The sequence below is a fragment of the Lygodium microphyllum genome, chromosome 4 (genome assembly GCF_053477565.2).
Source record: "Lygodium microphyllum isolate KBCC chromosome 4, Lygodium_microphyllum_v1.1.10, whole genome shotgun sequence".
In the NCBI taxonomy this organism is placed as follows: domain Eukaryota; kingdom Viridiplantae; phylum Streptophyta; class Polypodiopsida; order Schizaeales; family Lygodiaceae; genus Lygodium; species Lygodium microphyllum.
This window is the reverse complement of record NC_141138.1, coordinates 154,296,098-154,440,276: the sequence shown is the minus strand read 5'-3', so window position 1 is coordinate 154,440,276 and position 144,179 is coordinate 154,296,098. Positions and strand designations below refer to the sequence as shown.

General features: G+C 39.7%; 1 protein-coding gene across 3 annotated transcripts; it reads right to left on the bottom strand.

Moving 5' to 3' along the window:
- Positions 1-34,142: 34,142 nt before the first annotated feature.
- On the bottom strand, positions 34,143-111,219 carry AE7 (MIP18 family protein (DUF59)). 3 transcript variants are annotated; one of them, XM_087676750.1, is made up of 6 exons: positions 110,979-111,219; positions 110,762-110,867; positions 63,616-63,715; positions 63,262-63,307; positions 45,890-45,941; positions 34,143-34,405 (listed from the first exon to the last, which is right to left on the bottom strand). In XM_087676750.1, the coding sequence occupies exons 1-5, from the start codon at positions 111,106-111,108 to the stop codon at positions 45,910-45,912; spliced, it is 414 nt and encodes a 137-aa protein (XP_087532876.1). In that variant the 5' UTR covers positions 111,109-111,219; the 3' UTR covers positions 34,143-34,405; positions 45,890-45,909. The 3 variants fall into 3 exon arrangements, 2 of the variants coding, with proteins under 2 accessions (XP_087532876.1, XP_087532875.1); XR_015690696.1 differs by lacking the exon at positions 34,143-34,405 and adding an exon at positions 46,227-46,363; XM_087676749.1 differs by lacking the exon at positions 45,890-45,941.
- Between the last annotated feature and the right edge of the window lie 32,960 nt (positions 111,220-144,179).

The following is a 144,179-nucleotide window of genomic DNA, read 5'->3' as shown; positions in this document are numbered from 1 at the left end:
GTGATTATAGGGTGTTGAGGTATTTTCCCTCACAGCCCAACCTTTCTCCCAAGAAAAAGAGATGGTTGGCTACCTTGCAGTCATATGATTTTGAAATAGCATACATTGCTAGAAAGGATAACGTTGTGGCTGATGCGTTATCTAGAATGTGGGCATGCAGTTTATCCACAATGTCTACAATTTATAAGGATTGGATAAACAACATCCAAGAAGATTATGTGCTGGATGAGCATACTATCTAGATTTTACACAAATCACAACAAGGACATGATGAAGAATTTCCAAATTTCAAAGTGCATAATGGACTCTTATGGTTTAAGGGTAAAGTGTACTTGGTTCCTAATAGTAAATTCAAGTTGAAAGTGCTTCATGAGATACACTCATCACCAATGGCTAGTCATTTGGGTCTTTTCAAGACCTTTGACAAGGTCCATAAAAGTTTTTATTGGGAGGGTTTATGGAAGGACGTCAAGGAGCATGTATCCAAGTGTTTAGAGTGCCAAAAAAATAAGGACTCCACCTTATTACCAGCCGTACTCCTTTAGCCTTTACCTATTCCTACGGGTAAATGGACCGACATTTCCATGGACTTTATAACAAGATTACCTACTACTAGTCATGGATGGAATAGTATCTATGTGGTTGTTGATAGATTGACTAAATCAGCCCACTTTATTCCAGCCAAAATACAATATTCAGTAAGGCAAGTGGCTCAGCAATTTATAGAAGGTGTGTTCAAGCTGCATGGTATGCCAATGACAATAGTATCGGATAGAGATACAAAATTCATGGGCAACTTTTGGAGAAGTCTACTCTCTTCTATGGGTACTTTTCTCACTCCTAGTACAACCTATCACCCCCAAACCGATGGGCAAATGAAGAGAGTCAATCACTTCGTGGAAGTGTACCTTAGGCATTATTGTCAATGACACACAAGCTTTATGGGATCGTTGGATCCATCTTGCTAAATTTTGCTATAACAACACGTATCACATGAGCATAGGTATGCCCCCATTTGAAGCACTTTATGGGTACAAAGTCCAAAACCCATTAGTTTTGTTTCATGAAGATATCAACCCCCAAACAAACGAAGAGTTGGAAAGGATGGAGATGCTCATGAGACAATGCAAGGACAGCATAAGGAAAGCACAAGAAGTAATGAAAGCCTATGCCAATGAGAAGAGAAGACATTTGGACTTCAATGTTAGAGATTGGATGTTTCTTAAAGTGCCCAAGACACATTATGCTTCATTGAAGGGTGGGAACACTAAGCTTGCTCACAGATTTTATGGACCATATTTGGTAGTGGACAAAGTTGGAGAGCTTGCTTATAAGCTCCAACTACCTTCTTCCACTAGAATGCATGATGCATTTCATGTTTCACAGCTTAAGAAGTATGTTGGACTTGATGTGCAAGTATTGGAAGAGTTGCCACCAATGGATGAAGCAAGACTTGTCATATATAAACCTGAAAGCATTATTGGAAAGAGAGAAAAAGTGCTCAAAAATCGTACTCTTACTGAGTACCTCATTAAGTGGAAGAGCCTACCTAAAGAGGAATCTTCTTGGTAGCCATCCACTTATGTGAATGATTTTCCTTGGTTATTGCAAGATTATACATGACAGACTGTGCATGGACTGTGCAAGGATAGCTTGCTGTGAGATATTACTGTCAGCAATAAAACTTTCCTAACTTTATCAAAAATTAATTTTGATGTTATGGGGTGATACTAGGGATTTTATACTTCATTTCTATACCTCATATGTGTCATTTGGACCACTCTATCAAAAGTTATGACAGTTTTTGTAAATCAGCCATGTTTGGACAACAACTAGTTTACTCGCAGTTTGGTATACATAAAGATCTCTCTTACATGGAAAGTGCTTTTCTATCATATCAGAGCTATATGGGCATGATTACTATCATCCTTGGCATGGATTTGGTCCATTTATCCTTGGTTTTGAGGACAAAACCATCTTAGGATGGGATGGTTTGTCATGGAGGAAAAATACCTTGATATTTTTGTACTTTGGAATCATGCTAATTCCATACCTTGTAATTTCCAACCCTTGTAAATTCAGCCCTTGTCTATGTAAATGTGCCCTTAACTTTGGAGATGAGGGGTTAGGATAAAGAAGGCAAGAGGCTAAGAGAAGACATATTTTGGCTCATTCACTAAGTTTTTATGTTCACTTTCTTATTGTTAGCTTTCTTCTTGCTAGATGAAGCATCAGCCATGGCTGTCATGTATTTTTGGAACTCTCATCATTAATACATGGCAAGATGTCTTGATGCAATATTTCTCTTGTTATTTCATGTCTATTCCAATTTTAGTTTGATTTCTTTTCTTGATTGAATGCTTTATTACACCACCGATGAAATCTTGGCCAAAAATGATGCCTGCAGCAGTTGCCATGTCTAAAGTCTAGTGTTTCGGGCCACTTTCTGGCCCCAACACTAGACTTCGGATAGGACCTTGAAAGTGGTCCCAAATGCCAGACTTTGGACAGGGTAGCTGCAGGCATCTTTTTTCGTCAAGATTTCACCAATGGACTCCGGGGGACCCAACGCACCCTACCGTCAAGTTTTGTCGCATAAAAATATATGGTAGTTAGAAATCTCACCTTCTCCAGATCATCTTATATCTTCACTTCATCATGTGTCAACGAGGCACCTTTTGGGCAAAGGGATCTACAAACTCCTTGATAGGAAGCAAGGGCCTTGGTCCAAATAGATCATGATGTAATGCTTCAAATTCAGCATCCGGCACAAGGTAATCTTCTTCACATGAGGTAATATGCTCCTGTGCTGCTATGATGGCACTCACTATATCTAAGCTTGTGCCATCATATCTTCCAATCTCTGCCATCGTCGGATGCACATCCATGTAATCATAATCGATAGGGTCTTCCATCAAATCCCTGACTAGGATGGAAAACAACTCTTCTTCCTTCATTTGTAGGTATTGCAGCACATCTGATAGAAACAAGTATTGTACATCATCTACTTCAATGGGCGTTAAGGAGGCAAGGTTGGATTTGTTGACTTGTGGCTATTCTGAAGAAGATGGCACTATGAGAGCCAACCCTTGCTCTACCCACCACCCGTTGTTTCTCTTCAACATTTATGAGCTCTTCAATCAAATCTTCTCCCGTGTATGTGATAGCAACAACCTGTGGAATTGTATCTTTATCGCTCTCCTCCTCTAGGGGTGTGGCCAATGCAAGGAGGTAAATTGCCAATGTGCAATCATACTCCATGAGATCCAAAGGTGTTGTACATGGTGCATTGCGCATGGGAACAGTGCATACTCTGTGCAAAGGATCCACATGGCCAGACACCTATTCACCACTTTTTGGTGATTCTTCCCTGCCTGAAATACCATGAGCTGTTCCAGAGGCATCCAAGTCATGTTAGATCCCTCGATGGAGTATGTGCAGGTAGCAATGGCGCTCACAAAGTCTTCCAAAACCTAAAGGGGGGGATCCAACGATGAGAGCATGCTTTCAAGGTTAAAGTTCTTAAAGAAAACCTGAAATTCTCGTCACCCTGGCTGACAAAGATAGTCTTGTGGATCCACTCATCAAAGTGTGCATGAGCATCCATCGTAGTAGGTAGGAGAGATGTGGTGGATATAAAGAGATGAAGAGAGAAAATGTGAAATGAACAGAACTAAAGTAGTTCTACCTTAAAAACCTTAAGTTTTAAACCATTAAGGGCTGTTCGCATATGATATTTAGTTATAGCTTTACTTACATCTTTCTAAATTTTACATGCATATGTAAACTAGTTAGGGGTTGTTTCTGCAGGCCTTGAACCCCAAAATAGGGATCCATGATAATTCCCACACTCCCTAACTCAATGCATTGTGCATGGAGTTACTACCATCATAACTACTCTGTCTAGCCAAATATTAGATCCACAAATATCACCTTTTTTTCCATCCATTTACATAGACATCGTCTAACATATAAGTCAAGAACCAATGAGCTCACACATTGCTTCTCCTCATAGTGGGGGTCCTACAACTTAGAGCACCATGGATCATTGGTGGCATTGAGCATATCTATCACCCAAATCCTCCCCTTGGCTTGTTTGCTAGCATTGTAGTTTGGCTATAAATAACAAGTGCTTCATCCATCAATATTATAATGCATCTTTATTGTCCTTAGTTTTCTATGTCTACTATAAATAGACGTGGTTTGCACCTTGACTATGAGAGAGAGAGAGAGAGAGAGAGAGAGAGAGGACGAAAACCCACATCTATAACATCTTTAGTTGAATTTGCATTTAAGAAAAGGCATAATGAAGAAAATACATTTTCAAAATGAACTTCTAGCTAAATAAAGAAAATGCAAATAACATATACTATATAGCAATGCCCATGGACATGCTTTTTGGTAAATATTAACCTACTTACACCCATGATACTCATTACTATAATTCAATATTGACCTCTAAAAAAGGAGGATCATCAACTATAAGAGTAACTAGAGGTGTTCCCTTAAATGGTTTCAACAAAGGAATGTGAAAAGAATTATGTATTTGCCACTAAGGAGGAATGCCCAATCTAAATGCATTCTCATTAATCTTATGAACAATTCAGAATGGGCCATAATGCATTGGTACCAATTTAATTTTTGGATGTATTTGAATAGTTTAGGCTCCTCTATTCAATATAAAATTTTAGTAAAGCCACTAAAACTTATGGATGATTATTTGACTTTAATAACAATATTCTAAACTTGGGCGACACAAATGATATGTGTTCAATGAGGTTAAAGGAATTTCAAAGGGACCAACATTATCGCCGATAAAGTTTTAGTCCTTGGCTAACTTGAAAAGTATTTAGGTTGTTTACACCACAATAATGCTTAAACAAAGTTATGAAACAAACACCTATCTAACATAAAAACTTAAAATTGAAAGATGTTCTCATTATTAGTTTATTTCTTCTTGCAATTATTATTTTTTTCTAGTCTCCTTCATGTCTTTAATTACTTATTTGTAGATCCAACCATGTTAAATTTCTTTGGTTACTAAATTTAGTGCTTTATCTTTCTTTTGGTTAAAGTCTAACATAATCAATTCTCGATAAGAAAGACGAAGTAATAAAAATTACTATTCTAATCTAGAGCCCATACTCTCTTTTTTTTTTTTGAAACTTTAATTTGAAGTGAACTTATTGATTTCCAAGTCTATCTCCATGTTATTACTTATTTTGCTAATAATAATCAAGTTGGAGTTCATAATCCTAAAGTTTATTCTCCTAATCTAATAATAAATGACTTATGATTCTAAGACCATAAAAGCAATTGGCTAGCAAATACTACAAGTAAATACTCTTACTACTCAAAATAACATAAACATAGAGAAGCATGCAAATGCAACCCCAATCTACATGCCTAACTTTTGCACAAAACCAAAAAAAAAAAACAGTAAGATATCCTTGAGAACAAAAGGATCACTCAATCACAATGCAATTTCTCAATCCTCAAGTTATGTGGATTTTCATTAGGGTTCTTAGAAATTTGAAGATAGAATGTTCTATCTTCGAGAACCAAATAACAGTTTCAATCAAAGTAAACAAAATCCACAATGAAGAAAAACAAAATCAACATGTTTCCATTAAAAACATATATAAACATATTATATTCTCTAAGTATTTCAACCTATTAAAGTCTTTTGTTGATAAAAATGCCATGAGGGTCACTTATAAGGTTTTACTATTAACATAAATCATCTATTAAGTCTCAAGCCTAGAATTTTGTTGCGTATGTTTGTAGCTCAAGTTGTTCTAATGGGTGTACTCAAAGTATCACGATCATTGATATGTCATCTTGGTGCATGTGTTGTAAAAGTTTAAAAAATTTAAGTCTTCGATTAGATGGGCGCGATCATCCTTACAATGGTAGTGCTATCAAAGCATTGAATGGAATAGAATGGTGGTCTAAACCAATAAGCAATGTGGTTGTTCTCTTTAATAATTGAAACAAGATCATAGGGTATCTAATTGATCACCCCCATGCAAGAACAAGAACTAAACATGCATCAAAGGCTAGTTACATACCTTGAATAAGTCCGTGCAAGAACGAGTATATCTTTAAACCTTTTGGTAAATGATGAAGTGTTAATAGAGGGAAGATTAAGTATAATGTCTCCCCCCTTCAAAATAGTCGGCCACCCAAGGGTAAAAAAATGAAAGCATTAAAGCTTTTAGGTTTTTGAAAGATTAATGGCTACATCGATAATACTAGAGGAGGTGATAAGTAGCGCAACAATGACAGTTGTCCCTTCATTAAATAAGCTAGTGAAGACAGTGTGTGCCTCCTCTATCAGTCACTCATTGATGCAAAACCACCTTCGCCTCTAAAACTATCGACAGAGTAGAATGGTTCTTCTTTTGGGTCCATGAGCAAGAGATTGGCACTTAATTTTTATTAGTGTTTCATGCGCTTGGCATGCACGAAGCAACAAGCAAAGCTATCGTGCAGTTGAGCGAAGTTGCCATACTACTGCATGGCAACTTTGCTCAATAATCCATTGCTCCTCTTTCTCTCTTCTCTTTTCCCTCCTTGTTTCTAATTTTTTTCTCCTCTCTCTCTCTCTACCTTCTATTTTAGTTTATTTTCTCTCCTCTCCTGTTTCTTTGTCTCTGTCTCTCTCTATCTTCCTCCTTCTCTTCTCCCCCCTCTCTCCTCTCTTTTCCTTCCCTCTCTATCTCCTCTTCCTTTTTTTCTTCTCCTTCTCTCTCTTTAAATTTCTTTTCTTTTCTCTCTCTCTCGCTCTCTTTTGAATTTTATATTTCCTCTCTCTATTATTCTCTCTTCTTCTTCTTCTTCTTCTCTCTCTCTCTCTCTCTCTCTCTCTCTCTCTCTCTCTCTCTCTCTCTCTCTCTCTCTCTCTCTCTCTCTCTCTCTCTCTCTCTCTCTCTCTCTCTCTCTCTCTCTCTCTCTCTCTCTCTCTACTCAATCAAGTGGAGACACGTATCCTAACTGTGTTGTACATTATGGCAAAAGTGCCGCAAGTACATCTCAAACCATTTATTTACTCTTTCAATCTAGCCATATGTCTAGGGATGGTATGCAGTGGATGGAGAAATATTGATGCCCATAGATATGAAAAATGTCTGCCAAAAGTTGTCATAAACTTAACGTCCCGATCATGCACTATGACTTGTGATAAGTCATGCAACTTGAAGACATATTACATAAACTGAGTGTCCACTTGAGAGGCAATGTATTGTGTCTTAGTGGGGATAAAGTGGATAGCTTTGGTGAGGTGATCAACTACCATGTATATACTATATCATCCTTTCTTGGTAACGAGGAGACATGTAATGAAGTCCATGGTGACATGTGGCCATTTCCCTTCAGGAATAGGAAGGGGCTACAAGAGGCCAACGGGCCTAAGTGTGTTGTCCTTGTTCTGTTGGCATGGAACATATTTAGTCACAAAAACCTTGGCATCCCTCCTTGGAAGGTGTGGCTGAAGTCCTCATCCAAAAAATAATATTCTTAAAAAATCTTTAATCCAATCACTATGCAACTCTGAAATGGAAGACGATGTGCATGTCCACATTTAAGAGAGTGAATCAGCCTCTATATTATCTTTGTCTCAAGTGTGAGAAATATCAAAATCATAGTTTTGCAATGTTAGTGGCGCCATTTCTTGATAGCATGGAGGATGGCCAACATCTCTCCTAGTCATACACATTCATTTGCATTTCCTTGTCATCAAGCTTGCGGCTCTCAAATTCAACCACACCATGCTCTTGCACCAATACTGTACTAATACCCCTGTCACTTGTATTACACTAAATGGTAAATACCTTAGAGAAATCAGGGCAAATAAGGATGGGGACAGAAGTAAGCATTTCTTTCAAGTGTTTGAAGCTATGATCAATAGTGGCATCCCAAAAGAATGATTCCCCTTATAACCAATTAGTCAAAGGTGTTGCGATAGTGGCATAATGCTTAATGAAGCCTCTAAAAAATGAAGAGAGGCCGAAGGAAACCATGTAATGAGGTAGTGGTGGATGGAGTGAGTTAGTCCTTAACACATTGCACCTTCTTAAGGTGAGGCTATATGCCATTTTTGCTAACAATGTGTTTCAAGTACACCACAAATGTCTACATGAATATACATTTACTCTTCTTAGCAAAGAGTCAATGCTCTCTCAATATATCAAACACCCTTCTGACGTGTGCCAAGTGCTCCTCTTGTGACTTGTTGGAAATGAGTATGTCAAAGAAAAGAAGCACAAACTTGAACAGGAAGGGCTGAAGGATTTTATTTATGAGGCTTTGAAATTTGGCGGGGGCATTAGCCAACCCAAAAGGCATCACTAGGAAATGATAAAACCCACGATCAATCCTAAAAGTCATTTTAATCTCATCACCCTGCCTCATATGGATCTGATGGTAGCCAAAGCGTAGATCAATCTTAGTGAAAAATCATGCCCCTTTCAACTCATCCAACACGTAATCAATCCATGGGATGGGGTAGCAATTCTTCACTGTGATTTTGTTCAAGTCTCTGTAGTCGATGCACACACAAAAAGAGCCATCTTTTTTTTTTTACTAACAAGACAAGGGATGCGTAAGGGGAAGAACTTAGCTCAATGAAACCCATCTCCAACAATTCCTTGACTTGCTTTTTGCAACCTCTTCACGTTCACACTTGGAGAGTCTATAAGGTGACTTGTTCATTGGCTTGGAATGGGGCTCTAAATCAAGTGGGTGGTCCACTTGTCTCTTAAGGGGGGAAGGGTTGTAGGCATCTGAAATAAATCAATGTGCTCCTCAAGTAGGGCTTGCAAGGTTGAATCCTTAGATACTTCAAAGGGCCGACCTAAATTTTCATTATTCAATTGCAAGACAAAGATCTATAAACATTTCTTACACTCATGTTTGAGTTGCTTTGTTGTAATGAGCTGAAAGTCAGCATTATCTTGAATTCCCTCTAAGCAGATGAGCTGCGCATGCATCATAAACTCCACATAGAGCTGAGAGAAGTCCTTAACAACTTTTTCCAATTGTTTCAAAAAATCACAACCCGAGACAACATCAATGGGGCCCATATCTAAGGCAATGTGGTCAACCAATGCTACATGATTTTTAGCCAAACATAGGGGAATGGCAGGATATACATAAGTGCTAATTTTTTCCTCTCCATTTTCTATTTTAACTTTCAGGGGGCACTCTAATTGCGTAGGGGTGCATTTCAACTAGTCAATGGCTTATTTATTAACAAAATTGTGAGTACTACCATTGTCCACAAGGATAAAGATATGCTTCCCATGAATACTGCCTTGAATGCAAAAGGTGTTGGGGCTCCAAGAACCCATTCAAGCATCCAAGGAGATGGAGCAAAGGGAGGTGGTAGTCATGTGGATATCAAATCAAGTGCCTGGGATGGACAACTGAGGTCAAAAGGGAACCCATCCTTTGGGTCATAGAACTGCTCAAGATCCACATCCTCAACATGCTCAACATGTTTAATAGGTAATTCACCCTCATCATTGTGCCAATCTTCCATGACATACATGCTATGAACCTTGACCTTGGATGTCTTGTAAGGGCACATGGTGTCATGGTTGGTAGTGTACTTATCCCCATATTTGAAAGATAGGCCTTTTTCCTTCCATTCCTTCACAACATCTAGTGAAATGATCCATTGGACATTGGAATCATTAGAGGGTGATGCAATGGACTGTTTATTTTTAGCATACTTACTCTCATTATTAGAGCCAAATGATGTCCTAAAAGGGCCCTGTTTTCTTTCAGCATGGAAGGGGGTGGATAAGTGGGTATTTTGGGGTTTTTATTTGGCATGGAATTTCCTCTAAAACCACCGTCATGTGGGGTTGATCTTGAAGGGATACGGGGCTATCCACAACCTTGTTGAAAATTTTCATTCTTATGGTACTTCTTTGCATATCTTTCAACCAATTCAATTGCATCAAATAGTGTAGCCATGATATCCGCCATGGCATCATCACTAATGCTATCCACATACACGGTCAAGTTCATAAATTGATTTGTGCACTCTTAATAATGAGATTGCATTGGTCAAGAGTATACCATCATCTTACCAACTGCTCTTTTTCCACGGGGGATACAATACTTGAACCATATCCATTTTAAAGTCTTCCCAATCAATGAACTAATGATTCTCTTGATTGATATAGCGCCACCAGGTGTTGAAAAATCCTTCCAAGTGAAGAGAAGCAAATATAATTTTTTGATCATCAATGCAAGAAGGGTAGATATTGAAGTAGGACTCTAGCTTGGATGCCCATGAAACCCTTGCTATCCATACATCCCATGATGTCCATACATACCTTGCTATGCATTTATCCCATGCTACCCATTAATGCCATACTAACCATGATTATCATGTTGGCCATTTAATACCATACTATCCATGAGGGGGCTGATTCATATAAGTTCCATTGGGCTCCATGGGAGAGTGGGGGAGTTTCTACCAATGGTGGGAGAGGGCCTCAGTGGAGGGTTGGCTACATGGTTGATGAGGGAGCTCAATAGAGGCTCGTCATGAGCATGAGAGGGTTCACCAACCTCATAGGTAGAAGGGGGAATACCCTTGGATCCAAGAATGCCATGTGGCCCATGCAATGGCTCCAATGGTGGAGGGTGTCGAGATTTTCACTTGGATTCATTTGCCTTCTCTTGGGAAGAAGTTGTAGCTAGTTGAGTTATAAGAGTGGTGAGATGCTCCAAGGTTTGTTGAGTCATAGAGTTCGACAGGGCCATTTTCTCAATTGCTTCATCGAAAATTGGACATCATTTGGCAATGATTGGTGACCATGTCATTATACCTCTCTATGTGACGAAGCTCATGCTGACATAAGGTGTGGCTAAGCAGGCTATAGAGGGATCCATATTATCGGGCACTTCCTCATGCATATCACCATGGTAATCTTCTTGTATTGAGCTAGGTTCATCATTCATGGAGGTTCTAGAGTCTCTAATCTCCCTGTAGAGTTCTTCATAGGCCTCACTTTTTCCTTTCTAGTGGCCAATCATCTAGATGTAGTCCATACGACCACTATCAGTAAATGGGGTGTAACTTTTGGTGGGAAAATCCGATTGATGAGATTTTTTATTCAAATCGAAGCAGAGAAAGCCCTCTTTAAGATGAGCTATTAAGATTTGTGACAAAAAAAGTATCAAAATTTTATGCAATTAGATTTTTGTGTTTGTCCTAGAGTGGTTTGCACCCTATTCACAGTGACCTTAGTACACAAAAATGGCCATAACTTTCAGATTGTAGCTCTGATCAGGGAGATTTTTTATTCAAATTGGAGGGGACAAAGTCCTCTTCATGAGGAGCTATAAGATTTACTCCCATGTGCTAGAGAATTTTTTATAATTGAATCTTTATGATTGTCTTGATTGACCATGACTAAAAATATTGTTTGTCCCTTAATGCAAGAGCACAATATGATTGGCTCATAGACTGAGGGGCCTAAGCAACATCATAAATAAAATCTCGAGCATACTAATCACCATCCCAAGAACATTTTCATGTCCATCTACTTTGTCATCACTTCATAAGTGAATCTTAATGTATGCAATGAAGCTTAATGCCATACATCTCTTCTAACCTACATACACTTCAAGTGTCATACATAGATACCATAAGTACTAAAAGGGTATCCAAGAGGAATCATTTCATTGGGAGAGGTGATGACCATAGGAGAGTACCTGCACCTACATACAAGTATTGGGCTCTGGATCACCAAGAAGTGGGCAAAGTTCCCCCCGGCTGAGTTGTGCACCCCTTCAAGATCTTAAGTGGTGAAGGAGGGTCACCTCTCTTTTGGCTTACCACCTCTCCTAGCATCAGCCTTTTTCCTTATCTGGAGTATACATAGCATACATTTTTATTAAGCAATCAACATGAAATGCATTGGAAAGGAAACATTAGATCATTTCATGAGATGTAAGGATAAACAAGAACTTGGATAGGGATTACCTTAGCAGTCCAATGACTCACTGGTGGTGGCTGCTACTTACCCATTTATAAAGGCTTATTACTCACTTGGGATTAATTCAAATACACAAGAGAAAGAAGGGGTTAATGTTAGCAAATGCAATTGAGTTAGGATTGATTTTAGTAGGCACCTACATACAATGAAGGAGTGAACTAATAAAATATTTGCAACTATAATCTCTCCAACAAAAGGAATCAAGCTCAGTAAGCGGACTAAGATGAGATATTAAAATCTTTGCAACTGTAATCTCTCCAACAAAAGGAATCAAGCTCAGTAAGTGGATTAAGATGAGAGATTAAGATCAGAGTGACATACCTCTTCAGTGTTTGGTGGAAATAGTTGAAGCATGATCCACCATGATGTCGATTGCTCCATCAAGAAAGTTCAATTGGTTGGAGCACTCTAATGGATGAAACCTCCAAGCATTCAAATGCTCCCCCACTAATGATGGGACTCCCCGTGTTTACTCCCGAGTTTGAATCTCAAGGATGGATAGCTTCAAATAGAGCTTTCATGGTTACCTACAAGAATCCCATGCATGCTGAGCTCCATGTCTTCAATCTGGGTAGAAGAGGCAAAACGGGCTAAAGGAGCTTGTGGGGGCTAAGCTCTCAAAGGTGGGAGGGCTTTCGGCTAAGCTTCAATATCTGAGATAGCTTCAGGTGAAGAATCCATGCCCAAACTGCCTAGTTGTTGTCCATCTTCCCAAGTTTGTTCCAGGGTCAAGAGTGCCAAAAGAGGAAAAGGGGGGAGTGGTAAAGGAGTGCCCTACTGTGGCCAAGAGTGCTAGAGTGTAGTAGGAGGGGCACAGGAGAGTTGGGGCAGGCAGGGACACCCAACACAAAATGCATCGAAAATTGTGGGGGCCGCCTTGCAGGCATCTAGGGCAACAACCCCCCACTCCACTACTTGATCTCAAGCTGATGGTGCCAGGGAAAAGGTTGGGGCAGGCTCAAGCAAGTTCTTGGGCATTTTTGGGGCTGGCAGCCATGGCAGCTTGCAGGAGGAGAGAGAGGAAGGTTGGAGCAAAAAGTAATTAAGATTTTTGCCCTCTTCCAACTCCTAGGTCTCTAAACTTAGCATGGGACTCTTAAAATTTGCATGAAAATGAGTGACGACCTACTAAGTTAGCCATTTTACCTCTAGATGTGTCTAAGTCTCCAGCCATAGCTCATGCTTGCTCCAAAAAGCTAAGACTAATTGTGGTCCTTCCTACTGTACCTGTACATGTAACCTGAGTAACTAGGGTTTTGGGATTTGAAAAGGAAGAAAGAGGAAAGAAGAAAATGACCAAAGCCTGATGCTCTAATACCACTTGTAATGAATGAAGCTGAGAGGAGAGCTAAAGAGAGAGAAAGAAGAAGAGAAAGAAAGACTAGAAGAGGAGAGAGAAAGATAGAAAAGAGAGGAAAGAAAGAGGAAAGAAGAAAAGGACCAAAGCCTGATGCTCTGATACCACTTGTAATGAATGAAGCTGAGAGGAGAGCTAAAGAGAGAGAAAGAAGAAGAGAAAGAAAGACTAGAAGAGGAGAGAGAAAGATAGAAAAGAGAGGAGAAAGGAGGAGGAAGCCATGGAAGCTAGAGATGAAGGTGAAGATCATGTTATTGATAATCGTTGGTTGCCATAAACTGGGGCTCCTACACCTTATATACCCCAGTCAGTGTGATTGCGTGTTTAACTCCTAGTTCCTATGTATTTGCTCGTTACATTGTTCCCCCTCTCTCCCTTGCTATCTCCCATCTTCTTTCTTTTTTACTCTCTTTGTAACTTTCTCTAGGTTTTTTGTTCTCTCTCTCTCTCTCTCTCTCTCTCTCTCTCTCTCTCTCTCTCTCTCTCTCTCTCTCCTTGGTTTTTTTACTTTGTTTCTCTTTCAAGTTTTTTCTCTTACTCTCTTTTCTCTCTCTGTTTTTCTATTTTCTCTCTTCCCGTTTCTCTCTCCCTATTTTCTCTCTCTCAAATTATATTTCCTCTCAATCTCTCCCTCTAAGTCAAAAACTATATCAAAAAAATAATTTAAAAAAGACTATTCTCTTTCCTCTTTTTATCCTCTCTCTCCCTCTTATTCTTCTTCTCTATCTCTTTCTCCTTTTCTTCCCTCCCCAAATTTCTTCTTCTCTCTCCCCTCTTTTTCTTCTCTCTCTCTCTCTCCCCTCTTTTTCATTTTTTTCTTCTTCTCTCTCTCTCTTTAAATTTTTTTATTTCCTCTCTCTCTCTCTCCTTTTATATTTCCTCTCTTTATAATTCTCTCTCTATGTTCATATTATCTCTTCTTCTTCTCTTTTCCTTCTCTCTCTCTCTCCTCTTTTTCATTTATTTCTTCTCTCTCTCTCTTTTCAATTTTATCTTTCCTCTCTCTCTCTCTCTCTCTCTCTCTCTCTCTCTCTCTCTCTCTCTCTCTCTCTCTCTCTCTCTCTCTCTCTCTCTCTCTCTCTCACATTTTTTTCCTCTCTATTTCTTTTTCAAGTTTTTTTCTCTCGCTCTCTTTTTACTTTTTATTTTCTCTCTATTTTTATATTTCCTCTCTTCCCTTATTTCCTCTCTCTCTCTCTCTATAAGTCAAAAACTATGTTAAAAAACTTTAATTTAAAAAACTATTCTCTTTCCTCTCTCTCTCTCTCTCTCTCTCTCTCTCTCTCTCTCTCTCTCTCTTCAAAGTGTGTGAAAAACTATATAAAAAAACTTTAAATTAAAAAAACTTTTTAAAATATTTAATTAAAAAATTTAATCTAATTAAGAAAGACTTCTTCTATCTCCCTCTTCAAAGTGTGTGAAAAACTGTTTAAAATTTTTAAATTAAAAAATATTTTAAAATATATAATTAAAATATTTAATCTAATTAACACACACACAGAGAGCTTAGGCCCTACACATGAGAAAGAGGGGGGGAAGGGGAGGAATTTTATTAAAAAGAGGAGAGAGAAGAGAAAGGGAGAGATTATATGTGTGAGAGAGGGGAGGGGACTTTAATTTGTGTGTGTGTGTATGTGTGTGTGTGTGTGTGTGTGTGTGTGTGTGTGTGAGAGGAGGAGAAACTTTTAATTAAAAAGGAGAAGGGGAAGAAAAAGTGAGAGATTACACGTGAGAGAGAGGCGAGGGGATTTTAATTTTAAAAAGGGAGGTTTGAAAAAGTGGGTAGGTTGTTTGGGAAGCCCTCTGAAGGTTAGGGGCCTCCCAAACCTACAACCAAAAGTACATAGTAGTTTAGATATTAACTATTTTTCTTATTCTTATGCTTCTTCTCTCTCTCCCCCCTCTCGCCTCTCTTTTCCTTCCCTCTCTCCTCTTTTTCCTTTTATTCTTCTCTCTCTCCCTCTCTCTCTCTCTCTCTCTCTCTCTCTCTCTCTCTCTCTCTCTCTCTCCTCTTCTTTTTTCTTCTCTCTCTGGATCTCTCTCTCGGTTTTTCGTTCTCTCTCTCTCTCCTCATTTTTCTTTTCCTCTCTTTCTTTTTTAAGTTTTTTTCTCACTCTCTTTTTATTTTTCTTCTTTTTTCTCTCTTCCCTTATTTCCTCTCTCTACGTCAAAAACTGTGTGAACAAAGATTTAATTTAAAAAACTATTATCTTCTCTCTCTCTCTCTCTCTCTCTCTCTCTCTCTCTCTCTCTCTCTCTCTCTCTCTCTCTCTCTCTCTCTCATATTATATTTAAAATGTCCAAAATATTAAATTAAAAAAATTTAAAATTTTAATTAAAAGAAAACATTAAATTAACAATTTTAATCTAATTGAGAGAGAGAGAGAGGGTTTTGATTTTTTAAAAAGTTTGATTTAATTGAGAGAGAGAGAGAGAGAGAGAGAGAGAGAGAGAGAGAGAGAGAGCGCTTAGGCCATACACATGAGAAAGAGAGGGGGTAGAAATTTGATTAAAAGGGGGAGGGAGAAGAGAACATGAGAGATTATACGTGAAAGAGAGGGGAGATGGTTTTAATTTTGAAAAGGAGAGAGAGAGAGAGAGAGAGAGAGAGAGAGAGAGAGAGAGAGAGAGAGAGAGAGAGAGAGAGAGCCTAGGCCCTACACATGAGAGGGGGGGAACTTTGAATTAAAAAGAGAAAGGGAAAGAAAAAGGGAGAGATTACATGTGAGAGAAAGGGGAGAGGGTTTTAATTTTAAAAATTGAGGTTTGGAAAAGGGGGTAGGTTCAGGAGGCCCTTTAGAGGTTCGGGGCTCCCCAAACCTACAATCAAAATAATATAGTAGTATAGATAAAAGTAAAGTTTAAATTAAAAAGTTTAATGAGAGAGAGAGAGAGAGAGAGAGAGAGAGAGAGAGAGAGAGAGAGAGAGAGAGAGAGAGAGAGAGAGAGAGAGAGAGCTTAGGCCCTACTACACATGAGAAAGAGAGGGGGAAGGGGAAAGGAATTTAATTAAAATGGGGAGGGAGAAGAGAAAGAGGGAGATTATACATGAGAGAGAGGGGAGGGGTTTTTAATTTAAAAAAGGGAGGAGAGAGAGAGAGAGAGAGAGAGAGAGAGAGAGAGAGAGAGAGAGAGAGAGAGAGAGAGAGAGAGAGAGAGAGAGAGCCTAGGCCCTACACATGAAAGAAGAAGAGGGGGGAGTGGGGCTTTCAATTAAAAGGGGAAGGGGAAGAAAAATGGAGAGATTACACATGATAGAGAGGGGAGGGGGTTTTAATTTTAAAAAGGGATGTTTAGAAAAGGGGGTAGGTTCCAGAAGCCCTCTGGAGGTTTGGGGCTCCCCGAACCTACAATTAAAATAATATAGTAGTATAGATTAAGATTAAGAAAGCTCTAAAAAGACGAAATAAAGTCATTAATTGTGGAATTGCAATCTGTGTACTATTAGACAATCTTCGATTTAAGAGGGGAGTGGTTTTATTTTCATTTTTTCCCCATGTGATAAAAAGGAAAAGGAAAAGGAAAACAAAAGAATTAAAAAATTTAACTTTTTTTTTCTCCAAACAATAAAGAAAATAATAGATTATGATATACTCAACCTTATGCTTCTTGGTGGAGAAGGAAAAGCTACCTTGGAAGTTGGTAAGGAGGTTTGTCACTTAAAGAAGAGAAAGAGAACTTGAATCACGAACCACTATGTCTAGTAGAGAATACTATTGGAGATGATGAAGATGATCTTGAAGACTTCAAGATGGATGTATAATTTCTTTATTGATGTTGACATGAAGACCAATAACTTCACTTTAATATAAATGTTGAGCCCCTTTACCATGCAAGAACCAATTATTAACCAAAAATTGAAATATACACAATTTGAATAAGAAATGAAATAGAGACAAGAGAGAAGAGAATTTGAGAAAGCATGCACATCACAAGATTGGGTGCAATCTTCCCTTATGTATGGGTGAGCACCTCCCCCATGCATGTATTTCTAATAATAAATTAAGCTTTTGTACTTGAAATACATTGAAAGTATTCTTTTTGAGTTCTTGTTTTTTCTCACCTTGCAATACTTGCTTTTGTGAAAATAAATTAAACACACTCTATTCTAATAGCTTTATAATAAAAATAATATTTTATTATCTCCAATAAATACATTAAAATAAACTTATTGTCCATGTGCACATTTTCGCTCTTTAATATGTACACTCTAAAATAATAATTATGCTTCACTTAATCTAACTATATGCTCAACCACAATACAAAACACATTAGTATCCTTCCATCTACCTACTAAGCACAATGCGACTAATACCACACACGTGTGCACAATAAGTCATGGACTATGCGATAATTAAAACCATCTTAAAATAAATATAATTCCATAACAATGTTAACATTGACTAGCATATGCACGTCAGCTAGCTAGCATATATATTACTATTAACTAGTATATAGTTTAGTGTTAGATAGCATACCAATTAATATTGATTAAATTTTTGGTATTAACTAGCACACGATGATTGTGGTGACTAGTAACTAGGATACAAATTGGTTATGGTGAGTCCTATAATTAGGATATATAAGACTAATAACTAGGTTCCACCTATTTTTAAATCAATACATCATTGGAAAAGCTAGTTGTTTAGGGTACATCCATCATCACGTTGTTAGGTAAGAAGTTCAACACATGGACTCATTACATACACATTTCATCTTATGGTTGCATGTTACAGACACTAACAATATAACAAACGAAATCTGTGCATATATTTCATCGAATAATGATCAATAAAATTCGACATAGAAACTAAGAGCTGTTGTCTTGGCAAAACAACTTCATAAGTGTTATTATGCCTGCTATATTACTAGTACTAGCGGCCCTGGAAAATGCAAGTGTGGATTTCCATTTACTACACACAATAATCCAGAATCAACAATAGACTCTAAAATGCAGTAGTACATGTACTATCGTCCTAGAGATGAGCATTGCAATGTGGTGCCATATTACCCAATATTACTAGTCTTGTGGGGAGCCCACATGAACATTCAATGAGTAACAAATTCATCCATCTCATTCTACATGTTGAAATATGCAATGAAAAAGAGCCAATGGATAGATTAAACATTCAAACAAAAGATGCCAAAAGACTAGGTGGTCTGCAAGACCTGGACTCAAACAAGCAAAAAATGGTCTCTGTGCAATACTTTCCAACCCAACACCTTCCACCAAGGTAGCCTTGAAGTGCAAGAAACTTCGAATAGTAATAAGAAATGAGGCTATTGAATACATAGGCATGTCGCCTACTAGCATACGACAACGAAAGCTCACAAGGATAGGGAATATCATCATGCACCCCATCAATTTGTATTGTGCTTGATTAGCATGCTTAGACAACCTGACATTCTATGAGTATCACAAAATCTATAGCATCACAGAACGTGCATCTACATTTGAAATTGAAGATAATCTATGAGACACTTATGAAAACATCATCTAGCATCACAAAAGACTAGTAGGATTTATCGATTTTCACTCAAGCCACCAAACTAAAGGCTTTTTCTTCAACATGTTATTGCATTGAATAACATTCAAATCCAAGAACAAGTTGATAAGCAATGATAAAAATGCAACGCAATCATTCTACATAAAGTGCCAACTTCATAATTTCGGCATAAATGAGGAAGACCCTGAAATATATGTCACCGAGTATACACAAAGAAATTTACTCACATCAAAATGGATCCACTAATTAATCAATATGATTATCCAAAAACTTCCATTCATGACAAATAACCTATCAATATTCACACCAGTTACAACATCAACTAAGCATCGAAATAGTGTTGCATCAATATGAACCAAGATGTTGCAAAGTTGACAAAAGAGTTCAAAATAATACCTAGTAGTACCTAAACAACGAACTGTCTACAACCAACTCATCAATACAAAATCCGGCCTCCACATCATTAGCAGTACACTAGGCAGCGGTAAAGCCTCCTCATACACTACTACAATTACAATCTCATTGCCAAGAATTAAAGTGTGTTGCTTATAGAAAGTATAGGAGTAGCCGCAACTAGAGTATCCAGCTTGTCAACCACAGTTCACTACCAATTTAAAATACCAGCCCGTGCACACCAATAAAGTATATCATTGCAAGAGAGAGATGAGAAATACATCACATTAAGAGAAGTAGACACAATCATCATCGACAAGATATCAATGTTGACATGAATAACATTTGACATAATAGTACGCCAAATAGTCAGCATCTACCAAGACTCTCTACTCAATTCATTTAACAAAAAGCTTGTTATCTTATTTGGTGACCTTGCACTATTGCCACCAATATATAACCATGGGACCATGTTCTGCCAACAATGTCACATCACATCATCAACATATTGGGCACATGCACAACACTACACCCTCCACACTTCAATCGAACATGCTCAAGATCCACCATTTCTACAATTCTTGCAAGTGATTAGGCATTGGTATCCAATGAAGGAAGAGATACAACAGTGTCTACACAAGTGCGTCATTGATGAGAATGAGGTCCTAAACTTCATAGATCAAAGAACAATAATCATATGTACACATAAGAAAAACATCCATAAGTACAACAAGCAACTTCTACATAAATACTACACATCCAAAGAGATCCACACTATCAAGATTAAAATAAATGCAATTGAAGAACTAACATTGCAGAGCTAGTTACAAGACAAGAACTTCCATGAGATAAAAGAGATAGCACTTGGAGAAAATGCAATGATAATAGTCAACATTGATCTTACGATAGGTGTCGCAAATGATGCCATATGTAAAATCAACTATATCTGTATCGAAAGAACAAATGATGACATGATCTCTGGAATCCAAGTTAAGATCTAATCAACCAACGAATAATTAATACTATGACATAGCAAGTACCAATGCAAGGTACTAAACAACAAGTGGTACCACAAATCAACATTCTCACTAACACTTATGTATGCAATCACTAGTCATAAATTTCAAGGAATTACAGTCGCCCAAAGAACTCTCCTACACATAAGAAGCGCATTCATGTCCGAACTAGTCTACATGATGCTCTCCTATGTAACCAAAAGGAAAGAATTATGTATAGTCGAACTCCCAAATCCATCTTCCTTTGCCCTAATACCAAACATAATATAATGACTCACACACATAAACAACACATCTCAACAAAATTCAACATACACCACTATAGTATGACACAACCCAAAAACATCACCTACAATTCTTGCAACAAATACAAAAAATAATAATTTTGTTGTTTCGTTTCCAAATATTATCGCATGAATTAGAATACTTTCACAAATACTAACACAGTAACTTCTTACTCTTCTTTACATATAAACAGCATTTGCAAACGCAAAGATGACTCTAGATCAGTACACACAACACAAAGAGAAAATTTATTAAAAACCCAATAGTAAAAGTACACCTAATAACATTGAACTTTCATGCAGATGTTCAAGCCATACATTCAAACCCATAGAAACACCCAATAAAAAATTGAGGATTGTTTCGAAAATGCACAATGGTACAGGTACCTAGCAACAAACCATATGAGAATGGCAAACATATCTGGCCATAGACCATTGACATACATTAATGGCTTCCCGAACTACACAAACCTTGATGGACACATCCAAACGTATACTCAACAAAAATCCACCTAGAGAATAGAATAGAATTGCAAATGGTACAAACACTGCTATCATCTTCAATACTTAGTTTTGCTAATGATCTAACTGTACTAACACAAACACATCTCATTGCATATTACTTCTAAAACACATGCTTGACAAATTTGAACTACAATATGAAGATACATAGAACAATCCACTACGAACAATTTCCACCCAAGTTCTGCTACATGTTAGAACAAATGGCATCTCCACATACACAATCAAAGTCTTGCATTGTGGATTCAATATCTCACTCAAAACCCTAGTAGAAGTAAAAAAAGAAGAAGTCGACACAATAAAAAATATATATATGGCAGTAAACAAGTACACTCACGACCATGTGAAAGGCTTACTGTGGCCAATGAAAAGGTCGCATATTTACTCAACAAAGATGCATATACCCTACTCCATGGCACCCAAAGTGATTCATTTAGTGCTCTCATATACCTCCCATGCAAGTACTCAAAACATAACTTCTCTAAAACCCACAATATGTTTAACACAAAATATAAGAAATATATCTAACAATAGTAACATTCCTTGTTGATGAGTAGAGTCCAGCAAACCAACAAGAAATCAAACTTCTAATAAAACCAGAACACCAACCTCAACAACTACAAATGTTGCCACCAACTCAAGCACAGCTACATCATACAACACCAACTCCAAGCAATGCCTATAAGCCAATCCAAAAGTGACAATGCAAGGAGACAAGAGCTTGCACATCATCCAGGTCATGAAATGCAAACAAAACGGAAAGGTCTACGTAGGTCATGCAATGAACATTCATAAAAGACTCTAGCAATACAAAAGAAGACTTGTCAAGAAGATGAAAAAGGACATCTAAAACTACTAACCATTCAAAGAAAATTTTGAGTTTAGCATCAAGGCCACATTGGATAGCATTAAAAATGCCAAGAACCTGGAGCAAGACATGATTTTGAAAAAGAATTCAACTACTATAGGCTACAAAAACCTATATGGATACCCAACAAGATGTAAAAATATCACTTTTTTAAGAGATGAAACTTGATTTAAAAACTTAATATATTATAAATTATATTCTCCATGATTTGCGACACTTAATAAATAAATACACCTATTCCACTTTGTACTTGATTCATCTCTTCTAGTATTTTTAAAATCAAGTATTTTGATCATTCCTCAAAAATCAAATAGATATTCAACAGAATTGTTAATTTCTCAATATCCATAATAAATAGAATACCTTAACTTTAATTTTGGATATTGTTATAAAGACAAGTCTTTTCATGACAGAAAGTTCTTGATGGGAGAATACAAAAGTTGTGGTGTGAAGACATTGGCATGCTGCCCTATCAAGATAAGAGAGAGAGGTCCTTCTAGTTCTATGAATATATTTGAGTATGTGGAGATAATAGATAAAAATGGAAAACAAAGAAAACAAAAATATCTTTCAAACAAAGAGATGTAGAGTTGTGAGTTCCTTGCCTTGCTAAAGTCAAAGCTCAAATCCTTCATGAATTATTACTTGCAATTACGTTGTCCATAGCTCACAATTTAAAGAATATATTTAAACTTTTCCACATAATGTGGTTGTATTGTGATAGATTTTATTGAAAATTGTGCTTTTAAAGAGAAAAATGAGATCTAGTCTATACATTGATATTTGAAACAAGTTACCATATTCATACACATTGCTTACATAAAGGAATGTGAACTTATTAAAACTATCCACTTTCTCATTTCTAATGATAAACTTCACAACACATTATTCATGCAACATTGTTTTATGTGTACTTCAAGTCATTGAAGGAGCAAGGAGTAACATTAAAAGAGCACTTGCTATGGTATGATGGTGTTCTTCGTAGTTAAAGGTTTCTAGGCCATTTTACTTCATAGTAAGGTATGTAGGATTAACACGTGTTCATTTGAGTCATTTATTCTTAGTATTAAGCCATAGCAAGGGCTACACAATGGAGAAGGAGCTATGATCAAGGGAATGTTGGCACATGAACAATTAAAGTTAGATGGCATGACATTAAATTGTGTTGCTAATATAATAGTCTTTTGTGGGGCCAACTTGTTAGAGGGTGTTGAGGCTTGCTATCTTTCAAAAGTAAAGAAAATTTGCACTTTTTTTTTGGGAGATCTTACTAAAGATGTAAATAGAGAGGTGAAATAAAACTATGGAATAATCCCTAACATAGGCTCTCTACATACTATTCATTCTCATAACTCATGGAATTCTATTGAAATTGCCAATAGATAGTCGTGTTGCTTGTGTGATGCATGCATTCATGGCTATTCTAATAGATGTGACAATAGAGCATATGCTCCTTGTTGGGTTACCATATCATATAGCCCTTAAATGATTGTGACTCCCCTTTTGATAAGAAAATCCATACAATGAAGTGTCATATGAGGCACATCATGATATATTGAACAATGCATTAGAAATTGGTAACATGTAGTAGTACAACAAGACTTTGCAACCAACATATGGGAATCACATTATTTTTTCATCAAATGTATTGTAGAGAAGGAGCTAACTAAAGATGATTACATGGATGAGTGGTGGAATAATATTTCTAAAGGTATGCCATCAAGGGTCTATATTAAGCAACTAGAGATATATGTGTTTAAACTCCTTACAAACATACCCTTAGTCCACATATTATTGCATCTTGTATGATGTATTAAGTTACCCATGGAATGTGTCCAAAACAAAAGATATTTGTATTGTATCACTCCAAAAAACTATGAGGCAACCTATAATAGCATCATTTTGGCCATTTAAATGAATCTTTCTCACTTTTGGTCTGTGTTATTGTTGACATGAATATGAAACGAAATTGGTAACTAAATTCAATAGCTATCCTAAAATATAGAAGCTCACAAACTTGCACAATTTGTGAATGATTAACAAGCAATCACTAACATGTACATCTTTTTGTATATTGCTTTATCCATCAATTTTTCTTATGAATTTTACGTATATGACATTAGTAAGCTCATGTGTACATGTTGTGCAATGTATCCTCCTTGGGACCTTAGATGTTATATAAAATTTAATGATAAAATGAAATCAAGGATATTGTGTGTTTTGTTACGCATGAGTAAGCTTAAAGAATAGTAATATTTGTGATATTGAAGACCTTGCTTTTATTGGATTTTGAGATATTACTAGAAATTCCTAATGGGAAAATCAATTTGGCTTTTTAAAATTTTCTCAAATACATAAGGTGAAATAAGAAATCAGTGAGCACCATAATCATTTAATAAGTTCAAACTTATTCGAAATCCAAGTTCTAGATCAGAAGTTATGGCCCTTTTAAGTTCTATCCCAAGTGTAAGATTATTATTTGTTTGTATGGGAGTCACTTGCAAGCGCGGGATGTTGAGATGGCAAGCTCAACATGTATAGATATTGATGATGGACCACCTGGCTAAATGGGTCTGCACATCTACACTTAGCACATTGGTGGTCATTATGATACTCACATGGCCACTGACTTATCACTTATTATATTTAGTTTTACACCTGCATACAGCTAGTAAAGATATAGTGTCAGTCGATTAGTGTAGTTTGTTATGCATTGTTTGACTTAGTAGGCCACTTTCCTTCATGTTGTATCTTATCTATACTTTGTGTACATTGTATAGTGTGTATAAGAAGAAAAAGAAATCAGCAAGAAAACGTTTTTGGGCTCCATCTCTCTTATTGTGTTCTTAAGTGAGCTTCCTCTTGTGTATACAGTGTGTGTTTTAGCGTAGGAGCTCAAGCAAGTCCCCCCACCACGCGATTATTGATATGGTATAAGAGTCGTGCCATTGAGAGAGGCCGATTTTGAAGGCTGAAGTGAAGGAAAAGAAGCAAGGTTCGAGCAAGCAAGCAACGGGTGTAAGAAGCTCTCCCATTCTTCCACTCTTTCTCTTGGATAGTGCTTGTGGAGGCACTAGAAGTAGGATAGATAGAAAATCTCATATTGCTGTGAGATTTGGTGTGCGAGCAGAGCATTGTATATTTTGTAAATAAGCCCTTTACGACTTGTCCACAATTTTTTTGGGCATCTGAGGCTATTTCAGGCCCCGTTTTAGAGTCGCAAGGTTGCGGACAGCAGTTTCAGGGTACACTGTGATTTCGACTATATTGACTGAAAGTGGATGCACAGGTTACAGATTTTAAATCTGTAATTTTTGAGGTGTTTGCTAGGAAGAAAACATCAGGTTTATCTACAAAAAAGTTGCAGATTATATGTACTATTGAGCAATCAGTGAAAAAGGTTGCTTGGTGTATTGTTGTGAAAGGTTGCAAAAGACTAGCTTGCTATGTTGTATCCTTTTTTGTGATAATGGCAGAGAACAGTGGAAATTCCATTATTGAGAAGCTCGATAAGAACAACTACCCTTCACGGAAGTTCCATGTGATGAACTTCCTCATTGGAAAGGGTCCTTTATGAGTTTGTTTCAAATGAAGAAAATGAGCCAAAGTTGGGTATCCCTCCAACTGCAGATAAATTAAAGGCATGGAAAGAATGGAATGCAAAAGACAAACAGGTGATGTATTGGCTATTTGCAGTTATTGATAATATGATGCTATGATATATCAAGGATGTAGAAACTTCACATGTAACTTAGATAATTTTTTAGCACATGTTTTCAATAAATACAAAGGCATGAAAGATTCAACTCAAGCAAGAGTTGAATACATTGAAGAAAGGAAAAATTTCTATCAATGAGAATGTTTTGAAGATGAGAAGCATTGCAGATGCCTTAGCAGCAATTGATGCAATGCCTGATGATGATGATTTAGCTTCATCCACTTTGAGTGGCCTTAATAATGAGAAGGCATGGAAATCATTTGTTACTTCCGTATATATACGGAAGCCATTTTCAGATTTTGATGAGCTGGCCTCTCTCATGATTACCAAAGAGATCAATATGCAAGGTGATCGTCTAAAAGAAATGGTGAACATGTCAAAGCATTTTATTCAAGTTCAAGAAGGGGACGTGGTAGATCCTCTTCAAGAGGCCGTGATATGGAACGTGTTGATGATAACCAACAAAACAGGTTCAATAAGCAATTTGGTGAAATGCAAGTTTATGGAGGTCGAGGAAACTTTAGAGGTAGAGGGAGCTCTAGAGAAAGAGATGAATGGCAGAACAGAGGTTCTGAAAATTTTGCTATTATTTGCCATTATTGTGGCAAAACATGTCATATTGTAACCCACCATTGCTATGCTAAGAAGGATGATATTCGCAGTGGTAAATTACAGCAAGGAAACTATGCATCATCTTCATGATAAAATGAAGACAAAAATGAGTGTTTGTTTGTTATACAGTATATGATGAATGCAGTTATAAAAAATGAGAGACATGATGTTGTATAGTATATCAATTCAGGCGCATCTAATCATATGACCAGTCATGTTGAATGATTTGGAGAGATGCAAGACTTACAAAATCCAGGTTATGTGCAGACGGGTGATGATTCATGTCAATTTTACACATTGGAAAGGTCTCCTTGTTCTTGCATGATAACCACACAAAGAGTCTAGTAGATGTATTACATGTGCCTTCAATCACAAAGAATCTAGTATCTGTTGGTCAAATGGTAGAGCAAGGATTGTAGGTCTAATTCAATGTAAAATGTTGTTTTGTAGAAGACTTTAATGATAAGTGTAGGTTGGTCACAAAAGGAAGTAGAGTTGGCCGCATGTTTTGGCCGCATGTTCACTTTAGATGCTAGAATTTCTGCGATGGATGTTGATATGTATGCTACAGGAAAAGGAGTGGTTGCAAACATTGAAATATGGCATAAACGTATTGGACATGAAAATATGCAAAGCCTGAAATTGATGCACTCCAGAGAATCCTCAAATACTAGCTAAAATGTGAATTGACCTTAAGGGATTAGGAGTCCTTGTGAGAACAAAGATAGCTTTACAGAAGTTGTGATCCTAGTTGTGGGGATCATAATAAAGGAATTGAACCCTAATTAAAAGGGGGGAAAATTTACTTTTATTTGTTCACTAAGTATTGTAGCATGCCTTATCTAATTAGATAACTAAAACAAACATGTCAAGGAAAATGGAAAACCTCGATCCTAAGACTTAAGAGTCTATGGTTGATGGATCTAATCAGTTTGGCAACTTTCGTAAACACAAGATAGGGCTATCCAAATATAACCCCCAATTTGGTAGGGTTGAACCATCTAAATACTATTGTAGGGAATCGAAGTGCAGTTGAATATTGGTCCTAATAGTAGTAGAAGATTAAAAGACAACTCTACTCTCTTTGAACAAAGTGCAATACTAGCCCACTCTCACCTTCGGTTAGTTACAAAGTGGCCCTTCTTATGCTATTGTCTAGCAAACCTTTGTGGTTTAGGAACCCTCAAGCCAATCCTTATGCTCATAGAGAGGCATCTAAGCAACTATTAATGTCACCTGCTCTAGTCTAGTTAGGGGCAGATACGTCACACGTGGTATCAAAGAAAAAATTAATCGAACTATAGAGTTTTGTGGAAAAAAAAAGAATATGAAATGCAATTATTTTATTCTTAACTTATCAAAGTAATTGGGCATCCATTCACATTTCTCGGGAAAGCTTAGTAAGGGTTATTTCCAAGAGGTTGGATTATCAAGTAAAATTAGTATGACTTCCTATGAGAAAGAGAATTCTTGAATTAAGAGAAGGAACATGATGGACTCATTGGAAATGAGTTGGCAGAGTGAATCAAAGTATTTGGATAGAGAGTATTTGTGGGTAACTAAATCAATTGTTGAGCTTGATAGCATGTTGTCTTGAGAGTCTAAGACAATAAAAGGATGCTCCACAAATGACCACTATCCAACAAATTGAAAGGTTTTGCCAAGGCTTGAACTTTTCTCTTAATTTCATTGCCTCAAATCAATGAGGCCAATCACTTTAGAAGATTCCTTAATCCAAGCTAAGCCCCTGGAAAAATAGATTAGTAAAGATCATGGGAATTCTTACTTTCAAGAGTGAATACAAATTTATTATGGTACAAGATCTATCTCACAAGACAGTCATGTTTACATGGTAACAAAGACTCAAGGGAATCTTGATACTACACCTGTGATGAAGTGGGTCGCTTTAGGGGAAAATGCCCAAAAAGAAGGTACTACATATCCCAATTATGAAGGGACTGCCAGTTGAGAAGGCTCCTATGATGCTTTTGGAAGGAAAAACTGAATTGGTAGATAACGTAAAAGCTATGCAACCAGATCATAATCTTATACCATAAGTGAAAAGCTAGGGATTGACTAGAACTTTGAAGAAAATGTAGTTCAAAAATTTTCAACCCTAGCAATTTACTTAATAATGGATCAATTGTACTACCCAATCTGTATGTACTGAGGTATTATCTTTGTCATTACCCTAGTGAAAAAGTTACAAGTATTCCTAGTTTCTGCCAAGATAAGAACATCTCCATTTTTTCAAAGACGAGTGGATGTAATGTACCCTCCTTGGCACCTTAGATGTTATATAATATTCAGTGATTTTTAAAAAAGTAAAAAATGATACATATTTTGTTACACATGAGTGAGATTTAAGAGTAATAATGTTAGGAATGTTGAAGACCTTGCTTTTATTGGCTTTTCTAAGGTATTCACATGAAATCTTGATGGTGAAAATGTAGAGATCAAATTTTGGCATTTCAAAAATTTTTCAAATAAGTAAAGTGAAATGACAAAACTAGAGAACCGATCGCCATAATCACAATGGTCCAAATAGATCTAAATTTCAAGTTTTCGATCAAAAGTTATGCTCGTTTTAAGTTCTATACCGAGTGCACAAATTTTTATGTGCAAATGCTTATGAACCACATTTTTTGCTTTTTCTGGACTTTTAATTATGCAAAAAAATGAGTAGGCACTAGTAAAATTTCTCTAAACACACTCAAGTTAGATTCTTTCAAGCTTAAGGCAAGCCTTATTCCCCTATTTATATAAATACCCCATGGGTAGCCTTAGAGACTTCTCTTCTATCCCACAAAAGCTTTTATCATCTCTTCTATAATCCCACAGAAGCTTCCATGTGATTGTAGAGAAGAGAGAAAGAGCTCAATAGATTTTCATAAAGCTTCTACAAAATTTGTTTATATAAAGCTTTTATTGTCTCTTCTATGATCTTGTGGAAGCTCTCTTAAAATCCATCATCTTCCCCTATTCTCCACTCGTGTGTGGGAGCTCTGCCAAAATTCACCAAGCTATTTCCCTCTTCCCCACACTTGTGTGGAATCTTTGATACTTTATGGAAATCCACCAAGCTTTTTCTATCTTCTCCACAATCCTATAGAAGCTTTATGAAAATCTGTCGAGCTCTTTCTCTCTTCTCTACAATCACACAAAAACTCTATTGAAATCCACCTAGCATTTCTCTCTCTTTTCCACAATTACGCATAAGCTTTGTCAAATTTACTCCAAACCATGGCCCCTAAGAGACATCATGAAGGAAAGGAGGTCATTAGAGAAGACACTTCTAAAGAACTCAAAGAATACACTTTAGCAATAGAGGATATCATTGAGGATATAGATCATATCATATTGAGTTATGACAACTGATTTTAAGTTGTTTATTTCATATTTACTTATTTTTGTGTGAGTTAAAAGTGTTGCTTTAGCTAAACTTGTTTATTGATTGGAAAAGATTGTACTCCTTACTTGGATGTCTACTTTATAATTGTGCTTATCAATTAATAAGAATATATAAGTGGATATGTGATTGTTGCATCCATGGGATCAATGGAGTCATCAGCAATTGGACTCTCCCCAAGGTCCAATGGGAATGTTGGAGTGGTTAAGATAAACTTGAAAAGGCAACACTTGGTATTCAAGGCTAAGAGCTAAGCTGTGAAAAGGCCAAGTGCACTATTGGCGCATCACCTTAGGTAAAGGAGCTTAGAGAAGCTCTCCGCTAGTAAGTCTGTTAGTGGCCTATGATAGGAATATAGAGCTTGATGATCCCCATCGCCTAGATAGAGATGGATAACCTCGGATATACTAGTCAAGAGGTGGAACAACCTTAAGGGGTCAAGAGTCCTCGTGGGGACTAAGAAAATTTCATGGAAGTCAAGATTCTTACAGGGATCACAATAAAGGAGTTGAACCTCAACGAGTGACCTCAAATACTAGTCATGATATGGGATGACCCGGAGGGGTCGAAAGTCCTTGCGAGGACTAAGAGAACATCACAAAAGTTAATATTCTTTTGGGAAACATAATATGGGACCCTAATTAAAATGAGAAACTTTCATTATTGATTGTTTATATCTTGTACCTAAATTACATATAATAAGCCTTATATAACAATTTAATAAGAGGAAGCTACTTTTATATATATACAAAATATAGTACTATGTGTTGCCTAATTAGATAACTAAAATAAACCCATTGAGGAAATCAGAATCCCTCTGGGGATCGTAATAAAGAGCTTCAATCCTTTAAAAGAAACAACTTTCATTATTGATTGTTTATGTCATGCTCAAACTATGTGTACTAGTTTAATAAGAGGAAGCTACTTTTATATGTCCACACGATGTAGTTGCATGCCTTGTCTAATTACATATCTAAAGCAAAACCCCCAAGGAAAGAGCAAGACCTCAATTCTAACAACTCAATTCATGGTTGGATGGAGCCAATAATTCGGATAGCTATCCTAAACACCAAATTGAATTGTTAGAACTTGACCCCCCAATTTGATAAAATAGAACCATCTTACTCTTGTTTTAGGAAACCAAACAGTTGTTGAATAGTAGTCTAAATGGTCATTGAAGTTTAAAAGATAGCTCCACTTTCTTTGAATGAAGTTTAGTATTAGTCCACTCTCACCTCTGATTGGTTACGTGACCCTTCTTAAGTGGGCAGTAGATTTCCGTCTAGGAGACCTTCATAGTTCACAAAACCCTTAGATCGATCCTTCATGTTGTAGTCTTAATGGTTTGCTACAAGGTGGACTTCCCACATAACTAGCTAAGTCCATGTATCCTACTGGGTCAAGATGATGCTGCACATGGAGAGGTGTCTCAACAACTACTCAATGTCACCTCTTCTTGTCTAGCTAGGGGCAAGTACAGCACGTACTACACCTCTAGTCTTCCATCCTAAACCTTAAGGTGACCTAATTGTAAGATTAGAAAAATGTTACATTTGTGTTGCATACTATGGGTAGATCTTGTAGGCAAGAGATTGAGGTATCCTATGGATGAGAGATTCTCAATTTCCTCAAATATAACATTCTGGGTGATTAGTTTGCATTTCTTTATATTTAAAAAGCCTTTCCTTCAAAGTACAAAATCCTCTAAACATCATATTATTTCAAAGACTCCCAAGTCTCCAACAAATTACTAAGCCAAAAGAGATCAATTTTCCGATCAAACTTTATACTCACTGTTTAAAAACCTTAATATAAGGGGTACATCTTGAAAATAGATGGTTTGTTTTCGATAGATTATTAAAAAAAAGTTGCAACCAAGATCCATGACATGATAGAATGTGTTGTTTTCTAACCATGTTTCTTTTGTATCAAATGCAACAACTAAATTGGAAAAGTGAGGAATAATAGAAAAGTTGAATGTCATGGCCACAAACCTCAAAGCGAGTAGTTTCTATCAACCACCCCCTCCCTCTCTCATTAATGTAACTAACGCATCCCTTCAACGATCCAAAACAAGCTTCAAACAATAACCCTTAATAAAAGAATGCTCAGAAAAATCATAGCCCACTACTTCACTCGGAACCCGCCTCCCCTCCCAAAAAGGAAAAAAGGGTTTCTCTAGCCCCCCACCACAGAGGAGGATGCACAGCCACGAGAAAATAACATGATGCCAAAGAGACAAGTCAAGGAGCTAGCAACTCTTATGTCATCATTGCACTCGATCCAAAACTCTCCATCGCTCTAGTCCCTAGCCAAAACTCTATCTAACCAAGGAGTCTAGTCCCTTATTATCGCACAATGAAAGCAAGCCAAGAACTATCAACTAGCATCCTCATGGCTGCAGACTGTTGCTCAAGTGTGGTCACACCCACATACCACCACCAAGTCGTGAGCAACGAGGTGGGGATAAACCCAAGCATGGAGACGACCGATATGTTTTTGTCCAGTGACCAATTTCCCATACCACAACAAAATTAACATAATCAAGGTTCAATTAGATTGTCTTGTGATCATGTATTAATTAACTCAGACAATTATTATTTGAGAAGGGATAATTATTATTTGAGAAGAAATGGTTTGATGTGAGTAAAAAGTGCATTGCTAAACTGATTTGGTAAACATGCTTTGCTTGTGATGGGAATTGTGTTGCTCTTGCTTCCTACTAACTCCTCCATTGTGTTGGTAAAGCTAATAAGAGCTCGCAGTAGGTGAACTAGCCCAAATCTATTGTGCGACACCTTTGAATGAGCAAAAGGATAATTATTGGATTCATGGAGAGCTACCAACCAACTCATCACCTTGTCAATTGCAGAAGACAAGGTGTATCACCCCTTAAAAGGCATTGTGTGAGGATTGAAAAGCTAGATCCTAGGTTACCAATGAATTGTTTTGACCAATGGGATTGGCAATTTTTATGTTGATGAAAAGCATGTGTATATATTAGTGAAAAAATGTTTGTCTATTATCAATTGATATGCCATACTTAAAAGGAAAAGTTTAATGAAGCTTGTGTAACAAGAGGTTTCTGTATCATTCTTTGATATGTTGTGCTTAGAGGAATCATTTAACAAAACTTATATGACAAGTTAATAATGTTATTTGCATGTGTCAAAATAGTATGGTAACATAAAGTGCTTAAATAACTACAATTTGTTGATTGAGTATGTGAAAAGTGGGTGGATATAGGTGAACCGTTACTTTGGGTAGCTATTTTACTTAAACATGTAGAACACAATGGGTTATGGGGATAGATGGTTGTTCCTCACAAGATTTGCCAGAAGGTTGCTTTACATCCATTTGAATTATGTGCCCTAGTGAGGATTTACAAAAGGAATTGACATTTTAAAGGGCAAATACTTGTGTAACGATCAAAGAAAGAAATTGTGCCATTGAAGAATTAAGAAAACCATCGTGTCCTCCACAACAAAATCTTAAATGCAGAGCGGCTAGGATTTCCAAACTCTATTACCTTGGTAATTTGCGTACCACATTTGACTCGGTTTTGAGGCCCGGCCCAATTTTGATGAAATGCTCTCTCTCTCTCTCTCTCTCTCTCTCTCTCTCTCTCTCTCTCAACTCAACTGTTGTGGTATAAGACCTATAGTTAAAACAACTCAACTTGAACTACAGCCCACGACCTGGTTGATGAGCTTGTATGACGTGACATGATAAGGTGAGGTGGAACCTGGCTTTTATCCCAAATAAGAATGGTTTCTTGACGAAAACTAAGAAGAGCCAAACTCGACAAAGTGCAGAATGATAAGCCACACTTGGTTGCGTATTTGTGTAGAGTATCATAATGGCCAATAAAAGTGGGGGGGGGGGGGGGGGGGCAGCTCCATTTTATTAATGGGAAAAGCGAGCAATGGATGTGTATGTGGGGGTCTCGTGGGCAAAAGGCGAGCGGGGCCCGCATTTCGATATTTAAGTTAAAGGTCGATTTGATGATTGGGATCCCACCCACTACGACAGGACAGGGCAGGACAGTACACGTGCGGAGCACCAAGTCACTCACTCCCGAGTCCCAGAGACTAGTGTCCCAGCTCAAAAGAGCGGGTATCTTTTCCAAAACCACTTACATTTTGTAAAAGCCTTGCATTAATGCATTAATGCACCCCCCGGGCCCCACAAAAGTATGCAGTACAAAACCTCAACTCCTAAGAAGCTGCCAAAAACATCACTTCGGGTGGCAAGTTGTTGCAAACCAAAGTCTTTTTAACACTATAATTATTAATATTGTCAAAAAGTAAATCCATAAATGAAGTCCAAAACTTAGAATCGTGCTCTCATCAAAGAAGTTTCCAAAGGTCGACGAAGACAACAAGACACAAAGACATGTGACATGTCTCTTTACAAGAAAGTCGAACAAAGACACTCTATCAAGAAGGACCAGTACATTACTATGAACAAAAGACGTATCAATATGGAAGTGTGTGTTCAAATAGTATTTCGATTCATAAAGGGCTTTCCAACTCTACACTACTCATACAAGCTTTGTGTACACAAATATGCAAAAGTTTCACCAACATAAAGATGCTAAATCAATAATTGGTAGGAGCCAAACAATCAGTTACAAGTTCGGACAAATTTGGGTTCTCCAAAGCAGCTGCTATCCTTTCCTTGTCATTCAACTGCTTATTAACTGCACAAAAGAAACATGTGAATCTCTGTGTGTGTGTGTGTGTGTGTGTAACTCATTACAACAAAGCGACCAAGGTCCAAATCACATTGCACCTCAATTGCTTTCTTTCCAAGGATTCAAAAGTTATTTAAAAACCTCTCAATCAATTAGCATCACCGACACCAAAAACAAAACAAGTTTTTTGCATAATATGCAATAAGCAAGGGAGGTAATACATTTCAAAACAATCTAGTGTCTACAAGGCAAAACCATGTATTGGAACAAAAAGAAAATATGTACCTAATTACCAAATGACTAAAAATTGCGCAAAAGTCACCCTCTAATCTCCTCCATATGCTTTTAAGATATAAATAATGTATGTTTAGATTCAGATACCCGATAAGTCAACATATGAAGCTACTCTATAACATCACTAGTACCTTGAAAAGCCAGTTTGAGAGCTCTTACTCAAACATCCCAAGCTCTAGAGCACCTCAGACCCATGTCTTGTTTAATACCCCATTTTATTGTACCTTAGTTAAAGCCCTCTAGGATCCCTCTTCTCCTAGCCTAACTAAGACACCTATTCTTATGTGTGTGTGTGTGTGTGTGTGTGTGTGTGTGTGTGTGTGTGTGTGTAAAACTACTAAAACTGAATAACCCTTACGTTTTCGTTTAGCTCAGATATCATTGTCTTTTTAACACTTTGTATCTATGATATGCAAGGATGCTTTGTGCTCAAACATGCTCTCTTTTCTTTTCTCAAACAAAGTTTTATGCTCAAGCAATTCTACACCACAATGTCAATGTGTTGGTTTGGGCCTCATAATGCAATGGTCTTTCTGTCCTAAATGCATCTTAGGATGTAAAGAGAGTGCTTTTCCAAGATAGGAGGTTCCCATTATGTCTAGAAAAGAACATTAAATACTCTTGATTGGAACTTGAGTTCCCCCATGACACCTAAAATACTAAATTGTTTAGTATTTATAATCTGAATGTATCATGAGATTATAAATGCTAAATTGTTAACTCGTATAAAATCGAAAACAACAAATTTAAACTTGACTTAACCAAATGATGTGTTACTTGCTTTGGACTACCCACGGTCATCATGGACTTCATCATGCGTAAGTTAGTGCAGTAATAGACTAGCCGCTCTAGTTGTGTGCTAAGCCAATTGTGAATCTTTGTGTGAATGAGAGAATAGGCACTCCAATTTCTCTCACATGCACCTGAAGTGCAATCCCAAGCAAGGACTCTCTTGAACAAGGGCTGAGGAGTCCACAACACATATCCAAAATTCTACCACCAAAAGAGAGCCTTCACAAGTAACTCTCTTCTTCAACAAGTGGGAGAAGCAAAAGCCACATGCCCTCTCTGATCTGCATAGCATCCGAGCTCCTCTAAAACCGTGTTGTGGTCATCCACAAGAACCACACGAGTGAGATATACAAGTTGATCGGAATGCAACTCTCTATCATCCATGACTCCTGGAGACTTGTAGACCAGATGTAATAGTGCTGCAAATCTATGGATGGGCTTACGCATCCATGCCCATCTCTTCTATGCTATGTCAATGATGTGTGCACATTGTAACTCCATGATCACTGTGCAAACTCGTGCCTCCAATGCTACTCTAAGAAGTGAATGAGAAGGCCCATGGTGGACCCCTCGCAATCACTCCTAAGAAACACCCTACAAAGGGGAGCACAGCAATCATAATCCCATAGTCTCTCTGCCAGAACTTCTCATTGAGGCACAAGCCATGCATGGCTTTCACCTCATATGTCTCATACTCATCTGACTCGTTCCATAGAGTGGACACCGCACCTCATACAGGTGCTCCAACAACAACTACATATAAGCAAAGCGAGTTGAAGAAGGCTTCTTCAACTCAAGCGTACTATGCTTGTGATACATCACAAGCACTTTCACCTTCACTGTGAAGAAGGTGACAATTGATGTAGCCTTATGCACCACCCTTTTCACCCATTTGAGCTTCTTGATGTCCTCCATGAGCAAGTCTAAACAATGACTTGCAAATGGAGTCCACAATATCCAAAGAAACTCAACCTCAAGTAAATGGCCCATGCGCTGACAACTAGATATATGTCAATACCAACTTGCACCACATTTCACAGGTCCACCTACAACCGCATTTTACATGGCACAAATTCAAATTTATGATAAGGAAAAACAAGTCCACACGAGTAAATAGACCCTCAGCAGGCAAGCAGCATGTCATCTAGGTCAGCGTGGGGCAGTTCAACAGGTCATCCAAGTCTATGCGGGGCAATTCGGTGACAACGCAAGGCGATCCAGTTGAGCGCAAGTGTTACAAGGCAATCAACCGTCACTTGTCATTTTCTTTTTCTTGAAGTAATTATTTTTTTCAAAAGTCTATCCTTTGTTAAAAATATGTGGCCTATCACATGCATACAAGCCCAATTTAACAAATCCCAAACATTGGGCACGCTTCTACTTCCGGAATTTGGGGACTTGGGCATATGCATGAAGATTTTACTTGACAATTTAAAATTTGTGGATTCTTGCACACTCCCAAGTCTTAAAAATTGGAGCTTTTCACGTACGTGCACAAATTGTAGTGGGATAGGTGCAGTTCTTAGAATTTTGACACATTGGACCTCGTACAAATTGGGAATCTTGCAAAATGTGCAAAATTTGGGTCAAATTTGGTCTTGGTATATGTACTTGCTTCTGACCTTGGTCATTTGTGTGACAGTTGGGCTCACATTTGTTGACCTTTGAGTCATCTTTGAGCTATAAATCATAGCCAGCAACAGTGATAGCTGTAATCTTTTGCACATTAAAAAGCTTGAGGGTGCATACAACTTTGGTATACAGTAGGGCAGTGCTATAATACCTTGGTGCAGAAGAAACAAGTGAAGCCTATAAAGACAAAAGGGGTAAAACCAACAAATGAGTGGGAAGAGGTAGAACAACTTGCAAGCTCTACCATAGAGGTTTCAGTGTCAGACACTTTGCTTTTTAACATCAAGAAACTGAAATCTACCTATGATATGTGGCAAAGACTTGAGGAGTTACATGCTCAGAAAAGTGCAACCAGGAAGATTTATTGGTTGAAAAAACTGATGGACCTTCGATTGAAGGAAAGTAAAGTCATGTTTGTACATTTTCATTAATTTGTCTATATAATGATTTATTAAATTTGTTTCCTTTGCACTAATTAGATATAAAGAAAAGTGCATTGAAGCTGGCCACTGATGAGTGGTCACAGGTTATGGTGGACCCACGCGGTGGGTTAGAGAAAAGATAGTTCACACTTCCACCTATATGGCCCGATTGGGCGCCTGTGACCAGAACTCACGCCTTGAAGTGTGGACTAGATCCACCAGAACAGACAGTTACAATCAACAAGATTGCTTGATCATGAAATGCTTGCACAATGTGCATGCGTGGGCTGAAAGCTTGAAATGCACATTTCTTTGCATAGGAAAGTCACATGAAGATTCTGATACAGTTTTTGCAATGTACACGGAAAAAGCTTTCATATGACACCCATATTGGGGGGTCCCTAAATTTTAGAAGCCTTGAATTAGCCTAAAAATGCTAGTCCTAAAAAATAGGGATATCATTCTAGAAATAGTAAATTCTGTACTCTGACTGTGCTTACTAAATTTGGTTGTTTCTATTCTTGACAGTATTCAACCCAAAAAGGAAGGCCATAGAGAAGAGACAAGTGTCAAGACAATTGTCACACAAGTTTCCAAGATTCCCATCACTTGTCACATCTCATGACATGTGGCTGGACACTTGTCTTGTGCTACTCCACTTTCCCCTTTTGTACTAGCTCACACTTGTCTTGTGCTACTCCACTTTCCCCATTTGTACTAGCTCTTCCCTCTCCTATAAATAAGAGCTCGTTTTTCTTCATTCAGCATCATTTTTCTTTACTGTAAACTCATGTACAGCACCCACAGATAGCCAGAAACTGGCCCCATCCATCCCCATCATCATCCCCCACTTCTCCATTATCAAATTCCTCCATATTCCCTCTTCTATCACTGCTATTTTACAGGACAGCAAGCCTATAAATTCATTACAGCACCTCTTTCTCGAGCTCTTTCTTCCATTTTAGCAACAAGAAGCAAGCCCTATCCATGTACTGCTGATCAATGATGGAGGAAGGCTGATTTCCCCTCTTTCTTCTCCCATATTGTAAAGAAATCAGTTCTTATCATTGCATAATAGATAATACATGTGTATTTGTACATCTTTGCATGATCTTGTGAAAGTGAGAATTACTTCTCCTCACTCTCAGGTTAATTGTAACTGAGCTCTTCCCTAAGGGACTTGGGTTGAGCAGAAATACATTCCTTCAGGGGGGAAGGGGGGGTTTGTTCATCTTCAACCCTCAATCTTGTCTCCATTACTTTTACATTTTCATGGCTGTAATTTTATGAGTAATTTTCATTTTCAGCTTTAAGCGTTCATTCTGTTTTATATTAAATCTCGAAAACAAGCGAATATCATAATTGTTAAGCATACTACGTTGTTCGGGGCGTTTACACATTTGAATGAGTTTATCTCTATTTTCAGCCAGCTCATTGCTTTAGAATTTCCCATTGATGAGGAGTTCAAGGAAACCTTTTTGCTATGCACTTTGCCTAAAAGTTAGAACAATTTTAGGACAACAATGAGTAATTCTAATGCTATGATGTTATATTCAAATGTGTAGAGCTCTTTATTCATGGAGAAGCTCAATAGGCAAAATATTTCGACAAACAAGTCTTCTAATGCATTGTATACTAGAGACAAATCCCAACAAAAGGGCAACTCTAACAACAAAGCATGCAACAAGTCTCTTGGAAAAAATATGGAGTGCCATCATTGTGGCAAGAAAGGGCACTTCAAGAGAGATTGCTTCAAGTGGAAGAAAGAAAAGGGCAAAGGCAAAAACATTGATGATAATAAAGATGAGAAAAAGGACAACCAACATGTAAAGAAGAGCAGTGTGAAGATAGAGTCAATGTAGTCACTCACGAGAGTGACAATGGCAGTGATATACTCTTTGCTTCTTTTAGTGCAAAGTCACTGATTGCAGATTCTGATGATAACATGCACACCTGGATTCTTGATTGAAGTGTCTCATACCATATAACACCACATTGTAAGTAGCTCTCTGACTACAGTGGTGGTAGACATGGTTTTGTCTACTTGGGGGACAATTATGCATGTGACATTGCAGGGATTGGCAGTTTGCAATTTGCATTTTAAGATGGTTCAGTGTTCATTTTGCATAACATAAGACATGTACCCCAACTCAAGAAAAGCTTAATAAGCACAGGGCAGCTAGATGATGAAGGCTATCATACCACTTTTTGGGATAGTGAATGGAAGATATGTAAGGGCTCTAGAATTGTTGCTAACGGCTCTAAAAGTGATACTTTGTATCCATTACATGTATTTAGTGTATGTGACCATGTTGTCGCCATAACCGAGCAGCCAAGTGTATCTTTGTGGCATAGCCAGTTGGGATACATGAGTCAAACTGGAATTAAAGCACTTTCTCCTCTGGATTATTTGCCTTGTGGATATGTTGATTTTGACCATTGTGATCATTGTATTTATGACAAGTATGCTCAAATATCACATAAAAAGTCTATTTCACTAAAATCTTCACCCTTAGAGTTGTTACATTCAAATGTATGTGAAATACCGAGGTTGTCTCTTTGGAAAAGTAAATATTTTATCACATTTGTTAATTATGTCACACGTCTCTTTGGAAAAGTAAATATTTTATCACATTTGTTAATAATGTCACACGCAAAGTATAGGTTTATCTGATCCGTCGTAAAGACAAGGCTTTGAATAAGTTTAAAAAATTCCTAGTACTTGCTGAAAATATAACTAGCAAGACATTTAAGTGTCTTCGTTGTAACAATGGTGGGGAATATGTGTTCCCTTTCAGGCCTTTTGTAGCAGCAAAGGAATAAAAAGGGAGCTCATTGCTCCCTATAGCCCGCCTCAAAATGGTGTTGTAGAGCATATGAATAGGACTATTCAAGAGAAGGTTCATGCCACGTTGTCCCATGCTGCATTACCTTATGGATTTTGGGCAAAGGTTATTATGATAACCGTATACTTGATAAATCTATCACCAAACAAATATTTGGGAGGGAGAGTTCCTCAAGAAGTGTGATCGGGCAAGCCACCTTCGTATACACACTTGAGAGTGTTTGGCTGCGAGGCATTTGTGCACATACGCAAAGAACAACGCAACAAATTGGAGCCAAAGTCTTGTAAATGCATTTCCCTAGGATATGGTGATGAGGGAGAAATGAGGTATAAGTTATGGAATTCCGAAAAAAGGAAAAATGTATGCAACAATTATCTAATCTTTCGAGATGATCGCATGCATAAACAGCCCAAAAAGATAGAAGAGTGCCCGTTGTACAACAGTAAATACCTGTTGTAAATGACCCTATAAATGCAGGAAATAATGCTGAAATTGATCAGCAAGAAGTTGTCCATGATATACCACAGTTTCAACAAGAAAACGTGCCTTTGGAACAGACATGACAACATGTTGAACCTTTTGAACAGCAAACTATTAATGCAGATTTGCAGACTGAACAAGCAACAAACACAAATCATTGGGTCTACAAGTTGACCAAAAATACCAAACAGTCAAATAGGTTTATTCCTGCCATAGTTGTCAAGTACGAAAGATACGATACAATATGGTACGATAAAATACGGTACTAAATGGTACCTTATGATTTTATAAGGTACGGTACAATATTAGTACAAAAAAATTTAAGATGATTTTTTAAATAACAAAAACCATAAATCATTAAATGATAGATCATAGAATACATATTTAAAGTGGAAATAGTCATTTCATTACAGAATAAGATGAATACATGAGGGCGACCATCGCGGTCGCATGCGTTGCACAAAATATGCAATACAACTATAGTCTAGTATATCTAATACCAAAAAAAAAGAGACCTACGAAACTATGATGAGGCATCACTATTATCATCATCATCATCATCATCATCATCCGAACCATCTAAATGCTCATCAAGAGAGTCTAAAGATGACTCCTCGACATCAGATGATGAGACACACTCATACTCATCCTTACTGATGAGGTTACCATCATCATCAAATGATGGCTCCCTAGGCAGTGGCTGTGTAGGCAAGGGCAGGATGTCATCATGAGGCACAGGATATGAGCTACTAGCGCCCCGCCTTACATATGTCTACAAGCCACTCAAACCACCCCTCCTCGATGATTAAGGGCATTGAATGACCATGCCCTTGCTACTACCTACTCGAACTCCTTGCCCACGAGCACGACGCTGACTGCGAGTGTCACGAGTATCTACTACTATAAGCTCTCTCTAGAGCTCTACAAAAATCATCTCGTCCTCCTCGTCCACCTCCTTATGTATACTCAGAAGAGTGTCCCCTGTCAACTTGAATGTCTCAACATTCACCTACACAATGCAGTGATGCATGTAAGATTGATCATTGTAATTGCTAAAGTCTAAATTATAAAGTATAAACTTCAAAGTTCAAAGTTTAAAAGTTAAAACAACAAATTTTAAATGTTATGGTTAAGTCTTTAAACTTTACCTGCTTTGGACTATCCATGCTTATCATAGCTCTCATCATGCGTAAGTTAGTGCGGCAATAGACTAGCTGCTCTAGCTGTCGTGTGCTAAGCCGATTGCGATTCTTTCTGTGAATGAGAGAATAGGCACTCCAGTTTTTCTCACATGCACCCGAAGAGCAATCCTGGCAAGGACCCTCATGGCTAAGGGCTGAAGGGTCTCCACTGCGTATCCAAAGTTTTGCCACCAAAATAAAGGAGTGACTCTCTCCTCCAACAAGTGGAAGAAGAAAAAGCCACATGCCCTCTTTGATCTACATAGCATCCTAGCTCCTCTAGCATTGCATTGTGGTCATCCACAGAGACCACACGAGTCAAATAAGCAAGCTAGTTTGAAGGAAACTCTCTATCATCCATGACCGCCAATGACTTGTAGACTCGATGTACCAATGCGGCAAAACCATGGATGGCTTATGCATCCATGCCCATCTCCTCTCTGCTATCTCTAAAACATGTGCACCCTGTGTCTCTGTGATCACTATACAAGCACGTGCCTCCCCCAATGCTGCTCTAAAGAAGTGAACGAGAAGGTTCATGGTGGACCCCTCGCAATCACTCATACGTAACACCCTATAAAAGGGAGTCACAACAATGACAATGGCACCGACTTTTTGCCAAAACTGATCATTAAGGCACAAGTGTTGCATTACTTTGGCCTCCTCTGTCTCATACTCATCCCACTCATTCCATAAAGTGGACACCACTGTCTAGCGCAAGGCGGCGGATTGCACCTCATAAAGGCACTCCAACAATAACCACATGTAAGCAAAGCGAGTTGAAGAAGGCTTCTTCAACTCCAGTGTGCTATGCTCATGATACATCGCAAGCATCTTTATCTTTACCGTGAAGAATGTGACAATGGATGTAGCTCTGCGGACCACTCTCTTCACCCACTTGAGCTTCCCAATGTCCTCCATGAGGAAGTCCAAACAATGACTTGCACATGAAGTCCACACAATCGTAGGAAACTCAGCCTCAAGCAAAGGCCCATGCGTCGATAATTCAATGCATTGTCGGTAACAACTTACACCACATTTAAGGGGCCCACCTACAACCACAATTTACAAATTACAAGTATACTTATTACTAACAATACTTGGAAATTGGAGGTTAGAGAGAGAAACAGTCTAGAGAGAGTTGAAACGAGCCTTTCAAGTTTCAACTTTCAAGATTCAAAAATGAAGAGAGATGGGGCCCAAGGATTGGGGGCGTCTCAGCCCGGGGGGAAAGAGAGAATCGAGATAGATCATAGATACTAGAGAGAAATTAATTATTAGAATAGGGAGATAGATAGTTATGCATAAATCAAATTTCAATCATGAATCATAACATTATCATAATGAAAGAAAGTGAAACAAATTTAAAAGGCAAATTGCAATGTATACCTCAATGATAGCTTGTCGAATGTGGAGGTAGATTAATGTGCCCATCGTTTTCCTCCCCCTCTTGCCAGTATCTACAGCCCGCAAAAAAAAAGTGTCGAGTGGACATGAGATGAGTATGTTGATGATTTCCCGTTTCTTACAATCAGTCCATCCGTCAGTGAAAATGGAACAACTATATTTTATCCATGCGGCCCGAATAGGATCAAGGGCCCTATCAATTTTCTCATTCTCTTCATCAATCTTTTTCATCCTCATGTCATTGTGTGTAACACCAGTCCATCCTTCACATGGACCCACATTGGCAATGGCTTTTAACATCTTCTTCCGTTGCTCTTGCTTTAGGACATTCAATGCAAGATTGTACTCAATCACCGTGTGTGCAATTTCAATGTCCACAAGTCGTTGCCTTTCTCTAAGAAAGGCAACCGATCCACGCACATGATTAGGAGCTTGAGAAAGAGAGGATTGTCTCTCCAGCACTGCATGAGCCTGCACTCTCTGTCTTTTTACTAAAGCCGGATGCAGATGTGGAGCCCCCACCACCAATGGTAGAGGCCTCTTCCGCATCGGTTAAAGATATGCCCACATTTGATACTTCCTCGTTAGTAGGCATAGGAGTTGGTACCGATAAGCCACTTCCTCCTTATCTTATGGATCCCCCTCTCATCTTAGCAAGAATCTCCTCCGCGATGTTTTGAGGGATCTCCTTGCATAGAGCAACTTGCCCCCCGTCTTGGAAAGATGTTGAAAAAGCCGAATTGCACCACTTGTATAGCGCTTCCCGCAATACTTGCATGTCCAATGCTAGGAGTTGGACTTCTTTGTGTTCCTCTCCACATGGATCACATGCAAATTGAAGGCCTCGTGCTTCTCACGAGTCATGATGCCCATGACGGATAAAGAGGCCCGAGAGAGAAAAAGAGAGAGAGAGAGAGAGAGAGAGAGAGAGAGAGATACTTGAGTCTCGACTCTTGAAGCTTGAGTCTTGAAAGTTGAAAGGGAGGGAAACTCGAGAGGCCGGAGGGTTGGGGTAAAGTTGAAAGAGCAAGAGTGAGAGAGAGGGGATGGAGGATGAGAATGGAAAATGCTTTGATAGGGTGCGGGATAGAGGGGATGGGAGATGAGATTTGAGAATGGTGAATGCTTCGATAAGGTGCGGCAAAGAGGGGATGGGAGATGAGATTCGAGAATGACAAATCACAAGTCCATACAAGAATCAAGATCCAAGAGAGGAAGATGAGAATGGTAAGTGCTTGTTGAATTGGTGTGGAAGTATGGAGGAGAGGAGCACCTTTTGTGAATGAGAGAAGGGTCAATTCAAACAGTCAAAGAGAGGGTTGCCAGCTAGAAGGAATCCAAAGGGGGGGGAGGGGGGGGCAGGGGAGGGGTGGTGTGTGGAGTGCATGGCTTGAAAAGAGGGTGGGATGAGGTATCTAAGGCTTCCCAACCCCCCAAAAAGTGCCACGCAAGCAAGCTGAACGTGCAAGAGTAAAGGCGAGGGTACAAGAAACGCATGACGCGAGATTGAGAATGCGCGAGCCAAGTGGCCCAAATAGGCCCAAAAAAACATACAAATTCGTACGTAATGGTGGAAGTGGTTAGCAGGTATATGGCACATCCTAGTAGAAAGCATTGGGAAGCAGTGAAAGGTATCATGAGATATCATAAGGGCACAAAGGATTTGTGCATCCGCTTTGGAAAGCAGAAGGCATCTGTCATTGGTTTTATGGATGCAGACTATGCTAGTCATGCTAACTCCAAGAAGTCTACTTCAAGGCATGTGTTTTTCTTCACAAGGGGAGCAATTTCTTGGATCTTCAAGCTACATAAGTATGTTGCATTTTCTACTACAAAGGTAGAGTATGTGGCTGCCACTAAGGCATGCAAATAGGATTTATGGCTTTCACGCCTGGTAGGAGAGCTTGGCATTACCGAGACTTCTATTTTCCATTGTGATAGTTAGAGTGCTATCATGTTAGCACAGAATCCTATCTTTCATGCAAAGAAAAAGCACATACAGGTGAAGTATCACTTTATCAAGGATATACTTGACAGCAAAAGCATTGAGCTTGTCAAGGTACATACAAATGATAATCCTCTAGATCTTCTCATGAAGGGTCTTCCAACAGAGTGATTTGCTGATTGCCAACAAATGATGGAGGTTGGACAGTTATGTATTTCAACTTTGTATATACTTAGACTTACTTTTTTCTTTTTCTCAACCTTCATGCACGTTGCCTTTAGGTGGGAGGTTGTTGGGAATAAAGGGCCACCATACCTTTTATACATGCTCGGGTATGAACACACACTTAGCACTTGTAATTTAGTTCTTAACATATAACTATCAGAAAACATAAAGAGTGGTACAACTCTTTTGTACCCACATATCGTGCATCTCACTCTCTACTGCTGCTCATACACACACACACACTCTCTCTCTCTCTTTGCCATTACCATTGCCAAATATTGAACCTTCACTGCACGCAGACCACCACACCATAAACCCCTGCAAAAATGTGCCAAAATGGTTATGGACAGGCCGGTTTACATGCACAGGATGGGTAGCAAAAATGCATCGAAAATCTCGTAGAAATTTGTACGATATCATACGGGTACGCACGGTATGAACCATATGGTACAAACCCGTCCATACATCGTACAAAGGCAACTATGGGCAGCCACTTTAATTTTAAGTATTGGCAGCAATTTTTAATTTCAAGCATTATTTTGATGATGGAAAATTGATGCATGATTTCCAAAATCTAGATGCATCCATAAAAGAAAGACTTGCCATTTTTCAACTTCATCTCTCTCACTCGAGCATGCAACCTGTGGGCAGCCGTAGTTGGCTGAGAAAAGATGGATTTTTGCCATTCTGGAGTAGAGGAGGTATTCCTGGTAGTTGGAGGAGCTAGAATGGAATCGTGGCTGTCATCAACACAAGCACAAGCACTTAGCATCATGGCATGCAATTTGCTGTCTTGGATTAGATCAGTGCCAGATCTCTCTTGTTCTTCTAGCTATGAAACTTTCTGGCCAATGCTGATTGGGTTTTGTTGAATTGGAATGATTAGGGAAATTTAGGTCTAAATAATTTGCCATTATTCCATTGATTCCCATTTCTTTTATGATTTATGTAGCTCAGTTGGTTAGAGAAAGGGCTTCTTGCTCATGAAATACTATTAATCAGTACTTATAGAAGGGAAAAGAGAGCTTATTCATCATTACAAAGGCAAAAAACCCACAAGAGGTTTTTGTACAAGGAATTGGAGGCCAATGAAACATGAAAAACATGAAAAATTTTTGACTGCAGAAACTAGCATTGCATGCAAATATACAGCAGTAATTGGCATGCATGCCATGTTTTATGAACATGCAAACACTGTTTGGGCCCGGATCAGCATCACAATGCATGTGTGCATCTATTAGAGTGCATTTGGTATAGATTTGTCAAATGAAATGCCACTGTTGCTCAGAGCAACTGTGGACAACTGCACTAAAACAAAGCTACATGGAGTTTGAGGTCACAAACAAATCCAGTACGGATTTGGGGTGGCTACAATGAATTGTGAATCTCTTCAATGAAAGTAAACAAAAACCACAAGGAAGTCAAGACACCATGGCTTTGGTCCAATCGGCACCCCTATTTGTGAGGTTTTATTTTGTTGATTTGCTGTTGTAAGTTGATACTGTTTGTAAAGTTTATGGCTACTACCCTTTGTGAACAAGAGGAATTTCAGCTCTCTAATACGCATCGTTGTGGAGTCACCTGATCTCTTTGGCTCCTTATATACTGAAGCCTAGTCTCCCTCTCTATAAAGATTGCATCTACAATCCACAAAATCCATGTCTTGTAATAGCGGAAGTCCAAGGTGTCAAGACGACGTACCAACGAGACAATAGGGTTTGCGGGGAGGAACGCGGAGTGAACTCAGGGAGTGAACTCGGTAAACACTGAGCAGAGAAGAGAAGAGAGAAGAAACTCTGATGAATGGAATGAAGAATATATGAATCATGGAGCGAATGCGATACAAGGGAACAAGGGTGCCGTAGCACAAGGAAGATGATGAAGACAGCCACGAACCACGAACCGCAATGTCCACCTAAAGGGGTGTGAGGGTAGTGGAGAGGCTCAAGAGAGGAGGTGACCGACTAAATGAATCAACCGTAAGGAATGAATGAGAGAGTGGCCTATGAATAGACACAACTAGTCTAGGGTGGCATCCCTTTTTAGGGCTGCAAACCCTAAACGCAAAAATGCAAAAACTACAGGTGAAGGGTTTCTCAACACCCCCTTTTAGGCCCAAAAAGAGGAACAAGAGAAGAGTGAGATGAAGATACAATGCTACATGCTAAAGAATGCTCATGCAGCAGGTGCCACTTGGACAATGTCCCTCATGGGGAAATTGTTCACTTGCCCAAGCGCCCTAGTACAAAGATGATGAAAAATGCAATGCATAGGAGGAATGTCAGACTTTGTGTAGTGCCGAGAACCATAAGGATATGCCCGTACTCGATCTCGGGAGTAGGCTCCATGCTAACCAAGGGACAAAGAAGATCCACCCTACAAGCTAAGAATACCACTTGACAGGAGACCTTTGAAGATAGTCAGGAGATCGGATGAGCTGTAGAACCCGAAACTCAACCTCGGGAGAGAAGCCACTAGCTCCGTGACTCCATGCTGGGAGGAATACGAAGGCCTAGCCACCAAGTCACTGTTGAAGACACAAGGGTCAAAATCTAAGTAGATCCTTTAGATCCTGGGTATGAGTAGAGGAAACGACTGCTCAAAGGAAAGCCACTCCTCCAAAGTGAAAGGTGGTGGGATGTGAAGAACTTCATGGCACATAGGGTCCCTCTCTGAATCGGAAGGAGTAGAAGTAGGAGCCCCCTCTAAAGCGGAAGAACTGGAAGCCCCCTCTAAGGGTTCGCGAAATAAGAAAATCCCCCTCTGAATCCCAATCTGAGAGAGAAAGGGAATCCAACCACTCATGGCTCACAGACTGCCAAGCATTTGATGACGAAGGAAGTGCCACTAGTCCTGCCGAAGAAGGTATTTGGGGCTCGGAAGAAGAAGCCGAAAAGTACCCAAAAGTGACCTCTCGAACCTAAGTGAAAGAGGGTGAAAAAGAAGGAGGCTCGAGATGAGCCAAGGGTAGGGAATAGTCATGGGCTCTCAGGAGAGTGGACTGTGGAGGAGATGTGGGCCATGGAAGCCACTGTACCTAGAAGTGGGTAGGGAAAACCTCCGCGCAATGGGCTGATCTCTAGGAGGGCTTATCGCCTCGTAAGGTCTTAGAGCCTCCGTGTGCTCAAAAGGACTTAGTGCGCGTTAGTTGGCTTATTGCCTTGAGCATAATACTACAATAGCCAATACAAAACGATCTTTGTGGCCCAGAAAGGAGACGTGGCACGGGAAGTGCCAGGTGAGAGACGCATATACTCTGGGGGGGGGGGGGGAGCAAAGGTCGAAGTCAGCAAGCATCAGTGAAATGACCTAAAATGTCCGCCTCAAGGGGTGTGAGGGCAATGCAAGGACTAGAAGTGAATTGCCAGTGGGAGGAGGATGCTACCAACAGTACGAGGTTGCAACCAGTAGAAAAACGCAGGGTACAGCAAAATGGTAGAGCTGTCGAGTTGTAGAGAATAGCCGCCAATAGACCAACTGAGTTGCCAAGTTGCAGAGAACAACTGCCAGCAGTCTGGTTGAGCCTCCAACAAAAAAGAACAACCACCACCAGCAAGGAGCTGCCAGCAGTTTGGGAGAAGCCACCAACAAGAAGCTGGGAGGTGGAGGCAACAGCAACAACCCTGAACACAGGCTGGAAAACAGCAAACGCAGGAGGAAGCAGCTGCCAGCTAGGATGTTGATGTATCGAAAGAATAAGAGAAGTGGATGCCGAACCCGCCACCAATCTTTGCCTTCACTGGAGTTGAGAATCTTTGCCACTATTTGAGCAGATCCAACTTTGATACCATGTCAAAAGACGACATGCCAGTAAGATAGTAGGGTTTGCAAGGAGGAGCACGGAGTGAACTCAGTAAATGCTGAGAAGAGAAGAGAAAAGATGAGAAACTCTGATGAATGGAATGACGAAGATCTGAATCATGGAGTGAATGTGATACAAGGGAACAAGGGTGTTGTAGCACAAGGAAGATGATGAAGACAACCACAAACCACGAACCGCAATGTCCTCCTCTGGAGGGGTATGAGGATAGTGAAGAGGCTAGAGAGAGGAGGTGACAAACTGAATGAATCAACCATAAAGAATGAATGAGAAAGTGGCCGATAAATAGGCACAATCAGTCTAGGGTGGTGTATCTTTTTGGGGCTGCAAACGCAAAAACGCAAACTACGGGTGAAGGGTGAAGGGTTTCTCAACACAAGGCATATAAGGAGACTACCACTTGAGGGGCCTAAGTTTTAACCCTTCTCTACTGCATCTGCAAAGGATCATTCTCTCCACCATAACATGTAAAAAGTCAACAAGAAGACGGTAAGTAACTGTAAGTGTTAATTATAACACTATCTTCAGGGCTAGAAAACACCTTATCCTATGTCCACATGCTGAAAAAAACTACCACAATGTCAAGATCCAAAACATGGACCCTAAGGACCTCCTCAATCTATTGTGATCTTTCAAACTGCATGAAGAACTCTCTCTCTCTAAGGCTGATTGACAAGACTTGAGCCAAGCAGCCTACTTAGAGCTACTATAAGATTTCTCTAAGTAGGCCAAGCGGGTATCAATCTCCCACCCCTTGCAAGCCAAACAAGACAGCCTAAATATGATATTTACTCGAAAGGAGCTCCAACTTAAGGGAGAACCACATGTTCAAGAAAGTATCAATCGTGTCTCAAGCATTGTGATAAGAACCAAATAAATTGGACATCCCGAGTCACGAGTTCTATTTTGGAACTACGACTATGATCAAGGCTTGAGGAACAAGTATTATACTTGTTGCTGAATGAGAGTCAGCTAACAACTCATAGCAATCATGTGTGGTATCCCGATAGCAAGTGGGCACCAAAGATACCAAGCTAAAAGGGATTATTATAAATGTTTAACAGGGATACAAAGGAAGTACCTCCATGGACAAGTACGCCTAACATAGAAGCAAAAGCAGCACCTCAAGGTGTAATTAAGAAGCTGTTGATGCCATAAAAGGAGAAGAGGAAGAACAAGCTTGAGGAAGAAGAAGAGTGGAGTAACAAGATGGGAAAGAGAGTGGAGATGTTGAGAAACCATATCCTTCAATACCATTTCCCTCCTCCATTTCTATTTTTGGTTTCCATTTACAATCCCAAAAAGGCTTTCTAGGCACCTTCCAAGAGAGTTGGAGCACCATCCGAGAGACTTCAGTGGGCGACACTCTAGACAATCTATGCCTATATATGCAGCATTGACTCCACCCATTCAAACCCCCACACTTTTTCCTTTCCACATTCTTTCTCCATCATCTCTCTCAAGCCTCTCCACTATTGCTCACACCTCTCTGGACAACGTTGCAGTGGTGGTCGACTTCCGCCTTCGTCTTCTACTCACCTATCATCAGGCACTCTATCTCTATCAACTCCAAGCTTGCGTTGTGGTGGTAGCTCCAACTGGGTGTCAGCATCCATCACTTGGCAACAGATTTCCTCTACCTGACGATCACCCTCCACAACTGGTATCATCATTTTGGCTATAGGCATCTCCATTTTGCACCGTCACCCTTCCACTTCTACCCAACGAAAGCATCTATCCACCTAGCATCAATTTGTTGGCTGCCTTTTGCAGTTGGCACTCTACTTGACTTCAAATCAGCTTCAGCACACACTCCACGCCCTTCTGGAGGCTGCATTTTGCAGCTATTGGTCCTCTATTGGTTGTGTTCACACTTTCTGTTGGCCGCCCTACTATCTAGCACACTCTGGAGATCCACCATTGCTAGTGATCATCTTCCTGCTCTCAAGTAGCATCTAAGGACTGCACTTCACTCCTTCAACAATCGTTCTGCCCCTTCAAATTACTTCAATAGTCCACTTCCTGGAGGACTATGTTTCGCTCCCTTCACCGCACAGGTTCCCTTTCGGTGCTACCGCTTGATCAAACAGGTCAGTGCACTCATCTTCAGAGCTTCGGCTCCCTTATATCAGCTTTGTTCACTTAGCATGATTTAGTGCTTCATCATCTTCTTCTGTGTTTCCCGAGTTTCTCTTCTCTCTCAATGTTTGTCATACACACTTTGTGTTTCTCCTCACCCACAATCCCTACTTTCTCTAGGGTTTGCCATACACACACTATGTTTCTCCCTGCCTGCAATCCCTACTATCTCTTTGGTTTGCTTTCACAACAGTCATTTCCTGACATGGTATCGGATCTAGATATACTCAAAGAGCGACAAAGATCCTCTGTATTGAAAAAGGCAAAGACAAGTTGCAAGTTCGGCTACATCCTCAAATTAACCCCCATTTCTGCTACATCATCAAGAGTTATCCTTATCTTCTCCCTCCCAACCTCCCTTTTCCAGGTTGACACACTGATACCATGTCTTTTCCCTCAATACATGAAAAGTCCACTAGGTAATCCTACTGCAAGAATATCACAATACTTAAAGATGTGCTGCAAAAATAATCATGTCATACGATCGACCTTTATTTTTTTCCTCACCAGAATAAATGGGCTTGTTTGCTAAACTTGCAAATGATAGTCCATATCCCATCATTCCCTAGATATTCCAGGAAGCTCAAAAATAAAGTCCATTGCAATGCTCTACCAAGGCCTATCTGGAATAGGCAAGGGCTGCAATAAACCAAGCATCTTTTGTCTATCATGCTTTACCTTTTGACATACGATGCATGTCCTATTGAACTATTCTATATCATGCCTCAAAGTTGACCAATAAAATAAATACTCCATTGCCTTGACCGTGGCATCAATACCTTTATGTCCTGCATATGGAGAAGCATGACTTTCAGTGATAACTCTAGGCCTTAAAAGAAATGCTCCATTGCCTTGACCGTGGCATCAATACCTTTGAGTCTTGCATAAGGAGGAGCATGACTTTCAGTGATAACTTTGGGCCTTAACTTTGTGACACATAATCGTCCATGCATCATTAGAAATCCATCCCTTTGCATAAAGTGTTCATGCCTCCAACCATTGCAAAGTTAATCATAAACATTAGCAAAGTCCGAACCAACAACATATTGCTCTTTCATGGCATTCAAGTCAATGTGATAAACCATGGTGATGGCTCAAATTTGTGGCTTATGTGACAATGCATCATTCACAACATTCTTTTAACCATCAATATGTACAATCTGAAAACGAAACATAGAGAGAAAATTTATCCATCTCATATGCTTCTCTGACAACTTTGACTACGTCAGAAAGCACCTCAAAGTATGATAGTCTGTTTACACTGTAAAATCATCCCCCAACAAATAATGTTTCCATGTAGATAGTGCATGAATTATAGCCAAGAGCTCTTTCTCATAGACCTGCAAATTCTTTTTTGCACCGTGGATATTTCGGCTCTCATAAGCCACAACTTGATCATCCTGCATAAGAATGGTCCCAATGTTGTTGCCACATGTATCACACTGAACTATGAATGACTTCCTTAGATCGGACAACACAAGCACAAGATCTAAAGTCATCTTTTCCTTCGACTTTTCAAATTTCCACTGTTGTCCATCTAAATGGTATATCCTTCTTCTACAAAGTATACAATGGAGATGCAATTTTAGCAAATCCGAATACATACTTCCTATAGTAAGAACATAAAACCAAGAAGCTGCGGATCTCATACACATTTCTCAAAGGTGACTATGATCGTATTGCCTCAGTCTTTATAGGGTCCATGCAAATACCATCAAGAGATATAATATCTCCCAAAAAGTGAATTTCATGCAAAAAAATTTCACTTTTCTTATCATTGATAACCAGCATATGCTCACATAGTTCATTGAACACAATGTCTAAGTGTTTTCTATGCTCTGTCTGATTCTTTAGATAGATAATCATATCATCAAAGAAAGTACCCATAAATCCTCTATGTGTCCTGAAGATGCAATCCATCATCCAACTAAAAGTGGCAAGAGCATTCATAAGCCCAAAAGGCATAACAAGAAACTCATAAATCCCAAAAGACGTTCTCAAAGCCATCTTAGGCACATTCTTCGATCTAATGCATATCTAATAATATCCACTTTTCAAATCTATACAGCTAAATATAACTACTCCGTACAATCTATCCATAATATTATCGATCCGAGGAATTGAAAAACGATTTTTTATCGTGATCTTGTTCAGAACAAGATAATTAATACAAATATAATATGAACCATCCTTTTTGTGCAACACAAGCACTAGAGAACAAAAAGGAGATAAGTTGAGTTGAATCAACCCTTTTTCTAACAGCTCATTCACCTAGCTCATAATCTCCTCCTGTTGGGCTGCACTTACTCTGTAGGGTGGCTTATTAGGTGGGCTACTTCCAAGGATAAGATCTATGCTATGATCTTCTAGTCTTTTACGCAATAGCTATCTTGGAAGTGATCAAGAGAAGCAATAAGCATACACTTTCAAAAATGACATGCGATCCTTCTCTAACTTAGACATGTTCATAACATTCTCACTATCATGTTTACCCTTACTAAAAAACAAGTACGTTGAAAGATAATTCTTCATTACTTTAGAAATGACAGGTGCAGACACAATAGGAACAGATTCACCTTTCAACTTTATATCAAATGTGAGTACATTTTCCTTATGCTGAATAGTGATCTTTTTTGCATGAGAATTAATCATTGCATGCATACGGTGACACCATGGCATACCAAGCAATATTTTACAACCCTTAAGTGGAGCAATGAAGAACTCTTCGTTGTCCTCATATGTAACAAACATTTTGTATATTAACTATTACCAAGACATATTGGCTCAATGATTCTAAATTAATTTGATGCTTGTGTACTTTGAAAGGCTATTTGTGTTATTTAAGTGCTTCAAAGTATAATTAAATATTCATCTCTCTATTTAAGGGTGGCCAATGGCCGAAACACCTTATAATTATACTTGGGTCGTCACAAGATGCCCAAGAGAAATTAAAAGTTTTAGACTAAGACTTTTACACTCAGATAATCACATTGACTAGAAGCTTATATAATGAGTGGTTTCAAAAAGTGAAACCAGATGCTCATGATCGAAGAAATAAACCATGAATCGGTGAGCCTATATAATGAAACTCTCCAAAAGCTAAATTTAGCAACTCCTAAAATTTAGGAGATTACTATTTTAGGAAATTACTCAAATGGAAATTTTGTTAACGCCAAAGGCTCCAGAATTTTACAAGAAACAATTTTGTCTTCAGCAACTATCTCAAATTTTTAACCATTTGAGAGATTTTTAGAGTAGAAGGTTTGAAAGCTTCATTCTCTAAAAAAATGACATATGACATCTACAAGAGAACATGTGCCATTCTAAAGAGACATGTCTCTCCACTTGTCATTTGTAGCCTATACTTTCCAATTTTGAGCACCCAAGCCCCACACCTATATATTGAAGGTCTCTCTTTTCATTGGAACAAGCTTTCATGCTGAAATTTCAACCGCATACTTTGTACTCTCTTATCTATCTCTCATCCAAGAAATACTTTCTACTTAGCTTGATCTAATCCAAGCACTAAAAAAGAAAATCAACTCCCTACCCAGAGTTTGCAAAAATTCCTAATTTTCAAATTTGCAAAAAATCAACCCTTTTGTATATCGTTCAGGCACTTAGTGCTTGTGATTTTATTTTAATAAATTCCTAAAAAGAGGAAGGGGCTAGTTCCCCTCTCAACGTGGTCTCGACTCCTCTCTCTCTCTCTCTCTCTCTCTCTCTCTCTCTCTCTCTCTCTCTCTCTCTCTATATATATATATATATATATATATATATATATATATATATATATATATATATATATATAAACTTTCATAATGATAATTGATCAAGTTGGTTAAGTTCAAAGTATTGTCATTCTTATATTCTTTCCCACACTTACATTGTTATTAGAGCAAGGACTTCTTCTTTGCAAGAACTTTTCTAGGTGATAAAATCTTTCGGCCTAACTTTCTCACCATGTCAATAGGTGAAAAGAAGAATTTTTGTGAACAACTGGGAGGCTTCCAACACTCTACATCTGTATGTTTCTCTAATTATGAGAAGATATAAAGATACAAGGAGCTAGAAGCCAATCCAAAATTTCAAGCTTTGATGGAGAGGAGGGCTGAAGCAAAGGTCTTTGAAGATTTTCTTCGCGAGAAGGCTTTTGAGACAGATGGTCTTACAAATACAAAGGCTTATCTTAGCATGAAACATATGAATGTTATTGATGCAACTAAGTCTATGAAAGATAACATATCACCTATCATTCGAGGATCCACCCAAGCAGTGACTTCAAAGTCTCATCATACACATGCTACCTCCTCTTGTCCCAAGAATCCCCAAGCTGGCTATTTTAAGCAAAGGAAAACGATGCTAAAAGATACTTCAAGCCTGGAGAAAAGAGCATCAAGTTTGATGTTTTCTATGGTAAGAGAGATTCTCGCAATATTGTCAATGCTGCTTTAAATTAGTGGCTCAATGTTCTTCAAGAGAAAAAGGAATCCAAGTTTTGAAAAGACTTTGAGAAGATCTTTAACAAGAAGTTTTTGCCTTCATCCTTTGAAGCCGATGTGCAACAAGAATGAGATGAGCTGAAGCGACACCATGGAGACAATATTGAAACATATATCAACAAATTTGCAATTGTTTCTCTTAAGTTTACACCTCTTAATAAAGTTCCTTTTAATATGGAGATGAGAAAGTTTATCCATGGATTACATCCGATGGTACGACGAGTGTCAATACCCTAATAAGGCAAAGAAGTGAAACCTGGCCCAAAAGACACCTCAAGCAAATGTTGTGCCTAAGAAATCCTTGCAACAAGATGAAACTCGGTCAGAGAAAAGGAAGCTTTTTATGGCTTCGGGTGAGATTGCTAATCAACTTCTTCTCATATACTTTGATACAAGGGCTACATATCAGTCAGATGCTACTTTTCAAGGAATGGAATTTGAAGTTACTTCCATTCTTGGGAGACTACGAATTGAGATAGGATATTATGTAGATCATGAGAGTTTTGTCATGGGAGATCTTGGTCATTGAGATGTTGTATTAGAAATGCCTTGGCATAAAAGAATAGATTGAGCCATTGATTGAAATCAAAATAAGTTTCGATTTTCCTTTTCAAGGGTAAAATTGTATATTTTAATGTGGGGGTGGAAGAAAACTCTATTTCCATCTTATCCCATATACAAATTTGTAAAGCAATGAAAAAGTCTATTTCCTCGTACTTAATTTTTATCAAAGATTCTAACAAAGAGTCTAGATTTGAAGAGTCTATCTTAAATATGAACAATGACTGAATGAGTTTCTTAAAGGACTATGAAAATTGTTTTGCATACACTTCACCTAACAAGTTATCACCGAAGAGGCCAGAAGATTATCACATTAATCTCATTCCTACGAGCTCACCTCCAAATAGGCCACCCTATCGTGTGAGTCCAACACAACAAGAGAAGACTATGAAGCAAGTGAATAAGCTCTTGGAGAAGGGTTTAACAAGATCGAGTTCTTCAATGTGCAAAAGAAAGATGGATCTTAGTACATGTGTATGGACTACAGGGCTCTCAATAAAATTATAATTCAAAATAGCTTTTCCATTCCAAGAATTAATGATATCTTGAATAGATTGGATGGATCCAAAGTATTCAGCCGGATTGACTTCAAGAGTAGCTACCATTAGAGAAGAATTTCTCCTCAAGATATTCACAAAACAACATTCAAGACAACTTTTGATTTGTATGAGTTTCTTGTGCTACCATTTGGTCTTACCAATGCTCCTACAACCTTTAATAGAATGATGGAAAGAATCTTTAGTGTACATTGGAAGTTTATATGTACTTTCTTTGATGATATATTGGTTCATTCAAAAGATTAAGAGAAGCATAAGCAAAACTTGAAAATAGTGTTTCAAGAACTTCCAAAACACAAACTTTATGTTAATGGTAAAAAGAGCGAATTTTTTCTAAAAGAGATTCACTACTTGGGCCATATTGTATCCAAATATGAAAATTCGAAGGATCCAAAAAAACTAAAGGCTATTATAGAATAGCCAAAATTGACTAGTGCTCATTAATTTTGAAGTTTCTTGGGATTATGCTCTTATTATAGCAAATTCATTAAATGGTTTGCAGTGGTTACCAGACCATTGCATGATTTAATCAAGAAACCAATGGCATTCCAATGGACCAAACTAGAAAAGAAAGCTTTTGAAGCTCTAAAATTCTATATCAACAAGGAACCTATTTTGATTATACCAAATTTGTCAAAACCTTTCTTTGTGGAATGTGATGCTTCACGAGACTGCATCGGTAGAGTTTTAAACCAGGAAGGACAAGTAGTTGCTTATACAAGCAGAAGATTTCAAAATGCAAAAAGAAATGCTACTGCCTATTAAAAGGAGTTAATGGCCATCATTCAAGCTTTAAAAGATTAAAGACACTATCTTTTAGGTGGAGATTTTTTCATCAAAACAAACCATAACAATTTAAGACATTTTCTCAACCAACCAAAGATTTTTGAAAAGTATATTCAATGGGTCAATTATTTAGCTCAATTTAACTTTAAAATCCCATAAGCAAAAACCCTAATTTGGGAGAATCCATTCATCTATAAATAGAAAGATTATCCACCATTCAATTCCATTTTTGCAGATGATCATCTTTTGTAGATTCTCAGCCATCAACCCACATCATCCAATGGCAATAGAGCCCTCTCGACTGTTGCCACACCTCTATTAGTTGGCTCTTACCTTGCTACTGTGTTTATTATTGCAACAAGCCACCTTGTTATCCAATGCCCAAGGTGTCACTTTCCAACCTACATTTGGATGTTGTACATGCTACCCAGCACCTTATCGCTCTCTACCAATATCACGAGAATGTGAAATTTTATTGCTTTCCTTAGTATTTGATTAAAAGTTAATCAAATGTGCTGATGTGACTGTAAGGTGCAAGTGAATTATTTCACTGTGTGGGACCCAAGACTTTGAAATATCAATTGGTGCCAAAGGCAAAAGTTATAATATGCTATGCTTGACAAGTACTAGGTGGTATCTGGTATCAAATTTATGCCTAGACCAATTTATTGGCCACTAATGTCAATAGTGACATTATAGACTAGGCGTTAATTAATTAATCAATGCTAATCTATGAATCAATTGACAATAATTGCTCAAGGATACTTAGAAGACAAATTGACCTAGCCAATTTAATTATTAGTTAAAATTAATTTTCTCAACACTAGAATGATTATCAAATTAATTTTCAGAATAAATCCTTTGAAAGTTAATTCAATAAGTTGGATAATACTAGAAAATGGGATTAGATGGTTGCCACACAGCAAAACTTGCCCATGCAAGAGGGAAAAACGTTTTTGGGGCTGCTGTAAGTTTATTCTAGCCATTGTGAGAGAAAATGAGATTGTTAGAAAGCAAGGAGATGTAGGTAATGTGATTTGCAGCAACCATGGACCATTTCTACAACAGGTGACAGTAGTTTGGAGCCTTCTAGGAGCACGAGACAACAGCCCAGGTCCTTCTAGTGCAGGTGATACTATACAAGAAGGGACTGTAGTCTTTCTAGTGGTCCTAAGCTATAGGTGACATCTTCCATCGCTGTTTGAGAAGAGCAGCAACAGTTTTTTAACATCTTTCTTGCGATGAAACTCTCTCTCTACAACATTCTCTCTCATCCCCCAACCATTTCTCAAGTTATCTCAGCAAAATCCAACCATTTCAGTCATGATAGGTGGAGATATTGGAAATTCTCTACTGTAAACCCCAATTTACAACAATAATTAGGGTTTGACAACCACCTCAAGATGTGTGCTCAAAATTAAGGGCCTAGGACTTAAATTCCAGTACCTGACATTGAGAAATTTCAGGGAGACTCAAGAGACCAACCAACAAATATCAGATTTGGGGCTAAGTTTGTCTTTAAAGGAGCACGGTGAAGACCAATCCCCAAGAAAACCAAGGGACAAATAAGTTTGGAGGCTTGCTGGTCAGTTTTGACAACAAGCTGTTACCCCTTCTCAAAAGTGGTAACAAGAGTCGCCCTCTAAAGAGTGAGTGATCATTCTATGGAACTTATGGAACAATGAGTGTAACACAATAGTTGACACTCAAATTCATAGAATGTAGGCATGGTGGGCTATGAAATCACTTATTGAACAAAGTAAAAATATTTCTTTGGATACTTGTTCAAGAACAATGCAACCCAATCATCCCTTAAGTCCTTGTGATCAAAAGGAGCCTCTAAACCTCAGAAGGTGATAAGCGTTCCTTGGAACCATTGCAATGTGCTACGAAGGTTTCTTCCACCTATTTTTAGGTCCAGTGGCTTCCACATCTTGCGACTCTACAATCTACTCCACTAAGACAGTGATTGTTGCATACCACCTTTTTGGCAATCCGCTCCATTGAGAGAGAGGTTGTTTGACTCCTTGGGCTCTGCAATCCACTACATTTTCCAGTATTAACTATGTTCATTGTCTCTCAATTACCCTAACTGTGTTTTGTATCAGTCAGTGCATTTGTCATACAATTATTTTTGTGTTTTTTGTGATAGAGTATTTCTTTACATGGTATTAGAACTATGTACTCACTATCCCTAATTTTGATTGCCATCGCCCTCCCTCCCTTGTTGGGGAGTGCATTACAAACTAATTAGCTCTTTTAAACAACCCCAAAACATGTAATTACTGAAGAAACCTAGGCCCTCAATTGAAAAGCTTACCTTGGAAGCAAAAACTACAAAAGCAAAGATAACATTGAACACTTCCACAGCTACTCAATCCCCAAAGAAGCCCATGCCGAGAACTAAGCAAGAGTGGCATCCACTACCAACTCAGCAAGGTTTCAACAAGGCTCGAGATCCTTTTCACTACATTGGAGACACGCATCATTATTCCATCTTAGATGAGAAGCTGCAACTAATCTTGACTCACAAAGCCAAGAAGTCCAAAGAGCTACATTAACAAGCCTTCAAATAAAATTACATGAAGAAGGTATACTTGATTCTTTCTCATCAAATGTTGTACACAAATCTAATGATATTGCAAGGCGGTGTAGACCTCCATTAGGGATGCAACCCCCTCTTGGAGAGAGAGATCCGGTGTACGTTTCTTATTTTTAGCCTCTCTCTCCTACTTCTATCATTTTTCCTATTTCTTTTTCTTTAACCTCTTTGCAGCATTTTGGTAAATATCAAGATAAAGGTAGAGTGTCATATGTTGATCACGATACATCTCCCATTGAAGATCCACTCATGTATCTTAATACAAGAAGAGGTGATTATAAGAAAAAGATTGGTAATCCTTTTTCTTCCTTTTCTTCTTTCAAATTTTCTTCTCAAAGTTAGAATGAGTTTGGTGTTTCTTCTTCCATGCATTCCGTATCATCATCTTCATTTCAGGTGTCTTTCATTAATCAAATTAATTTAATCCATCTTCATTTCAAAACCCACTCATCCCACCCACTTCATCCACTGCATCACCATTACCTTTCACACCCTTTACCTTTCCATATCAAACACCTCATGGCATTACACACACCACACCGAGCGGTTCTTCAAACATAGGCATAGCCTTTAGGAGCTCTACACCTTCTGTTCCAAGTGGTGCTCTTGCACCTTTGGGGAGAGGCTCAACCTCCATCCAATGAACCTTTGGTTTGCATCCAACATGGCATTCCAACTCTTGCTTACTCAGGTGTCAACCAATTGATATCACAGTTTGCCTCCATGGCAATTCCAAGTAGAGGCCTTCAAGTTACATTATACATCGAAGCAATGGTAACACTTGACTGACCGCTATGCAACTTGGAATATGACCCATCAAATAAATCTCAACCATGAGCTTCAAAATTTCGAAATCGCTGATTGGGATGACCTTAAGGTCAAGTTGACCGAATATCGGTGATTTTGGGCCAAATTCTCCTCTACAAGGACTCTTAAGTTCCCTAATGACTAGTCACATTGTTTCTAAACTAGCTATCTTGAAAAAACCTCTACTATGTGCAATAGGTGATCTCACAGCCCACCATGCCTATGTTCTATGAATTTGAATGTCAACTACTATGTTACACTTAACTGTTAGATCAATTTCATAGTGGTTCCTCCACATAGAGGGCTCTTGTTGTTTCCTCTCAGAGGGGGCAACAAGGACAAGGCAATAAAAATCAAAATCAAAATCAAACCTAAAATCAAAACCAAAATCAAGCTAGTGTGGCTTGAGAAAACTGTCATCCTTAAAACCTGTCATCCTTAAAACCTGGGTGGCAAAATGTACCAATTTCAAAAGAAAACTAGTATTGCCAATATTCTCAAAAGAAAAACCATTTTTGAGAAAACTGTCATCCTTAAAACCTGGGTGGCAAAATGTACCAATTTCAAAAGAAAACTAGTATTGCCAATATTCTCAAAAGAAAAGCCATTTTTGACGACAAGTCTAGATCAAAGGCCAGAGGCATGCAACCCAAAAAGACTCAGACCCCTACCGCTCAATCAAGTAACCCCTCACAATGGTAGTGTCAACCAAAATCAAGGATAGTAGCAATGCCAAACCCACAGTCCCACAAATCAGCCATCACAAATCAGTATCGTTCTCAACTCAAGAGGGTATGTCTAAGTAGTCTGCTAGACATCAGGCTCACCTTGTCTCCATGGAGACCTTAGAGGCTTTAAGTTTAGTCCACATACCAAGTTACCTCCTGACGAGGCAAAGGCAAAGACCCACTCTACTTGACCAAGCACATCATCTCCCGTTTGAATCATGGATAGTGGAGGCACCCATCACATGACCCCCATTCAGGATATTTTTGTCTCCCAAGCCCATGCAGCCAAGAATGTCCGTTGTGGGAACAACTCTTTAATAAGTTCACCCCAAACTAAGGGACACAACATCAAACTTGATGCAACCTAGACAATGGATCTTGGCAACTTCTATCCCACATTACATCCAAACCCTTTGAGACATTTTATATGTGTGTGATATAGCCATTCTTTGCTCCAGCCATTCTGTTAAACCCTTGTGGTTCCATGTTTTTCTTGAGTAACATAATCAGGCATAGTTTACTTTTTGCAAAAGAATATGTGCACTACATTATTCTATTCCTAAAGCATCACTATAGACAACTTCCATGTATTAGCATCAATCCATATCAAGCTTCTAAATTGGATTGATCTTGTAATTGGTTGCGTGAAGTGCCTTGTTTCTTCCACAGCTGCCACTTACCACTTATGCCTCTTCCAAAATTTTATGGGAAGTCACAACATCAATCTATGAACCTATATCAACTCATGCACATGTATTTCATGCTTGCTAGAATAGATTGATATTTCTCAATCTATATCTTCCCGTAAAGGGGATGCAGCAAAACAAATATCATACACAGTCTTGCCTTTCCCATTCATAACATGAACGCATGGAACCTTTTGCAGTGTTTAGCCTTGAACTTCTTTATTTTCAGTCACTCGCCGATCCCTCTTTTCCACCTTGTCAAAGTGGACCACATTAGACCACCACACCTTTCAATCCTCACGATTCAGTCAGTTTGGACACTTTGCTTGCCAAAAGTTGGCTTCAACTTGACTGCTCGAATTATATATTTAGAGATGCAAACATTGGAACTAAACACATGAAAACCAATTGCATGTATCAAAAGCATTAAAAGGAGTATCTGATTAGTACCAGCCGCTTCAGAAGCATGAGAACCTGGTGCAACTTTTATGTCTACCTGAGGAAAAAAAGGGAGAACTTCAGAGAGCTGCAACATTGTGATGATGACTTGAATTTTGACCAGAGAATATTTCATCAAATTGGCAATGCAGATTTAAGCTTGGGTGACATAATATGGTGACTGCTAAAATTTTTCCTTTCTTGATTATTGGAGAACAAAAAAATGTCCTTCATATAATTTAAAAAGATCATACACCAACAGTTAGGCTTTAACAAACATGTCAGAAAGGTGGCTTATATCAGAAAGAAGTGCAACCATGTCCAGAAGACCCTCATCTAGCCACTAAAGAAGGACACAAGTATAACCTTGAATCGAGGAGGAAGACACTTTAGAAGCTGTACACGGAGGCACAGGCCAATTACAGTTGCCATGCTGCAGTGTTGAACAGTAGGGGTGAAAACAACCCTGAGAAAAACAGAAAGCATTATTTTAAAAAACAATCAAAAAGCTTATTTACACACAACAACTTGACAAAAATGTATTCAAAAACCAACAATAAAACCAGTTTACATGTGATATCGTCAGAAATTTTGAATTGTAGTCAAGTTACGTAAAACTATGAGAACTTGTGATGGCTTGAACAGTGGTAATTAATTTCTCCATTTACCATAGCCGATTGCAGGACTAATTATGTTTGTGCCAAAAGACATGAACAAAAAACTTAGAAAAGTAATGTGAGCAAAATGACTGGAAAAGAGAATGGGGATGGGAAGGACCACATCCATGTGTGTGTGTGTGTGTGTGTGTGTGTGTGTGTGTGTGTGTGTGTGTGTGTGTGCACATATATGTGTGTGTGCCAACATACACCTGTGGAAAGTGAATTGAAAAGGAACTTTGTTAATTCCAGCCCTTAGGTCATTGGAAATCTTTGGAATACTAGTACGACATTAGAAAAAATAATGACTTATAAGCTCAATATTATAGCAGTCTAATTCTATAGCGGACTATTTGACTATAGTTTCAAATTGAGAAATGTCCCCATGCATGGCTTACAATTTTTTCATGGGGAATCAAGCATTTCATAGATACCTTATCACCCACATGTTTATGAATGAAAAACCAACACATAGACAACCCAACTAAATTTATGAAAATATTCTACCCATGTACAAAGTTGACAAATGTTCGATTATGGCTTGAATTTTGGTGATTTCCAATCAAATAAAGAATACTTATTTTACCTACACATGTGCACATATATTCCCAATATTGCTTTAATCATTTATTGGAAGTAAGTACATATTCTTGCAGATATACACACTTTAATTAGCAAATGGATGTACATACGTTCTCAATATAATTTTTCAAATTACATTTTGTACACTTAAGATTTTGGCACATGTTTATGTACCTTAGGATATATTTTGTATTGACACATTCCCATCAAGACACACACCATTATTAAAGGGTACCTTACTAACCCTAGAGCCTTAGTCTATCCAACATACATACCTTACCTTTAGTCAAAGACCAACCCTTATATAAGAGTAGTAAATCTATCGCCATAATAAAATTGCTTTCACATTAGAATATACTTGGAGGAAAAAAGAGAAAAAAAGAAGCATATAAAACCCTATCCCCCTTAGTCCATCTAACACACACATCTTATCCTTAGATAAATTACTAAGCCTTCAATAAATGTAGAGCTTTCGTAGAATTGTTTTCGCATTAGTTAGTAAGGAAAAACTAAAAGAAGGAGAAAGGGAGAGAAACACATCAAACCCTTCCCTACCTCCTCTCTCTCAACGCTTGTGACTCTATGGCATTCATACCACCATACTTCAATGCATTCTCATCACATTGAATACTAGCGGCTCCAAGAAAGATGATGAAACCAGCCTAAAGATCCGATCTATAACGCAATGAACACAAACCTGCAGCACACACTCTATTCAATTCAACAAAGAAAATAAATGACACAAAAAAATTGAGAGCTAGGGCACTCTTGCCCAATAGATGACACAATCCTGGGATGGTACCATGAAACCATTCCTTCCATGGATGGGTAGTAATTCCCTAATTACAACTTAGTTACGGCAATAATATTTATTACAAAACTAAGAAATGCAAATTAACTTACAATCTTGGACAATGGACACCATGTTGACCCCAAAAAAAACGCCCCTTTCGGTATTTATTAAACTAAATTGAAGAAGTTGATGTACAATGGGATTCTCCCAATCCCTTTCGGTATTCCAACTACCCTTGCTGTCCAAAATGACCAACATGTCTTCAATCTAATTTGCCCCTTGATTTGGGCAGTCAATTGGCCTTCATCTGCTTTGATGGAGATGGAAAATGCCCTAAATTCGTTGATTTGCTAGTCCCTAATCTGCAGGCAATAGAAATTAGGCTTTAGCAGCAATCTCAAGAAGCGAGCCAAAAATTGGAAGCTCCAAGACTTGGATTCAACAAGGCTGAAGTTGTTTTTTGTCAAATTTAAGAGGAGGGGTGAGCAAATCAATGACTTTGGGGCATTTTCCATCTCTATCAAAGCAAATGAAGGCCAATTGACTATCCAAATCAAGGGGCAAATCAAATTGAAGACTTGCTAATCATTTTGGACAACAAAGGGAGTTAAAATACTGAAAGGGATTGGGAAAATCCCATTGTATATCAACTTCTTCTTCAACTAAGTTAAATAAATACCAAAGGAAGCACCAGTTTTGGGGCCAACAGGGTGTCCATTGTCCAAGATTGTAAGTTAATTTGCATTTCTCAATTTTGTAATAAATGTTACTGTTGTAACTAAGTTGTAATTAGGGAATTACCACCCATCCACGGAAGGAAGGTTGGTTACAACTTTAATATTGAAGATAAGCCTTTACACAAACCGTTTGTGACCCGCTCGTGAGATCAACAGAGCTATCGCATATCAACATCTTGGACAATTAGGGTTGAGGTCTCATTCGATGAATCGAATTTGGGACTGAGATTCATGCGAATTCCTCATTGATTACAGTGTGCAACAATAAAAGACCTGGGTGCATTCCTCAAAGTCATGTTGGTCAACATTGGAGTGATTGCAGCTTTGTATGACTGAAGGCACATTCAATTCACTATCAAATTGAAGTAATTCAGACCTGTGAAACTACTGTTCAAAAACCCTACTCTAACATGCATTTGCCCTAAGATTGAAAGCTGAATTTAATGCTTTCAATGGCTGGAAAATCAGGCCTGCATGTTTGAATACATTTTTGATGATGTCTCCCCTGGACCTTCAATGATTTGGAGACCCAAAACATGGGGGAAATTGGGGGTTCTAGCTAGAATGTTTTCAAGAAATAATTCCACATCCAAAATGATTGATTTCTAAAAACTCTTTATCAGCCCTACATCAGATATCCCCATCTTTGCACATTATCCTTTCCTAAAAGGCTACCCAGCAATCACCTTTCTAGAGCCACTTATACAAAGGGATTTCATTAGACATTCTTGTGTTTTCTTCTCCAATTGGCTTCCCAACAGTCGCCTTAATAGCAACCATCATCTCCAAGAGATTTCAGCATGTTCTCCATCTCTAACAACTCCTAAGGACTACATTCTACTCCCTCTACTACTATCCATCATCTTCCAATGTCTTCTGCAACATCACACTACCCAAAGAACGTTGTTTCACTCCCTCCACAAAGCATCTTCATCCACAAGTGCTACCACATGATCAGCCACGACGGTGCAATCATCTCCAAGCTCACCTCCACCTTATCAAAAAGATTCATTCAGCATGATTCAATGTTGATTCGTTATTCTTCTTTTGAATTTTTGAGTTCTCTTTGTCACAATGTTTACTCTATATGTTTTTCCCCAAATACCCTATCGTTTCTCAACAGATACCACTCTCCTAGTTGTGTTTGGACTTCAACTATCATGAGGATGTGAAATTTTATTGCTTTGCTTAGCATTCGACTAAAAGTTAATCAAATGTGCTAATGTCACTTGCACATGTTAGGTGCAAGTTAATTATTTCACAATATGGACCCAGGACCTTGAGATATCAGTCGGTGCCAAATACAAAAGTTGTAATAAGTTATGCCTGACAAGTACTAGGTTGTACCCAGTGCCAGATTTGGGTCTAGACCAATTTATTGGCTACTAATGTCAGTGGTAACATTAGAGACTACGAATTACTTAATTAATTAATACCAGTCTAAGGATCAATAACTACTCACAAATACTTAGAAGACAAACCGGCCTAGGTAATTTAATTATTGGCTGGTGGATTTAATTTTTTGAGCATTGGAATAATTATTGAATAAATTTTCAAAATTAATTTAGGCAAAACTTGCCCATGCAAGTGAGAGAAACATTTTTGAGGACTCGTGGAAGTCTATTCCAACTATTATGACAAAGAAGGAGGCTATTAGAGACCAAGAAGATGCTACTGATGTGATTTGCAGCCACCAAGGATTAGTTCTAAGGCAAGCAACAACAATTTGGAGCCCTCCACAAGCAGGTAACAACAACCCAAGGTCCTTTTGGTGTAGTAACAACATACAAGAGGAGCATAGAAACAGGAAATGGCTGAAACGGCCCCCCCACACGTGGAATCGCCGTCCCTAGCACGAAGCTGTCATGGGACGCGTTGCTAATCGATGAAATGTTCCCTCGCCCAATTCAGTCAGGGAATGCGTTCCCTGTCTGAAACAGGACAGGGAATGCCACGTGGCACCCACTTACCTTCGGTCGGTCGTTGCTCCCACTCGATATTCTGCAGGCTGTGACTGCGCGTTTCTGCCTGCTTCATCTGCCCGTTCCCAGCACCGATGACCAGTCTGCCAGGCTCCAGCCGCCAATCCCCCCGATGACCAATCTGCCAGCCGCCAATCCCCTCGTCTTCCTTGGACCTTCTCCCTTGAACCTTCTTAAGTTCTCTTCCTTCTCCTCTTCTCTTCTTTCTTCTCCCTTCTCTCCTTTTCTCTTGACTCTTAACTCTTGAGCCTTCGAAGTTCTCCCTTCTCTCGAGACTCGAGTTTTCACTTTTCTCGAGCCATTTTTATTTCAATTTTCAGCCTGAAGTGGCTTCATCTTCCTGCCTCGCTCATCGGGTTGGTGGTCGAGAAAAAAGATCCGATGATTGGTCATGGTGGAAAGAAGTAAATGTTGACCGCCCATTGAGTGGTGGAGGATCTCGACTATGGACTTGCAAGCTTTGCCCATACAAGCGAACTAGAGGAGAAAACAAGGTAATCCATTGAGCCGAGCATTTGTATTTCGAATTTTTATTGATTTTAATTTTTCAAAGTTACTTAAATATTAGAATATGGAATAGCAATTGCCACTTGTTCCGTTTTATGCATAATCAAATCCGAGCTCATCTCCTACATGAGCTAAATTCAGAGGTACAGTTTTGTTTGAATGTGACCTTGGAGAAGCAAAGGGAGCTTTGTGACTGTGTAGCAAATCAACAAGCTTATCTTGCATCTAGACCACGACGTGTTGCAATTAACCCTGCAACTTTTGTGACACCGTCCCCATCAGAAGTATCTAGAGCAAGGTTAGTATCAGGAAGTACTACCTCCATACCTACTGCAAGCATTGCATCGGCCATGGCATAAACAGCACCACATGTTGCACGTAGACAGAGCACACTTGATGCTAGTTGGGATCCCAAGAAGAAGAAAGAGGTGGATACATCAGTGGCACATTTTTTTTTATCATGACTACATTCGATTTCATGCAGCCAGGTCAGAGTATTTTAAATTAATGTGTAAGAAGATTGGTGAGTATGGCCCTTCGTATGTACCTCCATCATCAGAGACCTTATGCACCACTTTGCTCGACAAGGAAAAGCGCTTTGTTGAGCAAGCAACAATGACTAGAAAGAGCCTGTGGGCTAAAAATGGAGTTTCCTTGATTGCTGATGGTTGGAGTGATGCAAGAGATCCATTCATGGTATGGTTGCTTATTCTCGTGGGGAAATATATTTCATATCTTCACATGATGCATCGGGGACAAGAAAGTCAGCAGATGTACTTGCAGCAGAGTGGGTTACAGATATTGAGCTTATTGGCCTAGAGCATATAATGGGATTTGTTGCAAATGGAGAGCCCGCAAATAGGGCAGCAGGTCCTATTATCCATGGATATTATCCACATATCACAGTTTCATATTGTATGCCTCATTGCTTGAACAACTCTACTAAAGGATATTGGCAACCTGTCATGGATTGCACCTGTCATAGAGCAAGGAGCTCAAATAGTTAGCTTTGTTTTGAATCACCAGTTTCTTCGCCATCGCTTCTCTTTGCGGTCGAAGAAGACACTTTTAAAATACTCTGATACCAGATTTGCCTTTAACTTCTTGATGCTAGGCAAATTAAGAGAATGCGGTGGTGCCTTGAGGCAGTTATTTCTTAGTGATGAGTTCACCTCATCAACATTGGCAGATACTCCTACAGGTACCTTATGCTTGAAGAAAGCAAATAACTTCACTTTTTGGGATGATGTAAAGCAGATAGATGCTATGGTATCACCTATTGTGCATTTATTAAGGATTATGGATGCTATACAACCTTGCATTGGCAAGGTCTATGAGGCTATGGATAGGCTGAATGAAAAATTGCAAGAGTTGGCACCAAATGATGAGATGTATGAGGAGATACACCATTTAGTTGTGACGAGGTGGAACTCCTATAGCTCACCAATACATGTAGCTACATTTGTTGTGGATCCTGAGTTCCAAGGCAAGGGTCAGGAAAATGCATAGTTACCTGGAACGGAAAACGGGAACAGGAACAAGACCCCTTGGAACGGGGGGAACATCCAAGGTCGGGGAACGGGGACGGGGAGAAGGGCACGTCTTAAGTGCCCCAAATATGCCCTGCACGACCCAAATTGCCCCAAAGAATGTCCCTCTAATTGCCCCAATACCCTTCAATGCTCAAATTGTCTCCAATGTCCCAAAATTGACTTGATTACCCCCATAGCTCCAAATTTCCTTGAATTGCCCCAATTATCCCAATTTCCCTTGAAATTAGGCGATATAAATGGATTATTACCTTGGAATTGAGGATAGGCTGAAATTTGATTGTGATTTGTAAGATTTGATAATGCATCAAATTTGAACTTGCATGGACTCCTAATTGGCTTATGGGTTGTCTTGACGCTTTCAATCTTCAACCAGAGAGAGAGAGAGTAGTGTGTGCACATTGGGCAATGCCAAATGGAAATGGTTGAACATGTGGTAGGAGTGTGATACAAGCAAAAAGAAAAAACTAAAAAAAACGTCAGTTTTTGGTCAACAGGCCGTTTCACCTCCTCGGAGGGTTTGGAACGCGTTAGGCCGTTCCTACAGGCCGAAACGGTCATTCCCTGTTTCTATGGGAGAATGACACTGAGGTTATGGATGCATGGAGACTTATAATGTCTTGTCTAGTGCCTGATCATGGCAATAAACGAAAGATCAAAGATCAGCTTTCATGTTATAGGACCTTTCGGCATTCTTTTGGTTGTGGGGATGCACAGGAGGGCCGCTATAAGATTGGGGTAGCTTTGTGGTGTAAGGACTATGGTTCAGATAGTCTTGAGTTGCAGCAACTAGCCATCCGTTTTTTAGTCATTAGTTAGCTCCTCTTGTTTGGAGCAATTGTGGAGTACATATACTCACATTGCTTCAAAGAAAAGGAACCGTCTTAGTGTGGAGAGAGTAAACGATCTAGTATTCGTCAACGCTAATTTGAGGATGTTATGTAACAATATGACAACGAAGCCTGATCCATTCACAGAGTGGGAGATACAGCAAGAAAAGGAGACACATGCTGATGTTGAGGGAGATGCAACAATTCATGGTACACATGATGAGGAGGCTTGCACTTCAGGAGTAACTAGAGTAGCCTCAGATCATGATGATAATCTTTGATTTAGTTTACTTATCACGAGTCTCATGATACATTACACATGTACATTGTATATGATATTATGATCATTGATGATAGTGTGAGTCGTGACACTTTGGCTGTTATACCATGCCGATATTATATTTGTACTTGCAGTCTTGCCATAGCCCTTTGGGCTATTTTGGCATGCCGCATTTTGCTTCAGTCTAAAGATTAGACTTTATATTTATAGTCTTTTTTGGGGCAATGAGTATGTTCTTTCAAAGATTATTCTTTAGACTTCATATTTATAATCTTTTAAGTTTTTTGGCAATGGTACCATAGGCATGTTCTTTTAGCTTAAACTTTAAAGTTTAGTTCATTGTTCATTGTTTTATCATATATGGCATATGTATTACGCATTTTATGATTGAATAGCTTACCTCTTGAGCCTTGTAAGTTGCAATTCAATTTCTAATTAGTAGTTTTAGAATGATGCATGATATCTTAAAGTTAAAACTTAAAATGATTTGAATCCGCATGGATTATGAGTGAAATATTAAATTTTTTTCATGCATTTTAATTTTTTAAATACCGTTCTTGTTGCCACATCTCCGTTCCCGTTCCTATTTCATATTTCTATGAGGAAGGGGCTACAGTATTTCAAGTGGTCCTAAGCTATAGGTGACAGCTTTTATAGCTGTTTAAGTAAGATAGTAATAGTTTTTCATCATTTCTCACAATGAAATTCTAAAATTTCTCTTTATAGCATTCCCTCTCATCTCATAGCCATCTCTCAAGGTATCTCAACATTTTCCAACAGTTTGAGCCATCAAAGGAAGATATTTCAATCAATCTTCGTTTTTGTTTTTGTTTTTGTTTTTTAAAGCTGGATACCTAATCCAACTCAAAGGCGGAACCCTGTGCCACTAGCTTATGATTTCGCTACTTCCTTTAGGACAAAGGTCCTTGGAAGACTTCTCCCAATGGGCGGAGCGTGGGTAGGCACCTAGCACCCCGGTTCAGGGGCCCAGGTAGTACTGGACTCTCACCAACTAAAACTGCCGATCCCGGCAGATTCCCTCAAAGAGATACCATACCCCAAGGTCCGGCGCTTGAAGGTGGTGTTCCATCGCACTCAAGCAAAGACTTCCTCCCAACGAGAGAAGGTTAGCATCAATCTTCGTTGTAAACCCTAATTTACAGTAGAAATTAGGTTTGATAGATACCTCAGGATGCATGCTCAAAATTGAGGGCCTAGGACTTGAATTCCAATAACTGAAATTATGAAATTTCAAGGAGATTCAAGAGGCCAACCAGGCAAAATCACATTTGGGGCTGAATTTGTCTTTCAAGGGGCAAGGTAAAGGCAATCCCCAAGCAAATCAAGGGGAAAATTGGTTTGAAGGTTTACTAATCGTTTGTGATAGCAAGGGGTATTTGGATCAACAAAGGAGATTAAGAAATCTCAGTTATACTCTATCCAATTGCAATATAAGGTTAAAGAAATACTGAAAGGGACATCAATTTTATTGGCCAATAGACTATCCAATGTCCAAGATTAAAGTAGTAAAGTGTGCATTTCAATTTGTGTGAAATTTATACTTGCTGTAAATACTGTTAAATCACGTTATCACCACCCAATCTGAGGAGGAAGGCTGGTTTCATGGTTCCATTGCCGGGATACCATCAATTCACTTGACTTGGTGATGGGCCCAAGGCACCTGGTTGAATGTCAAAAGCTTTTCTCTAGAGCTGAAATTGTATTCAGCTAAGCTTACAGCAAATATCTTCAGATAGTGAGATGGGATTAAGCAAGGATAATGCCTCTCAATCTAAAAATTCACACAAAGTATTGGAAAAAATACAATACCTAATCTTAGACTAGGCACAGCACAAGGACAGCAAGTTGATAATGTTGATTTAGACCACGTTCTGGTTTAGACCAAAAAGTGGGTTCTTCTAGGCCTTTAGAAGCTAATGATCAACAAGAGAAAGAGGAATTTGATGACTAGTTTAAAGATCAGTTAAGAACAGCAGCTAAAATGTTTATGCAATTGGCAAATGATCCTCAATTCATGCGCTTTTTGAACCCCTTAAAGGAGGATAGTAAAGGCAACTTCACGACAACAAGATGCACCAAAGAAAGAGCCAATACAATAGCATGATGTTTCAAACATGGATAATGAGCATAAGCAAATGATGCTAGTGAGACAATTAATGCAGATGCAAGGACAACTTGGAAGTGCTAATCCAATGTTTTTTGGACAACAAGGCATGCAAGCAACTATGGGGCGGCCATGGAACTTTGGCAGCGGTACCAGTTTTGGGTGGGTTAGGGACCTCATATCCCAAATGTATGACACAACTCCTTATCATATGTAGCAACCAATGTGTGGTGCGTAAGGCCCAATGTATCCAAATATGGCTGGTAATATACATAACCGGATGTATAACAATGTTGGCATGATCGAAGGGCACAAAGTAGCAAATTTCACAATGTATATATGCAACCCACTGTGGTTGGGACTCATGGTACTAATGTTGGTCATGCAAATGCTCCCTACAGTGTTGGTCATGAGGAAAAATGTAGCTAGTAATGCATGCAATGTATGAAAAAAATGTATCTTGGTATGGTTGGTAATATGCAAATTCTCATGCACAGTCACATTGCAATGGTCCAAAGTATGCAAACAAGAATGTTTCCTAATGCATATGGTACTCTAGTATGTCCAGTACACATGAGAGGCTAGTCAACTCACTACAATGTTGCATATTAGTTAAGTTGGAATTGCAACAATGTGAAAATAGAAAGCATCACAATGCTTAAGGGGAAGAAAGGCCTACAACCTAGAGGAGTTTTTCAAGGCACCTAGAGGAGAAGATGACTTGGCAAACCATACTCAATTGTTGCAACTTTACCAAGATGGTTGGATCACTCAAATTCAACAGAACACGGATCCGGAGTGCTTAATGCTCAAGGGGGAGGTAGCTCTTTCACTCGGCCAGTTGTGGACAACAAAAGTGTCACATCACAAGCTAATCCATTTACTCAATGGGAGATGGAGCACGAGGAGGAGCATGCTCGTTTTATGAAGACTATGCATGGCCACCATGATTAGGAGACTAGCACTTCAAGAGCTGCAAATATGCATTTTGCTGGACCTTCACAGCTTGCTCCTCCATCCGACATGGTCAAAGAGTCTTTGGACTATCATGGAGTCCACAAATCATACGAGATCTCGTAAGCCAAATATGATCTCATCCTTATGTATTGAGCTCAACAGCAAATTGAAGGTAAATTTGAGTTCTTCCCTTTAGATTCAGTGCACTGGTCTAATGATTTTGCAAGAAGGGCCCAAGCTTTACAATGGACTCGCCATCCTAACGTGGACACTACCATGGAATACAAGGCATTTTCCTCTCTGCCACCATCACCTGCATCCTTACCTCTTTCATCTTTTCCACACACTTCTTTGACTTCATTTACTCTTATGCTAGGTACGCATGTTACTACTAAATATTTTTATTTTACTTTCTCTTTTCCACAAGATATCAGAGATGCTCATGATGAAGGAACTCTTTAAACTAAGTATTGGTTCATTAGCCCTGAAGACGATAGGCTTTTCCTGTTGCACTCAAGAAAAGGTAAACAAAAATTGCAAGAATCTATGGTGAGTCATCCTTTATCTTTTCCTTCAATTTTTACATCGCATGGTCAATATGATTTTGGTGATTCATCTTTTTTCATCATTTGCATTTAATGGACAAAAGAAACCTAACACATTTCCTACATCTACACAAATGACAAATCCATTTAATCTCCCAACCATCCCACCAATTAGTTCCATTGCAACGTCCTTTCAGCTCCATTAAGTGCACCTTACATATCTCCACACATCACACTGAGGGTCCTTCACCCTTAGACACACCTTTTGAGACCTCGTCTTTTTCTCAACCAGATGGTGTCTCCTTGATGGAGGTTCATCCTCCCATCCCCACACTTTCGGGTTTTTCATAGAAATGCCAACAAGCTATCACCAAGTGTGGATCAGTTGGTACCATAGTTTGCCTCCATGGCATTACCTAATAGATTGTGGGCGCCCACACACAAATGCACCACCCTAGACAACTAATGCCTACAAATAGGCAATCACTTCATTCATTCTTCACCACCCCACCTCTCTCCTCAATCATTCTTGACCACCTTCTTGTTGAGATGACAAGCTCAACACATGCGGACATTAATGATGCACCGCTTGGTTAGATGGGTCCACACGTCTACACTTAGCACGTCAATGGTCATTATGACTCTCACATGGCCACTGACTCATTACTTACTATATTCAAGTTGTTACACCTATTTACAATTGGCATAGTTATAGCGTCAGTCGACTAGTGTAGTCGGTTATGCATTGTTTGACTTAGTAGACCACTTTCCTTTATGTTGTATCTTATCTATACTTTGTGTACATTGTAAAGTGTGTGAAAGAAGAAGAAGAAACCAGCAAGAAAAAGTTTTGGCCTCCATCTCTCTTCTTGTCTCTTGAGTGAGCTTCTCCTTGTGCCTTCTGTATGTGTTCGGCGTAACATCTTAAGTAAGTCCCCCCACCACGCGATTCTTGACATGGTATCAAAGCTGCACCATTGATTGAGGTTGGTTTTGAAGGCTAAAGCGAAGGAGAGGAGCCAAGGATTCGAGCGAGCAAGCAACCGGTAAGAAGCTCTTCCTTCTCTACTTCTTCTCTTGGACAGTGCATGTGGAGGCATCGGAAGCAGGGCAGAGCAAAAATCTCAAATTGCAGTGAGATTTGGTGTGCGCGAAGAGCGCTGTGTATTCTGCAAAGAAGCCCTTTAGACCTTATCCGCTGCTATTTTGGCCATCCGAGGTCATTTCAGGACCCGTTTCAAACTCGCAAGGTTACGGACAGCAGTTCGAGGTATCCTGCAAATGTGAGCAATCAATTGAAAAAATCTGAAGTTCAAATGCCAAGTACATCTTGCAATTAGTAGTGACTGAGCATGTAACTAGTACCAGGAACTATCAAACACAGTGTATCAAAGAGAGATGTATCCAATAGGCATAACTATCATGCATATAGTAGACCTCAAGATAACGAAAGAGAATTGCCAAATACAAGACTAATTCAGCAAGTGGAACAAAGCTCAATACGTAGCCAAATAAGGTGTAATTAGTAAAACACAATGTATCAAAGAGAAATACATCCAATAGGCATATTTGTCCTGCATATAGTAGGCCTCAAGATAACAAAAGAGAACTATCGGATGTACGACTAATTGAGCAAGTGGAATGAAAGCTCAATACATAACCAAATGAGGGTTGCAGATTGCATGTATTGTTGAGCAGACAGTGAAAAAGGCTATCTGGTGTATTGCTGTGCACTATAAGTCGAGGGCTGCAGAAGATTTGCTTACTATTGTATATAGTTTTGTGATAATGGCAGAGAACAGTGAAAATCCCATTATTGAGAAGCTCGACAAGAACAACTACCCTTCACGGAAGTTCCGTGTGACGAACTTCCTTATTGGAAATGGTCTTTATGAATTTGTTTCAGGTGAAGAAAAGGAGCCAGAGCTGGGTATCTCTCCGACTGCAGATGAGTTAAAAGCATAGAAAGAGTGGAATGCGAAAGACAAAAAGGTGATGTATTGGCTATCTGCAATAATTGATAATACTATGCTGGGACATATCAAGAATGCAGAAACTTCACATGTAGCTTTGACAATTTTTTAGAGCATGTTTTCAGTAAATACAAAGGCACCAAAGATTCAACTCAAGCAAGAGTTGAATGCCGTGAAGAAAGAGAAAATGTCTGTCAATGAGTATGTTTTGAAGGTGAAGAGCATTGCAGATGCCTTAGTAGTGATTGATGCAATGTCAGATGATGATTTGGTTTCATCCACTCTGAGTGGCCTTAACAATGAGAAGGTATGAAAATCATTTGTTACTTCAGTATATGTACGGAAGCCATTTCCAGATTTTGATGAGCTGATTTCTCTCATGATTACTGAAGAGATCAATATGCAGGGTGCTTCGTCTGAAAGAAATGGTGAACAGGTCCAAGCATTTTACTCGAGTTCAGGAAGGGGACGTGGAAGATTCTCTTCGAGAGGCTATGGTATGGGACGTGCTGGCGATAACCAGCAAAACAAGTTCAATCAATAGTTTGGTGAAATGCAGGTTTCTCGAGGCAGAGGAAACTTTAGAGGCAGAGGAAGCTCTAAAGAAAGAGGTGGATGGCAGAACAGAGGTTCTAACAACTCTAGTATTGTGTGTCACTACTATGGCAAAACAGGTCATATTGCAGCCCAATGTTATGCTAAGAAAGATGATATTCGCAGTGGTAAGTTGCAGCAAGGAAACTATGCATCGTCTTCACGACAGAATGAAAACAAAAATGAACGTCTATTTGTTATGCAGCATATGCTGAATGCTGTTATAGGAAAGGAAACACATGATGATGTTTGGTATGTTGATTCAGGTGCATCCAATCATATGACTAGCCATGCAGAATGGTTTGAAGAGATGCAGGATTTGCAAAATGCAGGTTATGTACAGACGGGTGATGATTCATGCCACCCAATTTCACACATTGAAAAAGTTCCCTTGTCCTTGCATGATGGTAAGACAAAGAGTCTTTCAGATATATTACATGTGCCATCTATTACAAAAAACTTGGTGTCAGTCGGGTCGGATGGTAGAGCAAGGGCTGCAAGTTAGATTTAATGCAAAGGGCTTCTTTGTAGAAGACTTCAATGACAAGTGCAGGTTGGTTACAAAGGAAAGTAGAGTTGGACGTATGTTTACTTTGGATGCTGAAATTCCTACTATGAATGCTGCTATGTATGCTAAAGAAAAAGGTGTTGCAGATATTGAAATTTGGCACAAACGCATTGGACATGCAAATGTACAAAGGCTGAAATTAATGCAGTCCAAAGGGTTGGTTATAGATTTGCCTACATTTAGAATTGTAGAATTTCATAAGGTATGTGAAGCATGTCAGTTTGATAAGCAGGCAAAACAACCCTTTTCACATGACAGAGATGTAAGCAGAAATATCCTTGATGTTGTGCATACAGATATTTGGGAGCCTACACAAAATGTATCTCTTGGAGGCAGTTCATACTTTGTCACATTCATTGATGATTGTTCTAGAAAGCTGTGGATATATTTTATGAAGGAAAAGAGTGAAGCGTTTGAACACTTTAGAACTTTCAAGGCTGTAGTTGAAAAAGAAACAGGCTTGAAAGTAAAGTGCTTGAGGTCAAATGGAGGGGGAGAATACCTCTCGAATGAGTTCAGTGATTTTCTGAGGTCTCATGGGATAAAGAGACAGTTCACATGCAGGTATACCCCATAGCAAAATGAGATTGCAGAAAGAAAAAGCACGCATATTGCAGAAGTTGCACGCGCCTTGATGACTAAAAAAAATATGCCTAAGCATTTTTTGTCTGAGGCTGTTCATACTGCTGTTTATATTATGAACAGAACTCCCACAGCTGCAGTTCATGATATGACCCCTGAAGAATGTTTTACACGTAAAAAGCCTGATGTCTCATACTTGAAAGTGTTTGACTGTATTGTATATGTTCATGTGCCAGATGAGTTGCGGAAGAAACTGGATCTAAAGGCTAAAAAGTGTCTTTCTTGAATACTCTTTAGAGCAAAAAGAGCATCGTTGTTATAACCCTGTCACATGTAAGTTCAGAGTGAGCAGGGATATCATCTTTAATGAAATGAGCAATTGGTATGCATCTAGTGGTGATGCATTGGATGATGATGCTGATCATGACACTCATGTGCACACTGAAAAGCAAGAATCACGGACTCTTAGTGGACCAAAGACATCATTTGGTAGTCCTTGGTCTGGGAGACTAAGGAGTATCTCTACATCTTTAGGTGCATCTAGTAGCACTACAAGTAAAGACAAAGAAAAGGATAAAGTGTCAAATGGCATTGATGCAGTTCTTGATGGAAACTCCAGTGGCTCAGAGAGCTTGGATGATGAGCTTGGCATTCCTTCAGTGAGGACTCCAGGTGTGCAGAGAGCACGCATCAATGCAAAGACTCCATTGAGTGATCCAATGGTACGCAAGTCTAGTAGGATGAGATACCCTGTTAACAGATTTGGTTTTGAAGGTTATGCAGCTCACCATTATGCTTATATGGTGAAAGTGATTGAGGATGTTGAGCCCACATGTTTTGAGGAGGCTGTTGGTCATGCTCATTGGGATGCAACAATGGATGAGAAGATGGCTGCATTAGAGGCCAATAAGACTTGGAATCTAGTATCATTGCGGAAGGGCAAGAAAGCTATTGGATGTAAGTGGGTTTATAAGATTAAGCACAATGCAGATGGTTCTATTACTAGGTACAAAGCTAGGCTCGTTGCAAAAGGCTATGCCCATACATATGGCATAGATTATGAAGAAACCTTCAATCCAGTTGCTAGGATGGCAACTGTCAGATGTGTGATTGCTTTGGCAGCAGCCAAAGGTTGGAGGTAGCAACAAATGGATGTGAAGAATGCCTTCTTGCATGGTGATTTACAGGAAGAAGTGTATATGGATCAGCCAGCAGGTTATAAAGATTTAGAGCATCCCACGTATGTGTGCAGGTTGAAGAATGCGCTCTATAGGCTCAAGCAAGCACCTAGAGCATGGTCTGACAAGATCAAAGAGTATCTTGTCAATAATGGCTTTTATGTTTCTGATGTTGATCACTCACTTTATGTGAGAAAGAGAGATGCAAGTTTGGTCATCACAGTCATCTATGAGGATGACTTGATTATTACAGGTGATAATGATAGTGGAATTGCTGAAGTCAAGGACTTTTTGAAAAAGAAGTTTGAGATGAAGGATTTAAGTGAGCTAAGGTACTTCCTTGGCATTGAGGTGATCAAATGTGATGATGGTATATGGCTGTCCCAAAGACAGTATGGCTTGGATATGTTGTCCAAATATGGTATGACAGCATGCAAACCACTTTCAATCCTGTTGGAGTAGAATGTAACGTTGAGTGCTGATGTTGGGGATGAGATAGAAGACCCTACTATGTTCAGGAGGATAGTGGGGAGTTTGATCTACATGACCATTACAAGGCCAGACTTGAGCTATGCTGTTGGTCTTGTGAGTCAGTTTATCCAAATACCTAGAAAGCCACATTTGGATGCAGTGAGACGCATATTGAGATATGTGAAGTCCACATTACATTACGAACTTTTCTATGAGACAGGTACAAATGTACAGGTGTTAGGATACACAGATGCAGATTGGGCTGGTGGTATGTCTGATAGAAGATCTACCAGCGAATACATGTTCTCTCTTGGTAGTGCAGCAGTTACTTGGAGCAGTAAAAAGTAAACTACAGTTGCTTTGTCAAGTACAGAGGCTGAGTATAGAGGTACTGCTGTTGCAGCATGTGAGGTAGTATGGCTACAAAAGTTATTGGCTGATCTAGATGTGCAGGTGGAAGGTCTAGTTGTCATTTATTGTGACAACATTAGCAGTATACAGTTGGCTAGGAACCCTATGTTCCATGCCAAGACAAAACATATTGAGATACACTACCACTTTGTGAGAGAGAAGGTACTAGCAGGTGAGATTGACTTGGTGTATGTCAGCACACATGATCAGATAGCTAACATCTTCACGAAGGTATTGGGTACAAAGAAGCTTCAAAAGTTTCAAAGCTTACTTGGAGTTGCAAAGATGCAGTTGAGCTTGAGGGGGAGTGTTGAGATGACAAGCTCAACACATGCGGACATTAATGATGGACCGCCTGGTTAGATGGGTCCACACGTCTACACTTACCACATCGGTGGTCATTATGACTCTCACATGGCCACTGACTCATTACTTATTATATTCAGGTTGTTACACCTATTTACAGCTGGTATAGTTATAGCGTCAGTCGACTAGTGTAGTTGGTTATGCATTGTTTGACTTAGTAGGCCACTTTCCTTTATGTTGTATCTTATCTATACTTTGTGTACATTGTAAAGTGTATGAAAGAAGAAGAAGAAACCAGCAAGAAAACGTTTTGGCCTCCATCTCTCTTCTTGTCTCTTGAGTGAGCTTCTCCTTGTGCATTCTGTGTGTTCGGCGCAGCATCTTGAGCAAGTCCCCCCACCACAAGATTCTTGACACTTCTTCGATCACCACCACCACTTCCCTTGTCTCACCAACCCCTTCCACTGCCCTCACACCCCTTCAGGAGGACATTGTGGTTCGTGGCTCATGGCTGCCTTCACCTTTCCTCTTTTGCTTCAAACACCCTACTCCAACATCAAGCCTTGCGTTTAGAGCACCTTCCACATGGCGTCACCATCATCTACTTGGCATCAGCACCCTTCTCCTTTAGGCATCATCTTCACTTGCGTTTTTAGGTCTCAAGGTATTCTCCTTATCTGACGCCATCATCTCCAAGTTGGCGTCAACATCCTAGCCTTTGGCATCAGTCTCCATCATCAAGTGTCAATGATTTCATCACTTGTTTATCACAGGGGCAGTTGGGACCTACACTTTTGCAGCCTAGCTTCTCCTCCATCACCTGGCATCATCCGTCTATCACAAGGGCTGTTGGGACCTCCGTTTCTACAGCCTGGCTCCTCGTCCATCACCTGGCGTCACTCGTCTATCACAAGGGCTGCTGGGACTTTCGTTTTTGCAACCTGGCTGCTTTTCCATCACTTGGCGTCACTTGTCTATCATAGAGGCTTCTAGGACATGCATTTTTGCAGCCCAGCTCATCCTCCATCATCTAGCATCATTATTATCCACCTAACGTCAACATCTGAGTTGCTCTCCATGCGATTGATAGCTCCGATACTCTGGGATTTGCATTTTGTTGCCCATGTCACTCCCCAGCATCAGACGAAGGCGGTTCCACCCCCTTGACGGCTAGTGATCATCTTCCACATCTGCGACTGCATTACAGGACTGCGGTCCGCTCCCTCAATAGTTATCTTTCACCTTCCAGTGATTACTTCGATAGCCCACTACTAGAGAACTGCGTTTCAATCCCTTCACTTTGCAAATTTCCCACAGGTGCTACGCCTGATTCAAACAGAATAGTGCAGTTATCTTTTGAGCTTCCGCTCCACTGTATCAGCTTTTCTTCTTATAGCATAATTCAATGCATCATCACCGTGTTTTTCTTGTGTTTCTGAGTTCCTCTTCTCTCTCAGTGTTTGCCATATACACTCTGTGTTACTAGGGGCAAACCCTATTGTGTCTCTACACTCTCACTTATTTTGGCATGGTATCTGAGTATATCTATTATTTTTTACATGGTATCAAAGCATGCATGTTATTTTTTACATGGTATCAAAGCATACATGTTATTTCTAACATGGTATCAAAGCGCAGGAGCTCAGACCATGTTCATCAAAGAAAGCAAAGACAGGTTGTAGGCTCGACATCATCTATTGATTTCCCCCTTCATTTTCGCTTCATCACCAAGAGACAAAAATATCCTTCTTTTCCTCTTCCACCCACCCACCCCTTTACACATTCACACTTTGGTGCTATGACTTCTCCACAGGCAGATGGACAAATCACTAGTTGCTCCTCTTCAGGTATCACCAAAACCCCCACCAATTGCTTGTCGATATGGATCTTTAATCCCTACCCCACTGGAGTATATGCATCTACCCCCACGCACTCGTTGGGCCACCTCTCTCTTTTGGGCCACAAAGTTTATTCTGTACTGGCTTTCAAATTTCGATGCTCAAGGCTGTTGAGCTAAAATATGCATTACTTGCTGATTAGCCTCTTAAACAGGCCCAAAACACACTAAAAATGCTCTTTTAGAGTAAAACCCTAAAACAGGGAGCGGTTCGAGAAAGTTTAGTGAAAACCCTAATTTTTGGGACGCCCTTCCACATCTATAAATAGATAGGCTGCCTCCATTCAGCAATCATCCTTGTTTGCAGGTTACACCAGCCCACACACCCTCTGCTACTGTTGGTGCCCAGTTTCCAGCCTGCAGCCCACCTCCATCTGCTGTCCAGCCATCATCAACTGCAGCCACATCATCTTCAGCCTGCCCATTGCTGTAGGCGACAGCTCTCAGCTGCTAGCAACTGCTCCAAACTGTCCCAGACTGCTGTTCAGCCTGCTGTCCATCATCTCCAGGGTCAGCCAGCCTGCGTTTTCAGCATTGCAAACCCTGACACTCTCAGACAGTGTTTCAGCCTGCTGTTTACAGCAGACTGTGCACAGTTTCCAGCCCCCGATCGGTGGTACACTGCTGCATTTACCAGTTTCCAGCCTCCAGACTGCTGCGTTTTGGTGACCAGCCTGCTGCCATTCACTATTCAACACTCCTACACTCCGACTGGTGGTCACAGACTTGGGATCCGTCTTCGGTGGACATCACACTCCGACATTGCTCTGCCCTTGAGCACACTGTACACTCTTAGATTCATTTACAGCATTCATTCACTTCAGAGTTGTGTTCTCTCTCTCCCTTCTTCTGTTTGTGTTTGAGTTTTTGTGTTTGAGTTTTGAGTTTTGTATTTAGGGTTTGAGTTTTTCCCTCTGTGTCTGTGTCTGTGTCTGTGTCTTTGTGTTTCTGTCGTGGTCGTACATTCTGTGTGTCCTCAGTGCAAACCCTAGCAGTCTTCTTAACATGGCATCAGAGCCGGTGCTCTTGTAAAGAGTATCCTGCGGATATTGTTGAGAGCTAGTCTTTGTGCAAGGCACACAATACGACTCGTAACCAAATCACAATGTCCCAGACACCTTCTTCTCCAGTTCCTATGATGTCTTGTCAGACTTCTCCATCATTGGAGGCCCTGAGACGGCATTATGGACTCGGTGAGGAGGACGACACTCCACCTTCACCAGATTTCACTAACATGACAAAGGAGGACTTTGAGGAGTACTATCGCAACAAGTATGGTGATGTTTACACCCCTCCTACCAGTTTTGCTACCACATTCGGACTGGTTGGTGAGGCTGGCCACCTCTCCGATTCATGGAGGACATACAGCATTCGGAACGTCTGGCGATCCATCTTCATCATCTCCGCCAGGTCCAATATCAGGTTTGTACAATTCTTTTGTGTTGCATGAATCAAAACCCTTGCCTGTTTCTTCTTTTGAGGTACAAGATCCGGATGGCTTTGCGTATGTGAACTTCAATAAAGGGGGCTCACGAAGCAGACGAAATTCAAGTACATCTACAGCTTCTGTTTCATTTGAGCATATCACACACACATCTCACTTCCCTCACATCCCACCCTCTTCTATATCACACCTTGATCATCTCTCATTATCTTTCCAAAATCTTGGATTACACCACATCTGCTTCACACACCCTAGGGGTTGGATCTTCCATCTCCGCTCCTAGCACCTTTTCCTTCTCCACCCCATTCTCTACCTCTTTGCACCATGGTACTTCGTTAGGGAAAATGCCACCCTTTAACACAGTGCCTCTCACCTTTCAGCAAATGAGCACACCCATAACTCCTGGGTCGACTCTGATGGGCATCCCCCTCACTATCCCCAACTTCACATCTCCCATGACCACTCACACGCAAGGGTTTCCATCCTCAGCTTATGGTGCATCTTCACACTCTCCTTGGGTTACACCTACGCAGGGATTCCCATCTTCTGCTCCCAGTGTTCCCATCCCACCTCCTTGTGTTTCTCATGTGGCTACCATGCCCATGCCTAGTCAACCCATCCCTACCTATGGATCCACCTTGTACACTACACGCATGCCTGGTGGGCACTCTAGGGCCCATTCCCAAGTGTACTCCACTCCCCCATCCTACCCACACTACACTTTTTCACACTATCCATCTCCGAGCACTACCACTCCTGTTGCAACGGCCAAGAATGCCTTCACGGATAAGACACGCTTTAACGGGTCAAATTTCACTACTTGGTCGAATTTCATGCAACAAGTGCTTGAGTCTCAGGGTCTTTGGGACCTCGTCATTGGTCTAGAGCCTATGTCGGACCCTCGACTAGCTCACTCTGACTACATCCGTCAATGGAGAGTCTGCAATGCTACAACCAATGTTGAGCTGATGCACGGATTGCTTCCTGAGTTTCACTCTCAATTGCAGCACTTACCGCTCGCGTCAGAGCGTTGGAGTCACCTTCTCGACCGCTATGCGGCTCGTGATCGTACTCGGTGCATCAATCTCGACTTTGAGCTTCAAGAGTTCTCTCTTAAGGAAGGGGATGATCTGAAAGTCAAGCTGGCTGACTATAGGCGGTTACTTGCCGAGTTCGCCACTACTGGCTCTCTAAAGTCAGATGACGATCAGGTTACATTCTTCTTGAATAAGTTGCCCGCAAAATACTTAAATTTCATTCAACACATCTGCCAACCTCGATTGCCAACCTTCTACGAGTTTGAGTGCCAATTCTTGCGTTACGCAAGGCTGCATGATCAAGTCCACAAGAAATCCTCATCACAGCCTAATTTAGAGCAGAGGGGGTTGGTTGCCTCTTCTTCGGGAGGAAAAACCACCAGTGGCAAGAACTCGCTAGATGCAAAGACAAGCCAATCAAAGGGTGACTCCTCTTCCTCAGATGGAACCAAAGAATCAAGACCTCTCTAGCAGCAACTCCCTAAGAAAAACCAGTTTTGCACACACTGCCAAAGAGCACGCCATGTGGACGAGGAGTGTCGCTCCAAGGACCAAGGTCTTCCACCTAAAAAGCCGCAGCAGACCGCTGCGACTTCACAGTCCAGTGAGGCTACGCCTTCCGCTGCTGCCCCATCTGCTCCTCCAGCCCCCACAGTGACTGCTCGACATGTGGCACCCGAACAGCCTCAGCGGCCATCCTTCTTACTCTTGAAGGATTGGTTGATTGGTCTACAGGTTCCGATCCCGTTACACTTCATGCATCTATCTCACCTTCCTCCCCACCTCGTCAAGCATTCCCTTGGCACAGCCCTGCTATTGGACGTACGCAATGGTGTCCACATTCTTAGACTAGCATGTCTCTAGGTCCTTTCGGATACTCTAAGTCAGTCTTAGCATTCATTTTTCGAACTCTTAGAGTCAGGCCCATCGGATTTTTGTCTCTACATTTTAAGTCTTCCGCTGCATTTACTCACACACACATATACATTTGCATCTTTGCACTTGTTCCTTCAGTTAGCTTTTCATTTTTGTTTTGTTTTGTTTTTTGGAGCATCTCACTACTAACCTCTGTGATTGCAGACTTTGATCTCCTTTGCAGGTTTTGTTTTTAGTGTAGGGCTAACATGTAGGTTTGCCCAATCCTACCTAGGCTGGAGACTTGGGATGTGCGCCGTTTCTTCATGGTTTCATCATCCTTGGAGTTTTGCTCTTCTACCAGCATGGAGCCTTCCCCTCCCAAGGCGGATCGTGCAGCATCTCTCTTTATGCTATCATAGCGGTGACTTCTACCTAGCTCTTCCAGCTAGGATGCTTTCTTCTCCTCTTCATTCCTTATGATTCTCGGCACCACACAAAGACCGACATCAAGCTCCTCTTCCTTCTTCGGCATCTACATCCAGGTTGGGAGGGGGTTCCTACCCTTCTTGGTATTCTACAGGCTTCAGCACTTTGTCTTCGACATCGGCTTCTCCCCCTTGTTATACCTTACCCTTTGCATTGCATGATTTCATCATCTTTGTACTTGGGCACTTGGGCAAGTGAACAATTTTCCATGAGGAACACAGTCCAAGTGGCACCTACTGCATGAGCATTCTTCAGCATGTAGCATACTTTGCATCTCATTGTACATAGCACCACTTGAGCATATCCCAAGCTGTTTCCACCGACGGCTGTTGTTACCACACCACCATCCTTCTTCATCACATGGATACCTCATCACCTACTTTTCCTCATCATCGACACCCTGAGTGGATGGGTTAGCTTGTACTGTTTTGTGATGTGTTGGGTGTACCCTCCCTACTTCCGTCTTCTAGGTCACTATTTCTCAATCGGCCGCATCCCATAAAATTTACCACACTTATTCAAAAAAAAAAAACAAAACAAAACAAAATAAAAACAAAAGTTCCATGTAGTTCCATCCGTCTTTGTAAGGCTTGGTAGGCCATTGGGCAACCGACGTGCACCCTTTGTCCGATGCCCTGTCCTCTCTGGGGTGACTACTTGGCTTCCCTTGGTAAGATAATCGCCTCTGTAGTCTTGGTAGGCCACTGGGCAGCCGACGTGTACCCTTTGTCCGATGCCCTGGCTACTTGGGGGTGGGACGCCTTGGGGTAAGTAAACATCACAATGGTTAGCCTAACCATTCGGCTTAGTTTTGGACCTGAGAGGGGGTATTGAGCTAAAATATGCATTACTTGCTGATTAGCCTCTTAAACAGCCCCAAAACACACTAAAAATGGTCTTTTAGAGTAAAACCCTAAAACGGAAGCGATTCGAGAAAGTTTAGTGAAAACCCTAATTTTTGGAGCGCCCTTCCACATCTATAAATAGACAGGCTGCCCCCATTCAGCAATCATCCTTGTTTGCAGGTTACACCAGCCCACACACGCTCTGCTACTGTTGGTGCCAAGTTTCCAACCTGCAGCCCACCTCCATCTGCTGTCCAGCCATCATCAACTGCAGCCACATCATCTTCAACCTGCCCATTGCTGTAGGCGACAGCTCTCAGCTGCTGGCAACTGCTCCAAACTGTCCCAGACTGCTGTTCAGCCTGCTGTCCATCATCTCCAAGGTCAGCCAGCCTGCGTTTTCAGCATTGCAAACCCTGACACTCTCAGACAGTGTTTCAGCCTGCTGTTTACAGCAGACTGTGCACAGTTTCCAGCCCCCGATCGGTGGTACACTGCTGCATTTACCAGTTTCCAGCCTCCAGACTGCTGCATTTTGGTGACCAGCCTGCTGCCATTCACTATTCAGCACTCCTACACTCCGACTCGTGGTCACAGACTTGGGATCCGTCTTTGGTGGACGTCACACTCCGACATTGCTCTGCCCTTGAGCACATTGTACACTCTTACATTCATTTATAGCATTCATTCACTTCAGAGTTGTGTTCTCTCTCTTCCTTCTTCTGTTTGTGTTTGAGTTTTGAGTTTTGCATTTAGGGTTTGAGTTTTGCCCTCTGTGTCTGTGTCTGTGTCTTTGTGTTTCTGTCGTGGTCGTACACTCTTTGTGTCCTCAGTGAAAACCCTAGCAATCTTCTTAACAAAGGCAATAAGATGCCTCCAATGAGCACTAAGCCCTTTCAAGCCACAAGAGGATGGACTCGTACCATGGCCTCCTCTCAATCGTCGCTATGCACTATGGCACTTGCTTTTACTTCTTCTAGGGTTTTAGGAATGCCACCTCGACAACCCGCGGTTTTGTAATCTGCTCCCCCAAGACACAATGATTGTTGGATACCATCCCCTTGGTAGTCCACTCCTTCAAGAGATAGTGATTGTTTGACCCCTTCTATTACTTCGGCTCTACAATCCACTTCACTGAGACAATGATTGTTGCCCACCCTTAGCTGAGCCTGCACCTCACCTCTCCTTACCCTCAACTACTATCATGAGGACATGTATTTTTGAAACCTCACTTAACATGTGGATTAATTTATAATCACATGGTTAAGTAACTGTTGCACATGTGAGGTGTAACTGGGGTTAGAGTAAATCTCGCGATGTGAAAAACAAAAGTGGCTATAAGTTATGCCGCACAGGTACTTGGTGGTATCTGGTGCCTGTTGTTGACCTAGGTCATTCCTTTGGCCACAAGTGTTAGTTGGTGACACTAGAGAAGTGGCATTTAATGGTACTTAACGCCAATCTGATAGTCAAAGATGGCGCAAAGACACTCGAGAATGAAAGTTGCCTAGCCAATTTAATTATTAGCTAGTCACATTATTTTTCAAGGTACTGAAATAATTATTAGATTAATTTTCAATATTTAAAGACTGAAAATTAATATTTAATTATGGATCATCTTTAATTTTCAATATTTAAAGACTGAAAATTAATATTTAACTATGGATAATGCTGGAAAAACCATTTGAAAATGCTGCCACTTGTCAAAAATACCCATGCCAAACTAAAAAACATCTTTAGAAACTGGAGAGAGGCAGTTTTAGTGGATTTAACATGCAAGAGAGAGCGAGGAGATATTGTTGGTCTGATTTGCAGCCATTGGAGAACCTTCTGAGAGGCAGCCAGGGGCAGGAGAAGACCAAGCAACAGCAGGTGACAGCATCTACAGGCTGTTGAGATAGGGCAACAGTATAAATGACTGGTTTTCTTCAATTCTTTGCATCTACAAGCTGTTGAGACTTGGATTCAACAGGGATGAAGCTATTTTTAGCCTATTCAAGAGAAGGGACCAACAAATAATTGAATATGGGTCATTTTCCATCTCCATCACACCGGGTGAAGGCCAATTGATTGCCTGAATCAAAGGGCAAATCAGATTAAAGACTTGCTGGTCATTTTGAACAGCAAGGGGAGTTGGAATACCAAAAGGGATTGGGAGAATCCCACTGTCCATCAACTTCTTCTTTAATTAAGTTAAATAAATACTGAAAGGGGCCTCAGTTTTGAGACCAACATGGTATCCAATGTCCAAGATTATATGGATAAGTGTATTTTTTAGTTTTGTGAATTTGTTAATTGTTGTAAATAGTACTTAATAAGGCTATTTACCACCCTATCCGAGAAGGAAGGCTGGTTACATGGTTCCATTGCCAGGATACCACTCAATCCCTTGATTTGGTGGGCCAAAGCACCTGATTGCAAGCCAAAGCTTTGTGCTAGTGCTGATTTTTAATCTCAGCTGAGAAATTACAGCAATATGTCTTCACACAATGAGATAGCCTCAAGCAGTGATGATGTCTCTCAATATAAACGTTCACATGAGAATGAAGGAAATGCAATGCCTGACCTTGGACAAGGCTCAAACCATGCCACATGGACAGCAAGCTGAAAATGTTGTTGTTGGGCAAGATGCACGGCCTTCAGGGCATGAGGAGGCTGATGACCAGCAAAGTGAAGAGGAATTTGATGACCACTTCAAGAATCGAATGAGGACAGCAACAAATCTCTTTTCTGAATTGCAAAAAGATCCTCAATTTACGCTATTTTTGAATGCTCTAAAGAAGGACAGCAAAGGCAAGAAGAAGAAGATGTCTTCTACACCTTCGAGACAGCAAGATGCACAGAAGATAATCCCAAACCTTCATTTGAAGCTCCCAAAGATGCTAAAATGAAATAAAGCAGTTGGTACCTACAGGGCAAGGAATGCAAATGTAAGCCATCACGGAAGTGCCAATCCAATGGATTTTGGACAGCCCGGCATGCATGCTATGATAGGGCAGGTAGGATATTTTGGTGGAAGCACGATTTTTCATGCTATGGTTGGACAAGGACCGCATATGGGAATGTATGTCACAAATTCCTATGATATGCAGCAACCAATGCATGGGGTGTTAAGGCCCAAGGTATTCGAGTATGGCTGGGAATATGCAAAACCCTATGTATGGCTGGAAATATGCAAAACCCTATGTATGGCAACGTTGGCTTGATGCCTTGGGCACAAAATAGAATGTTTGGTACTGCATCTACACCCCCGAATGCTTATGGGACTCGAGGAAGGAATGTTGGTCGTGCAAATGCTCTGTTTGGCGTTGGTTTTAATGTAAATTCAGCAAATGCACCCTTTTCGCAGTAGCCAGTGTATGACAACTTGACACCCAAAGGGCAGCAAAAGACTATGATGAGGGTGGAAAAGCAGTGAAGTCTGAGTCCTTCAACGGTGTATAAGATAGGTTGAAAGCTTTGATTTTCATTCAACAGTTTGATACAGCCTATTCAAGGGGAAACTTCACGGAGTCCTCAAAGATTCGAAAGGCAACCACTTTCTTGAAAAGGAATGCATTACAGTGGTGGTTCACTCTTTTGATGCAAGGTAGAGCACCATCAACGTGGGTACAATTCAAGCAAATGTTTGCATCAAATTGGTTGACAAGTACCTTTGAGATGGACATCATGACAACTTGGAATAAGCTAGATGCTAAGGAATGTGCATGAGATCCACAGCTTCTTGGGTTTTTGTTCTTACTACAGGAAGTATGTACATGGGTTTGCTGAAATTGCATCTCCATTACATGCCTTACAGAAGAAAGATGTGCCATTTAAATGGATAGCAATGGAAATTTCAGCATTTGAAAAGTTGAAGGAAACGATGACTTCAGATCCTGTGCTTGTATTGCCCAATCTAAGAAAGTCATTCATAGTTCAATGTGATGCATGTGATAATAGCATCGGGGCTGTTCTTATGCAGGACGGCCGAGTTATGACTTATGAGAGCTAAATTCTCCACGGTGCAAAAAAAAAAATTCCAGATCTATGAGAGAGAGCTCTTGGCTGTAATTCATGCACTGTCTACGTGGAAACCTTATTTGTTGGGGGCTGATTTTACAGTGCAGACAAACCATCAAACTTTGAGATACTTTCAGATGCAAACAAAGTTGTCAGAGAAGAATATGAGATGGGCAAATTTTCTCTCTATGTTTCATTTTCGGATTGTACATAGTGATGGCAAAAAGATGTTGTGGCTGATGCACTGTCACGTAAGCCACAAATTTCAGTTGTCAGCATGGTTTATCACATTGATTTGGATGCCATGAAAGAGTAATATGTTGCTTATTAGAACTTTGCTAATGTTTATGATCAGCTTTGCAATGACCAAAGGCATGGACACTTTGTGCTAAGAGATGGATTTCTGATTATGCATGGATGACTATGTGTCACAAAGCAGTTAACGCCTAGGGTTATCACTGAAAGTTATGCTTCTCCGTATGCAAGACACAGAGGTATTGATGCCATGGTCAAGGCAATGGAGAATTTCTTTTATTGGCTAGCTTTGAGGCATGATGCATAACAGTTTGTTAAGACATGCATCGTATACCAAAAGGTAAAGCATAATAGGCAAAAGATGTCGAGTTTGTTGCAGCCCTTGCCTATTCCAGATAAGACTTGGCAAAGCGTTGCAATGGACTTTATTTTTTAGCTTCCTAAGACACCTACATGGAATGATGGGATATGGACTATCATTTGTAGATTTAGCAAACAAACCCATTTCATTCTGGTGAGAAAGAAAATAAATCCTGATCATATGGCACGATTGCTTTTGTAGCACATCTTTAAGTATTATGGTATGTCAAAGTCAATCATTAGTGATCGAGACCCCCGAATGACCAATTTATTTTGGAAGGGCTTGTTTGAGAATATGGGTACCACGCTGAAATTCTCATCATCCTTCCATCTGAAAACAGATGGTCAGTCGGAGAAAGCAAATTCCACAGTGTTAGATCTTTTGATGTGCTATGTTTCAAACCACAAGACACAGTGGGAGTAGTATTTTCCCTTGGTTGATTTGCTTACAACAACATAGTGTATAGTTCTACGGTCAAAGCTCCATTTGAGGTGGTTCAGGGTGGCAAGAAGGTACCACCTATTCTGCAAACAAAGAATAAGATCTTTGAGGCTGATCGTTATGTGGAAAACTTGGATGTAGCCTATTCAAAGATAAAATATACACTTCAGAGATCGCAACAAAATCAAAAGAGGATAGCCAATCGCCACAAACGTGCTTTGCAATTTGCAGAGGGTGATTATGTGTTGCTACGTTTTAAAAAGGCAAGGCTGAAAAAAATGAAAGGAAGAGAAAGATTGTATCTGAAGTTGAGTATGAGATACTATGGGCCCTTCCAGGTGTTAGAGAAGATCAAGGATGTGGCATATCGGCTGAAATTACCTCCACATTGTCGGATACGCAATGCCTTTCATGTTAGTTTGTTGAGGAACCATTTGGAAAGGCTGCCACTTGTCAAAAATACCCATGCAAGACTGAAAAACGTCTTTCAAGGCTGAAGAGAGGCAGTTTTAGTAGATTCAGCTTGCAAGAGAGAGGGAGAAGATGCTGCTAATTTGATTTGCAACCATTGGAGGGGCAAGAAAAGACCAATCAACAACAAGTGACAGCAACATCTACCGGCTGTTGAGACAAGGCAACAGCAGTACATGACTGATTTTCTTCAGTTCTTTGCATCTACAAGACGTTGAGACAGGACAACAGTAGTAAATGACAAATTTTCTTCAGTTCTTCGAGAAGAAAATCTGAATTTTCTCTCTCCTCAACATTCTCTATCATCTCCCAACCTTTCTACAACCTTGCTCCAAAGATTGGAGCATTGAGATCACTAAAGGCTGTGCTGTAAACCCTAATCTGCAGAGCAGAAATTAGGGCTTAGCAACAGCCTCAGAAAGTGTTCCAGAAATTGAAAGCTCCCAAGACTTGGATTCAACAGGGCTGAAGCTGTTTTTAACCTATTCAAGTGGAGGGACCAACAAATAATTGAATTTAGGGCATTTTCCGTCTCCATCAAAGCGGGTAATAGCCAATTGATTGCCTGAATCAAGGGGCAAATCAGATTAAAGACTTGCTGGTCATTTTGAACAACAAAGGGAGTAACAAAGGGAGTTGGAATACCGAAAGGGATTGGGAGAATCCCATTGTACATTAACTTCTTCTTTAATTAAGTTAAATAAATACCGAAAGGGGCATCAATTTTGGGGCCAACAGGGTGTTCAATATCCAAGATTACATGGTAAAGTGTACTTTTCATTTTTGTGAATTTGTTAATTGCTGTAAATAGTGCTTAATCAGGTTATTTACCACCTTATCTGAGGAGGAAGGCTGGTTACAACTACTCAAGTTCGGGAGGCCACCTCTGGGAGTTCAACACCCAAGATACCTTCTTCGGCATGACCAGCAACACTTCCTTCGTCATCAAATGATTTGGAGTCCGTGATCCATGAGCTTGCAGCTTTCTACTACCGCCCTCATCATCAAGTATCATCCTCTGCAATCATCTCTGTTCCCTGACACTCTGGTGATCAGTGTTTGGTGTTTCCCACACTTTGCACACCAACTGGTGGTCATAGAACTTGGGATCCGTCTCCGGTGGACATCACTCTCCAATACTACATTGCTTTGCCCTTGGGCATTCTATACACTTTTACATTCATTTACAGCATTTATTCACTTCGAAGATTCTTCTCTTTGTGTTTGAGTTTTTGCATTTTGTGTTTTGCGTTTAGGGCTTGAGTTTTGCTTGTCTCTCTCCGAGTCTTTGTGTTTCAGTCTTAATCGTACATGATGTGTTTCCTCAATGCAAACCCTAGCATATCTTCACAATTAGAAGGCTAGTCACTTTGACAATGAGTGTCAATTGAAGGCAAGATACGCAGCACTAAAAGCTAAGACTGAGACCCTTCCCCCCTCAATCAAACAGCCCCCAACAAGGGAGACAAGGTGGTGGCAACCCTCAACAGGGGCAATAGCAAGGCCAAACCCTTGTTGTTACGGATTAGCCATCACAATCGACAACGTTCTCAACATCACAGAACTTATCTGACTAGTATACAAACGCCCACATTGTCTCCATAGAGACATTTGAGGATGTGAACCTCCTCCACATTTGAGAGTTTCCTTCTAACGAGGTGACTACAAAGCCCCACTCATCATAGCTATGTACTTTAGCTACTCCTTGGATTGTGGACGATGGAGCTACCCATCATATGACCCCATCGAGGACATTTTCATTTCCCAAGCTGCTACAACCACGCACATCCAAGTTGGGAACAACTCCTCGATCACGATTCAGGCTCACAATTGCATCAGTTTTGCCACTGACCAAAGCAGGGATCACGCTACATTGGATGATGTATACTATGTCCCCCGGCTTAGGGTGAACTTGTTATCCATTCAGTAGCTTTATTGATTGGGTGAAGTTCTTGACTCTCAAACTGGTTTAGTGATTGCTCACAGTGAGGCACAGCCTACTAGCCTGTACCACATGACATAGTTTCGTTCTGAGCCGATAGCCGAGGGCTTTGAGTTCCACCGCTTCCAAGCTTTAGCCACTACATGGGAGCCTATGAGCACTGAGCATCTTTGGCATTTTCACTTAGAACATCTCATATACAACTATTTTTATGAGTTGTCACGTCGACAGATGGTTAATTGCCTTCCACACTTGAAGCTATCATGGAATATATGTAAAGCTTGCCAACTCAGGAAGCGGCACCAACCCCCATTCCCTCAACAATCTACACATAGAGCTGAGGCACCTAAACCGCCAAAGCTCCTATATCTCCGTTAGACTCTAATAGGAGCTCACAACCAAGAGATGACAAACTAACATGATTGCATGAAGGCTTCATGAAGAGATCTACTATGTTGTCTACCATGGGACAATAGGCCACCACTAACTCGGAATCCACGATCCGCTCTCAAACATAGTAAAATTGTATCTCGATATGCTTTGTGCGAATATGAAACACAGGGTTCTTCACCAAAGCTAGAGCACTCTAGTTGTCCACACACAACTCCGTAGATCCAAGCTAAGGAAAGCCAATCTCCGTCAACATGCAGCAAAGCCAAACCGCCTCCATAGCTATAGAAGATAATGCACGATACTCTACCTCTATAGAAGAAAGAGCCACAGTAGACTGCTGCTTTTTGCTTCACGAGATAACTCCTAATCCAAGAGAGAAAGCATAACCTGTAGTGAACCATCTCGAATCCACATCACCTGCCCAGTCAAAATCACTCCAACTAGAGAGAGTAATCCCCTCTCCATACATAATCCCGTAGAATCGAGTCCCCTGTAAACAACGAAGAATGCATAAGGCCACTCTTTAATGCTCTTGAGTGGAAGTCTCCATGGAAAAAGAAGGCAACAATGCCGCAACAAAAGAAATATTCCGCGGAGTGTGAATACAGCTTGGACTCCAAGGCCCATGGAGCAAGAATTAGGCCAACAATCGACCATAACAAACTCCGAGAGAAGCTCAGAAATGTATCTGTGCTGCAAAATAAAAATGCCATGTGCAATCTAATAGATCTCTAATCCAAGGAAGAAGTGGAGAATCAACCTCCTGAGTATAGCTCCCTGTAATGATAAGATCATCCATATACAAGATAAGCAAAACACATCTCTCAACCTCAACCTTGAAGTATAGGTTGGGATCATGAGCTCATCGATGGAAGCCACTCTATAGAAAGAATCAATCAATCCTCTGATACCAATAACGAAGAGCTTTCTTATGGCCATAGAGGGCCTTCAGCAATCTGTAGACATGGTCCTCCTTCCCTTGCACAGGAAAACTTGGAGGCTATGAAACATAAATCTCCTCCTCAAGGACACCATTCAAGGAGGCAGCATTTACATCCATCTAATAAACAAGCCAGCGGTGGACTGTGGTGGGCTGCAAGAGCCAAGATAGCCCAAATAGTAGACATCTGAGCCGTAGGTGCAAAAGCCTCAGAATAGTCCAAACCTATAATCTAAGCAAAACCCTTGGCAACAAGCCTAGCTTTGAGCTTGTCCAAGGAACCATCTGCAAGATACTTGGTCTTATAGACCTACTTCACACCTGTCACCTTCCACTTTGGGGAACGTGGAACCAACTCCCAAGTCTGATTACGCTCGATAGAATCAAGCTCCTCCTACATGGCTTGATGCCAAATATCCTGTGCAAGAGTCTCCTCAACTATAGTAGACTTGCTATCATAAAGAATCTATGATATAAGAGTATACTTCACACGAAGGGTATTATTCCATTGGCCCTGTAAGCGAGCTAATCTACGTAGACCTACAAGAGAAGCAAGAAAGTGAGAAGTACCTAAATCATACATGAGCTGTCAATATCAACAAGAAATTCAAAGAGACTCATCCTGCCACGAGGGAGACTAAGTAGCCTCCGGAACCTATAATGCACATGTATGTGGTAGGGACTTCCCCTCACCAAGGTAAGGTAAATTCTCCTCATCCGAAGAAGGCTTGTCCTCTAACAACTAAGCATCCCTAAACACTCTGGAGGGGAGGCCGAAGGGGTGGAAGTATACGACGAAAAAGTAGTAGTCACATCCGTCAAAGGTGATAGGGAAGCCAAGGTAAGGGAGGAAGGAGAAGACCATAGTACGGGGGAGTTTCGGAAACGGGGGAAACGGAAACGGGAAAAACGGGAGTTTCGGAGTTTCGGTCAAATTTTGGAAACGGGAAAACGGCGTTTCGGATTGTACACTAAAATAAATACAGTATTATGTGGGTATGTAAATATATCATGCCTACAATAACATGTACCCAAATTTCATACAAAACTTTTGTGTCCATGTTATATGATTGAAATCATGATTCATTACACATGTCACGACTCACGAGTGAAGATTGAAGAGTTAAGACTCAATGGTTGAAACTTAAGACAGCTTAACACAATTAAGACTCCATTTTCAAATCTGAAGGCAACAAATGAATTATAATTTATGACTCCTAAATCATCTATGATCTAAAGAGAATGGAAGATTGACATCAAGAACAGTGGAGACTGACATCAAGAACAATGGAACAAGAATCAAGATGCATAATAAGTGAAATCAAGATATAATGATACATGTACCTATGTCATGTGAATAATCAGTTAAAACCCCAAAGTCCAGTGAGCACTGAGCACTATATACTAGTCTCTAGACTCTAGTAACTATTGAGTAATAAGTATCAACATCAATGAATGACTGGCAATTGTAGTCTGGATAACAAGGCCCGATGTCTTTGTTGGAAACACATGCCAAGTGGTCTTTCACGCGTGTTACGCTCCCTGAATTCTCCAATCCACAATAGTTGCACCGCCACTTCTTTGATCCGCCGAAGCCCTCGTATCCCTTGATTGGAGTGGCGTGTCTCCAATATGGATTCAACGCCATGATTAGCCTTTAGGTAATGGGGGCAAGAAGAAGAAGAAGAAGAAGAAGAAGAAGAAAAGGAAGAAGAAGAGGAGGAGAAGGAGGAAGAGGTAGAGGAAGAAGAAGAGAAAGAGGAAGAGGAAGAAGAGAAAGAAGTAAAAGGCTAATGGGGGGAAGAAGAGGAAGAGAAAAAAAAAGAAGAGAAGGATGAGAAAGAGGAAGAGGAAGAAGAAGAGAAAGAAGAAGAGGAAGACGAAGACGAAGAAGAGGAGGAAGAGGAAGAAAAGTAAGAAGTAAAGGTTAATGGGGGGAAAGAAGAAGAGGAGCAGGAGGAGGAGGCAACGGCGGCGGCAGCTAGAGTGCCTCGAAACGGACTGGAGGATGCCGAAACGCTGGTCTGCCGTTTCCGTTTCAGTCCAAAACGGTCGATCTGTTTCGGCAGCCCCAAAACGCCGTTTCGGGGTACTAAGGAGGAGGGGAAGAAGCCAAAGGCAAAGAAGGGATCTAAGAGGCAACCTGGATGAAAGAAGAGGAACTAAGGGTGGGGGAGGGTCAATCAATGAAAAAGAATTACCTGTAAGAGAACCATCAATAGGATCCTTGAAGGCCGCAGCCTCCTCGAAGATCATATCCTTGCTCACCTCAAGCTTTCGTATTGTCAGGTTGTAGAGTTGATAGCCCTTCATGGTAGTACTCTAGCCCACAAAAATGAGCTTCCAAGACTTCGATTCAAGCTTCTTTTTCCTCTTCTTCTTGTGCACATGGACAAATGCATCACATCCAAAGATGCGGAAGTGAGACATGGAGGGCTTTTAACTAAAGAAAGCCTCGTGGGGAGTCATGTCCTATAACACAAAAGTCGGGGAGCGGTTGCGGATGTGAACCACAATAGCCACCACCTCAACCCAATGGTAGAAGAAAGACCCCAATGCTCCAACATTGATCGGGCCATCTCTCGGATGGTCCAATTCGCACACTCCACCACACCATTCTCTGAAGGTGTATACAAAAGCTCCAATATTGATCGAGCCATCTCTTGCATGGTCCGATTCGCACACTCCACCATATCATTCTCCAAAGGTATATACAGATGGGTATGCTCCACCCAAATGCCGTGATCCCTGCAAAACTAAGAAAAGAGGTTAGAAGTAAACTCTCCACCATGATCTGCTCATATGGCGCAAACTTTGGAAGTAGTCTGTCTCTCCACAAACACCTTCCACTCACAGAAACAAAAGTACACCTCACTCTTGTACTTCAAAAAATAAGGCCACACATAATGACTAAAGTCATCTATAATCAGCATCAAATACTAGGCCTTCCCAAGGGAGGCTGTGTCCATGGGTCCGCAAAGGTCAGTGTGAACCAACTCAAGTGGGGTAGAAACCCTCCTAGTAGCAACCTATGGATGTGGCTGCTAATGTTGCTACCTCTCAAACAACTAGGGCACAAAGTGTAAACAAGGGGAAAATCAAGAAATCTCTCCACCATCTTCTTCTGAGAAGCTCGTCAGATAGCATCAAAGTTTAAATGACCATAACAAGCATGCCAAAGCAACCCACGCTCGTAGAAAGACCTCGCGGCTAAGGTTGTGAGCATGTAAAGCCCACCCTCCTCGGATCTTGTCCAAAGAATGGCACATATAGACTCATGCTCCACAATATCCTATGTAAAGACCACACGAGTACTAAGCTATGTAAGACCATGAACAAACAACAGATTAAAACCTAAATCTAGTACATGGAGAACTTTGGCCGAAAAAGACTGCCTATCTACAATAAAAGAATAGTCCCCCCTCCTCGAACAGGAATGGTAGAGTTGTCAACAATGTCACATGAAACCAGTCTTCCTCCTCGGATAGCGTGGTAAATAACCTCATTAAGCACTCTTTACAACAATTAACAAATTCACAAAACTGAAATGCATACTTTACCATATAATCTTGGACATTAAACACCCTGTTGGCCCCAAAACTAACACCTCTTTTGGTATTTTTTTAACTTAATTGAAAAAGAAGTTGATGTACAATGGGATTCTCCCAATCCCTTTCAGTATTCCAACTCCCCTTGCTGTCCAAAATGACTAGCAAGTCTTCAATCCGATTTGCCCCTTGACTCAGGCAGTCAATTGGCCTTCACTTGCTTTGAGGAGATGGAAAATGCCCCAGATTCATTGATTTGCTGGTCCCTCCACCTGAATTTGACTGAAAACAGCTTCAGGCCTATTGAATCCAAGTCTCGAAACTTCCTTCCCAAGGCTGCTGCTAAACCCTAATTTCTTTTGCCGGTAAATTAGGGTTTACGTTACAAAAATCTGAAATTTCTCAGCCTTTAGAGATCTCAATGTTGTAATCTTCGGAGCAAGGCTGTAAAAGGACGAGAAGATGAGAGAGAATGCTAAGGAGAGAGAAAATTCAAACTTTCTTCATGAAGAACTGAAGAAAATCTGTCATTTACTACTGCTACCCTGTCTCAACAACTTGTAGATGCAAAGAACTGAAGAAAATCAGTCATTTACTGTTGTTGCCTTGTCTCAACAACCTGTAGATGCTGTACCTGCTGTTCATTGGTCTTCTCCTAACCCTTGCTGCCTTAGAAGATCCTCCAATGCCTGCAAATCAAACTAGCAGCATCTCCTCCTCCTCTCTTACAAGCTAAATACACTAAAATGCCTCTCTCTAGCCTTTAAAGACGTTTTTCAATCTTGCATGGGCATTTTTGACAAGTGGCAGCCTTCCTAAATGGTTTTTCCAGCATTATCCATAATTAAATATTAATTTTCAGTCTTTAAATACTGAAATTTAATCTAATAATTATTTTGATGCCCTAAAAAATCATCTAACTGGCCAATAATTGGATTGGCTAGGCAACTTCCATTCTCGAGTGTCTTTGCACCAAATTTGACCATCAAATTGGCATTAAGTACCATTAAACGCCACTTCTCTAGTATCACCAACTGACACTTATGGCCAAATGAATGACCTAGGCCAATAACTCGCACTAAATACCACCAAGTACCTATGCGTCATAACTTATAGTAACTTCTGTCTTTGACATCCCGTGATTTCCTCAAGTCCTGAGCTAGTAAATTTACTCTAACCCTAGTTACGCCTCACATGTGAAACATTTACTTAACCATGTGATTAAAAATTAATTCACATGTTAAGTGAGGTTTCAAAAATACATGTCCTCATAACAGTCGTCTCCCTTAAAATCCTTGCAATCGTCCTCGATTGCACTGCCAGATGCATCAAAAGCAAAATAGTAGATTGGAATTTCCACAAGGTATCATAGTTAACACAACATTGCGCATTATTGCTCAACCATTCCATATAACCAACACATGCTGAAAATTACCAGTCAATCATAACATAGCATAAGACTCACAAAGAATCTCAAAAAGCATTGCCAGATTATCATGTGATATGTCTATTTCTCATGACTTCAACTCATCTGGCAAAAGCAAACCATAACATAGCATAACCAAGCATAAACCATGGCTAAAACATCAATGGCAACATAACATATACCATTGTCCATGGAGCCAGATGTAAACCATTGAAAATTGAGCATAATTTGATCATAAACTGATCACTTGCTGATTTGAGAACTGATCACAAACTCATTGCAAAAACTGACCAGCAATCAATGCAAAAACTGACGCAAAACTAATCCCAAAAGTGACCATAAACGATTCTCAAGCTTATCAAAAATTGAGCTGAAATTGATCAAAATTTTTGTCTCAAAATTGAGGCAAAATTCATGCCAAATTGATCATAAGCTGAAGCAAAAGCGTAGTTTCAGTGCCCAGATGAAACTCCTACTCAGCTCCATACAACTCACAGTGACTAGTATACTAAGTAGTGACCTCATGGCACACATATTGTCAATGCAGTACCTTGGATGCATGCTGAATACATCTGAGATCCACTACATATGAGAGCTGTCCATAACTGGAGGAGTGGAAGTGCTACCTCCCCCTTGATTATCAGGCAATACTCCAAACCCTTGCTCTACTGAACCTTACAAAGCCCAAAATAAAGTCAGCTATAACTGAAAGGTATCTAGGTAAAGCTGCAACAACTAAGAATGGTCTGCCAAGTCATCCTGTTCCATCCATTTAGCATCCATTGGTAAATAATTCTGAAATTTCACTAAGTATCTCCTGGAAACTTTACCTTTGACATTTCTTTCCTTATGTGCCAAAATCTGCTCGACTACTAAAATCTCATCCAGCTCCTCAACCTCAAGTTGAATTTAAGCAGACATATCCTTTGGCACATCACCATGAAAAGGCCTCAACAAACTGACATGAAGAAAGGCATTGTGTATCCACCAATGTGGAGGTAATTTCAGCCAGTATGCCACATCGCTGATCTTCTCCAATACCTGGAAGGGCCCATAGTATCTCATACTTAACTTCGAATACAATCTTTCTCTTCCTTTCATCTTTTTCAACCTTGTCTTTTCAAAACGCAACAATACATAATCACCCTTTGCAAACTGCAAAGCAAGTCTGTGTTGATCAGCTACCCTCTTTTGCTTTTCTTGAGATCTCTGAATTGTATATTTTATCTTTGCATAGGTTACATCCAAGTTTTCCACATAACGATCAGCCTCAAAGCTCTTATCCTTAGTTTGCAGAATAGGTGGTACCTTCTTGCCACCCTCGACCATCTCAAATGGAGCTTTGCCCATAGAACTATGCACTGTATTGTTGTAAGCAAACTCAACCAAGGGCAAATATTGCTCCCACTGTGTCCTATGGTCTAAAACATAGCACCTCAAAAGATTTAACGCTGTGGAATTTACTTTCTCAGACTGACCGTTTATCTGCGGATGGAAGGATCATGAGCATTTCAGCATGATACCCATATTCTCAAACAACCCCTTCCAAATAAACTAGTCATCCAAGGATCTCAATCACTAATGATTGACTTTGGCATACCATGATACTTAAAGATGTGCTGCAAAAATAATCGTGACATATGATCGGCCTTAATTTTCTTCCTCGCTAAAATAAAATGGCCTTGTTTGCTAAACCTGCAAATGATAATCCATATCCCATCATTCCCTATAGGTGTCTTAGGAAGCTAAAAAATAAATTCTATTGCAATGCTCTTCCACGACCTACCTCGAATAGACAAGGGCTGCAACAAACTCGACATCTTTTGCCTATTATGCTTTACCTTTTGGCATACGATGCATGCCTTAATAAACTGTTCTGCATCATGCCTCAAAGCTTGCCAATAAAAGAAATGCTCCACTGCCTTGACCGTGACATCAATACAATACCTCTGTGTCCTAGAGAGAGTGGGGCTTCCTAGAGAGAGTGGGGAGAAAGCCGAATAAAAAGGTGTTTAAGGCTGAGAAAAGAGGGAGATCTGAAAAACAGTTTGAAAAGTGGCCAAAACAGCAAAGAAAGGGCGTGAAAACATTGGCACAACGTAGGGAATTGATGGCTGCAAATAAATGTTTTATTTGTCAATAAGAGGGTCACATTGCAAGGGATTGTCCCAATAGGCAGCAAGCTAAAAAATCAGAAAATCAGGGAGATTCTAAAGAAAATAAGCCTAAAATATTGGTGGGATTGGTGCTTAATGTTGTTAGTGATTAGTCCAATGATGATGCTATTGAGGTGTATAGAGTATGGGGGAAAATTAGGGATCGGTATGCATTGATTTTCTTTGATAATGGTGCATGAGCCAACTTCATCTTTGTTGACATGGCCGCCCATCTAGGCATTAGAGAGGATGAGATGGAACCCATGGGGAATGGCATGTAAAGGCCATGCAGAGCTCGTTACACCGTTCATTGGAAAGTTTTAGTTACATATACAAGGATATGTAGACAACGAAGAATTCTTCATTGTTTCACTTGAGGGATGTGACGTATTGCTTGGTATGTCGTGGTGTCACTGTATACATGCAAAGATTGATTTTCATGCAAAAAAGATCACTATTTAGCGTAAGGGAAAGGTACTCACACTTGATGTAAAGTTGAAAGATAAATTTGTCATTGTTGTATCTGCAGCTGTCATTTTTAAAGTAATGAAAAATCATATTTCAGCGTACTTGGTTTTTACTAAGGATAAATATGATAGTGAGAATGTTGAGAACATGTCTAAGTTAGAGAAGGATCGTATGTCATTTCTGAAAATGTATACTGATTGCTTCTCTTAGTCACTTTCAGGGCAGCTACTGCTTGAAAGGCCAGAAGATCTTGGCATAGATCTTATCCTTGGAAATAACCCACCTAATAAGCTACCCTACAGAGTCAGTGCAGTCCAATAGGAGGAGATTATGAGTCAGGTAAATGAGCTATCAGAAAAAGGGCTGATTTAGCCGAGCTCATCTCCTTTTTTTTTCCAGTGCTTTTGGTACAGAAACAAGATGGCTCATGGCATATGTGCATTGATTATCGTGCTTTGAACAAGATCACAATAAAGAATCACTTTTCGATTCCTTGGATCGATGTTGTTATGGATAGATTGCAAGAGGCAGTCATATTTAGCCGTATAGATTTGAAAAGTGGATATCATAAGATATTCTTTAGACCAGAAAATGTACCTAAGACAACTTTTAGGACATCTTTTGGATTGTATGAGTTTCTTGTTATGCCTTTTGGACTTACAAATGCTCCTACCACTTTTGATCGAATGATGGATTGTATCTTTAGGCCATTTTCTTTGATTACATGATTGTCTATTCAAAGAATGAGGCAAAGCATAGAAAACATTTGGACATTGTGTTCAATGAACCGCGTGGGCATAGGCTGGTTATCAATGACAAGTAAAGTGAATTCTTCTTGCATGAAATCCACTTTTTTGGGGCATATTGTATCGGCTGATGGTATTTGCATGGACCTTGCAAAGATTGAGGCAATATGATCATGTCCACCCTTGAGAAATGTGCATGAGATCTACAGCTTCTTGGGTTTATGTTCTTACTACAAGAAGTATGTACGCGGGTTTGCTGAAATTGCATCTCCATTGTATGCCTTGTAGAAGAAGGATGTGCCATTTAGCTGGACAGTAGTGGAAATTTCAGCATTTGAAAAGTCGAAGAAAAAGATGGCTTCAGAGCCTGTGCTTGTGTTACCCGATCTAAGGAAGTCATTCATAGTTCAATATGATGCATGTGGTAACAACATTGGGGCTGTTCTTATGCAGGACGACCAAGTTGTGGCTTATGAGAGCCGAATTTGTTGGGGGCTGATTTTACAATGTAAACAAATCATCAAACTTAGAGGTACTTACTAACACAGACAAAGTTGTCAGAGAAGTATATGAGATGGGCAAATTTTCTCTCTATGTTTCATTTTCGGATTGTATATATTGATGGTAAAAAGTATGTTGTGGTTGATGCACTATTATGTAAGCCACAAATTTCAGCCGTCAGCATGGCTTATTATACTGAGTTGGATGCCTTGAAAGAGCAATATTTTGCTAATTCGGACTTTGTTAATGGTTATGATCAACTTTGCAATGGCCAAAGGCATGAACACTTTGTGCTAAGAGATGGATTTCTAATGATGCATGGACAACTGTGTGTCACAAAGCAGTTAAGGCCTAGAGTTATCATTGAAAGTCATGCTCCTTCGTATGCAGGACACAGAGGTATTAATCCTTCCCACATAGCAAAGCATCGGCTGTAGCAGCAGTCTCTATGAGCTGAGACATGCTAGACATGGTGAATTTAATGCAAAAATCCCTAATTCCTTTGGGCAGCCCACAAACATACTTTTCTACTTGCTCATGAAGGGATATGGGGCGATAAGAAGTAATAGGCAGCAATGCATCCCAAAACTTCTTATTATATTGCTCCAAATTCTTACATTCCTTAGCATCCAGCTTATTCCAAGCTATCATGATGTCCACCTCAAAGGTACTTGTCAACAAATTCAATGCAAACATTTGCTTGAATTGTACCCGCATTGACGGTGTTCTACCTTGCATCAAAAGAGTGGACCACCATTGTAATGCATTCCCTTTCAAGAAAGTGATTGCCTTTCAAATCTTCAAGGACTCCATGAAGTTCCCCCCCTGAGTAGGCTGCATCAAACTGCTAAATGAAAATCAAAGCTTTCAGCCTATCTTATACATCATTGAAGGACTCAAACGTCACTGCTTTTCCACACTCATTATAGTCTGTTGTTGTCCCTTTGGGTGCCAAGTTGTCATACACTGGCTATTGCAAAAAGGGAGCATTTGCTGAATTTACATCAGAATCAACGCCAAATAAAGTACTTGCATAACCAGCATTCATTCCTTGAGCCCCATAAGCATTCGGGGATGCAAATGCAGTACCAAACATGCTACTTTGTGCCCCAAGCATCAAGCCAATGTTACCATACATAGAGTTTTGCATATTTCCAGCCATACCTGAATACATTGGGCCTTGCACACCATGCATTGGTTGCTGCATACCATAGGGATTTGTGCCATACATTCCCGTATGTGGTCCCTATCCAACCATAGCATGAAAAATCATACTTCCACCAAAATATCCTGGCTGCCCCATCATAGCATGCATGCCCGACTATCCAAAATCTATTAGATTGACACTTCTATGATGGCCTTGTTTTGCATTCCTTGCCCCGTAGGTACCAACTATTTTATTTCATTAGCATCTTTGGGAGCTTCAAATGAAGGTTTGGCATTATCTTTGGTGCATCTTGTTGTCCCAAAGGTGTAGAAGACGTCTTCTTCTTCTTGCCTTTGCTGTCCTTCTTTGGAGCATTCAAAAATAGGGTAAATTGAGGATCCTTTTCCAATTCAACAAAGAGATTTGCTGTTGTTCTCATTTGATTCTTGAACTAGTCATCAAATTCCTCTTCACTTTGCTGGTCATCAAACTCTTTATGCCCTGAAGGCCATGCATCTTGCCCAACAGCAACATTTTCAGCTTGATGTCCATGGTCTGAGCCTTGTCCAATGTCAGGCATTGCATTTCTTTCATTCCCATATGAATTTTCATACTAAGAGGCATCATCACTGCTGGAGTCCATCTCACTATATGAAGACATATTGCTATAATTTCTTAGCTGAGAGCAAAAATCAGTACTAGCACAAAGCTTTGGCTTGCAATCAGGTGCCTTGGGCCCACCAAATCAAGGGATTGAGTAGTATTCTAACAATGAAACCATGGAACTAGCCTTCCTCCTCGGATAGGGCGGTAAATAACTTGATTAAGCACTATTTACAGCAATTAACAAATTCACAAAACTGAAATGCACACTTTACCATATAATCTTGGACATTGGACACCTTGTTGGCCCCAAAACTAGAGCCCCTTTCGGTATTTATTTACTTTAATTGAAAAATAAGTTGATATACAATGGAATTCTCCTAATCCCTTTCGGTATTCCAACTCCCCTTGCTGTCCAAATTGACCAACAAATCTTCAATCTGATTTGCCCCTTGATTGCAGGCAGTCAATTGGCCTTCATCCGCTTTAATGGAGATGAAAATTGCCCCAAATTCATTGATTCGCTGGTCCCTCCACTTGAATTTGATTGAAAACAACTTTAGCCCTATTGAATCCAAGTCTTGGAGCTTCCAATTTTTGGTACGCTTCCCAAGGCTGCTGCTAGATCTTAATTTCTGTTGCCTGCACGTTAGGGTTTACATCAAAGAAATCTGAAATTTCCCAGCCTTTGGTGATCTCAATGCTTTAATCTTCGAAGCAAGGCTGTAGAAAGGCTGGGAGATGGGAGAGAAAGCTGAGGAGAGAGAAAATTCAGACTTTCTTCGCGAAGAATTGAAGAAAATCTATCATTTATTACTGCTGCTCTGTCTCAACAAATTGTAGATGTAATAAACTGAAGAAAATCAGTCATTTACTGCTGCTGCCTTGTCTCAACAACTTGTAGATGCTGTCATCTACTGTTGATCGGTCTTCTCCTGCCCCTCGCTGACTTAGAAGGTCCTCCAATGGATGCAAATCAGACCAGAAACATCTCCTCCCTCTCTCTTGCAGGTTGAATCTACTAAAACTACCTCTCTCCAACCTCGAAAGACGTTTTTCAGTCTTGTATGGGCATTTTGACAAGTGGTAGCCTTCCCAAATGGTTTTTCCGGCATTATCCATAATTAAATATTAATTTTCAGTCTTTAAATACTGAAATTTAATCTAATAATTATTTCAGTGCCTTGAAAAATAATCTGACTAGCCAATAATTAAATTGGCTAGGCAACTTCCATTCTCGAGTGTCTTTGCGCCATTTTTGACTATCAGATTGGCATTAAGTAACATTAAACACCACTTCTCTAGTATTAAATGAATAACCTAGGCCAACAACTGACACTAGATACCACCAGGTACCTATGTGGCATAACTTATAGCAACTTTTGCCTTTGACATCCTGTGATTTCCTCAAGTCCTAGACTAGTAAATTTACTCTAACCCTAGTTACGCCTCACATGTGCAACATTCACTAAACCATGTGATTAAAAATTAATCGACATGTTAAGTGAGGTTTCAAAAATACGTGTCCTCATTACAAGTGATAGTGCCCCCTTTGGCAATCAAGTCCTGAAGCTAATCTTGTTTGTAGATCATGTGAGAAAAGGCCCCATTGTCAACAAGCCACGGCTTCTTTTGAAGAGAAGAAGCAAGAGCTATATCATCCTCAGCAAATACATATACAAAGATAGACTCTGTCGCCGCAGTGGCAGCCTTTGTATCCTTCAAATCCTTCTCCTTTGGCTTTAAATGGGGATACATTTGCCAATACTTCTCAGGATAAGTGCCCTTCCCACAATTTGGACACTTGGGCTTCTTCTTCTCATCCCTCTTATCCTCCTTCTCTTTGTCCTTGGCTCGCGCTTTCTTCTTTCTTCCATTTGTACCTGCAGTAAATGCCTTGCTAGAGCCAAAACGACTAGCCTCAACCGCTCTGAATCGCTCGTCATGCTTCAAGACAATCAATGAAAGCTTGTCACATAAGAGTCTCACGAGTCCTTGTTGTGATAAGATTGGTATAAAAGACATCGAACGGAGAAGATTAAAGTCGAGTCAAAAGGATCATAGCCATGCCTTTATATCATCCAACCAAGAGAGGCAAGTTCACTCATATTCTCCATCTTTGCGATGTGCTCCTTCATGGAGGAGTCATCAAGACTATGCATCCGTAACTTCTCAAGGGAAATCTTGTGGACAAATATCTTGTGTTGATACAAAGATGCAAGCTTCTTCCACAATTCTGCCGTAGTCTTTAACCTACAAACATGCACAAGGACAAAATCTTACAAACTCATAAAGATAGAGGAGCAAGCTCGAGAGTTGAGCCGATTACACAAGACTATAGAATCAAAAACAAGAGGCCAAAGATCGAAGATGTCGAGTATCCACTCCACCCGACCATAACAAATAGTTCGAACCATTGAGTTTCTCTTTGGGTGATGAAAGTAAAACAAGCACCTGTACCAAGGGTATCAAGGATAGTATCTTCACTTTGGACAGAGCCTTCTGTCATAGATGAATAGGAGGAGGATGGGTGCAAACGGGAGACTCGTCCCGCCGACTATAACTGCATCCCTACTCAAAAGAGTGTCTACAAAGAAGCTTCTCCTCTAAGTCATCAAAGCTCATGAATTGGTAAGACATCTTCAATCCTGCAATCACTCGGAAAGCTGCATTTGGATGGAGATAGTGTGGAAGACAAAAGACAGTCAACCACACGGATCGTAGATAGGTGGTTTGTCAAGGAAAAGCTATCACTTGCCACTAGAAAGGGATTGCCTGCACCAAGAAGCTATTGTCTAAGCCAAGAAGCAATCGCGTAGAGCAAGGAATTTGCATTTTCAGCAAAACAAACGAAACAAGGACTGCCTAATGCCTAGATGTTGTTGTTGGATCTTGGATGTTGTTGCCTAGCCTCTTGGAGAAGTCACCTAGCTGCTAGGAAAGTCAAATGGGCACTGGACCACCTATACATGCCGTGAATGCAACAAATGTAGGCTGAAAATCTATATTTAATAAATCTAGGCTCCTCCTCTACAATGAAAACCTGCTCTTCTACAAAAAATCTCAAGACTATGTCCTCAATTAGGCAATGTACCATGTGAGAGAGCGCAACGGAAGAGAAAGACAAACACAAAGAGAAGCACACAAAGAGAGAGAGAGAGAGAGAGAGGAAGCAAAGATGAAGGAAGAATACTCCACTAACTAAAGAAGAATGCTAATACAATGGGGATGGACCAATCAGTCCTTGCACGCAGCCCAAAGCATCAATGAGGGCACCAATTCAGGCTAATGATGATCGTAGCACCAAGTATGGAGTGTCAATGTCATAGTCTGCACCTGCAAACGGAAGACTCAAGACTGAAGAGAGTGTGTCTGTGAAGTGGGTTTGTGGCTATAAATAGCCAAAAGACCAAAACATTGACCGACTTGCTCCTGTAGAGGCCATAAATACTGGCCGACCAGCAATAAATGCTGGTTACTCTCTGAAAAATGCTAGAAAAAATAGGGAGGCCCCGGAAAAATCCCAAATGACAATGACAATGTCCGGCATATGTAGACAAACTAAGGAAAGTAAAAACTCACCTAGGAATGCACACAAGAAGCCAACAACTAAAGAAAATGCGCCCAAACTGCCGTCAGTGTCATGTGCCTGTAAATAGGGGATGGGCTTCATCCATCTTTCACTTCATACTTACTCTCTCGTTCATTCTTCATCATTCCCCCATCACACCTTTAGCCTCAGCCCTCTTACTCTTGTCTGCACCCCTAAACCGACAGATATCTCAGTTCAGATTTGTTTAAATGGACAAATTCTTTGTCTCTTTAATCAAATTTTGAAAACAATTAACAGAAATTTTCTGAAAACACGAGCTTTGAAGGGTTTACTTGTGGAATTAAGGAGTTTTCTTTTTTGCTTACAAGACGTGGCTTTTCTTGTCATCGACCGTGATACTGTCCTCGGAGACGACGTTGAGCTGCTCCAAAGAGTAGGGGTGCTCAGGATCCTTTATGTCTCGGACATGTTGTGAACATCAAGAAGAGAAGGGCAGTTAAGGCTGAAAAAACAACTACAGGCAAACATAATAATTGATTGCAGACGAGAACAGGAAGCATAGGAAGAAAAGGATAAGGATATCAAAGACTTCGAGCGCGTCTATGGGCTCGATGGAGTACTCGTCTGTGCAGGTTTTGGCATCGTCCTCCCTTCGAACAGCTCGCTCCTTCCTCTGGTACACAACTGGGTTTGCGTTGATAAGACCTGCCATGTTCAAAAAACTTACAATGTCTCCACTAGCGTCCGCATATGCATGTCCATGATAAAACGTAGTAGTACTACGCACTCCAGTCTCCGCGCCTAAATTCTCCTGCACTTTGCATAGATTTTAGGACCGTGCTTCGTCTTAGTATTATGTATATTATATATTATATTTATTTTATTTATTTATCTGTTTATTTTTTGTTGTAGGTTCGGGGCTTTCCGAACTTACAACCTTTTTCAAACCTCCCTCTTTTAATTAAAACCACATTCCCTCCTCTTTCTCCGATGTGTAATCTCTCATTTTCTCTTTCCCCTCCCCTTTTTAATTTAAAGCCCCTCCGGCTTCCTCCCCTCCCTTCAAGACTATATCACACGGGTATTCAATGAAGGGGAGAGTTGGGATCGATGGTTGAAAAGGCACTACGTGTCGAGAAAAGATCTAGGACGTTGAAACGGATGTATGTGCACTTTATCGGCACAACCAAAGTAAACTAGGCCAAAAAATCGAGCATTGACGAATTCGAGGATTACCTCCTCGAACTGCCCACTGACGAATTCGATGCTTCAGCCCACAGACATCTCTCGAGGGTTTCCAGCACTCTATTTCATCCTGTAATCCTTGCTTGTGCCATTCTTCCTCCCACATGGCATTCCTTACAGTTTATCATTCCCTTCCTTTCCCTTCCCCCAATAGCATCATCGTCAATTACCAACACATGGACAATCGGTTTGCATCAAGTCTTGTGAATGGAGCGATAATTAGCTATTGGTCACACTTGGATACTTGATCAAGTCGTCACAAGTTACAGTTACATCGGTTTCAATTGAACCTATTTTCGAGGCTATATATTGCGCATCACAGAGTGGACTCTAGTTCGAAAACATACATCAATCTGCATAATCGGTATGTCTCTCCGCTTGGGCTAAATATCTAAATGCAGTCAATAATATTTTTAGATAATCAATGGATGCTAGAACATAAGATTGCAACAATAGGGTCCCTTGCGCATCTCCCCTATGGAGAACTGGATATGATTGGAGTTTCTTTTTGGGGATATGTTCCTAGCAAATTATAATTGGAGGGATGGATTCCCCTTCTGCATTGTGTATGCAGCAAAGCTTTGTTTGATTAGGAGGATTTTTGTACCTTCTAAATGTTATCTCTACTTATGAACAATAGTGATTTTTTATGAGACTGTCCAGTGATGATGATGTTGCATGTTGTAGTACGTTGACAGCATGAAGAGTTTTTAACCTCCTGCTTGTATTGTAGTCAACTTGTTTTATAATGGAAATCTTTCATGCTTGTCATGCAATCATGCTCAATAAAGTACTTTGTTGTGGCCATGTTGCAATCATGGTATACTCATGCCATGACCATGCCATACCATTTTTTGTTATGTTTAAGGGATCAAACCATACCATCTAGCCATAGAATGAGTTGTCTAACATTTTTGTAAGATTGCTTTCAAAAAAATCTTGTGCAATTTCCTTGGCTTGACATTGAGTCAAGCTGTAAAGCTAAATACATGGTAACCTTTATAGCTATGAGGGACGATGTTCGGTTCTGCTAGTTGCTACCAAATCTTCATGTATTAAATGTCTGAATTTGTAAATGACAAACTTTTTATGCAGATAAGACTTGGTTATGTTAAGTGAATATCTCACAAGCAGCAATGACACATACACGCTCCCAAAAGAGATCAAATGAGGGTGCCTTCAAGTCTGAGTACGAAGCCTTCAGAGCATTGACAACAAAAACATGTCGATATCAGAGCATTCGATGATGTTGATGTGGGTTATGATGGGGCTGCTATAAATACATGTACCGTAAGTTTGTTGATATGACATTGAATTGCATTTTTTTCATTGTAGACATGAAATAGTTATTGTGCTTGCCTTTGTGTTCTTTCCATTTCAGGAGCCTCTATACGAGGAGATTGTGTACACAAACGGTAGATTGGCATGGCTGTGTCGTGCTTGTCATGTCTATCTAAGGAGACATGTGATGAGTTCAAAAGATTAAGGATGATACAACACTTGAAGAAAGAGCATGACACTTGGATGTAGACATTCCTCTACGTAAGGTTAGTCGTCCTAGTACAGATGACACTATCCATGCCAATGTCGCGCAGAGTACTCTACCGATGATCTCCAATGGCACTATTGAGCCACAATGCATAGGAGGGAGTCCCTTGCGAATGAGGGGCCAGATGGCTCGTTGCAAGTTTCGGGTTGATGGTATCTATTTTTTATCTTTTATGTAATATTGTGTGATTCATAGTGTTATTAGTACCATGGTTTTGTGTACAGGCTAGAGACAAGTGTATATATTGAGTTCAAATCCTCGAGATCATCCCTAGTGGTTGAGGTTGATACTACACTGATATAGTCCATTGTTGGCTCATAGGTGTCCACTTGGACTCTCAATCTATTTGGTTTGTAAGTAAATTTTTTGCATATCATAGTACATTGTTATGTATGCATTTGGGTATGTTGGTTTGGTAATCGAAGCTTCTTTTCCAGGTGGATGGAGCACACCTTATCATCAGAGATCTTGAGAGGATGTGCTTCATTAATAGCTTATAATACTCTGTTGTGAGTGGGGCACGTCCAAAATCACGAGTGTTGTTGAATTTCTTTTCTGGTGTGGATGCATCAAGATTGACGTTTGTTTTTTTGCCAGTTATCTTGAGGTAAACATTTGCATGGTTAAATTAGGGTTTTATCAATACCATTCATAAACCCTAATTTATCAATACCATTGTTATTGAATATACTCTTTGACTTGGACATTTAAATATTTGCATGGTTAAATTAGGGTTTTATCAATACCATTGATAAAACCCTAATTTATCAATACCATTGTTATTGAATATACTCTTTGACTTGGACATTTAAATACCATTTTTGTTAATGCAAAAATCATTGGGTTTTGTATGCCCTTTACAACTCTAAATTTAAGAGGGTTTCACATTTAGAAGACGAAGGCATAAGCCTTTTGTATTTTGACTCCCTTGGGTTGATCGAGGCTCGCAAGTGTTTACCACCTGTGCACCGTGCGCTAGAGAGTCTTGCACGCTTTGTAACGAATATAGAGCTCAGTGATGTCTTGAAGAGGCCGCATGAGTTAGATCTAGTTGTACCTACTTGCCCTTACCAACCCAATAGCATTGATTGCGGGTTCTATGTTATAGCCTACATGAAGTTTTTGATTGAGGGGGCACTACAAGACAAGGTGTCAAGGCGTTGGGTAAGTGGTCTTTTTATAGGACATTATGTAATTATAGCACATTTGTTGATGTGTTAATTTGATTGGTGGTCTTTTTATAGTGCAACTTTCAAAATCTTGGTTCACTCATTCGGTTGTAGAAGGTTTAAAGAGAGAATTACAAGATTGGTGCACCAGTGTGCTGTAGATGGAGTAGTGTAGCAAATACTAGTTATGGTTGCTAGAAGAGTCCATTTTCTGTAGTGGATTTTCATACCATTTTGTATGATTGTGCTAATGCTCATGTGCCTTTAAGGACCCCTTCCTATTTTCTCATGTTCATGCCACATACCTTGTACATATGGGCTGTTTTGGCTAGTATTAAAATGACAAGATCTATTTTGCCTTTGTGTGGGCTGTTTTGATTTAGAGTTAGCATACAAGTTGTTTTGGCTAGTATTAAAATGATAATATTTTTTTCGCAATTGCATTAGGTTTTTAAATCTGGTTTTAGCATACATGATATTCAATATTTAATTCATTTGTACTTCAACACACTTTTTGTTGTGTGTAGAGTTTGTATAGGTCTTGCAGGTACATTTTGTTCCATGACATTTAGTCAATCTAGATTGAGGGCTGCAACATCTTAGAGAGGTGAGGGTTTTTGCACATTGTTGTTGTTATATTTGCTAATTGTGGTTGTGCTCATATTGAAGCTTGACTAGCATTCATATTGTTCATGTAGGCTAAATTTCGATTGTGGATACTAATGTTTGTAGGTGATTGTGTTGCTTGAATAGGGGTAGGGTATGTCAACAATGCTAGGGGGCAGGCATGCTCTCATGGGGGTATGTCAACAACGCATAGAAATTCATTGAGGATGGTGGTTGGGAATTCTAAAAATTTTGAGGAATCTGATGAAGGATATCAACCCTTTGATGTGGAAGAGGCTTCTGAATCTAAAGATGGGATTGACTGTTGAAACGGTTGACATTGCAGAAGCATGCCATGTGTTTAATAAACCATCCATTGGATTTGTATGCTCATGGAATGCATTGATTGTAGGATATGTATGTAGTTGTAAGGCATATTTTCTGATTCTATGACAATTGTCTCCAATTTGAAGGCTTGTGGCACCATAGAATCCATAGAAACAAGCCACAAAGTACACTCAAAAATTTTGAAAAGAGGATTGGAAACATAACTTTATGTCAGCAGTACTTTAGTAGATGTCTATCTGAAATGTGGCTCACTAGTAGAAGCATGGTAGGATTTTAACAAACTGTAAGTTCGAGATGTGGTCTTGTGGAATGCACTCATTGCAAGATATATGTTTGATTGTGTTACAGGGCAGCACATGTTTGATTGTGTTACATGCTCATGGATCATGCTTGTGAGGTGGATACTTGATGCATACTTATGCCTCTTGGATGCTGAACATTTGGGGATGATGCCACATGACTTGTATATGCTTTTGGGGCTGATTTGAGCCACTACTTGCTCAATTTTGGACATTGTTTTCATGCTTTTTACCAGTAGGGCTAATCGTACTTCTCAGTGGATATTTAATGCCTATTGGTTACGTGCTATGTTTTAGGTGTTATGCATGTTGTATCAATGCTTCCCATGTATCGTATACACTCTAATATGCATTTGGGGATTGTTTGGGACTGAAATAGTGCTTGGCAATTGTGACCTTGGCTGTGGTAATGTACTTACAAGTTTACATGAAGAGCTTGAAGATTCTTATGCGGTCTATGTCTCCTAAATGTGCTCTCTAGTTGATCATGCTTCATGAATGGTTTGGGTTGATGTTGGAGCCTAGTCCTTGTGACTTTTCTTGTCTTGGTTGCAGCCCGTGCCTATTCTTGACAGATTATGCCCTATGTCACTGCTTGATTATGGGCCTTCCTCATGGCAGGATCTTATGTCTTGGATGGGTGCTATGTACTTGGTTGCCTTATGATGGATGTTTGGCTTCATGCCCAACTACTTTGGAGTGTGACATCACTATGCAGTTATGGATCATGGATGCCTTTTGGATTGTGCCGCTTGGACTTTGAATATGCTCAAGCATTATTCCTATCAGGACTTGGACCCTGTGATGTCTTGGATGTATTGTAGCAGTTGCTCCCTTGGCATCTTACCTTTCCTGTCCAGTGGGATCTATGTCTTGGCACACCTAGCTTGGATTGCAAATTGATTTTATGAGCTTTATGGTTTGGTTGCAGATGAGCTTGGATGATGAGACCATGGGCTTCCGCCCCTCATTTATGCTCTTGTTGTCTTTGACATATACATGCTTGTATAACTTTGGCACTTGGTAGGATATTTGGACACCACCCATACATTCTTTATTGACTTTGGGGACGCCTATGCACTCTGCCCTCTCTTTTCGCTGCCTATGGCAGACCTATTTCTCTTTTGCAGGTTTAAGAGGGTCACTTACATGCTTGGATGCTTATTGCATGCTCCATGCGCGTGCCTATATGCAGTGCTTACCTATGTGGGATGATTTGATTTGGGTAATACCTTGGATCCGATTATGGTCTTGCCAACCTATTGTTAGTGACAGTGATATGCCTCTTTTGTATGGCTTGAGCCTTTGATCATTTGGCTATGCGTATGGCACTTCTTTGAGGGCCCTACGAGACATGTCCTACATGCTAGTTTATGCCTATTGGGGGCATGCTCTTTTGACGCAGGTGGAGGTATGCCTATGTCAGACATTACACATGATGGCATGCCTTGGCCAATTGTTCAGTTTTATTCTGACTTGTTTGCCAATGGCAGCTTATGTCTCCTTGCTCGGTTGCCTACACTTGGTTATGCACAATTGTGCTTACCTTACATGCTTATGCATTCCTATTGAGGGCTATGACTTGGATGTGGCAATTTATTACCTACAGTTGGTGTGCAGCACCCCACCTTAGTTGTTTTCCAAGCCTTCCTGGACTTGGTTGGGGCTTGGAAAAAGAACATTTTGATGGTGGTAGATGCGGGTTGGTTGGAGAGTGGATGCCTATTTGAAATGTGGCTCACTAGCAGAAGCATGGTAGGCTTTTGAAAGACTACAAGTTTGAGATGTGGTCTTGTGGAATGCAGTCATTGCAGAATATACTAAACAAGGGAATGATACTGAAGCATGGAACTACTTACGACAAATGCAACTTGAAGGTGTGTTTGCATATGGTATTTCAAGCTTTGTTGAACATGGCTTTGATTTCAAGATATGTCGACCATGGCTTTGATTTGGAGACAAATCAAGAAGATGTTATGGTAGATATGTAATGCTAGTGGAGACAAATCAAGAAGATGCTTCTGCATACTTGTTTGCTGATGACAGACATGTATGCATGTGATGGAGGGTGGCTGGATGCAAACAAAGTAGAGGAGACAAGGTCATATGCAGGTGCAAAAAAAAAAAAAAGCAGGTCATGTGTCTCTTGAGATGGATGCCAGTTTGCAGGTATTTGTTGTGGGTATCAAGCAAAGCAAGGAGATAACCCAAATCCTATGCCATGTAAGCTCTTCCACAAGGCATGAAGGTTATTAGGGCTTTGTGATCATGTATTTTAAGGTTGGAGAAGTGCTAGCTTGGGAACCATTTGCTAGTCTTTGTACTTGTATCATCTCTTCTAAGAATTGAAGCCTACATGTGGGCACCAAGTGGTTCAGCCATTCCTTCCAGATAGTGTTCAATTCTATCAAATGATCCGTGTGTGATTCCACCATTCCTTCCAGATATGGTTTGACACCAGCATCCAATCAGAGGACTTGGTACGAGTGTGATTAGGGCTTTGTGATAATGTATTTTAAGGCTGGAGAATTGCTAGCTTGGGACCCCTTTGCTAGTCTTTGTACTTGTATCATCTCTTCTAAGAATTGAAGCCTACATGTGGGCACCGAGTGGTTCAGCCATTCCTTCCAAATAGTGTTCAGTTCTATCAAATGATCTGTGTGTGATTCCACCATTCCTTCCATATATGGTTTGACACTAGCATCCAATCAAGGGACTTGGTGCGAATGTGATTAGGGCTTTGTGATAATGTATTTTAAGGCTAGAGAAGTGCTAGCTTGGGAACCCTTTGTAAGTATTTGTACTTGTATCATCTCTTCTAAGAATTGAAGCCTACATGTGCCGAGTGGTTCAGCCATGGTTATTAGGCATGCATGAGGTATCAATCTGTATCCTCTAGTAAGAACCTCCCCTCTCTCTCTCTCTCTCTCTCTCTCTCTCTCTCTCTCTCTCTCTCTCTCTCTCTCTCTCTCTCTCTCTCTCTCTCTCTCTCTCTCTCTCTCTCTATCAAAATGACACGATTACACATACAGAGTACTTTTGATAAATCAAAGGAATTTTGTCACATTAATAATGCGCATCTCCATTCAATTACCAACAATCAACAACATCTCGATATTGCAAGTATGGATAATGCCTTGTCCCACCTATATGTCTTGCCTGGGACTAGCATCTTTACAAGTCTCTCTACAAGATGTTTAGTTCTATCAAGTGATCTATGTGTGATTCCACCATTCCTTCCAGATAGACGTTTGTCAATTCGCTAGTAGGAATGTGGTCGATAATTATGGTTATCTGATCCCGAGCCAAGGCTATGGAGGACATTTCCTTGCTCAAAATGAAATGGTTAGTGGACTTTTCCTACTGTTCCAGCATGCCTGAGTGGAAGACACTGAGAAGAGGGTATGGACAATATTGTACAATGGGGGGGAAGTATACAAGGTCAGTGCATGCGGATGAACATTTGATTATTTACACTATACATGACAACATGTGTGCCATGAATTGAAATGTATCCTAGTCTTCTAAAGTTTGGGTGGTACAACAGGAGTCTATTGCTTTAGCCTGTGGTGCAATCCAATAGAAGTGTGCACATATGACGCGATCCAAAAGTTCTTGTGGTACAGGCTCTCCCCTTTGTTGATGAGGTGCAATACTCGCCGATGAGGTGAACCATTCTTCAATCTTCCTAAGAGCTGCCTTAGTCTACCTTCTTCCCTCCCAGAAACATCCCCCCCCCCCCCCCCCCCCCCCCCCAAAAAAAAAAACCCCTTTTCCCTTCATCCTACAGAAGTTGTTCCCATGGTGCTAGTGGTTGTGTTTGCATCTGTTGCCATCATGCTCTTGCATTGTGCTCATAGCTTGACTCCTACTGCTCAAGTCTCTAGCATCACATTTTTCATCCTCTCTGGAAGTGCTGCTTGTGAGACAATCCTCTCTCATTAGTGGTCTACATCAGTTTTCAACATTCATTCATTTTCTCCATTTTTGATTCATTAAGTTCATTGAGTTGACAATGCTGATATGGTTTGACACTAGCATCCAATCAAGGGACTTGGCACAAATGTGATTCTGGTCCAGACTCCTCTATGCTACATGCCTTGGCTCTTCTTTAAGAGGCTATATGGTCATATGTTACATTAGGTTTGGGGTATGCCTCAAAATATCTCACTCCCTACACTAGAGAATGGAAGACTAGTGTAGCATTAATGCATTAAAAACATGCTAAGTGTATAGGTTTATGCACTAAGTGGAGGCAAATTTTGTGTTAATTGTAGAACTAAAACTTAACATTTTGCATTCTAGACCTTGTTGGACAGTTTTGTCATACCAATGTGAGAAGCAAGCACTTGAAAATTTTGATGTTATATGCTTGTTTGGAAAGAATACTCAGAAAACAGGCACCAAATTAATCTCTCTCCCTCCCTCTCTCTCTATCTATGTATGTGTCTCTATCTTTCTCTCTCTGTCTCTCCAGCTTTTGTAACTAAACATGTTCTCTCCCTCCCGCTCCCTCGCTTCCACAAGAGACTACCCTAACCACAATTACAACAATTTGACCAACACCAAATTATAGCAATGGAATACAAACTATTAACGAGTTGATTTGCATAAAACCATGAATCATTAACAACATGTTGCATATAGGTTCTAATCACCAAACTCAAAAGAAACTACCCAAAGAGCATGAACAAGAATAATCTCTCTCCCTCCCTCTCTCTCTATTTGTGTATGTGTCTCTATCTTTCTCTCTCTGTCTCTCTAGCTTTTGTAACTAAACATGTTCTCTCCCTCCCGCTCCCTCACTTCCACAAGAGACTACCCTAACCACAATTACAACAATTTGATCAACACCAAATTATAGCAATGGAATACAAACTATTAACGAGATGATTTGCATAAAACTAGGAATCATTAACAACATGTTGCATATAGGTTCTGATCACCAAACTCAGAAGAAACTACCCAAATAGCACGAACAAGAATAGATTAAGCACATCAAATCAATATACATTTTATCTTTTTGGTAAGATAATAGTCATGGCTATACATTAGCTATCAATAGCAGTCAGTATTTGGATGTAGTAATGTTTTCCAACACATGGCCATTTGAAAAAGACAAAGTAAGGTGATATCATCTAGACCTAGTCCCATGGCAGAAGAGGTGAATGTCCATGGGAAGGTGTGGTTAGCATCGACTAATTGCACAACCCTCCCAATGAGTTGGGCATGGGAACAATTAGGGGTGTGCCTTCGGGATAGTGGAAGTAAGGCATGGCATGTGTGGCAAGCTAATGTAACTAAAGGGTCCAACAACAATGTCTTACTGCAATAATGAGGGCAATAAATACGATGCCTATTTGGAAATTGCACATGACTTCTCCCTCTTTGGTGCTTGCATCTCAAAACACTAGTCACACGTGCATGCTTGCCAGGTTGGCATAATGTGTCATTGATATCTTGTGCACTTGTATTTGTTGCTTTCTTTCCATGCCCTAGTCTTGTTTGCGTGACATTTGCATGTACTTTCCCTATGCCCCCTCTAATGGGCATGTCAATTTCTTTTGGAGCTATTTGATTCAAAAGATTATCTCTTGATACTTGCAGTTGTCAAAGGTTGCCTCCTTCACTTCTCTTGTACATGTTGGAAGGCCATCTTCAATCTTTCTAAGTATCCTATTCAATTCAGCAATGCAAGTACTTATGTCCCCATCAATACAATCCTCTTGACATGGATCAATTGGATCATCACAATCCAACATAAGATTGTCCTTTTGCATTATAGGCGCGCCTTCCAAGGCATGCACATTGTCTATGATGGGTAAAATGGAATGAAGCTGTGGAAAGTACTCTTTCAATATAAGGCGAATGCCATATAAATTCTTGCATTCTGAAGACCAATCCGGGCATTCACAATAGTTGGATTGCAAACTCACATTGTACCATTGAGAGGGAGTAGAAGTGCTTTGTATTTTGAATAACATTGAAAGCTTGTTCGTGACTTGAAGAGTTGATTGGTCTTTCTTATACCTTTGTAATATCATCTCCCTTGCAGCCAATCTAGATGTGTGGCTCTTGCTTGTACCATACATACTAAAACGAGTCGAGTCCACTACAAAAGGAAAACTTGAAAAAATTAATTGCATGGTCGTTGAACAATAAAAAAGAGGAATAAGTGGGGATCAACATTTACCTACATTTCCATGTTGGAAGAGATAACCAAACCTAGGCCATCTTCTTTGCCATATGCAAGTCTTTGCACACCATCCATTGGACACGTAGCATTGCACATTCAGATGGGAGGAGAACTGTTGAAATAACCCTTGATATTTCACATCAAATTCTGCCTCTGTAGAAGCATGCATCAAACTCGTCATTGAGCTATATATAACATCTCTCATGCCTTCTGGAACCTATACAAGCATGCCATAACAAATATATCATTGCTTCATTATGAGAGAGATCAATTCCATACCAAAAACAAAACTTGCATGATATTAAAATCACAAAGTCATACATGTGGAAGTAAGTTCTCCACCCATGCTTTTTTGACATGAAACCAACATAAGAGAACATGGCAAGAAGTTTGCACTTGGCATCCTTGTTGATCTTTATTGAAGCAATGTGGATATTCACTAACGACCTTTGAGATTGCTTCAAGATCTTGTGAACATTTGTCAATAACAATGGCTTTAGGACGAACACCATTCATTTTAGAGAATACCATCTTTAGTGTTAGTTCCAAAGCCAGACTCTCTTGACTTGTGCTAGGGTCATTTGAATCCCATTATCATGTTGGTTTGGTAAAATGATGGCATAAAAAGGAAGGCCAAATACATTAGTTTTGAAAGTGCTATCAAGCGCCCATGCATTATGTGGGGAGAAGCGAACTGCCATTTCTAACTTCCATTTATCTTGAATGATGAGAATGAACGGCCTATCCTTTTCATCTGATGCATTTGGAGTATAAGGTTGTACATACAACACCTGCACAAATGCATATGCAAGTATCTTATAGTGAGCACATTGGATATTTGTGATAACAATCTTTCCTGCATACAAAGTGTTTATGATAACCCTAAACTGTATACATAAACCTTGTTTTGTGCCCTCAATTTTAGAGCCTATGCATACATTGCCATCCAATCATCACTCGAGAGCTTTCCTATTCACAAAAAAAGGTTGTGACCATTAATGTATGATTCACATACATAGAAACACTTGTAGACAAATATGCTATTTACAATTCATCTTGGTTGCGCATTTGATGTGACAGCATTTGAACTTCCTTCAGGATCATGAAAAATCAAAAGATTACCCGATCCAGCAGTGTAGAGTTTTGTATATGAAAATTTTCCTTGGAAACTGACATCTTTGCGACATGATGACATATGCCCACATCAAAGAAGTCATCTATGCAACATTGAATGATTCTTGAATGCACATGTAAGTGATATAGGTCCACACGTGTACCATGAATATGCCCATCATGAGTTGCCCATAATAAAATGGTCACTTCATCCACACCATCAATGTACTCTACATGTACCTTGAATGGATAGCCACACTTTTTCGATTTCTTCAATCTTTGGATATTATCTCCCTTTTGTTTAGTCCTTCCACCTTGATGGCATACATACTCAACAATTGTCTTGAGCATGGCATTGTTCTTTGAGGTGCAGAGTAAAACCAATCTAACTTTGTGCTTGATGATTATATCAATCAAGCTCTCCTCCACATGGGTCCTATTTGTCAAAGTTGTTTTGCATGGTTGTATTTTGTTGTCCTTCTTAGCACAAGGCAAGAGGTGAGAGGTACCATAGGAGATTTTCTTGTTGTCATTTTTACAATCTCATACATTCACTATCTCGCGCACATAAGGAATAGGAATACCATGCTTTCTCATGTCAGTGCACCATTCTAGCTTGATTGCATCCATTGTGGCAGTAACACCTTGATGATGTCCATTTGAGTCATGGCGATGAATCATTTGAACAATATCTTCCCAACCTTCAATGTAAGCAATTTTTGTAAAAGGTGACGATTTCAAGCATAATTGATTGCTACCATCCTTATTTTGCACCAAGCACATGTCATCCCTCATTCTTCTCCACCTTTTCAAATCAAGCAAGCCTCTTGTATCATGTGCTTTCAAGGTCTCTATTGTTATTTGCCATGATACCTTGAATATCAAGCTCCATGAGCTTGTAGCTTTCCCTGTCAAATGTGAAATATTTAGGTGACACATAGAAAAATGGGCTCAACGAACCATGGGTTGCTACATTAGGCCTTTGACCACCACATTGTAAAATCTCTGCAACATCCTGATCATCGCTCGATGGATTGCTATTATCATGTTCGGAGTATTCTTCGAATTCAAAGTCACTAACAATTCCTCCATTATGGTCCATCATCTAGCAAAGTAGATATAAAAAAGTGCATTGCAATGAGCAACCATCTCCCATCAATCCAAACCAGTAGCAAAATCACAAAATACCATGATGTAAGAACTATAGCATCTCAATCTTTCTTCAATAAGTGCATAAATTATAAATCATTTAGGCTCACCTTATTGCTTTGCATTCAAGCTCCCAACCCATCCAGATTTGCAGAAACTCGAATAAAACCGTTTTGCGAGCCCTTTTGCTTGAAACTATCCCATAGACATCTATCCTAGTTTACCATTTTGTCCTAGTGACCCTAAATTTTTTAAGGACTAAAAGTGTAGTACCTATAAAACCAATGGACTAGTAGGCTAAATAAAGCCAAATTGCATTAATATCCCTTAATATAATCTATTTCATGATCCATCTTGAAAAATAGAAAGAAATGCTTGATTTTCTGGCCTAGTTTACTTTTCGGGCCTAGTTTACTGTTTTGGCCTAGTTTATTTTCGCCGCGCCGATAAAGTGCACAGACGTCCGTTTCAACGTCCTAGATCTCTTCGAGACGCGTGTTCCTTTTCAACCGTTGATCCCAACTCTCCCCTTCATTGAATACCCGTGCGATATAGTCTTGAGGCCTCTCGTCTTCCCTCTCCCCCCTCCTCTCTCTCTCACTCATTCTAGGGCCTATGCTCTCTCTTTCTCTCTCTCTCTCTCTCTCTCTCTCTCAAATTAAAACCCCCTTTCCTCTCTCATGTATCATCTCTCTCTTTTTTTCTCCCCTCTCCTTTTTAATTAAATTCATCCCCCTCTCTCTCTCTCATGTGTAGGGCCTAGGCTCTCTCTCTCTCTCTCTCTCTCTTTCCCGAAACTCCAGAGGGATTCCTAAACCTATAACATTTCCCAAACCTCCCTTTTTTTATTAAAACCCCCTCCCCTCCTCTTTCTCTCACGTGTAATTTCTCATTTTCTCTTCCCCCTTCCTTTTTTATTTAAAAGCCCCCTCCTTCTTTCTTCTTCTCCACTTGAATGAATTGACATAGAACTCTAACATGTCGCGAAATATCTTCATTATAAACTACATACATCAAATAATAAAATAAATAATTAGTCAAAGAAGGAAGTATCATTACAATAAACAAGAGAAAGCAAGACAATGCATAGTTACCTTCCTTTATCCTCTTCATCCATGTCTTCAACCTATGATTACCATCCCATACCAAAAACTTGCGCCCTCTTAAATCAGCCCACTCATCAGTCAATTCATCTTCAAACCTTTGGTTAACTTCTCTCCAAAGAGGGCCCCACTCTTCCAAATTTTGGGGAGATACATCCATTAGCTCACTAGTGGGCCTTCTCAAAGAAACCAAAATTTTCCCCATTGTTTCCATATACGAAGCATTATCGAAAGATGAAATCAACCATGTAGCAGAACTAGATGCAAGCCTTATAGCCTCATAGGGCACAAGTCTACACAAAGGGATAGGAGGAGGAGAAGTAGACCTCGTTACAAAAAATGAGGCCAACACATCTGACATAAGCCCAAACTTGACATTCTCTCCAATGTGTCTATCATGCTCACTGACCTATTTCTTTTCTTCATTAGCAACATCCTCATTCACCTCTTCATTTTCCTCATGTACAGTTTGCAAATCTAAAGACCTCCCCTGTGTTGTTTCACCACACTCCGTGGTGGTAGTGTGGGTGCTCATAGGATCAGCATGAATGTCATTGCTTGCTTCATCCATGCTATCCTCAAGCGCTTCATCATCAATGAAAGGATATTTTTTCCTTGGTTTTCCACCCTTGTTATTTGGAGATTCAGAGAATGCACGGGAGGATGCTTCTTGATCGATACTTACTAGTCTATTGCATAGACCGGATCTTAACCTTGTAATTGGAGTATCTACAAAAATAATTTGAAAATAGGATATAACATTTATATGGAACTTTAAAAGAGTTGCTTAACCATGAAGAATAGAATATGTAAATTTAAAAGAGTGATTGAATGACTTACTTGGACGGACCCTTTTGCTTTGACCTCTCCTACCACCACCACGCCGACCTCTAGCCATGCTCAGAAGCACTAAAACAAACCACAAATCATTTTAAAAATGAAGACAACTCAACTAAATCACATGTTCTATTAATTAATCTCCACCAAAATATGACCATTTGACCCAGACAACACACTTTAATATCATTTGTTATTTGGTTTTAATAAATGTATTAAATTTTCTTAATCATTTGAACCTCCTGACCACATTTTCACCCCCGCACCCCCAAAGGGGGGATACTCCCAACCCCTTGTTCCTGTCTACGTTGACACAGACAATGTTGAGTGTTTGACAATTCCCAATCCAAAAAAATCAAATCATGTCACACTTATTTTTTTAGGATGATTTGCGTACGATTTAAAAATGGTTTAATTTTTCATGCTTTGGACTCGCACGATTTACACCCACTCTATATGGAGGGGGGGTGTAGGGGGGGCATCAACCCCCCCTACTATTGTCGCCGAGGGGTTCCAAGGGGGGCTGACGCGACAGCCATGAGGCCCCCCTTGGCGGGGGTTCGGGGGCAGCGCCTGACATGTTTAGAAACAAAAGAGAAAAGGAAGAAGAAGAAGAAGAAGAAGAAGAAGGACAAATAAGAAGTTATGTTTAAACCGTTACACACAACTTTCAATGGCAAGCGGTATGTGCATATTGAACATCCATCATGAGAGAATGTTTCTCTCGAACACCAAAAAATTATTTACTAAAAAATGTAAATGCTGACGGCGCCTGACATCTAACAAAATAAAACATGCTTATAAAAATATGTGCTACAACACGACATGATTTTCGAAAAGACATGATTTATTTTCGAAAAGACATATTTTTTTAAAAAAATTATTTAACGAAATCTTGTGATTTTTCAATATGTAGACTTTTTTTAATGATTCGGTTCATTAATGGACTGATTCGCAACTTCAACCGTCACTAAGAACTTGCCCATGGAGTAAGAGCTCATTTAATCCATATTTGGTGGGGGTAACCGATTATTATTTCTACGTTCAAAGAAATTGATAACCAATAGGCATGCTATTAGATATAATATTTTGCCTTCATAACTCCATTGTTTACTGAGTTTCAAACTGGCTTTTGTGAGAGACGATGGCAGAAGTAACTCTTCAATGGTCAATCGGCTTCGAATCAATGGAACGTGTTGTGCCCCTGAGGGATGGAAAGATTCTTGTGAGCTCTTATTTTCTTCAATCACTTCTACCCCCTGACCGAAAGCTGATAGGTTTGTATGCTATTTTCCAACTTGATGCTTACAACGAAGAGATCGCGGTTCATGGCCAACCGGATATCAATGGTGCGTAGCAATTTTTGCTCGAATCTTCTCTTTCATGTCAGTATAAAATAGTACATTGTGATACCACTTTCACCATGGACCAAGATGAAGGACTACACACTGTAGAAAATAGCAAACAAGCTCATTCACTTTTAGGACCTGTTGTAGACATTACATCCGATTCCTTCGCAGAGACGTCATCTCAAACTTCTTCGCCACTTATAACAAATGCTTTTTGTGCACCTGTCTCAACTCCGACTATTGACTTAGAGTCGAATGATGGACTTGATAGTCCTCATTCATTTCCACAAATAAAGAAAGAGATTTTACCTTGGATTGCTAATAGCTCCAGAGGAAAGAAGTCGAAGGCTTTATTGCAGATGAGTGAAGACCCTTTTTTTGTTAGTGAGATTCCAAGAGAGTACAATGGTTTTGTTGCTTTCGTTCTTCTGCCGACATATGGCACATCTTTAAACATGGATGGGATGCAGCAACAATATGATGGTCATGTCTGGACAAGACCCCATCCAACTAATGTCTTCCCTGATGCTACTTCGAGAATTAGCCATTGCCTTGGAGACTTACAATGTCATCGAGTCAATTGTCCTTACTATGAGAGCAACAATCAACATAATAAAATGTATTTTCATGGTTACCTTAATAGCACAGTGAGCAAGGGGCTACTTGCAAGTGAAGAAAAACATTCAATCACGTGTCACTATTGTAGTAAAGTTGTCACTTGTTATGCAACTTGTGATTGCAAAGTTTATTACATTTTGCCAAAGGGCACAAGCATGGAGAGATTGATACTTCATGTAGGCACTCACACACACAATGTGCAACCAGGGACTTCAATGGCTGCAATTAAAAAAATTAGATCTCTAGTTCACTCAGTTTTGCAAGTGAATCGACACTGTGGTACTATGAAGATTCAAATGATTGTAGCAAAACAAATTATCACTGAATCTTTGACAACTAATGGTTCAATGGTGGAGGGGGAACAAGAGCTTACAAACTTTTTGGAGGAGTTGATGCCATTGGTTCAAAATCAGAGGTTAGTTTCGGTTATTCAAGTGTGCAAACTATGGTTTGTAGCATTGTTATTAGTTTAACAAACTTTCGTTTGATGAGGTTGTAGGTTCAATAGTATCGTGACATGCTAGAAAAAAAAAGAAACATGTGTTGTTGGAGATGGCTTTGATAACATTTTGGAGTTGAAAAAAAGATGTATGTTTCCTTTTTTTCATGGCAGTAGATTTTTCCAGGGCAAGGAGGGGTGGGTGAAAAAAGTTACATTTTCAAGATGTCTACTAAAGGACCCGGCTCTGGAGTGGAATTGGTTAATCGAATGCGACGCTTAGGAAATGGAGACCTTTGCAAGTCTTGGGTTCACTTTGACTTTACACACAGAATAGATGACTGGGCAACAATGTCTTGTTCTGTATACGATCCATGGTTTGTTCGGGAACCTTACTTATTATCAATTTTCGTTGACATATTCTAGTTGCTAATCAATGTATTTCTTATTGCAGCTTGAAGGGGATCATGGTGATTGCTATTTGTGATACAAAGGAAGAGGATACAGAAACACAAATTCTTTTTTGGAGATGCCTTAATAATGTGATGCTCGAGTGTGGACACCCTCCTGCTGCAGACTTTGCAGGTTTTATGGTGGATGAAGCCGGTGCAAATTGGATGGCGATCCGCACTATTTTCAATGCGGGACCTGACAATGTTTTGGAAGGAAGAGAGCGATCGTGTTTGTTTCACTGGGAACAAAGCTTACAAAAGCACACAACAAAATACGTGCCTTCAAACCTTTGAAAGCATCACTTGAATTTATGTGAGAGGTGGCGCCTTTCAAAATCCATTGAAGAGGGCAAGAGAAATGCCATAGCTATACAAAATTGGTGGCAGCAAGTAGGACTACCTCGAGATAGTACCGTACCATTGAAGAGATGGATCAAATGGTGGGAGAATAGGATAGACCATTGGGGTAGTACTACACATGTAAATGTTTTTTTTTGTTTCTATTTGTTACATACACATGTACTAATATCATTGGGGTGGGAATACCCAAGTATGAGAATAAAATAGACATGTAAGAGGAATTTCTGAGTTTTTTATTGGGTTGCAGGCTTCCTTGAGTCCTTGGGAGAGGGCTTGTATTCCCAACACAAATCTTTCTGAGAGCGTGCATGCAAGTTGGTTGGTAGGGGAGGATGGAAAGAAGAAAATTGGTTTGTATGATGCATGCGTCACTGACTTGATCAACTCATATATTCAATGTTCAAGGCAACTGGCCTTCACAACTGAAAGATACTCTGGAAGTGGTCCCAACATGGATGCTCTTATTAATAGGGTGGTTGCAAGAAATACCCCTTCACCTGCATTCATAGCTCGAACAGTTCAAGGAGCAGTTCTTGGCACCCCCATGTACGGAGAGCCTTTCATTTCTGGAAACAAAGAAACAGTTCAAAGGAAAAGAAGAACTCTAGATGGTTGTAGCTCTCATAAACTTGGCTATGTAATGGAGTCAAGGGATAGAAAACAAAAAGGACGACCACACAAGATAAATTTTCAAAATAGAAATGACCAACCTACAAAAGTGGGCTTGGACCATGAGGTGCATGCAGTGCTGATTGAAATGGATCTCCCAACTAATATTGTCTTAGAGGAGGAAATGCATAGAAGTTTGTGGGCCATCCGAAAAATGCATGTTCATTGCAAACGAAAATGTTTTGGTATTATGAATAGAAAGAAGTGCTACAACGTGATAGAAAGTAGATCACGTGGGTTACTACGCACTTCATTTTGGTCAGAGAGGGAATTTCAAGGTAAGCCTATTGCACAATGGTTTTGGTTTTGCAGTCATGATGTGGAGCATACATGGGATGTTGATAAACAAGTTAAGCATGTGCCCTTGCGACCAAGGATTTGGTCTATTGACAAGGGCACCAATGCTTTTGCAGAGGAGATTTCAATTCTTATAAAAGGAGGTTTTGTATTCAAGCATGATGACATTCCAACTACCCCCAAAAATACTACGACCCATGGGACAGAACCACTTACCTCTTCAAGTGGCAAGCGAAGAAAAAAATGGAGACATGGTATTTCTAAGGATGCAGAAAGAAAAATTGCATTGGCTGAGGCATTGGATGTAGTTTTCATGGAAGAGAAAGTAGTGGTGGCAAATGAGAAAGTCATATTTTATGTTATGTCAGAGCATTTGTATGAGGTGCATGTCAATCCCGAGCCCTTTTGCACGTGTCCTGACTTTCAAAAGAGAGAGTTGGAAAGTAAACCCTTCCTGGCCTGCAAGCACATGTATTATGTCTACATTCGTGTGCTTGGTATGGACAAAAATCAACATATGATGATGCATCAACCTTCCCTTAAGCAAACTGATTTAAATTTTATGCTTGCCCTTTCGCGACGCATAAAATGCAAATCAAAGACTTGAGAGTTTTATGTTGGCTATTGTTCAATGAGATGGGGACCATGCAGTACTGAATGAAAGATTTAAAGGGCATAGGAAGAAGTGGAGTTGGATGTTCATTTTGGATACATGATGTGAAGGGACCACATATTTGGTATTTTTCTTTTTGAGCATAATGAAAACTCTAGTAAAAGTAGACATTATTAATCATGGACCAGCTATCCATTTGTGGACATGATTGGACGAGGATCTAAAAGTGGAATTATTGATCATGCTTTTTTGATTCATTGAGGGGGCCATCTATTTATAGGTTAGGATCTCTTTATAAACTATGCTTATTTAGTATGTAAAGTAATTTCATTTTTCCTGATTTGATGCTCCAACTTCATTTTTGTTGAGCCAATTTTTTTTCAAGGTAATCTAGATCTTGCTCCTCTTCTCCTATTATGAAAAGTATGCAAGTTTATTGTTTGCCTTTTGCTATGATGAATACATCCATAAAGCTTGGTATTCACTGAGGGGAGTACCTATTTATAGGTGATGGATCTCATTATAAATCATGCTTATTTTGTGTGTAAAGAAATTTCATTTTTCTTAATTTTAATGCTCCAAGTTTATTTTTGCTAGTTGTGACAATTTTTTTCTCAAGATAATCTCGATTTTGTTTCATAAAGCTTGTTGATCACTTCGTTTTAATTCCCCTCAGAGGATTGTCTATTTATATGTGAAATATCTCTTTATAAATCATTCTTGTTTTGTGTGCAAAGCATTTTCATTTTTCCTGGTATTGATGTTCCAAGTTCGTTTTTGTTGATTGTGATACTTTTTTCTTAAGGTAATCTTGATCTTTGTCCTTTACTCCTATTATGGAAAGCATGGCTACATAGAATCTAATCATGTATCATCTACTCTAGTCACATTTCTAATATATATTATGGTTGCTTCTCCTTCCCATGTTACACCTTCTCAATTGTTTGCTTCCCTTTATCACGTTATCAAGGTGTTTTTTATCTAAACCATGTTCTAATTTCTAATTTTCATTTGTTAATTGGGTATTTTTTATCTAAACCATGTTTCATCTAACCTTTGATTGGCAAGTCTGCTATTGATATAAACCATGGCCAAGTTTGATGTTGAACCAAACCATGATATGGTTGCTTCCCGTCCTTATGCAACAACTCTACTCTTTGCTTCTCTTTTGGATATTGCTCTTCCTTCCACTTTCCATAGTCAATTCTACTAATTTTTATTTTTAGCACAAGGTTTTCTTTAAATTCTACATGAGTCAAATCATGCGTAAACCTACACAGGAGGAGCTAGACATGAGAAAGACCTTCAGAACCGCAAATGGTAAACTAGATTCGTTGTCAAAAGCTACAAACTATGATGAAAAGTGGTCAATAAATGATGCAATCTTTGCCATTGGAAAGGTTGAACAAATACTTGGCCAAATTTTTCAACAAGAGGATGAAAATGATATATCCCTTGTAGATATGTTAGAGTTAAAGCTCCCTACAACCATTGCATATATGAGAAGCTTTGGAGTGATTAGTAAAAAAGATGAGGAAGATATTGACATTTGTTGCTATCAAGTCCACATATCGATACTATATAATAGTTATATATAAGTGGCTTTCATAATTTGCCTAAATAGTTGCAAGAGAAATAATTATATTTTCCTATATTGAGTTCTTTTTGTGTTTTGTTTAGATTGACTCATAATTTTAGAGATTAGTCTGATTGATAAGGGTACTTTTTGAGATGTGTGGTAGAAACCCAATTTTGTTCATTTTTCTCTCTTTGGTATATTTTGAGAGTTTGAAAAAAATGGTCCCTTGAATAGCTTGTTTAATACAAGTTTTCAATATGGGTAACAAGATTATCCCTCGTAAAGTTACAAATTTTGTGAAAAAACTCCAAGTTTTAGCAAATACATTGAAAAACTCCAAGTTTTGGAAAATTTTGTGAAAAAACTTCAAATTGGGGGCTTGCTTTTTTAAATCCCCCTGTTTAGAGCAATATAATAGAAAGCAAAAAATAGGACATTCTTTCTCCATGTTACTTTGTATACATGGGCTTTGTGATTGACTGAAACTTATAGACACAAGACATGGGCTTCACGTTTATAATTGAATGAAATCTATCTCCAAGTGAAGGAGCATTGCATGCATTAATAAAAAAAGGAGGGTTATTCTTATTTAATTCCAAAATTAAGTATTTTTCCATCTTTTCTTATCTTCTTCTTGCTTCTCCATTTCTTGTTTTTTAATTTCTTTGAAGAATATACAAATTATTATTTCTCTATATTCTTTGTAGATTTGGTAGTTTAGTTCTCTATTTTATTTTCTCATTTTACATAAGAGCATACACTAGAACATGGGCTATACCAAATGCATAAGCTAGTCTAATCTATACATACACATCGGCTATATTCTTTGGTAGTTTAGTTTTTTATTTTATTTACTCATTCTACATAAGTGCATATACTAGAACATGGGCTACACCAAATGCATAAGCTAGTCTAAGCTATACATACACATCGGCTAGGCACATGCATTGGCAAAAACAATGCCCAAATGGGACCTTTAAAAAAAGGGAGCTTTCTACTATAGTTCTGCAACCGATAGTCTCCTACTTTTTCTTTGCCAATATATTTACCTTATAACTGTTACACTTGAATAAGTAGCAAGGATACTTAGGTCCTTGTTTGCTAGGTCAATTCACACTTGATATAAAGAGATGTTTGCCTTTACATTGATCATAATTAAGAGCTCATCCTCTAACCAAGCCTCTAACATCGTCATAGGATTATTAATGTCATCCTATAAGTCTTAATCAATTGCTACAATTTTTCAATCCACATAATGTCATATCATTTGATAGAAAGTCTGAATGAAATTTTGTGATGCAATCATATATTTACAAAAAATTGGATTTTTGTTGCCCTTTGGATGTAATCTGTCATGCTTCTTTTGTATCACAGCTTTGACCTAGGACATCTATGCATTTCTCCAACGTATGAATATTGATGATATTGTTCAAACTTTCTCATCATAAAAAAAGTCCAGAAAAACATGTAGTTGCATGAAGATTGTGATCTTCACCTATTGACATGCTACATAAGATCACAGACATCTTTGAACATCTACATAAATCTTTAATCTAAAATATTTACATATTTTCAATTTTGAAATTGGCTACTATATGCTATCTAGAGACCTAGGAGAGGAAGAGGCTTGAAAGATCCATATCCTATCATACTTTATGGTGCACTATAAAATTTGTCATAAAAGAAAACCTTGTCCTCAAGCCAATGACCTATTTGAGTTTGCTTTGTACAACCTCACTTATATAGCCATGAAATTCATCAAATATTTGAACTATTCTTTCGATAGGCTATTAATCTTCGAGGTTTGATGTATATATATCTATAAACATAAACAAACTTCAACAAATTTGTGAAACATAAAACCCTCTTTGAAGCCTATTGAAGTATTTTAGACTTACAATTTAGTCTATTTCGTGGGGTGGCAATGGACCAGTTTTGTAAGTGCATTTTTGAGCACATATATGTATGTTGTATAAGCACCTCCTTGATTTCTTTTCCTAGTCCTTTGAGCTTAAAATCCTTGACTCACCCCTTGTAAGTGTCAATGAATTCATTTCCATGTTTTCTTCTCTTCTTTGTGTGTAATCCAAAAGGCAACATGGATTGTAGTAGAAATCCACCTATTATTGTCAAGATCAAAATTCAAAGGGCATATATGTATGCTATATAAGCACCTCCTTGATTTCTTTTCCTAGTCCTTTGAGATTAAATCCTTCACTCGCCCCTTGTAAGTGTCAATGAATTCATTTCCATGCTTTCTTCTCTTCTTTGTATGAGACCCAAAAGCCAACAAAGATGGTAGTAGAAATTCATCTATTGTTGTCAAGATCAAAATTGTTGTATATTGTGATCACTTTGATAGAGAGGAAGGATGTTGAGAATGTGAACCTTCCATTGAAATAGAAGATGAAGCAGAAGAAGATGTTGAGTAAAAAGAGAGAATAGCAAATCCTATGCAAAAATGAAGGGAGGACATGCACTTTGTTGAATTGATTGATATTTTCAAAAAAAAGAGAGAGATTCTACAATGGAGAGAAAATCTTTGTGTATATTCTTCAAGAATTTTGAGAAAACGATTGGGAGATTGCAAGGTTATGTGGGACTAACAAGAAATGTCTCCAACTAGTATCTTTAATTATACCAATACCTCTTGTTTTTTGTGCCTCCATGAATTTGTGCTTCAAAAATACATAACAATGATTTATTTTAAAAATATGTAAATATAAACAAAGAATTAAAATTAAAAAACCCCACGTTTACTGTAATGGTAGCTCTTCCACCTATTAGTTGAGATGCTCTCCCTCTCTAAAATTGAAAGGCCCAAACTTGAGTCCAAAGCTCCCGTAATGACTTGTGGGAGTTTCTTATTGCCCCAATTCCTCATCGTGTGGAGGATCCCCCTATTGCTTCTATGATGGACTAAGCATCCCTTTGGGATTGGCTTAATTTTGAAGCCCAATCCTTTCTCTGCATGAGTCTACAGGATTTTGTCCTTGTGCATGTGTGCAAACTTTGGGAAGGGGAAGTGTGGACAAAGCTCTCTTCTCTTTATCATCAAAAGACCTTTGCTTACCACATCACCATAAAGAAGATACTCTTTATGCTTTTTGTTGATAAATCTCCTTCTATGTAGGATCATCTCAAGATGGAGGACATGCAGGATGAGCTTGCATCCCTTGGTAGGATGATGTCATTGGAGGACATGGCAATGATTCTTCTTACTCAATTTTCATCTCCCAAGTATGATGTCTTCTATAATAGCTTACATACCTCCATGGTTTTACAGACTCCTCTATTGGAAGTACTAGATCTACTTGTTTTGAAGCACAAAGAAGGACTCAAGGAGATTGGTACTATTGGATCTAGCATTACTAAGGCTTTTACTGCAGTTTAGCCAAGGGGCAACAATGACGATGTAATTTACCTGCCTATCGCTTGTCCAAGCATGTTTTTAGTGGTCCATCGAGAGATGAATCTAAGTGACATTGCTCAGTACTCCCATGGAATGTTACGTGATTTGTCGCCTAGGGTTTCTCAAGGCCGCCTTGAAACAGAACATTTGCGGCCGGCAAACCCACTGGGATCGACTTGAAATTTGGGTTCCTAGTGGTCAAGGTCTCCTGACAGCATTCTAGCATCGGTCTTAGACATCCTACTTTACGTAGAGATACCCAAGCCAAAGTAGATCCATGCCGCACTTGGTTCAAACAGAATGGGAAGCGAGAGGGATGCATTGCTCAACCTCTCTACCCATAGGGCATTGTCCCATTTTGATCGCCTAAAACTGCATGAATCGAGGTTCTAACATAACAATTTCTAAGGGCCGTTGTGAGAAGCCTCCCAATTCTCTGGGACCACCTTGCTATAAGGTGGCCCAACCCACCCACTTCCCTCAATAGGTGTTTTTCCTCAATAGAGTTCTAACATAATAATTTCTAAGGGCCGTTGTGAGAAGACTCCCAGTTCTCTGGGACCACCTTGCCGTAAGGCGGACCCCACCCCACCCGCTTCCCTCAATAGGCATTCTTTAGTTATTTAATTAGGTCCTACCATAGTTATGTGTGACATTTAGAATCAGCTTCCTTAATTAAGCCTTTAAGGGAACATGGCTTTTTTGCGTAATTTATAGCATAGACACGAATACAGAGCAAGCAGTCCTTTTGACAAACAAGTTCCTTGACTTATCTTCAAGTTAATATTTATCTCCTGCCCATATAGGAGAAATTATATATCCCTTCTACCTTGCAAAAGTAACTGGTCCAAATCACATGGCACCACAATTTCCATCCTTTATCTAGAATAGGATCTTCCAACGCCACAGATGTTGGGGCCACGGAGGTCTTCAACTTCATTCCGGACTTGGCAAGGGGTGCCCGGAGCTCCACCTGACCCACAAGCTACCTAGGAGTGAAGCATTATTCCCGTGGTTGGCTTTTCACCACTCGACCTTTGGCCCATGAATCGAGTAGTGCCCTTCTCGAGTTGTTGATCCGTGGTGCGATCTTGGAGGAGGTGATCCACCTATGCAAATAACCTTTTCTTAATTAATTCATGTAAGAATCAAGCACAGTCAAGGCAGTCAACCCTAATATCATCTTTCAAGAAAAAAATTTCTTTATTCTCATGGCAATTTGTCATCACAGACCCTTGCCATGAATTTACCATCAATCACAAGCACTTGGAATAATCATCCAAATGACAACCCAACAATCAATTGAATGTAAAAGCATTTAGGATATTGTTTGATCAACTAACAAAACCAATTGTATTTTTCCAAACAATGCAAGAGACGTGATAACATTTTCATCCACATATTCATTCTCCCCCTTTGGATCTAAGAGTGATACTATGCAAAATTTTACTTAACACTCCCTTCCTTTGGCTAGGGAACATGTTAAGGTCTCATACAATTATACAAGATGTAAGTTCTATTGATCACTTACATTGATCGTCAACCCAACCTTCTTCCCAACAAGTATAAAAGTATCAGTTTTTCCTTTGACTTAGGGTTTTCTATTCCTTGAGCTCTCTACTTGCCTTTGAGGCCGGGAGTTGTTGTTTGTATCTAGCCTAATCCCGAATTGGATTGATAAAAATAGTAGTTATCAGACAAATCTCAAGGCATCTTAGTTTTAATCCTTATGATCATTGCTTATACTAACTATGCACATCATCAAGATCCCAAACTATCAAACTTGATCTCTCAGTTCATGTTATTAGCAAGATTTGGGCAAAGACCTAGAATTTCTAAAATGAATTTCTTTTATACTAGGTTGCTTACCATGCAACCCATCAGGTGTGCAAGCTACAACATATACCTTCAATGTGGCGAAAACATACCTACTATTTGCAAGAAGGGGGAGTCGACAATACTATGGAACCTTATATAATGTTTACGCTATGTATGAATTTATCGCATAGCAACTAGGTGCAATTAAATTCTCTTGATACATGCATTTTGAAAACTTAATCTTTTGAATATTTGAGATGAAATTCATTCTTTTCAATGAACTATTCTCATGTGGTATAGTATGGGCCTAATGTATCTTATGTGGAAATCGAAGCAAGCATCTAACAATTAGGAAATGCATTTCTTATATTTAGTACCATAGTTGTATTAATAGTGATGCCCTCACCCGAAGCTTCATTGCGGGTTTTGGGATTGCCATCTGCACGTGACATTCTCCGCTTGGGGGTCATTCTCAATCTTCTTCTCTTTAAGTGCAACCCCCGCAAGGACTTCACCCGCCTCTTCCTCAATGGAGGGAAAATGGGGAAAAAGGCTTGTGGGATAGAAGGGAAGGGGAGGTGTATGATATCTCCCTCTAAGGAGGGGGGGAAGAAAAAGATCCTTCTAGAATGCTCTCTCTCTCTCTCTCTCTCTCTCTCTCTCTCTCTTTGTGTGCTCGTTAGCAATAGGTCGAGGCATCCTCCTCTCCTTCCATTGGTGGGGGGGGGGATAGGGGAGGGATAGTGGTTTTAGAGGTGGGGGGAGGGGGGGTGGTATGGGGTGGTGGTGGTGGTGGTGGTGTCTCACCCCACCCACCACCCATTTGCATGCGCATGGTGGTGGGGAGCCCATTTAGGTTGCGAAGAACTGATCGAGGGAGCCAAGCTGGTGGTAGGCCACATGGCTTCCCCCTCATTGTTGTTGTCCTCTTCAACTTCCCCTCCCTCCTGCCAGTTGGCGGCGTCGACAGGGGGAAGGAGATAAAAATTTTGCTTTAATTTTAATGAAAATTATAGGGGGGTTTCCTATGGAATACGCAAGGGGGGGTTTATGACACACGACAAGAAGGCCAAGAAGAAGAAGAAGAAGTAGGCTAAACATTTTGGAGTCTTCCTTGGACTTTGACACAAATTTAGAGAAGCCTAAATAAACACACTATGGGAAGGGTACTCATCTTGAGAAGAAGTGTCGGAAAAAATACCCTCATCTTCATTCAAGAGCAAAGGATTGAGCTAAATCATTTGAGCCTTCCTCTACCTCTTCACTAGTTGCTATCTATGAGTTTGTATTTTTTCATATATCCATGAAATGGAGAAGTCTTCTTCATTGGTGGTCTTGTCTTTAGAGTGGCCATGGCTCATTGACAATGGTTTCTTTAAGCTATATCCTCAAGGAGATTTGCTATAGGGTCTTAGTTTATCAAGGGGTAAAGTCACTGTTGTTGACATTTGTTTGGTGTCTATTAGGAGTCTTGGTACTTTTCCACCACTATTGCTCGACCATCCTCAGGCTCCATTTTGGAAGTCTTATATATTCTGGACTTGGGCTTCCCATTCCTCTTAGTTCATGGCCTTTCTAGACTTGGTACCCAGGTTGTCTTCACGGAGTAGGCTATCTTTATTGGGAATTCTTCTTTTGGAGCCATTTTAGTGATAGATTGGTAGGAAAGAGGGCTTTACAGGCTCCATTTCCCTTTTATTATACAAGTTCTCCGAGGTGGTCTTCCATAGCTGCACACATTCCTAATTATACATCACATATCCCTAGGTTCCATCCCATCCCCTGCCCCCCCCCCCCCCCCCCCCAATCTGCTATGGTCGTTCCCTCATGTTTCCCATCCCTTTTAGATCTGGATGGTATCAGTAATGTAGTTGTGGATTCCTTGAACCCTTATGTTTCAGAGGGGGATTCCCATGATTGTGAGGAGCTTCTTCATCTAGACATTATCAACGTTAGCACTTCTTTTGACACGTATCACAAACTACATTACACGCAAATCCAACAAATATTGATTTTCATTACTTCAAGAGAAAATTACAAAGTGCATTACATTTAGGATCATTAGAAAAAGGACTATACAAGATTAGAGGTCTATAAAGTGTAAGTGTTAGGAACTTGCTCCTCTTCACGTTGCAATAGATGATGATAGCCACAGGTTGGAGTATGTAAAAACCACGATGAACAAAGAGAAAATGACAAGGGTAGTTGTTGGGCCTAGAGTTTTAATGACAATCATCAAGGAAAGAGTGGTTGTAAAGACTGTGGGAAATAAGAAGGATGAACCCAAAATGAAAAGTCACGTGTTGCCATCCTTCAATCCATTCCATCTTCTTTGTCCTTCAACCACGTCTAAGATCTGCGAGGGGTTGTTAGCAGTCATGTGTCATCCACAGTCATCTCCTACCTATAACCCTTAGTTTGAGTTACATGGCACATTAGGAACTTTGACACATAGTCTATCATGTGTTTTGATGGAGAAGGCAACTCTGTTTAGAGCATGCATTTCTTTTTTAGTTGATTTTAGGTGTGTTTGCACAATTGAGTTTTATTTCCAACCTTGTATTTCTTTTCCATTGGGTACTTTCACACGTCTTTTGTGGTGGCAATCAACTCCTACTATAGATGACTACATTTTCTTCATTATTTTATGCATGGAACTTTCACACATCTTTTGTGGCAATTAGCTCCTATTATAGATGACCACATTTTCTTCATTATCCTGATGGTGCCCTCACTAATGCCTTGGGTTATGTGCAAGGATTGATCAATCCTCTTTGTATTTAGCATCCTTTTGGAGTTCAGTGTAGATTTCTCTTCTCCCACGCTCTTATTTCTTTGAAGTCTTTATCTTTCCTTTTCTCTCCTTGTCTGTGTTTCTCTTCCATTGCGCACTCTCACATATGTGAGCTTAGTCTTAACCTTCCAACTTTCCTATCTAAACACAAATACCCATCACCATCACAAACATGAAAATGATAAATTGATGAATTTCTGATCTATAGTGGCTATAACATCAATCAATTGAATGAAGCATACCTGTGATGCTCAAGCATAGAGTGGTCATCTCCAATATTGTCCCAATCTATCACTATAGTACCATACTATTCTTTGATGGTGTGTCAACACTAGCATACTATACCATGCTCCTCCAATCACAAAAGTGTTTGAATCTCAACTTGGCTTGCAAAAAGAAAGCCCATATATATCTAGAGAAGTCATCAATTATCAACATGAGGTAAAAGTCTTGCCCAGTGGACTGCACATGGTGCCATACAAATCTATATAGACAAGCTAAAGAGTAGTGTCTCGATGAGATGTCTTATGTGGGAAGGGCTCTTTATGTTGCTTGCCTAGTATGGAAATGAGACAAGGTGTCAAAAGGTGTACCCCAAAATTTGGTGATCCCTTATTGAGATACACACAGTCATAATGCAAGTGGCCATATTAGACACACCCTAAAGGCCCACATGGGACAATGACCTCACAAGAGCCATGAGCTTGTATGGTCCATGCTCTCCATCGCCACTGTCGGCTTTAGAAATGGCTGCCCGGATAGCCTGATCAGAACGTAGTCTTTCTCTCTCCTCCCAAGAGGCTCACCAACAGGCTTATCCTCAACCCACACATCAAAACTAATTGGAGACAATCGCAACGCCTTTGGCTATGCAATAGCATAGATAGAGAGAAGATTACACTCCAAACTTACAATATAAAGGACCTAAAAAAATACGCATATAGCCTTGTTAGTCTAGCAATAGAGGCATGGTGCCTTATGCCTCGGACATCCTATAACCACCCTCTATGAGGGGTCATATATGCTAGGGGCTTCACTATCCACCAACCAAGGCTTTAACTCGAATGATGCTAAAGCCATCTCCCCCACTAAATCATAAATAGTAACAAACATAGACTTTGTAGCTAGTGCCACAAACATAGAGGCCTTCACCTTTGGCATCCTAAAGGGACATAGGTAGGGATGATTCTATCCACATTGATCCTCCATAGAAGTATCCCTTTTGCAATAAGGACACCTCTTCGAAGATCCTTCCTTCTCTTTCAACTCTTCGAAGATCCTTCCTTCTCTTTCATTCCCTTTCCCTTTCCCTCCTCTTTTTCTTTTTTACCCTTCCCTTTGTGCTTCCTTTCCCCATTAGATCCTACAATGAAGGCTTTGGTAATAATCACTAATCCGCTATTTATCCTTAATGTCAAAAGTCTCTTGGTCAAGCACTAACAAACGAGCTCCTCTCAACTCAAAATTTCACATGATTGTGAGACAAGAACAATAACACAAAAAACATCATACATGGGGAGTGAAGATGGGTAAATGGTATGATTATCAAATCCCCAAAACCTACCACTCTCCTATAAGAGGCCAACTCAATCCGAATCTACTCCCATCTTTTTTATGTGCTCCCTCATAATAAAAGACTTAAATTGTGACATGTGAATAAGTTGCATTGCCAAACTAAGCTAATGATAAGGTACAAGCCCAAAAGGATTCTTAAGTTTAGTCCGCACATGCCACAATACAAAGATTCTTTGCATGAAGCAACATAGTCTTAGTGCAATTAAGGCAAAAAAATGTCAACACTAACATAATCTCATCTCACAAATCAATTGATTCTATAAGTCATCGCCATTGTGTGTAAAATATAGTGTTGAGAATTGATCAAGAGATGATGCCTACTAGAATTGCCTTTGTTACAAACTGAATCAATTCCTACTTTGAATTAGAAGGCTTTGGGATTTTCAAGCATTCTAATCACGATGCTCATTGTTCATCATAGGACACACCAAAGAGGGCATTTCTACCAAGTAGCTCACCTTCATACAAAATGATTTATTCTTGTATTCATCAACTAATGGTGACTTATCCATGTGACATGCATGGATCACATTGTGGTAAGCAAATAGGAAAGCTTTAATGTGCTTTATGTTTTTGGTGAAAATTTACAAATTAACAGTAGAGTAATGTAAATGCAATGATTTTTACATTAACAATGTGACATCACTAATGCGTGGATTATTATTTATGAGTGTGTGTATTATTTTGATGCATGAAAGTAATTACTATGTGTAACCTTGATATAGTATTCTTAGACGGTCACATTTTGAGTCCAAAATGAACGCAAATTGCTATGTTAAGCACAAAAGGTCACAAAGTTGTAGAAGGCAACTAAAAATAGATTTGTTATATCTCACTTATTTGAGATTGGAATTCGACTTTCAGCATTGTTTTGGGGGACTTTACATTTAGAGTGTCATTTTGGGGGCTTTGGCACATTCTAAATGCACAATGCCAAGAACATAGAAATGTCTAAAACTATTCCAACCACCTTTGAGAGACTTTCATATTTATTGTGACCTTGTTTATCGATCATTATTTCAATCTCCTTTGCATGGAAACACGAGGGATGGGTATATATTTGTTACTCAAAATTTTCACAATGGAGGATAGCAAGCCATACTCTCAATATTGTGTGTTTTGTCTATATTCGTTTTCTATCTGTTAACGTATGTAATTTCTATGTTTTATGAGCTTGTATGTGAAGTTTTACCGTGTGTTTTGCAATAATCTTTGGACGAAGGGAGTAGTCGATTGACAATGAAACGTTTGGTTTCTTCCTCTCGATCCAAATATCTCACGATATCAATCAATTGATTTGCAATCTCATCATCTATCCTCTTGGTTTCGGTGCGTGGGTACGCAGGGTACGCTGCACAACCCTCGCGCATCTAGCTACGTAACGCAGCACAAATATGTTGTTAAGAAGAGAGTGCTTGTTTGATTAAATTCGTCTCTTGTGGTGGAATGAGCGGTCCAGCCTGGCCCTACTACTGTCCAACTATATAATAATACATTTCTGTGTCTACGCAAAACATCCACTCGCTATTGCGGTGGATTGAGCTCGGATGCAGATTCCAGAAGCAGTTACCTGCCTAGCTTTAAGCTGTTTCTAATCCAACGACCTCATAATGGAAAATGCCATGTCTATCCTGACAGTGCTCCAACACGTAAAAGAACACCTAAAAAGAGGCCATTCCAGCGACAAAAACCATCTGAAATTTATGGGGTCTCCCTACCGAGAATAGTCAGCCAGACCTTTGAGACCACTCCTCAGTTGTGTTGCAAATAGTGCCATGATCGACTCATTTCCATACGATAGGCCGGAACACGTCTGCACAACGCCATGTGAAGGCTGAAGATCCATAGTAGGCTGTTCAACCTCTAAAAGCATTGATTACCAAGAAGCCTTGATGATATGCCAGAACATGCCTATGGAATTTGGTTCATTACCAGCTGCACCAGTTTCCGAAAACTGAAGACTCGTCTGCTCATTAAAATGTTGGTTCACATCCTGCTGTCATCAACAGCTAGAGTTGATTGCCTCTATTGTGAAGTCTGAAGATCCATAATATTCTGTTTAACCTCCAGAAGCATTGAATATTGAGATGCCTCCAGTACCCATTTATAGTATTACAAATTCCCATACCCTTCTCTTGCAAGAAGCAGAGGAGAAAAAGGCACTGGAGTACCATATCAAACATGCAGCAACTAT

Excerpts from the sequence above, each read along its gene's own strand:
- AE7 (XM_087676749.1), bottom strand. The coding sequence starts at position 111,108 with ATGGCAGGTCTTATCAACGCAAACCCAGTTGTGTACCAGAGGAAGGAG. Across the intron at positions 63,308-63,615 it reads GTCTTCCTCCTCGATTCAAG|GTAGACATAAAAGTTGCACC; the intron begins GTTATACTTGTG and ends TTTTTTCCTCAG. Across the intron at positions 34,406-63,261 it reads TCATGCTTCTGAAGCGGCTG|TTAATAAGCAGTTGAATGAC; the intron begins GTACTAATCAGA and ends TCTTTTGTGCAG.